Raw genomic sequence first — 122,231 nt, 5'->3', positions numbered from 1 at the left:
CCACCACCTGAAAGGCTGGAACCGCCTTTTCCCTCCCCAGCCTCACAGCGCCCAGGACAGGTACACGAGTATTACTGAGCTGAATGGGCCTCGCCGTCTCAGACCAGTCTCCGACAAGCTCTGCCATTCCCCTCCTGCCCTCTCTGGCCCATCCTCCTCCTCCACTTGGCTCCTCTCTCCCTCTGTGCTTTGCTCCTCCCTGCTCCTTTGTTCTCTTTCACAAGATCGGTAACTGAGGAAAGGTTCCTCCTCCCTGTCAGGCCCATTCATTCTCCTTCCGCCATGCAGCCTGGGTCTGCTCGGCTTATATCACTCCTCTCCCGTTCTCAACCTTCCCTTAGCTCCTCCCTCTTTCCCCAGAGCTGTGGCTGGGCTCTGACAGGTGCGTTTAAGCCCCAGCAGGCCCAGCAGCATCCGCATTCCCGTGGGCACACGTGCACACACACACATCCACGCCCTGATCCAGGCACACCCCAGTCCGTATGTGCATCCCCATTTCCCACACAGACCTCGCTGTACACACACCTGCCCCCACACAAACACACACACCCAGGGTCTTCCTGCCTTTCCACAAGAAACCACTTATCCTTTCCTGAGAAGGAGGAGAAGACCCCTTGGGCATGAACACACAAGTTCTTTGGAATAAGAAAGTCCAGTAAACCTCAGGGGGACAGGGTCCTCAGATGACAGCAGACTTGGAAGGGATTCAGCAGGAAGGTTCAGGTCCTCCACAACACATGTCCTTGAGGCTCATAGACCACTGTCCCTGCTCAACCCCTGGTCTGGGCCCTGTCTTATTCTCTTCCTCCAGGCCTGCAGGGGCCCTTCTGGCTCCTCCTGCCACTCCCTCCTCGCTCCCTGAGAGCCTTTCAACTTCCTCCACACTGAAGACATCACCTGGGGTGTCCTCCAGCTCTGGGCTTCAACCCCCACCCCTTCACTTTCCAACCTTACCAGTCCCCACACTCTCTTCCTGAGGCTAGATTTGCATCCCAGTCCAGCTCCTCATCCCCTGCTTCTTTCAGACACATCTGCCCCAAATGACTCCTGCTCCTTCTTCCCTGCCCCTGCCTACCCTGACACTCCCTTCCATTCACAGGCTCCCCTTGTACAGAGAACCTTCCTGAATCTATGACCATAGAAGACAGTCTCCTGCCTGGGATATTAGGGACAGGCCCTACCTCTAACATAGAGTCATGGATTAGCACAGTTTGTGGATTTCCGAGCCCATCCAATGCAACCTTTATATTTTTACAGATGAGAGAACTGAGGTTCAGAGAGGAGAAAAGCCATCAGCAGCACACAGCTCACCCACCTGAATGTAAATGGCAAGCACTCGCTGCTCACTCAGTGCTCCTATCCTGCTATGCAGATGCCTGCATGGACACAAGTTCCATTGCCTGAACTGGTGGTGTTGATGGTGCGGTAAAGAGGTTGGGGGTGATGAAATCTGGGGAATAATTCTGAAAGAGACAGACAACTTCCACCTTCTTTCTGAGACTTGTGAATGAAACTTATAGTTGAGAAGATGGTCAAGTGGCTGATTTAGTCAGCCCTCACTGGGAGAAGATAATCCCAAGAGATGCCAGCCTGGCAGTCTCTGGATTTCAATCTCTCTTTGTTTACTCTCTCTCTTTCTCTCTGTCCTAGAAGACTTTTGGCTTCAGGAAGGAAACACTTCAGGTGAATGAGGAGGAAATGCTCATTCTTGGAATCCATCCCTTTTTCTTTTTTAATATTTTGGTTTTTTATTTGGCTGCATGGGGTCTTTGTTGGGTCGCTCCGGATCTTTGCCCTGGCATTCGGAATCTTTAGTCGCAGGGCACAAATTTAGTTGCACCACGTGGGATCTAGTTCTCTGACCAGGGATTGAACCTGGGACTCCTGCATTGGGAGCCCCAGTCTAAGCCACCGGAACACCAGGGAAGTTCTTTGGGATCAATCTTGATTTTTCACCCCCTGGAAATGATAGGCAGGGTACTGAGGGTGTCTTCCTGTGGGCATAGGGACAGAGATTAGAATTGGCTAAGAAACTGATAAGGAATATGCCAAAGGGGAAAAGCGAGGCAGAGGTGGCCGAGACCAGGAAAGGAGTGAGCCAGATTTCCCTGCGAGGCTGAATTCCACGCGGGGAGAGATGACTGTTGTAATCATCCCTGTATCCCTCCTACCCCTCTCGTCTCCGGTTACATGCACAAAGAAGAGAGTGATAGGGAGGAATCAAGGGAGAGGGAAGGAAACACCAAGTGAGGCTCAAAGAATATGAAGCCGAAAGACGGAGGGAAATGGGAGAAACAAAGGAAACCGCTTAAGAAGCAAAAAAAAAAAAAAAAAGCAGCAGAAAGAAGGGTAGAGAAAACGAGTTGGCTTCCTCCGCGCTGGCTTCGGGCTCCGAGTGGCCGCTGGGGGGCGCCCTGCGCTCCGCGCTCTCCCTCCCGGCTCCCCGCCCTCCCCGACTCCCTGCTCCCGCCTCGCGCCTCGGCCCCGCCGCACTCCAGCAGAAGCCATTACAGAGAACAAACTACCTTCTTGTCTCCGAGATGGGTCCCCGGGGCGGAAGGCAAATTGCCTGCCTCGTGCATAATAAACCAGGCGTGGAGAGGCGCACGGAGGAGGCCCCGGCTGCGGCGGGCAGAGGCAGCCCCGCGGTGCCCACCGGGTCCGCAGCGCCGCCCGCCCCACCGCTCCCGGAGCCGAGAGTCCCCATCCCGGAGTGCGTGGCTGCACCTGGTGCCCGAGAGGTCAAGGGGGATAGGTCTGGGAGAATCTCCAAACTCTAAACACCGGTTTGCACCCGTATGTCCATCTGCATCCAGTCCACAGACAAGTTTTTGACTGTTAGCTGATCCCAGGAAAACGACACCAAGAGCTTCTTTGCCGGGTCACTTGATTCTGCCTGGAATGCCTTTCTGCTTTTGAAAAAGCAGGCTTTCTCATCCTTCCAGTCCCTGTCAGAGGGCAGCAGTTCTCACTCTGAACCCCCAACAGTTACAAGCAATGGCTTTCTTCCTTCTTTCTGCTAAGGTGGCACTGTGTTCAGATTCCTGGTATCTAGCAGTTACATCACATTATATTTACGTGCAAACAGGTCTCTGCTATTTGACTGCACATTTCTGAAGGGCAGAAAGCTTTATTTACTTATCTGTATACCCCAGAGACTTAGCACTGAGGCAACGAATCAAACAATGAATGAGTGTGAAAAATGAAACTAGAGATCCAAATCGATTCATCACAGGGCCTTTTCCGCCACCTACTATTGGCTTCCTGCGATTCCTCTTCTGCCTTGAGATTCTATATAGGGCAGAGGAACTATACATAGATGTTACATATTGGGTGAAACTGAAACAGGAGGGAAGAGGGCAGGGCACAATCTTTGGGAGAATGACATAGCCCCAGAACATGACAAAAACTGGTTGGAACCAACTAGGTCCAAGATGGTAGAAGATTTGACTTCCAGTGGAACTTGAGCCTCATTACATGCTCATTGTAATACATTAGCATGCTATGTGATACACCCACCAGCATCAGGACAGTTACCAGGAGGACCATCAAAGATCAAAACACGAGCAGTGACCCAATTCCTGGAAATCTCTGCCCCTTCCTTGAATTAGTTGGAACAATCCTCTCACCTAATATTAGCCTATGAAATTATGTGCGTGCTTAGTCGTTACAGTCATGTCAGACTCTTTGCAACCCTATGGACTGTAGCCCACCAGGCTCTTGGTCCATAAGAATATTGGAGTGAGGTGCCATGCCCTCCTCCAGGGGATCTTTCCAACACAGGGATCGAACCTGTAGCTCTTATGTCTCCTGCATTAGCAGGCAGGTTCTTTACCACTAGTGCCACCTGGGAAGCCCAGACTATGAAATTACCCAGCCCATAAAAACTAACCACCCCATATTTGGGGGCCTGTCACCATATGAAATGACGCACACTCCATCTATGGAATGTTCCTCTCTCTAAACAGATTGACTTCTTACCTATCACTTGTCTTTCACTGAATTCTTTCTGGGATGAGACATCAAGAACCTGAGTTTCAATAGGTCCTGAGATGAGGTGTGTGATCTCAGTTAAAAGACTGTGGATTCAAGTCCTAGTCTGAGTTACATGATTTCAAAACCTCCTCAGGGGAGATTAGGCATCCTCACAAACTGTGTAGGATGAAGACATTGAGTGAGGAAAGGGGTCCATATGGAGCCTAGTCCTTGCCTGCAAGGAGCTCCCAGTCTCATGCGGAAGCCACTCAAATAAACAGCCGAGTGCATAGAAAGAAAAAAGCAGGGGAGCCAGAGCTTTTCCTGAGATAGGCCAACAATCACAAACCTGTCTGTGACTCTGGGTCCAGAGATGAGGACACAGGAAAAGAGCACCCATGAGGAACCTATATCAAGACAGTGCAGGAGGTGAGAAAATCTTGAGGCAGGAGGCAAAGCCCAGGGCTTAGCTTAGGAAAGGTGAAGGGGGATGAACAAAAGAGTTCTCTCTTTCTTTCAAGGAGAGAACCCATTCGAAGGAGGCAGGAAATGGCATGGCCCACGTGATGGAGGACTGTAAGTAGTCTCACAAGTGTTCTCCTAAAACCCTAGAAACGGACTGAACCAGACATGAGGCTCAGCAGAGGGGGCCAGCTCATGGAGCTGACTTGTTAATGGGCTTAATTTTGTTCTGACCTTGACAGGGAGCCATGCATGGGATGATTTCAGGGGCAAGAGTATCACATAAGATTTACATTTTAGATGATTGTTTAGCAACCAAGTCAAATATGGATTAGATGGAATCAGGCTGGAGACAGATCAGATAGAAATCTCCCGTATTAATACAGACAAGTGAAGAAAGCCTGAACCAAGGCAGGTATAATGGGAATGGGGAGCAAGACTCAGCGCCAGCGAGAAAGCAGGATCTGCAGGTCTTGGTGACTGATTTGATATGAAGCAGAAGGAAGGGGGAAAAGACAAGCTTGCTTCCCAAGGTTTTAGATTAAGTAAGTGGATAAAAGGTAACTTTATCCAAGGAAGAAAAGGTGGATTTGTAGGTAAAGCATGTTGTGTTTGAGGTTCTGGGAAAGTATTTTTAAAATGTAGGGCCTGCAACTCTGAAGGAAGCTATGCTGGAGATAAAAACTTGAGAGTTATCAGTGTAACTCTAGTGACTTAAAGACAAAAGAATAGATGAGATTAACTTTAAAAGCCAGAGTAGAGGGAGAAGAGGGTCCAAGACAATACACTGGATACTACCTGCATTTAAGGGACAGATAGAGGAAGAGCCTACTTCTGCTGAGAAGGAGTAGTCAGGTGTAGGAGAATTTGAGGTGACACTGCAAAGCAAAAGGGAGAGTTTTAGGCACGGTCGTTAGTAGGCAGGTCAAGGAGGTACTGGGAAAAGCTTTAAAAGGGACAAAAAAAGATGGATGGATGTCCTGCCTACCTTCCCCATCACGAGCATCTCTGTTCTTCACTGTCTATTTGCTGTTTTATACCCTCTAAGTTGTGGGAAACTAATAAAGCAAATGATTCTTGTCCATCAAAATGCAAACAAGCTGTGTATGGTAGAGTGCAATTGATAGTGCCTTGTGGACAAAAATTCATTTCAGAAGTCCTGGTTGACCTAACTAAGTGTGATATTTTGAATTTTCCTTTGAACCAGTTAAAACATCTATCTCTCATTAATGATTAAATACGGTTTTTGACACATTTATTTTATATTTCTATGAAAATCATGATGAATTTTTGTTTTAAAAAAATGATTCTAGTGGGATTTCCCTGGTAGTCCAGTAGTTAAGGATCCACCTTGCTATGCAGGAGTGGATTCAGCCCCTGGTTGAGGAACTGAGATCCCACATGCCTTGAAGCAACTGAATCCAAGTGCTGCGACCACTGAGTCTGTAAGCCACAACTGGAGAGTGGCATGAAAAATCCCACAGGACACACGGAAGAGCTCAGGTGCTGCAACTAGGATGCAAGGCAGCCACATTGAAGAAAATGATCCTGGGGACCGCCCTGATGGTCCCATTGCTAAGACGCTCATTCTCAATGCAATGGGCTGGGGTTTGATCCCTGGTCAGGGAACTAGAAGCAATGGCACCCCAGTCCAGTACTCTTGCCTGGAAAATCCAATGGACCGAGGAGCCTGGTAGGCTGCAGTCCATGGGGTCATGAAGAGTCGGACACGACTGAGCGACTTCACTTTCACTTTTCACTTTCATGCATTGGAGAAGTAAATGGCAACCCACTCCAGTGTTCTTGCCCGGAGAATCCCAGGGACAGGGGAGCCTGTTGGGCTGCCGTCTATGGGGTTGCACAGAGCCGGGCACAACTGAAGCGACTTAGCAGCAGCAGCAGCTGCAGGGAACTAGATCCCAAATGCTGCAAATAAGACCCAGGGCTGCCAAATAAATAAAACTTTTAAAGTGATACTCTAACAGAAGAAAATAACTGAAAAGTGACCATTGGATCTGATGACTAGAGCAAGATCCATTTGGAAGGTTTGGCAGGATCAGAAGATAGACTGCAGTGTGTTCCAAGGGTGAAGTGATAAAAGAGGGAAAGTACAGGCCTTGGATTTCCAGAAAATTGGCTGGGACTGGAATGAGAGGGTTTGGCTATTAGCTGGAGGGCACCATATTATGGAAAGGAAGAAGTATTTTTTTTTCTTTTTTACAGCTGGCACCACAATTTTTTTTAAAGTGTCAATACTTTGGTAAGCTGTGCTGGGTATAATAACAATGACAGAGGCATAAATGGAGGGGGGTGTATTAGGGGGGTGCTTCGGGATGACAAGCAAGAATCACTTATGTGTCATAGGAGTGGAGGTCTTCCCGGAAGTGATAACTCCTGATTTTAGTCTTTAAATAGGAGTGAGTTGTCTTTTTGTTTTTTCTTTTTCTTTCCTGTTATGGAGGCCCAGGAGTCAAAGATGTTGCACTAAGTCCATGCCAAGTATGAAGGAAACAAGCTCTGGTGGGAAAGACTTAGGGTCAAAAACCTTCCATTCTTCCTCTTGCTACCGGTTTGCCATGAATATAACACAGAAGCCAGGTGTTCTGAATGGGAAACTGGTGAGGAGCGTTTGGAAACATACTGTCCTGAAAATCCAGCTTGCTCCATTGCCACCAGGTTGGTATCCCTAGAAATATCAGAATCATGGAACCCTAGTTGTTAGTGCTTAGGAGCAAACTCACAATTCAGTGGTCCAAATTCCCCCGGATTTTTGACAGATAAAAAGTGTGAAGATGTTTCTCTGTCCTCAAGGAGTTCATCATCATTGACAGATCCCAGTTCCCTGATTCAGAGCACAACCAGCCCACATGCTTGAACACAAATATTAGACTTTTTGTCCTTAACCTAACAGAATTCCCAAAGTATCTGCATATGCACTAAGGTTTTTCTACCTTCATGGAATTTTCTTTTTCTCTCTCTCTCTCTTTTTTTTTTTGGCCACATGACTTGTGGGATTTTAGTTTCCTGACCAGGGATTGATCCCTGGGCCCTTGTCAGTGACAGTGAAGAGTCCTAACCACTGGACCACCAGGGAATTCTCCTCCTCCCCATGGAGTTTCTAATCCAAGACAAACCTCTGCCCAGCACTGGGGGAGGGGGGGGGCTATGCCCTCCCATAAGAAAGGGACAATTCTTGGGACTTCCCTGGTGGTCCAGTGGCCAAGTCTCTGCAGTCCCAATGCAGGGAGCACAGGTTTTCTCCCTGATCGGGGAATGATACCCCACACATTGCAACTAGGAGTTCAGTTGCTTCAACTAAAAATTCAGCAGGCAACAGTGAAGATCAAAGATCCCTCATGCTGCAGCTAAGACCTGGTACAGCCAAATAAATAAGTATTTTTTTTAAAGAGAAAGAAAGGGGAGGTTTTGAACAACGAGGTCTGTCTCTCTTTTCCTACCCTAGAGAGGGGTTGCCCTTTTAAAGGATGATCTGGCATTCCAGCTTCATTCTGTGACACGTGGTGAGACCAAAGGAACACGCATCCCCCCAAAAAAATATTGCTTTAATAAGTGAAGAGATTGTTAATAGCCCTTTAGGTTATTAGAAGGAGAGAGCTGGAGGCCTGGGGGCTCTGAGACTGGAAGTTTCTTGGGTTTATTTGCTGAGCTTTTCTGAGCTGGCCCCATGGGACCTGGGATGGAGAATGGGGAATTCCCTTTAAGGCTTGGCTTCCAAGGCCCCTTCTTCTGAACGTTGCATGTAATCAAATTTATGAAAGTGCTTGGCACATTTACTTAATAAATGTTAGCTTCTTCCCTATCCTGGTGGCTGAGACAATGAAGAATCTGCCTGCAATGCAGGAGACCAGGGTTCCATCCCTCGGTCAGGAAGATCCCTTGGAGAAAGGAATGACTACCTACTCCAGTATTCTTGCCTGGAGAAAGCCATGGAATCCCTGGTAAGCTACAGTCCATGGGGTCACAAAAAGTCATCCACGATTGAGCAACTAACACACTTTCCCTATGCTAAGCGTACCCCTGGTAGTTTCTGGTACCCGAGAAGTACACCAGCATACTTCAGGTAGTTTCACTGAAGAAGGGGATCCAGGGATCAAGAGAGCAAGGCCGGTGGAACTAGAGTGGTAAGCGACTAATTGAGGATTGAGGTTGGTAGGAGCCAGGTAAGGTAGGGCCTGTTGGAAATGAGAGTGGATTCTATTCTAAGTGGAATAAGAAGCCACAAGGCCCAGAGCAAAGCAGTGAAGTAATGTGATTTACATTTTAAAATGATTACTTGGGTTGCATAATTTTAGTTAAAGTCTAATTTTTCAGTATTGATGGTGAAACTAAGAAGAGATTCTTTTTCTCCCCAAGTAGGGTAACGATGGCTTCCCTGGTAGTAAAGAGGAAGAGGAGACCTGGGTTTGATCCCTGGGTTGGGAAGATATCCTAGAGAAGGAAATGGCAACCCACTTCGGTATTCTTCCCTGGGAAATCCCATGGACAGAGGAGACTGGCAGGCTACACTCCATGGGGTTGTAAAGAGTAGGACATGACTGAACACACATGCATTCACTCAGGGTAACCATCCCCCAGGGAATCACTATCGATGCCCTGCTGTGGAGAACAGAATCTAGGGACACCAAGAATGAAAACGGAGAAAACATTTAGGCACTGCAGGGGTCTGGGCAGTGCTGAAGGACCAAATAGGGGATAGCAGTGAAGGCCAGGCCTCATGGTGGGTTTGGGGAAACATGCTCATTTAATATCCCATTGTGCTAGCTCTTCCCTCAGCTGATGACATAGGATCATTATTCCCATTTTATGGATAAGAAAACTGAGACTCAGAAAGCTTCCATAACTAGACTTGAATCAATATCTCCTGATTCTCAAACTGAACACAGAAAGGAAGGGGACAGGGCACAACCTTTAAAAAAAAAAAATGACATAGACCAAGGACATGACATAAACTGATTAGAACCAGCTAGGTCTAAGATGGCAGATGAGTCAATTTCCACTGGACCTTAAGCCTCAGTGCATACTCATTTTAACACATCAGCAAGCTGACGCATTGCAGGTGCCAGGACAGTTCCAAGACTGACCATAAAGGTCAAAAAGTGGGTGGTGGCCCAGTTCCTGGAAATCCCCACCCCTTCCCCCAAATAGGTAGAGCACTCCTCCCACTCATTAGCCTATGAAATTACCCATCCCTATAAAAACACAGCCCCATGCCCTGGCGCTGCTCTCACCTTCTGGTCTGGCCCATACTCTGTCTGTGGAGTGTTTCTAAACAAACCCACTTCTTACCTATCACTTTGCCTCTGAATTCTTTCTGTAAGAAGACATCAAGAATCTGTGCTTCATTAATTCCTGAGACCAGGTGTGTGATCTCAGTTAAGAGGCCATGGATTCGAGTCCCAATCTGAGTTGCATGGTTTCGAAACCAGACAGCTAACAGATCTTAAATCCTAGAAGCCAAGTCTGAAACACTGTGATGCTAGCCATTAAAAAATTCCAAGTAGGCCATTCCAAGAATGTGGCCATTCCACACAGAGCATTCCAAGTCTTGGGGGACCTTGAAGAATCTAGGTTGAGTTGCCAGACCTGGGAACCTCTCTTATTCCCTCTTCTAGGGATTATTGTCTGAGAATTTGGACACTGCAGATGGAGGGGGTAGTACTCAGGGTCACTGGAAGGTTAAGGGGCCTCCACTCTCTTTTGGGGAAGAGTCAGAAGATACTATCTGTACTTATTGACTGTAAGAAGGTGAAGGAACATAAAACCTTACTCGTTCGAGGTTGGGAATGGTCCTTCAGACTAGCGGGGTGATGTAGGTAAGGTTGTTTTCTAGCAGTTGTTCAAAACTCAGTCAAAAGGGCAAATGTGGAAGAGTCAGGAAACCATATCATAAGAGAAAATGAAGAATCAGAAAACTCGGAAAAGAGGTATCTCGGAAGATGCATGACATCTTGACAACTGCATTTCAATATCAAAAGAGTTGTTTGGGAAAAGGGGGTGGTGACTACAGACAGCAGTGCCCTGAAGGCAGAATTACCAGCATTGGGAGAAAACTGCAAGGAGGCAGATTCGTGCTCAGTGGAAGGAAGAAATGTCTTTTAATTAATCCTGCTGAAATAATAGAAAAACTTGCTTTCTTAAAAAAGTAGTAATAATAAATTAACAATACTGCATGAGGAGCCTGGCGGGCTACAGTTCATGGGGTTGAAAAGAGTTGGACATGGCTTAGCGACTAAACAGCAACAGCAATGCTTACATCTGTTAGGTTGAACCATATAAAATTGCTGATGTTCGACCATTTCTGATCTATGAAAACAGCAGTCATATATGGCTTGATTTACTTCATTTTCCCATCTCAGAATAATTTCCAAAGTCATTTCAATGGCCTACAAGTTCTCCTGGATCTGTTTGACTCCATCTTTCTCTCTAATAGGATCTCCTACCACCTCTCTCTACTCTCCCTGGACAGACTCCTTGCTGAGCCTTAAATCCTTTAAACTCATTTCTTGCCTCAGGATCTCCACAGCTGCTGTTCCCTCTGCCCGGAATATTCTTTTTCCAAGTTTACCTGTCCTCTTACAGAGGCTTTCTCTGACCACCATCACAGTCCATCCCTCATGATCCCCTGTACTCAGCTCTGTGTCTCTTCTGAGTACCTACCATTATCTGACACACACTTATTTGTTTATTGTCCCTCTCACATCATTATAACATAAGTGCACAAGAGCAGAGACTTTGCAATGTGCCGTCACCCCCAGGGTTTGAAATAATGCCAGACATATGGGGAATGTTCGATAAATATTTTTTGCATGAATGAAGGAATAATTTTTATCAGTGAGGAAACCGAGACCCAAAGAGGTCAAATGATTTTCCCAAAGGCATCGAGTTGGTGCCTGGAAAAGCTGGAGGGAAGCCCAAACATTCAGATTCCAAAGCCCAGCCAGACTCCATAAAAAAACCACCCTGTTTTCCAGTCCCCTGATGGCCTTGACGCAAAGCCTGCCTGTCTCTGAGGCAGAATAGCGGCTCCTCCTTTGGGTCTGTAGTTGGCTCCAGAGATGCCTTCAATTTTTGAGATTCTCTTCTCCACAGGTAAGCATCTATTTTTGTGAGGGCTCTGAGAAGAGCAAGGTTTTGGTCACCCCTCAGGCTACAATATCACTGAGCAGCCTGACTAGGAGGATTGACATAAGACTGTTTGCAAAGAAGTCCCAACCTGTGTCTCTCCTGGGGAGATGGAACATTTATCTGAGCCTCAAAATATGAAATATTCCCCAGTTTGCAAATGAATGCAGGATGTGTTTGCATAGCGACCACCAAGAGAGCGGTATTATGTGGAGGGGAACAAAAAGACAAAGCTCTTGGTTCAGTTCTGGGAGCTGATGGCTCTGCTCTCCCCAGGAGGTCGCCTCTGTGTAGTTAATTACAATGAGTAAAGGAAACGGGAAAGTGAGTGCTGTGAAGTGGTCTCTCTCCTCCCCCAGGTTTCTGCTTTGCAGAGTGGGCCTTTTGGTTTTAGAACCTTGGTGACCATAAGGACGGGCTCTGTCATCCCAGCTGGATGGGCACATTCTATCAATACCAGGTCACTGTTAGAGCTGCCAGTACCTTGTGTGCAAGGGTAGGGGTGGGGGTACGGCTGTAGGAGCAAGGTGTGTGGCATGCATGCTGCAGAGAGTGGCGATGGATTGATGTGGGATGCTAGAGTGTTAATAGACCCAAGTAATCAACTCACATTTGAATAGCTTTCATCTATTTACGAAGGGTTTTTGTGTACCTCATCTTATTGAGTGTTCACAACATTTTACAGATAAAGAAAAGGCAGCTCAGAAAGATGTGCTGACCTGCCCTGAATCAGAGTTCCAGGAGACACTGCTGGGATGTTAACCTAAATCTTCTCATCCCAGAGGCCATGGTCTTTTCATAACCCCTCGGCAATTGCTGACATCTTTTGTGATGTCTCTAAGGAAAAGGGGCAGAGGGGAAAGGGGTATATGCTCCCTGCTCCCCTTCCTGCTCCCCTTTCCCCAGGCTACTACAAGCTAACATTTACTGAATACTCACTTGCTGGGAACTCTGCTAAGTACTTTACATGGGAAAAGGAACTACCAGTCCATTTCACAGGGAGAAAAGTGAGATGCAGACAGAAAGTAACTTACTGTAGGGGAGCAGAATTTGCCGCCCTAAAATGTTTTTGGCATATTGTTTTAAGCTGGGTATTTTCTGTGAAACAGTAGACTTGGGAAGGGCTCTAAAGGAAGTAGGAATTGCCCTATTGTAAGAAACAGTCCATGGGGCCGCAAAGAGTCAGACATGATTGGGCAATTGAGCAACAATAAGAAGCACTTACACCTTTAAGGGAAATCTCCTCTTGTCAGAGTCTCCCTCCCCGGACTGGGAAGAGTAGCATGACCAAATCTCTAGAGTTCTTACCAAGGAAGAAAACAAAAACTTAGACCTGTATCATAATCACCCTTGTTTGCTGGGTGACTAACTTCCCATAACTTACTCTCCCCACCCTCAAACTCCTCTTTTGTCTTTAGCTGAGGATGGTATTTAAGGAGAGGTCTTTGGTCAAGTAAGCTACTCAGTTTTCCTGGATCTTTACTCTGTATACAAGCTACTAATTTCTGGGCGATTTGCTCCTGTTAATCTGCCTCATGTCAATTTAATTCTTAAACAAGTCAGAAGAACCTAGAAGGGTAGAAGAAAACTTCTTCATCCCCAACATTATCCAAGATGAAGCAGGAGCAAACAATGAAGCTGTGTATCAATCAGGATAGTGCACAACAGTGTCGCAGTAACAAACAGCTCCAAAACATCAGTATCTTAACAAAACAAAGATTCACTTCTGCCTCAAACTGCATGTTCATCGTGGGTTGGCAAAAGGGTTCTGCTTCACGTTACCACTCAGGGACCCAGGCCGAGAGGGACTTCCGCTGAAGTTATACCATCTGGAATAAATGAGCTCCCGTTGCTATGGCAGGCAAAGGAAGAGCTGGAGGGTCTCACTAGCAATTAAATGCTTTGGTCTGGAAGTGACATGTCACTTCTGTTTACAGAACACTGGCCAAAACTAGTCAGGCTGGCCTTGCCCAATAGCCAGGGGACTCAAACAGAGAACTCAATGTTAGTGAGTACTGGTAATGTCTGTCAGCCTGGCAGACTGACTTGAGAGCCCATGCTTTAATCACCAGGCTATTCCACTTCACCAAGGATGGACTCCTCCAGGGTAAATCTCCTTTATGCATTATATCGGTGTGCTTGGTTCCCTTCTGTCCATCTCTGTATTCCTTTAGCACATATTGAGCGACTGTATGCCAGGGACTCTGTTGGCTGATAAGCGTACTAAACAAACAAGCAAAAAGATATAGGGTCCCTGCCTTCAAATGCCCTTACTTTAAGAGGAAAATACTGATGTGTTATACACAAAATCCTGTGATCAAAGCAATCAGTCACAAATGAGATCAGAAGACTTCCCAGGAGGGAGAGAAGGTGAGTACATGATATATCAGGCAGGGCTTCCTGGGAGAGATGGCCTTTGAGCTGGGCCATAAATATAGGTAAAATTTTGCAATAAGAAAGTCAAAGGACATGGGCATTCCAGGCAAAAAAGGAGCCTGGACAAAAGCATAGAGGTGGCCAAGTGCAGGGGTTACTCCAAACAAGGAATGATTCCGTTAGACTGTGTTGAAATGTTGGATGAGTGGGAGGGAGGGCTGAGTGATCTAAGGTGATCTTGGAGGACTTTGAAGTTCACACTTTCGGTGTGAAAGTACAGACAGGAGCAGGTTTGTACCAAGGGCAAGAGCTCCTGCTGTGAGGCAGGAGACCTCTCAAGGAGAGAGTAGCTTGTTAAACTCTGCAGACAGTGGTGGTAAAGGGGCTATTGGCATCATTACTACTTGCCCTCAGGCTGGGAGTGACTTGAAGAAGGGCCTGGGCCCCTGCACAGGAGTAAGTCTAATATAGGAGACCAGCTCCTGTGGCCTAGATGTGAATGGATTCCCCATAAAACTCTGTCCCCCTGCCAAGCTTATGATTAATCTCACCAGCTAAAACCCTATTCCATTTCTTGTCCCACCCACCCCTGTTCCCTTAAGGATTGAGGAATGTCAAAGAAAAGAGGACTTGAAACTGAAGAGGACCCTGCAGAACCCACCTAGGGACCTGTGTCCCCAATTTCTTATTTGTCCTAGGCCTTCTCTGGGTTCCGAAGGGCAGACTCCAGCAGCTACTAATGAGGGAAGTGAGGGGATGTACACACACAGGGAAAGCAGTCAAGAAACAATAGTTCAGTGATGAAAGAGCCCTAGCTCCTCTTGGGACATAGCTAATAATCGGACACACTTCTTTGAGTCGTTCTGTGGGAACTAAGACTCCCACCCAGGTGGAGGATGATGACTGCATGCTGACTGCAACTCCGCAGACCCCAGAGAGGTTGGAACCAGAAGGCTGATGGTTACAATTCCTGAAACAACACTCTGTCATCTACCACCAACCAAAAAGGCCATGCCCCCTTCCACCCTCATTCCCCCCAAATCTCACACCTCAGCCGGCTAGTAAGATGAGCCTGAGACAAACCTAAGTCTCCAAATCTTCTTGGTTGGTGTCTTCGCTCTCTGCTCCAGACTCTGGTGTTGTAGTTTGGACCCAGGGCATACGACCTTTGGTGTGACAAGCAGCGTGTGGCGCCCTGTACAGCTCACAGACTTGTCCCCATGTCCCTGCTGACCCTGGGGTTGGGCTCTGGGGATGCAGAGACAAATAAAGTGCATCCCAAGCACACACACAGCACAGGAGATACCCTGCCTAACACTACTTGGCCTAACAGAGTGCACTTGGGCCTCCATGATTGCATAAACTTGCTTCTTTTTTTTTCAACTCTCTTCTGTTTACTTCTGGATCTCAACTATCATGCCATATTTTACCTGTGCCAGTTCAACTTACCTGGCTGTAGACTCGATATTCACACTGCATGGGCCTCTCATCCTCATCCAGGCGTTCATCACTGAACGCCCCGTGGACTACCTACAGGCTCATGGTCCAGGACACACTTAGACTGCAGTCCCCACCGCACCCTGCCCCTCCCTCTGCAGTAGCTCTTGGTCATGCTCTACAGTCTTCTTGGAAATAGGCTGCATTCTCTCTCAAGTATTTTGTTCAGCTCCCACGTCCCTATCTGTCTATGACTGTGTCTTGTGTCCCTTGTGTACAAATAGGCAGCTGTGTACCATCTTTAGTTTGCCAGACTCTTAACCAGATGAGGGAAACGTGTATGTGTTAGCTGCTCAGTCATGTCCGACTCTTTGCGACCCTATAGACTGCAACCCACCAGACTCCTCTGTTCATGGGATTCTCTAGGCAAGAAGATTGGAGTGGGTTGCCATGCCTTCCTCCAGGGGATCTTCCCAACCCAGGGATTGAACCCAGGTCTCCCGCATTGCAGGCAGAGTCTCTACCGTCTGAGCCACCAGGGAAGCCTGGATGAAGGAAATAAACCCTTGTATTTCTTTTGTGATTTATAGTTTTCAAAAACATTATCTGAAAGCAGTTTCTTTTTTTTGTTTGTTTTCTTTTTTTCCAGTTATCCTCTAACACTGCTGTGAAAAGAGCAAAGTAAAATCTCTGCAAATTCTACTAACCTTGAGGAATACAGAATTTCTCAGCAGGATGGCCTGTGTGTGTGTACTGCTGCACCATCTGCTTTTCCATTCTGTCTCACTTCAAGTTCAAAGGGCTGGTGACCCGGCAATTTTGAATTTTTACCCAAACCACTGCATTTTAAAATAAATCAGTCCTGTTCACCTTCACACTCCCAAATCCTTTGGGATTTGGATCCCAGATTCAGTCTCCCCTTCCTATCCCCATAATCAAATTTGGCACTGAACATTTGGATGCTGTGTTCCAAAAGCAGGGAGCCTCTGGCTGTTTATCCCTGAACTGCCATAATTGGCCTCAGGCTTCTGCGACACTCACAAACTGGTGAATAAAACGTGTTTGCCCCACGGCCTGGAGGTGACACAAATAGATAGTCTCTGCCATCTCAATCCAAAAATCAATCTCCTCCTCCAATTCAGATCATTTCACCCCAAATCAGCCAAGCTTTTAAGTAACTAGAGCTGCTTGTGCATTAAACACCACAAAACATGGTACTTTTTAAAACATTTATATTTATATATATAAAAAAATTAAATATATATAATATATAGTGTGTTTGAGACTAAAAATATAGTACATAATATTTAAAAAAAAGGAAAATGAAAAAAGGCAGAATAGGAAAAGGTGTGAGGGACACACAGATACACATTGCTAAAAATCTACGATGGTCTGTCCTAACAAAAATAATATTTTTTTCCTCTTAATTATCATCATGGATCCATTCATTATCGGGGCTTGGGTGGAGAAAATTTAACTGGAGCCAGAAATGGAGGTTGTAATCCCAAGAAGAGTGGGGTTAGAAAATGTGACCACAGGGAGCCCTGGACCTCATTCTGGTGTGACTGGAGGCAGCCAAATCTCCTGGGTCACTATTGCTAGCAAGGTTGTGTCAGAGTTTGATTGTATTGGCAACTTGGCTGCTCTCTCCCCAGAGTCAGGGGTACTCTCAGGAGACAGCATCTAAAAATCTCCAGATGAGAAGCGAAGAACCCATTTACCCACCAACACTTGCAAAGGCCAGTGGTTGGGGACAGCAAAAAGCCAGGATTAGGGGACAGGAGATTGGTAGGAATGAGTGACAGACAGCTCTATGCAAACGGAATTATTATCATTACTGTTATTATTTTTAAGGGCAAGCTTGTACCAGAATCGCCCAGTATGGCCTGTGACTTGCGCAGCAATTATTCCTCCAGGGACAGGGCCTGGAGCTCCCTCACAGTGATGCAAGAAAATGTGATCCTCCCCCCAACCCCATCTCCCAAATTCTGAAACATCCTGAGCCACTCATCTTTCCATCCTCTCCAGAAGCCCAGAGGTGGAGTGTCAGGTCCCAGCTGATAAGTGAGGCCAATGCCTTTCAGAAAGAAGCTGGCCTCCAGGGAAGGAGCGGCAGTGGTAAGGGGAAGGCCAGGAGAAGGGGATGGGATATTTAAATGCTAATTTTATAGCCTCTTCACAAAAATAAATGCCTTTCCAATTATATCCCTTGGTCTGTGCACTTCAGTATTCGGTTATCACCTCCTTACTGGTCCCACCAAGGTCAGAAGCTTCACTAATGCCTTTCAAGTGATTCCCCACCATGCAGATGGGCCTGGAGAGGCACAGAGTGGGTGACCTGGTTCATGGCACACAGCACTAAACTGGCAGAGAAGCCAGGGTTTCTGAGGCCTGGGTGCTTTGCATACAGCAGTGGGGACAGAATCACCCTCTCAGCAAAGAGTGAGGAGGTGGTGTCACTGAGCCAGTTCAGCACAGCTGGGGTAGGTCTCGGCTTTAACATGCCTTTCTCCGAACCCGAGTGGCCCGTGTACAATGGCAGTGCAAGTGAGCCAAATACACAGAGATGCCATCTGACTCCATCTGAGAAAGCCCAGGACGTGTGGCTCCTGACAGCCAGCCACCCATCTAATGAGAGAGTACCAGGGCAAAAGAGACTCCAGGGCAGTGTGCTCCATCTTGTCAAGCACAAAAGGCTGCCCTCAAAATTACCAGAAAAGCAGTACCTGGACAAGGATGGAGCACAGTGCTTGGAGACGTGAAGGGTTGGAATGAGATCAAACTAACCTCTCTCATCCCAAGCAGGTATCTGTGAGAGCATAGCGCTGCTTTCCTTTCTGACTTATGTTGGACTTTGCTGAATGCAAATATTGTGGCTAGACTTTGGTGGGGGATCCTGATTTAAGATGCAAGCTGGACCTTCCACAAGGAGACTGTGGGTCATCCAGAATCACAAGAACCTCTTCAAGATGCAGAAATGAAGTCAGTAACTGCTGGACTCCCTCCTCACTACCACCTGCCCTTCTGAACTGCTCCAGAACAGACAGGTCAGCTGTTCTCACACCTTGCCCTCTAGCTCAAGATGCCTTAGCCTGAAGGCTTCCCCTTGCTCAGTGAGACCAGCTTTCTGGGTCATGGGAGTGCTCCAGAGGACTCAGGCAGAGTGTGGCTGCTTCCATTTCTCCCCACAGAGGTTACCTAAAACCTGGGGGCACAGTGAAGAAAACTCATCATGCCCTGCCTTGGCCAGAGACACCTTTGCAAACCCGTCAGGCTTCTGAGTGGGGAACAGCACAATGTCCAAAGGATAATCCCACATCAATTTCACTGAGGTTTAGGATATTCTTTTTGCTGCTGTTTGAGATCAAGGGGTTTTTAGTGGAAACTCATTCACAACACTTCTGACAAGAGGATGACGTCCACAGTGAAAGCTTCTTTCAAGAGAAGAACCTTATCCACCTGTTGCTACCAAATCCTTGCCAGGAATGGCAGGCCCTTCCACCTCACCAGATGAAAATATGCAGGAGTCTGAGGTTTGTACAATTCTCCCTTCTCAAAGACTAGAAAATAGTGGGCAACGAACCTAGGGGTTAGGCCAAGGTCACTCAGTAAATGGCAGCTTCAGAACTGGGTCCCATGTCTCCGGATGCATTGCTCTTCCAACCAACACTAGAATGTCGAAGGCAGTCAGGATCACCAAAGTGACCAACCACATCAAGGGCCGAGGCACCATGCTGGAGGATTCTAGCCTTAGGTAAAAACTGCCCAAGCTCAAGGGCATCTGCCACGCCCCAGAAAGGCAATTCCATTGGCTTAACAGGTCGGTACCCACTCAGATTCTGATCAGCCCAGAGTAAAAACTGCACAGGGTAGAGACAGTCTTGAATGCTGACATCTCCCTGTGCCTTGCACGGTGCTCACTTGATACCCAGGTAATGCGTTAAGGAACAGAGAACAGGGAAATAACTCTATCTGGCTTCCGAAACCCATGGTCCCTGCAGTGTCAGCTGAGTTACCGGTGACCTCAGGGCCTCCTCTTCTCCACCAACAGAATGGACCCAGTACTAAAACCAAAAAGGAGGAAACAAGAGAATGCGGCCAAACTCCAAACAAAAGTCATTTGGAACGTTCCTGTTTAAAAAGCCACCATCTTTAGATTTTAACTGTTTAGATTACCCCATGGCTTCTGTGAAAATCATCAAAATATGCCTGAATTTGCACAGGAACCCGCATCCTTCTTAGACCATATCACCAAACTCACAGAAAAGGACTGCGCAGGAAGGAGTCAGCTTCCAGGGGTAAGGACGGAATAACGCTGTGAACCTATATGAAGCCTCTGAAAGGGCCGGACCATGGGACTTGCCGGTGCTGAAGTGGAAGAGGATGCAGACGCAGCCTGAGAGGCCAGAACTGGAGCTACAGGGTATGCGCTGTCCTTACTGCCAGGGGATGGCGAGGAATGTCACCCCACAGAGCCATCTGCAAAGGTGGCGACGGCCCGTGGCTGATGAGCATGTAACTCATTAAAGCAAACATGACTAATGAATGGCGACCACGAGAAAGGGCAAAACGCATTCTGGGAACCGCAACAGAGGACCCCCCTGTCAGGGCTGAGCTAATGGAAGAGCAGGCCAGGCTTCTTGGGAAGGGGAGGCTGGGGCAGAGGGGTGAGTTCTCTTTGCAGTGCCCGCTCTCTTTGGTCAGGAGGCGGTGGCTGAGAATGTGGAATGCGTATCTGGGCGTGCGTGCAGCTGTGTGTATGGAGATGAGGGTGGGCATGGGAGGCAGGCCTCACGGGCCGCGGCTGCCTGCAGTGCCTTTCCGCGTGACCTTACCGGGTCAGCCCTTTCTCTTACTAGGTCCCCTCGCCCGTCTGTCCCCTAAACTCTGCAACACTTGGCAGTGAGTTTGCGCTGACTGTGCCGGATCCCTGTGCAGCCACCCACACAGGGCCGGTCAACCAAAGCCGGACACTCAAGGCACTGAAAGTGGAAGAAAGAATCTGATTGGTCCAGGGAAAAAATAAAAAACGATACGTAACAAACGAAAACCCGTCTAAAGAGAACATCTCCCAAGATGTCCCCCAGAAGGTGGCCTCTCTAACCAGCTGGTCAGCTCTGGGGTAGGACAGCAGAGCCTGACAGCCGGCCCCCTTCCGGTCCTATAGAGCCCATCGGGTGACAGGTCTCACCACCTGAATGTTTAAAAATGGATTCAAAGTGCTTCGAGTTTGAAAGAGTAATGGAAGGTACTGGAAATCTGATAGAGAACAGGTTCCCCCTTTCCTTTCCACTGGGACTTGTATTTGGGTGGGGAGCGCACTACAGCTTCTCTTTTTTTTCCCCAAGCGAGGTTTTGTTTTGTTTTTTTTTTAATTATGTTTTGTTGTCTTTGAAAAATAACCTATAGCACCCCCACTTTCACCACCACTCCCCAGCCCGACTCATTCGAGCCAGGAGGTGGGGCCTGCTGGGGAGGAGAGGGGGCTTGGACGGGCTCCCTCTAGCGTGGGTTCTGGAAATTGCTATGTAGCACGCTGCTGTCTTGCTGGTGACTCGGGACGTGGTTCCTGACCTTTCCTTCTCCATCACTACCCCCTGACCTATCCGGCTGGCCCAGCACAGAGGACGAGGAGGAAAGGGCAGCGCTAGGGGAGATACCTGGATCCCTCTGCAGGCAGAGAGACAGGGGTCCACAGTGGGCAGCCACGATGACTTGGCATTTTAATCCCAGCTGATCTGAACTTGGTGCCAGGGCTAAAAAAACAAATTCAAGGTCCCTTCTGCAGTCCCGAGGAGGGAGAGACACACCCAAGGTACGACGCGGACAACAGATGGGACGGGCCAGGCAATCTATCTGTACCAGAGCCACCCACTCCGTGTCCCCTGGGCCAAAGCTTGCTCCTCCCTGTCCGCTCACGTGAGACCAGAGGGGCGGCATAGAAAGGGAATGCTAAAAAGTGGCCCCTCTGCTCTCCGCAACCTTCACTTTCCCAGTCCCCAGACTAGGGCCAGGCAAGAGTGCAGGTCAGAAGAGACACATCCTCCCGAAGAAGAGGGAAGGGCAGGCCCAGAGGCTGGGGCATGCGCAGAGCACCATCCTCGGGACGGGGTGTTTCCGGGAGACCTGCTCCCTGCCTGCCGTGGTGGGAGGAGGAAGGCCGGTCCGGGACGGGAGCGACAACGGGCAATGTCCCTGAATATCAGGGAACAGCTGTGAGAGCCTTCTCCTCTGCCCCGCAGAGATGCCCCGGCCAGGCGCCGGCGCTACACATGCGTCTGCATGCGCTGCTGGAATCTCTGGCCGTAGTCCGAGTGCTGGGAGGTGTAGGAGAATCGCGTGGCGGTGGCGTACTTGCCAATGGGGTCGTATGCCTCGTACGGGGTCCGCTCCAGGCCGGACGGTGGGGCCTGGGGGTAGCCCAGTCGGTAGGTGGGGTACCCTGCTGCCCCGGGGAAGGGATGGGAATTGAACTTCTCATAGTTCTCGTAGGACAGCTGGCTGGCAGTGTCGTTGCCAGCGGGGGCAGCAGGGCCAGGGGGCGCGGGCTCGGGGCCGAAGTCGGGGGCCGGGGCCCGGCTGTAGGTGTTGAGCTGGGCGTAGCCACTGGAGTGGGAGAGGCGGGAGGAGGGGCGGCCGTCGAAGCGGGCAGGGCCGGGGGCACGGTAGTCAGCATAGAGCACTGCCCTGGAAGACGGGCGGTCTTCGTGGGCGCGCACGTTGTAGTAGCCATTGGTGGGGTCCTGGGTGGCAATGAGAAGAGGATGAGAAGGTGGGCCCCTCTTGGGGAGGGGTGCAGGGTCTCCTCGAGGCCCTCTGGGCTTCCTCTGGCTCTGCCCGGGTTCTCAGCCAATAACTCTTCATCTCCTCTGTTCCCTCAGTAATCTCCTGACCCTTCCTCCACACACCTGGCCTCACCTCCACTCTGCCCACCCCTGGGGCCCGCGATCCGTGTCCCGCGCCCCTCCAGGGGACCCTTGAGTGCTGGCCCTTCCCCAATCCGCACCTTCATCTCATACTCCTCCCGGGTGTCGATGGTGTCACAGCGCAGATCCTGCTTTAGGTCCACGTCATCCTTGAAGGACTGCAGAGGAGCAGAAGCTGGGCATCAGGAGATGGACGCCTGCTCTCGCCCGCCTTGCCCACCCCATCCCCACACCCAGAGGCCGCCTGTTAAGAGGAAGGGTCTGGGTCAGGGGCAGACTTGAACCCTGCGTCCTCTCCCCGAAGAGACTCTGGAGTGTAGTGGGAAGAGGCCAGAGATATGGGTTCTAGCACCAATTCTGTGATAATGCGCAGTGCTTGTGTATTTCCCTGCCCCTCTCTGGGGCTGTTCATCTGAGCACTGAGGCAGTTGGGCCAGAGAACTTCCAGTTAGGTAAAAACACTCTTGACACACTGTTGCGGGGAAAGTGGGGTGAAGGAAGCCTATGTAGGTCCCACCTGCCTGTCCCCTGCTGGAAGAAAATTAGCCTGGGGAGCGTGTGCATGTTTATGTGTCTGTATGTATGAGGGTGAGTGTGCAGGGGAGGGGACGGGACCAAAGGAGGTCAACTGAGGGAGCAGAGAGTGGCAGTTTCAGTGACCTGGGGTGGGACTGGCCCCAAGCGTGTGAAGAAGAGGGTAGGCCAGGGAGGAGCGGACACTCACCGAGTAGATGGCCTTCATGACACGGGTCGCCGTGGAGACGCTGGCAGTATCGTCCTCCCGGTCAGAATGCATCGTGAGTGGCTCCCGGTTCACGGTCTCCACTTTGATGTCCAGCTTCCTCAGGGTCACATCTTTGCGACCTGGGGACAAGGGTCGCAGCCTGGACCTACCTGGCCTGGAGAGCGCAGCTACCAATCCCTCCTAGCCCCTCCCAAGCCCTGCCTGTCAGAGACCCTCAGGAGGGCTGTGGCCGCAGCAGGGCCCATACTCACTGCCTTTGCGGCGCCGGTAGAGGAAGAACACCAAGGCGATGAAGAAGAAGATGAGCAGGATGCCTGCACCAATGGTGGCCCCGGCGATGATGCCCACAGGTAACACCTCTTCAGATGTGGGAAGGAAGGGAGGCGGGTGAGGATGAGGTCACATGGGGAATCTGAGCTCAGTGATGGCTGAAGCTCATAACAGCCGAGCTCCAGGCACCCTGGACTTTGCACAAGGTTATGTGTTTCAGCTGAGCTCAGTTAAAGTTAAGGTGGGATTTGAGAGGAAGTCTGCATTGTGTTTGGATTTAGACCTTCACTTCAACTTCATCCGAGTTGGGATCGACTTGACCCTGGCCCTGGTGGTCTGTCTGTCCCTCCCTTGCAGCCCACCTGCCTGGGAGACTTGTCTTTCCTTCCTGGGCTGGGGTCTTGTCTGAGGTTGGCTGTCCCCAGACTTTCCCATTGGCAGCTGGTTTCCACCTATTTCACTGCCTTCCTCATCCACACCATTGTGACTGCTCCATCTGCACCTATCCTCCCAGGGCTCAGGCAGTTCTGGTTGGAGCCCCCTGCTCCTTGGAGATGAGAAGGACCCAGGAATCCTGCCCCCAGTTTTCTCTCCCTTCCTGTGTCCTGGATGGATCAGCTCCATGCAGGGCTCTTCCCTTTCAGAAGTGCTTCCTGCAGAGTCCTCCTCACTCGCCTACTCTCTTCTTTCTCACCAACTCCTTGCTCTTACTGGTGCCCTTAGCGAAGACAGACCTCCCCCCCCCGCCACTCCGGTTATTTCTCCCCATGTTCCACATCAAATAGCCAGTTCTTACTAAAAAAAAAACTCGTTTCCTCATCAGAGTTGGGAGCTTCCAAGAAACTCAAAAGCATTATGACTCTCTTATCAGGCTAGAAATGCCTTAAGGGAGAGAATATGTGTCTCCTATCAGAGTAAGGATTTATAAAAAGGTGCGTGTGTGTGCACTCAGTCATGTCCAACTCTGTGCAACCCCATGGGCTGTAGCCCACCAGGTTCTTCTGTCCATGGAATTTTCCAGGCAAGAACACTGGAGTGGGTTGCCATTTCCTTCTCCAGGGGATCTGCCCAACACAAGGATCAAACCTGTGTCTCTTGCATTGGCCGGCAGATTTTTTACCACCAGCGCCTCCCGGGAAGAGGTGGGGGAACCAAAGCTTCCTATTCTATGCCAGGTACTCCACGAATACCCTCTGATTTAATCCTCATACCAACCTAGTGAAGTATGGAGTGGTACTGCCTTTACAGATCATTCCATTTTTCTGCATCTGAAGTCATTTCCTGCCACTCTTTAGGTCATCCACTAAACTGAAAGTTCCCGGATGGCAAGGACTGTGTCATTTACATCTGTCCCTGTGGCTCCTAGTGCGGGGCCTGGCACATAGCAGATGCTCAGTGAATGTTTAAAAAAGTGAGTGGGTTTCCCAGCTGATCACCAAGACCAGGCTGTGGTGGGCAGGCCCAGGAGAGAGCAGTGTCTCTGAGCCATGTCCCTGGAGAGAAGAGGGAGCGGAGTCCCCCGGCTCCCCCGTGCCCTGGCGACACAGCCGGTGCCGCGGTTACCTCGCTCTTCCAGCTGGATGATGGCCGTGCCTGGGCCGAAGCTGTTCCAGGCGGTGCAGTTGTAGTGGGTCTGGAAGTCGGCCTCCATGACGTTGTTGATGGTGAGCGTGGACAGGACCCCACTGCCCGAGTTGGTCCTCTCCACCGTGTAGCGTTCCAGGGTCCCCACCTCCAGGAAGTTCTCCTTCCATGCCCAGGCCTGTGGTGGGGAGGGCAGGATGGGATGAGGAAGAGGCGGGTGGTGGAAACACCTGACCCGCCACAAGGCATGCTCATAGCCTCGCCCCGTGTGCCCTTCAACCCAGACCCACACTCACCCTACAACAAGCCCAAGCCACGCCTGCTGCCTCCAACCCTGGCATCAAATCTCCCGTCTAGGAGGAGCAGCGGCTCCCAAACGTGCTCGAGACACATGCTGTGACCATTCAGATAAGTGCAGGGACACTCTTTAACATGAGGATTCCTAGGGCTTAGCTACTAAATATGACTCTCGAGGGCACAGGCCCAGGAATCTCTATTTGGTGGTGCTGGTTGTTGAGGCAAGGGAGAGCAATTTGATTCGGGAAGCCAGCAGACCTGGAAGATGGTAGACCAGTGTCTCAAAGACACATCATTCCCAGGTTAGAATTGAGACTTCCCTTATTGGGAATCTCTATTTTCGTAACAACCCCAGCTGACCCAATGAACCAACATGTGGGAACAAGTCCTGGAGGGAGAGCTAAGAAGACTGGGCTCTTGGCCTGATCCTCCCTTTGAGCCCTGGGCGGCCGCCCCCTCCCATCTCTGGGCCTCAGTTTCCTCACCTATAAAAGGAGAGGACCAGCCTAGATAGAGTAGAGAGTGCTCCAGCTTCCCTCCAGCTCTGACAGTCTGAGACTCTTAACTAAACATAACTTCGGCCTTGCCTTTAACCAGCCCACAGCCAGCCCCGCGTGAAGCCACCCACCGGCTCTGGAGACCCAGCCACAGACCCTTATAAATGAGTGGGAACTGATATCAGGAGGGGTCTCTCCCGGGCTCCTCCGTCCCCCGTCCCCCAGGCTGGGGCATGCCCCCGCCACTGTGTCCCCTCCCTCAGAGTGGAGCCCGAGGGAGACGGAGCCGCCGAGAACTGGCTCTTTTCCAGGGATCAGTCCTCCTAGCTCTGAAAGCAAGGCCCCCCGGGAGCCGAGCCGCCCGCTGCCCAGGCGGCCGTGGTAATGAAGTGTCCCTGGGCAGCCCTGGAGTTAGCCAAATGGTCATTAAATGTGATGAGGGGTTTGACGGTTAATGGTCACGGAAGGAATTAATGACTCGTGGTGTGGGGGAGAGGGAGGGGGTGGAGAGCAGCCGGCCGGGTGCTGGTAGGAGGAGGAAGGCAGGAGAAAGGGAGTGGGCAGCTGGGTGGGATGGAACTGATGGGGCAGGGCTGGGGCAGAGGGCAGGGGAGGGGGCAAGGAAGAGATGGGGAGGCTGAGGAAGGAGGAGATGAGGGAGAGGAGAGAACAGGAGTGAAAGCCCAGGGGAACGAGCAGCGCATCCAAGGAGACCTCACCAGGCCTTTCACACCTGTTGTGAAAGGCAACAGCAACCCTGTGCAGTAGGGATCACTGCCCCCATTTTACGGATGAGGAAACTGAGGTTCCAAAGACCAAATAACTGGCTCAGGGTCACACAACAAGGAAGAGAGGAGGTGGCATGTGAGCACGGAGGGACAGAGTCAGAGGATGAGAAACACAGGGCATAGGAAGGGCCTGGGGAAAGCAGGAGGAGGTTCAGGCGAGTAGGGAAATAAGTGGCTGGCCCGAGGCCTGGCCCACTCACAATGCGGTCTGGGGGTGGCGTACTCCCGATGAAACACTCCACCTTGCCGCCGTCGCCCCTGACGGCGTACTGCACGGCCTCGCTGGAGATGATGGGGGGCCCTGCAAGCAAGAGGACAGGGTCAGGACCAGCTGCAACCTCCAGCAGCCCACCCCCAGGCCCCCCCCCCCCACCGCCTTCCTCAGGCCCCTCACCATTCACGTAAAGCGGCACCTCCCTCTCGGCCACTCCGATCCGAGGCACGATGGCCCGGCAGGTGTAGGTGCCGGCATCGGCCTGGGTCACCGACTTCAGCAGCAGCTGGTTGCTGTTACTTAGGACCTGGGCAGAGAGAGCAGCCTCGGGTGGGGAGCCAGGAGGCCTGGGCCCCTAGATCCGTGTGGGCCCCCACATTGGAGGCATTGGAAAGAGAGCAGGAAGGGCCACAAATGAATTCCCAGAAGGGAAGCAGAATCCCAAGTCTATCTGGTCCATCCCCTGACTCTAAACAGGTTAGCATTTAGACACAGCATCTCTGTAAGAGTGGGCAGACCTGGGTTGAGGTGCATGAGGGCAGGTGAAGCTGCTGTGATTTTTAAAAGAAGACGCAGCCACTGCTGGTGGCCTCTCCTAGTGCTTCTCTTGCCAAATGAGGGAGTTTTGCTCTAAAATCCCTCCTTCTGCAACTTTGGTCCAAACTGTCCCGTGGAGGTCTCTGCTGCTGCTAAGTCACTTCAGTCATGTCCGACTCTGTGCGACCACATAAACGGCAGCCCACCAGGCTCCCCCGTCCCTGGGATTCTCCAGGGAAGAACACTGGAGTGGGTTGCCATTTCCTTCTCCAATGTATGAAAGTGAAAAGTGAAAATGAAGTCGCTCAGTCGTGTCCGACCCTCAGCAACCCCATGGACTGCAGCCTACCAGGCTCCTCCGTCCATGGGATTTTCCAGGCAGAGTACTGGAGTGGGGTGCCGGTGCCTTCTCCGACAGGTCTCTGCGGAGCTGAAGAATTCAGCCTTCTCTCCTCTAGTGCATCACCCCGGCCACTCCACCCTCCTGTGCAGCATTCACTGAGCAGGTCTCTTGCCACAGCAGCGGCTCCACTCTGGCCCCCTTTCCCCTCCCACCCACAGGTCACTGTCCTCTCACTGCCACTGAAGCAGCCAGCTGTCTGCCAAGGAGGGGTGGAGTTGACTGCAAGCACCGTCCTTCTCTTCCAAGTCCAGAGAACTGGGAAATACCCTAGGTTCAACTTGAAAAAGAATGCTGTGCCCGCTGCGGCCCTCTCTTCCCAGCCTGTGGCCAGGTTCCTACCGCCCAGTGTTCGGGAGAGGCGGAGAGCTTCTTACCATGTTTGAGTCCTTTTTGGTCCAGGTGAGGGTGAGGGGGGGATTCCCAACCCAGACACAGGTGAGGGTCACATCAGAGCCAATGTCTGTGGTCGTGGGTTTAGGGTCAACTACAATCCGAGGGGCAACTGAGGTAGAAAGGGACAAACAGATCATCAGGGTCCTGATCTCATCGCGGCGGGGTGCGGGCAATTCCAGTCCTCCTCCTGCATTGTCTCCGCAGCCCCACGGAGCCTCCCCCCCCAACTCCAGACCCTTTAAAGCCCCTGCCCCTGCGGCCACTCACAGTGGACGTTGACCAGAGTGCTGACGTTTGTGCTCCCCACTTTGTTGTAAACCTCACAAGACACCGGCTCCGTGAAGAAGGAGTAATCGACATTGGTTTCATAGCGACTCTCGTGGGCGTCTTCAATCAGGAAGCCCCCCTTGGCCCACCTGGAGGAGGCAGCACAGAGCAGGGTCGGGCCTCGGAGCCCTCCCCCCCGCATCCCGCGGCCTCTCCTCCCCAGCCGCCCTGCTCCAGGGCCTCCCAGGACCCCTCCCCAGGGTGCGCCCGCCCCCGCCGCTCCCCTCCCACCTGTAGCCCAGGATCTCCGGGTTGGCCGTGGCCTGACAGGTAAAGACGACGCGCTCGCCCTCCTGCACCGTCTGGGGCTCAATAGACAGGGTCACTGTAGGAGGGTCTGCAAAGCAGAGGACAGCAGGTCAGGGTCTTTACTGTCCCTCAAATTTCGTTTTCTCTCTCTAGCACAAACACTGAGACCTCACCCGTGTGGTGATCTGGGAATTTGAGTTTGCAGTGTACCAGCTCCAGTAAATAAGCTTTCCTCACCTTTGGAGCCTCTAGGGGCCGGCCAGGGTGAGGACCAAGGATACCAAAGGGACGTTAGTCAGGCGGTGTAGTGACCAACTGTGACCACTAGGCGTCAGTGTGGGCTCGCTAGGCTCACCAGCCAGGATGGGGGTGGGGCGTCTCTCCAGTTGCTGCCCACACGTCCACCCTTCCCTGGGCAGTGGGAATTTATTGAGCACTTACCCAGTAGCATACTCCATGTGAGATGCTCTAACACTATATCTCACTTAATGCTCACAACCCTGAGAAGCAGATACAGGTCATCACAATCCCTTATCTGAAACCCCTGGAATTAGATGTGTTTCAGAATTTGGAATTTTTCAAATGTTAGGCTATGGTGACCACAGAGCATTTACTGTGTTAAGACCCCCAGCAGAATCTGGGCAACATCCCATAGAAACACGCATTAATATATCTGCAGTGAAACGTATGGCTATTCCAGTTGAGTTATTAAATGAAAGGCTTCCGTTCAGGTTTTGCCACCCAATCACTTTTGGTTTGGAATTTCCGATAAGGAGCTCTGTAGGCCTGCATTTTATTTTCTGCACATATTCAGAATTAGAAACTACGACTCAGAGAGATTACGTCATTGCCCAAAGTCACACGGTTTAAACCCGGGAACTGCCTGGCTCACAGCTGATGCCCCTTGTGCCAGCTCTCAAAGCCTACGGTTCAAAGCAGGGGCTCGAAGAGGACAAAGAAACGGAGCATCTGTCCCGGGGCCCCGGGGATTCCGCTGCTCTGCCCGAGGGGTGCCGCCCCCAGGGTGCACGCTGCCCCGCCCCGCCTCCGCGGGACCCAGCTCACGGTGCACGTCGAGCTCAATGGACGTCTCCCTGCCACTCGGGATGGCCTCGTTCACGCTGCGGCACGTGAAGACACGCCCAATGTCCAGGTCTGTAGGGTTGATGAGCAGCTGGCTAATGGTGGTCTCCCTCTTCCCATCCTTCAGCAGTTCCTGGGGTGGGAGGATGAGGTGGGGAATAAGGGTGGGAGACACGGTCAAGCTAAAAGCCGCTTCCTCTGCCCTTGGGGTGACCCACACAGAGCTAGGTTTGCTGGAGGGGCATTTAACCTGACGCTCTGCCCTTCCCCCAGCCCCTACCTCCTCCCCAGGTTTCAGTTCAGTTCAGTCGCTCAGTCGTGTCCGACTCTCCGCGACCCCATGAATCACAGCACGCCAGGCCTCCCTGTCCATCACCAACTCCCGGAGTTCACTCAAACTCATGTCCATAGAGTCGGTGATGCCATCCTGCCATCTCATTCTCGGTCGTCCCCTTCTCCTCCCAGGTTTAGGGTTTTTTTTAAACTAATAGACTTTATTTTTTAAGAGAAGTTTTAATTTTACAGAAAAATTGAATAGAAAATGCAGCGCTCCCATATATCCTCCTCCCCACCTCCAGTGTCCTCCATTATTAACGTGATGCACCTGTGTGATACGTGTTACGTCTGACACACGATACGAGCGATGAACCAACACTGATGCCCTCTCACTAGCCGAGGCCATAGTTCACATTAGAGTTCACTCTGTGTGTGGTACAGTTTTCGCCATCGTTTTAAGTCTTGTTCCTGGAATTCCCTGAGTCCAACCCACGTCCGTCCTTTTCTGGAAAGTCTTCCTTTGCTAATCCCAGCGCTCAGGACTCTCTCCGAGACCGAACGTGTGGCCCTCACAGGCAGTCTGTCCTCCACGCCGCTCAGGTCACAGCCTCTTAGGCGCCGTGCATGTGCACGCGTCTCTCCTGCTAGACCATGAACTCCTGAGGGCAGGGAAGGGACTCACAGGCTCAAAGTCTCACAGTGGCTCCATGACACCCAACCTGAGGTCCCCAGACGTGATCATAGGACCGTTGGGCTGTTTTCCAAGGCTGTTTGCACACTGCCTCGGGGAAACCACAATATCAGGCAAAGTGGGGGCCCACAGTTTGACAGCAGTACAAGCATCTTACTAGGCCTGAAGCGGTACTGGATCAGTGCTAGTCCAGTGCAGTAACACTGGCTTCCTCCTGCTGCTTCAAAGCTCCATCGTCTTCAATGAATAGAAAAAAAACGAAGGGGCAGTAGATGACAAATGGCCATTGACCAATCGGCTTGTTTGGTTGCCCAAGTATTTCAAAACATGTAACCACAGAGGGGAAGAGTGACAGGGTTCTTGGTGGTGAGACAGTTAAGCGCCACCGAAGCCAAACTGCCTGTCAAATGGTGACATGAAGGCCAGAGAGACGTGAACTGTCCGAGGTGACAGACTATCAGGGCGGAGCAAACCCAGGCGCTCCCTGGGGCCATACTCCAGAGCACACAGGTGGAAGCTCTCTCCCCTCAATGAGAATTGTCTCCTGCAGCATCCAGCAAAGGGCTGGGTACACCCGTGCCTGTCCACAGCTGGCAAGAGGAGCTCCACGTAGGAGATCTGGATTCTAACTCCAGCTCCACCGTCAACTTTGCCACGTGATCCTGGGCAAGTCATTTGACGTCCTTCTCGGCAATAGGTTACTTATCTATAAAATGTCCACACAATCGCTGCTTCCCCAAGCTCTTAGCTGTGCCGACTGGGAACATGCACCAACTAGAGACTGGGGGAAGAAAGTTGGGAGGCTTGGTAGCAAGAGACTACATTCTGATCCGGGTTTAAACCCCAACTCTGCTGCATATCAGCTGTGTGTGACCCTGGGCAAGTCACTCAACCTCTCTAAACATCAGTTCACTCTTTTTGAGTTGGAAGTAACAGCTAATTTATCAAACTCCTGTGAGGATTAAGAGAGACTGTCCATAAACCTGAGCATGCATAGTCCCTGCTACACTATAGGTGCTTAATTAATGTAGCTATTCTCATTATTATTCTTAGTCTCTGCTAACTACTGAATGGTCCTGAGAATTCTCTTCTCTGGACCTCAGTTTGCCCAGCTATTTAATGAGAGTATTGGACCACATGACTTCTAAGGCCCCTTTCCACATCTGTGTCCCCCCTAGTCTGTGGTCAGATTCATGTGGGAAAGGAAAGGTGACCTAGAGGGCGGCCTTCGAGGAGCTGGGGGAGCAGGCAGGGTCTCACCGTGCTGGCTACAGCACCCTCCTGCTGTGTCCCGTCCCGGAACCAGATGATGGTGGCGGCAGGCTTGGCGTTGAAGGCGCGGCATGTGAGGTTGTGGGGGGTGCCTGCCTGCAGCAGGATCACAGGACCGCCATCAATCCTGGTGTCCTCTGGGGGGACTGTGGGGAAGAGCAGAGCAGAGTCAGTCCAGGATCTGGCCAACAGTGCCCTGATGACTGAAAGCCCTGCCCCTGGAGGCATCTCTCCTACCGCACGTCCACCCCTTGGTGGGGCAGTGCCATCCTTACCCCCTAACTTACGATCACTGAATCTGCTGCTCTTGTGGTCTGAGGGGCCTGGCACAGAGGGGTGGCTACCTCCAACATAGCTTCTTACATCCATTCCCTCCTGTCTGCTCCTCCACCCTGGAGCAGCTGGATGAGTGGGTCTATCACAGCAACCTCCCAAATGGACTCCCTGCCTCCAGCCCCTGCTGGCCTCAACCCATCCATCATGGCTAGCAGGTTATTTTCTCTACAGATCAGCCAAGTCTGTACCACTTCCCTGTTCAACAACCTTCCATGTCTTCCAGCTGCCACGGGCATGAGTTGCAAGCCTCTCAACCTGCGACCAACGTTCCCCAGGTCAAGTCCTGCACCTCCCCATCTCCTCGTTTCTGCTCCGTTCCCTCACAGCTTCTCTTGAACTGCTGTCCATCCTGTTCACATCCCAGCACAGGGCCTTCCACGCCACATCCCCCTCAACCACTGCCTCTGTGCCTCCCAGCCAGTCCCTCAAAGCTCCGAGCACCGTCTATCAATAGCTTGTCTTTGGGTTACTTATGAGGGTTATCCATGTCCCCTCCCCAACAAAACCATTATCCCTGGAAAAGCAGAAACTCCATCACATTAATATTTATATAGTCTTTGGTGCCTAGAACATGACCAGAGCACGCTCTGGCTAAATACTTAAGGAATCGAATCAGTCAGATGTCTGAAACATTAATAGGAAATAGGTCCCTGTCCTATACCCACAGGCTTCGAAACACTCAGGTGAACCAGACTGCAAGTTCCCTGGGAGCAGGGGCTGCTTCTTTTTTCTCTTAAAGTCCTAAGATCTAGTGCAAAGGCTAGTTGATAACGCATCCTTGGGGCTATTAGCGGAATAAGTGGTTGATGGGATAAAGACGGAAGGGTTTTGATTATAATTTTGATATTTGGTCTACCTCGTGTTCATCAGCCAGCAATGTGCAAGGGTTTTGTTTGCTTTTTTTCTGGGAAGACCAGAGAAATGCAGAAGGAGCTTTCCAAGGGAGCCCTTGAAAGGAGACCCTGGGACACCCACAAAGCCAGTCGTGGGCAGGGCTATCCTGGAGTTTATGAGATGACGGTCCCCATTTTTGGGGTTTCCGGGGAGAGGAACCTCTTGCAGCCCATCCCAGCACTTTGCTCAACTGGTGCAGGCAGAGTATGAGGGTGGGGCCAGCCCAGGATCTAGAAGCAGGCTGCCCTGGTTTCTAGTCCTGGCGCCTTTATTCATCTGTCAAGCGACCTCGCGTGAGGCTGCCAGGTCAGTTTCTTCCACAGGGACATACGATGCCCACTCCCAGGGTCCTCATGTGGCTGGATGAGGGCGGCAGAGGGGCCGCCACGTGTGACATGCACAGTGTGTTCACGTTAGTGCTTGGACAAGAGCCCGCAGCGCCTCCAGCTCCCGGCAGCCAGTGATCTGCGTGCTGCGTTCCGGGCTCTTCCTCTTTGCTCACTAATATGGTTCCAACAGCAGAGGGATGCGGGTTGGCAAACGGGGTGGGAAGGAGAGAAAGGCAGAGAGAAATGGAGCTGTCACTCAGGCTCTCGTGGTCTGTGTGGGGCCCCTCCGGGGTCACAAGGCGCTATCGTACTCCAAGAGGACAGTCCTAGTTGGGCAGAGGAGGGGAAAGCTTCTTCTCCCAGCAGCTTTCCCTTCTCTTGTAACACTGGTCCTCACCCTTTATTAAGGGAAAGACCGCCCACCCGCCACCTTTGTCACTAGCCCACCTTAGTACCTGGGGAGAAGAAACTACGGCTGTTGAGGTGTCTATAAGCTTAGTTAGACGGCACGTGTCCAGGTGGTTCTTTTTTTTTTTAATTTGGTTGTTGTTTTTCAGTCTCTATGTCATGTCTGCCTCTCTGCGATCCCATGGACTGCAGCACACCAGGCTCCGCTGTCCTTCACTACCTCCCGGAGTGTGCTCCGATTCATGTCCATTGACTTGGTGATGCCATTCAGCTGTCTGGTCCTCTGCCACCCCTTACTCCTTTTGCCTTCAGCCTTTTCCAGTGAGTCAGGTCTTAGTTGTGGCATGCAGGATCTAGTTCCCTGAGCAGGGATAGGACTCAGGCCCCCTGCATTGGGAGTTTGGGGTCTTAACCACTGAACCACCAGGGAAGTCCCCATGAGTGTGTTTATGAGCACATTTTTAGGATTTGAAACTTAAATTTGTATATTAATATTTCCGTGTCTGAGGCCTCACTTTCCTTGTTTGTAAAACTTCAAAAAGCACATTGCCATCTGTTCCCCAGAGTTCCTATTGGGAGAATGAAAGGAGATCAAGGGTGTGAAACCGACTATAAACTGTAACATGATCCCCACCACTCAGTGACCGCTCACCAGGTGTCAGCTCAAGCACCTCGTGCATAGGATTTCATTTCATCCTCACCACAGAGTATATAGCATTAATCCTTTCATGGTAAACACCACTGGCTGCCCCCCACCCCCCGTTTACAGACAAGGTGCTGAGGTTCAGACAGGTCAGGCCAGTGTGCTCAGAGGCAGGAGTCTGAGCTCAGCGGCAGGGCTGGGATGAGGACGAGGCCTGCAGACCCAGAGCCGTGCTCATCGCCACTGCACTCGAGGTTATTGCTGTGAGTAACGAGGGAGCCGTGGGTCTGTAGATCTGTTACGTCTGTGTCTGTCTGCGAGGGAGTGGGAGGCAGCTGCTCAGAGTTCTGCAAGGCCATTCTGTGGCCTGCGCTGGTCTGGGGTGGGGGGTAGACCACCGAGGGGTATAGCTGCAGGAGAGCGGAGGTGACGAGCTGGCCATGGGCAGGAAGGCTGATTCCACACACTGAACACTGCACACTCTCCACTCGATCCTGCCCAGTCTCTGAGCCCCGAATGAACAAAAGCTGTGTTCAGGCAGGTGAGCAGAGCAGGGTGCACACACTGCCCTGCCTTCTCACTGCCTCCACGTGGCTGCAGGAGGCAGGCGGTGTGAGAGTTCCAGAGACACGATGAGGGGGCAGAGTGAGGGGAAAGGAGTAGACGGATTCATCCTCCATCTCTTTTACTGTCGGGGCCTCCTCCTACTCCCTTCAACCACCGGAAACACCCAGATAGGCTATAGAGATCCACATCCTCAACACCCTCCAGATAAGCGAGCCAGCTCCCTGCCCTTGTAGACCTCCCTCATTGACTTGAAAGCTTTTTAAACAAGATACTTCTCCACCAAGGGTTCCCATTGATATTCTCCTCTGCCAGGAAGCGTTCCTTGATTGAGCCAAGTTGCAGGCTGTCCTTACTAAGTTCCTGTTATATCTAGGGTCTTGGCTGGCCTTTACCCATCTTTCTCTATTTCTCCCTCTCTATGCTGGAACAGGATGGGGAAGGAACAGTTTCAGGACCCCCTCATTCAAATGGTAGTCTCCAGTCTGGAAGTAGCACCTTCCAGGACTTACGCCGAGGCAGTTAGGGAGGACAAAAGAAGAGATAAGGTCTCCTAAGTATCTCATGTTCCATATCTCTTGGAATGCCTGGTCCAGCATGGGGGCTCACACCCTCTCCAGTGAGGAGGGGAAGTTGACGTCTTAGCACTCCACGCCTACCCCTGGCGGTCAGCTAACTCCTGCTCCCCAACCTCCATCCTGCTCGATGCTAAATCTCCACACGTGTCTTCACCAGAGAGGAACAGTGAGTCATCTACCAGCCTGGAGTCCTAGTCCTTCAGGGCCTTTCCATCCAGAGAAACAGACTGCCGGGTCCCTCTGGTGCTCACTTATTCTGACACCTCACATCTGCCCAGACCTTCACAGTTTACAACTCCCCACTCAGGGAGCAGCAAAGCAGCAGTTGCTAAGACAAGGCCGGCAGCATTATGCCATGTTACTGATGAGAAAACAGATGACCAGAGGTCATGACCTTTTTAGGGTCACGGTGCCAAAATGGCCCGGGTCTCCTGACTCCCAGCAGGCCTCTTCCCCGCCGCTCGGATGACTTGTCACGTCCTCGCCCTTCTCCCCCAGGTGAGAATCTTCCTTGTGTCCAGACTCACTTAGCTCAGCTCCCCGTTCCTTCCTCCCATCCCTCCTGGGGGGATCCCCCACTTCAACGATTTCGGGGTTGGGGAGAGAAAAAGAGAGGGAGCAGGACAGATCAGATGGGACGGCAAAGAGAAAGGGATGGGGCAGATGACAAAAGGGAAGGAAGAGGGTGACAGGCAGAAGGAGCCAAGCCGGAGGCAAGTGGAGCAGAGGCAGAGGCCCAGGCAGCACCGGAGCTCGGAGCTCGGAGCTTGAGGGAGACAAAAGATGGATGGAGCTGGAGGTGCCGCCGGGGGTGGGGGGGTGAGGGCGGCTCAGAGCTGGCTCAGAGCTGGCCTCATTCCGGTGCTGGGGCCTGCCTGCCCTGCCTGCGTGCAGGAGAGGATCCCCTCATTATGCAAATGGCCCCGGGTGTTACCGTGGAGGGACATCTGCTCTATGCCCTGTGGGCGGCAGCCAGCACGGCTTCTTCAGAGACAAGCCCTCCTCCTGTGGCTCCTGCAGACTCAGCCAGGACCCCTGCCCCACCCCCTCCCTGTTTCTCAGCCCTCAAGGCCCCATCCTTCCAGTTCTGCTCCCCTGTTCCCTGAGGAGGCCTGGAGGTGAAGTGGAGAAGGTGGGGTGCGTGCTGAGGGCGGGAACAGAGGCCGAGAAGGGAAGAGGGGCTGAGTGAGTGGAGGGAAAGGAGCGAAGGGAGCAGTTTCTGGGGCAGCTGCGAGGGAGAGGAAGGGAGACGCTTCCAACAAGCCCATCTGCCAGGAGAGGCCTGGTTTCCATTGCCCCGCCATGCCCCCACTCTGGCAGGGGCAGTTTATGTCCTGAAGGCGGAGCCTAGTCCCCACGAGGCCTGGGCACAGGCGGGGGCAGAGAGGATGCCAGAGCTCACACAGCCCACGTGTTCAGAATGGGTGCCCACGTGCCCATTTTTTTCTCTTCTATCTGAACTTGGCTTTGGAAGGAGTTTAAAGGACTGGGGGAGGGAAAGCAAGGGAGATAGTCGGGACAGTGCATGAGGCCAGGATCAGACACAGAGAAGCTGGAAGATGCAAGAGGACGTTGGGGAAGCGGGGGACAGCCCAGACACCAAGAGAAAGAGACAGGAGGAGGTGGCGGGTGGTAAGGGTCGGGGGGTGCATGCGGGACGTTGGGGTTATTACTGAGCACGGTGAGTTTCGCTCGCCGGGAGCGCAGGGCGGCCTCCGTGGCCTGGCACTCGTACGAGGCATCGTCGGAGAGCTCAGCGTCTGTGATCTCCAAGTTGTACTGCCCGGCCTCCGCAGAGCCCACGACGCGGTACCGTGGCCAGGCTGCAGGGAGAGAAAGGGCCAGCCCAGGTGAGCCCAGCCCCAGCCGGGGGCCCGCCTGGACCGCCCTGCCCCCTAGGGTGCATCCTCTCCCCACATCAGGGCCCCGGGGTCCCACTGGGAGCCAGCACCCCTCCCTCCACCCTCTCCTGGGACCCAGCGGCCCCTCGCTGGGGATGAGGCCCCCGTGCAGACACTGCGATGCCACAGCCTCCTCCGCTGAGGCGGGGAGCCACAAAGCAGGACGAGATGGGGGAGAGCAGAAGCGGGAGCTGAGCGGGAGCAGATGAAATCTCAGAAGCTGTTTGCAGACAAATGTCTCTCATAATAATAGGAAAGAAAAGGCAAAAAAAAAAAAAAAGGCAGACAGCGGGGAGAAAAGGAGAGGAAGAAGGGAGGGTGTGTGGGCGCTAGGAAATATAGGCCATTACAGCTCAGACATGAGCTCACTGGGGCCAGAGGGAAGCCCAAGGCGGGCGAAGGTCTCACCCTCTCTCATCAAGGGAGGGATGTGAGAAGCAGGGTCCTGCCCCAAGGAGCCCCTCACCTGCAGGAGCCTCGCCCGGCTGTGGCAGGCGCACCTCTGTGCTTCTCCAATCCAGCCTTCTCCTCCCTCCTGCCTCCAGGCGCTGGCCCACCCGCCCACCCCTCACATTCCGTCTGCCCACCCCTCACATTCCGTCCGCTCTCTCTCGTGTGGTCCCTACCCTCAGCTCCCTCCCACTGCCTCCCTCTGTTCAGAGGCTCTTGATTCTATCGATCTCTCTTTCTCCCAGTTTCTTTCTCTTCCCATCATCAATAGATCCGCCAGCCCCTCTCCTTCCTACATAGAGACTGCTCCATACAGAGAAATTTCTCCTACCTGCTCTAATGCACAGAACCTGCAGCAAATAGCCTCAAGCCCTGGATAACAATAATAATAAAAATACACAGTCCCTCCCATGCTTTTACCATTACATTGCTTGACAGCGAGCAGTGTGTTTTCACGTATTCTCTCATTTGGTTCAAAACTCACACTTTTATAAAGCTGGCAGACCTGCAGCTACTATGCCTGTTTTACACAGTGGTAAACTCAGGCCCAGAGAGGTGAGGTGGCTTTCCTGAGGTCACCTGGCTGGAAGGCAGCAGAGGCGGGTTCTGACTCTCCGTCCACTCTGCTAGGCGGCCTTTCCAGAAGTATCTTTACTTGCTTTGGAATAAAGGAGGGTTCCCCCTGTCCTCACCTTGGCACATTATGTTTGTATCCAAAGTGACTCCATGCTGCTAAGTCACTTCAGTCGTGTCCGACTCTGTGCGACCCCAGAGACGGCAGACCACCAGGCTCCCCTGTCCCTGGGATTCTCCAGGCAAGAACACTGGAGTGGGTTGCCATTTCCTTCTCCAATGTGTGAAAGTGAAACGTGAAAGTGAAGTCGCTCAGTCGTGTCCGACCCTTAGCGACCCCACGGACTGCAGCCTACCAGGCTCCTCCATCCATGGGATTTTCTAGGCAATAGTACTAGAGTGGCTTGCCATGAAGTGGCTCCATAGTGCTTGTTAAATGAATAAATAAGTGCTTAGGCTGAAATTAAAATGAATTTGTGGCCACAGAACAGACACTGCCTGGGCAGGGGGCAAGAGAGAGGCTGGAGCAAAGCCAAGCTGGCAGGAAACACTTGCAGGACCTAGAAGCTGCTATGTCCTTGCTCGGCTCTTGTAAGGGGCTCTGGAGCCTCTCAGCCCCTCCTGCTCGGCCTGGCTGCCTGCGGCTCCTCTCGTGGTGTCTGTCTGTCTAAAGCTGCCCTATGTAAAGGTCTCTTGGTTTCCCTCGATTCCTTGGGCTTCCCATTGGCCCTTTGTGAGCCAGTCTGCAACCCAGGAAGGAAAGGCAGAGCTGTGGAGTTTGGACAGCAGCAGAGAGAGAGCTCGGGACAGGCAGAGAGACAGACTGACACATAAGTGGGAAAGGGGAGGCTAGAGCCCAGAGAAGGAACGTGGTGGGGAACGAAAGGATGTTGAGTCCAGTGCTCTTTGTTGGTGGGGGGAGGGAGGCCCAGATGGAACAGTCTGGGTGCTGGGCTGGCCGCGCGGGCCCTCACCTTTGAGGCCCTGGCCCATGCCCAGTGCCAGCCCATCCTTGGTCCACTGCACGATCCCCGAGTAGTTGAGCAGCACGCAGGGGAGCACGGCCCGCTGTCCGGCCACCACGGTCTGGTCGGCTGGCTCCTGGCTGAAGCGGGTCTGGGTCCCTGTCAAAGCCAAAGTTGGCACAGGGTCAGGAGATGAGTGAGGAGAGGGCTGCAGCAAGAGGCCGTGCCTCCCAAGCTTCCGCTCCCACCCCGCGGTGGCCCGAGAGAGAGCCGCAGGCCAGGAAGGTGGACCCTCTGGTCCCCATCCCACGTCAGCCCCGAACCCTTCCCTCCAAGAAGCCATGTGCTTGCCCTTGATTCTTCCTTCCCTCCGTGGCCCATGGGACTGGGTTTCAGAAGCTCAGCAAGCATAGAAAGTGGTGCAGTGTTATGTAAAGGCCTCAGAGACCAGGCTAGTCCAAGCCTCTCCTGTTCAGACTCGGACACTGAGGAGAGAGGAGAGTCCCTTTCCCAAGGGCACCCAGCGAGTTAAGGACAGAGCAGGACGCAAACCTGAGCCTAAGCACTTCAGGTCCTGGGCCCCTCTTCAACCACCTCGACCAGGGCTCCCCCGTCCCCACACCCACGTCACTGGGTGACGAATCCAGAACACATGCTGCCGCTGATGCCACAGTTGCCCGCAATCCCTGAGAGGTGAATATCCTACCATATCCCCGCTTGGACCTGTCTACATGAGCCAATGTGAGGTGACACAAGTGGGCAACTGCGCCAGGTGCCATTCCCCCTTGGACGCTGCCAGCGAGTACATGACGGCATGTTCTGCGGGACAGTCACGTCCACCTGTATGCGTGTAAGTAAGCTTCCTGGGTGGCTGGTGGCGGATCCCAAACAAAGTAGCTCTGAACCCACTTCCCCTGTGCTCACCCCATCGCCCCCGAGCTCTGCAGGCAAGCGTGCACACACACGATGGACACTACAGCACACGCCCAGCCTCCCGCCCCGTGGGAGCTGACAGGGCCACGTGAGTTTGTTCCACTCTCCCTCTGGCTGCCGGAGCTACACATGGCTGCCCGGCTGGCAGCTCGGCCGGGAGCATTTGATTAGAGAACTGCAGAGTAATTGCCTTTAATTGCGGAGCCTAAATGGAGCAGGGAATTGGATTTCGGGTTTCTTCTCCCCCCTGCCCCCCGCACTGCTCCCACCCACCCACTCCAGCCACCGCTGGTCGGCCTGGTGGTGGGTAGTCCTGGGCACTGCACTGTGACTGTCAACTTCCCGCGCTGGGCCCCAGGAGATGGAAGGGCTGCGGGACAGCACAGGGAGAGGTCTGGGGCTTCCCACGCATGTCCCCAATCTGTCACACTCGGTAACCCAAATCAGTTTTCCCCCAGAACTCTGGGGACTCCTCCCCCTTCTTTCCCTCCCCAGCTTCCAAGTCTTTTAGAGACCACAATCCCCAGATCCAACTCTTTCCTAACCCAGCTTTCCAAAATCTCTCTGATCCTCCATCACTCCTATGAGTAAGCAAAAGAATGGTCCCCCGCCCATTCCAAGACCTCCCTCTTATTCACCAGGAACAGGACTCTCATCTTCTCATCCCTCCCTTCTTCTTTTTCCTCCTCCAGCTCCATTTCTCAGCTTTCCAAAACTGCCTCACCTTCCTGCTTCTTCCAGGAAGACCTCCTAGATTGATCTTTTAGTTCCCTGGGCAAACACAGCTTGTCCCACCTTTCAGCCCTGCTGTCACAGCTCTATCCATGGAATTTCCTCTCCCAAGCTCTCAGAGCCTACGTCCATGCTTTTGTTTGGAGGCAGAGGGCAGCTGTGGGTGGCAGTCTTTGCCCTACCTGTCTTTGCCCACACTTCCATTAGAATGGGAACCTCTCCGCAAGGCCAAGGCCCAGGCTGTCTCTTCTCTCTGAATCTCCCGGGACATGTGACATCCACACTGGTTGTTGCCTCTCAAGGAGACCAAGTGAGAAAGGGGCAGAGCTAGAAGTGGACTGATGGCCAGCATCTGATTTATGACGACCAGGCAGCCTCTCTTGGTTAAGTGTGCAAATCCAGTGTTTTGGGTCTGCAGGGTGTCAGTAAGTTAGAAACAGCAGCTCCCCAACTCTCCTGATCTGACATCCCATCTGTGTCTTCTAAGGGGAAAGGAAAAGGCTCACCCATATTTCCTGGGATTAGGGTGGCAGGTGCTGAGATCCTGGGGGAGAGGTGGGTCAGGTGAGCAGCCGGTATTATTAATTCCGGCATTGCCCTCATTATTATTCAAATTTATTCATATCATTGCGCATTTCTCTAGTGCAGCTACAGGCTGCAAATTCTCCACACTCGTGTTTCTCCTTCCCACGGCCCCTGAAGCCCAAGTCAAGGGCTCGTGAGTAGAGTGGCCTGTGCACCCTGGCTCAGAGATGGAATTTATATTCACAGCTTTGCTGCATGGGGCCTGGACACCCTGGTCTCCTGTTGAAGTCTCCTGAGGACAGTGAGAAGCTGGTTCCTTGTCCACTGGTAGGTCAAGGAGGCAGCAGGATGGAGGCGGGAGGCCCTGGGAGTGCGAGTCAGAGATGGGTGGGCGTCTCGCCAGAGGGAGTGATGTGACCTTGGCCTTGTCACTGCCCCTTCCCGGCCTCCTCCACGTGCTCACCTATACAGTGACAAGTCGGGCACAAGGACTGCAAAGTCCCTTTGAAGAGTAGAGGTTTAGGAAACACTTAGGTTTGCGTAGTGCGTCTGCCACACACTTCCTACCAGCGTGACTGTGGCCAAGTTATCCTGAGCCTCATTCTCTTTACTGGTAAACTGGGGGACGATGACACCTACCTCGGACTGCTGGAGAGTTAAATGGGAAGAGGTGGATGATTTGCCTGGTACATTCCCTGGCGTGTGCTCTCGGAATGGCAGCTATGAGCTTATTTATCCCGGGCAGTTAGACAATCAGAGGGACGGATGGAGACCTGAGCAGTGACATGACAAAGACGACATCTGTCATTCTGGGGTCTTTGAAATACAGTCCCCTCTTGGCGTAGGCTTGGTTGAAGCAATTTAGTCTGGAGACAGGGGGATGGAAGCAATGACTCCCAAGAGAGTCCAGAGAGGAGGAGAAACAAAGGGTCTCAGGAGTTTAACTCAATGGAGAGGTCCTGTGGATCCTGAGCCTGCAAAAGTGACAGGCGATGTTTGCTGACCCCCAAACAGCCTCTGCAGCCAAGACAGTATCTAAGCCACAGTCCAGATGCCCGTGGGTTGTCCCGACCTGGATCATGATTAGGAGAAAGCCCTAAGCCTGCTGCGCCACAGCCAAGGCCCACTCACTCTTCTTTGCACACCCCAGGCTTCTGTCCTTGTCTCCAGGTCCTTATACAGTCCTTTCCTGGGCAGAACACTGCTCCCTCTCCTTCCCTTGGAATTCGAATAATCACCTCCCCTGTGAAGTCCTCCCTGCTTGCCCGAATGGCCTCAGAGTCCTCTGTACCCACTTCCCACCTCTGCTAGTGGGTGAGTCCATGCTGCACTACCTACCCCTGCCCTGCCCAGGGAGAACTCCTTGCGTCTGGACTGTGTCACTCAGAGCATCCGCCCCATCACCCAGCACAGGGCCTGACTGACAGGCACACAAAGGTGTTGTGAGTAAGTCTGTTGATTGATGGAGTGAGAATGACCAAATGCCTGAATAAACAGTCCTGCCCATGCAACCCCATCAGGGAAGGAGGCAGATACCCCGTTCTCCTGGTCAGGCTCAAGGACTGCAGCAAAAGCAGGCAGGGCAGGAGAGTGGGAGGGCAGGGCAGGGTTCTCCCTGCAGGCAGAGGAGTAAGAGTGCCGGGGGCAGGCCTGGGGGGCTCCCTGAAGCAGAGTAGGTGGAGCAGAGCTGGGACGGGGAGGGGAACAGAACTCTGGAAGGTTCTGGTGCAATGATGGGGGTTAGTGAAGAGGGGATATGGGGACTGCTGAGAAAAAAAGCCTAGAAAGTGGGCAGAGAGATACAGGCTTCAGACAGGCACAGTAGGAAGGGCAGAGGTCGCTTTACAACCGAAAAGGAGGTACTGGGTATATGTCAAGAAGGCACCAAGAACAGGTACCAGCGGCCTCACAAGCATACACACATATCAGAGAACACACACCTGCCTCGGAAGTCCTGGTGGCCTGGGTCTTCCACCGGCTGTGACATGTGACACAGAACGGAGTCTGCACTGGCAGTGGGAGTGGGCGTGGGGGGTGAAATGCCGGCCCCACCCCCACATCTACAGGCTACTTCCAGGAGATATTAGAAACGCAGGGGAATGGTTTGACCTGGGATGGGGGGCCAGGTGGGAGGGGAATCAAGGAGGGCCTGAACACAAACAGAACGCTGACAACAGACCAGCCTCGAAAGCAAAAGCAGTGCCGTCGAATAAGCCGCCTCTCCTGCCTGGAAGCTCCAGTCTGGGGCAAGTGCAAAGCCCCACGTGTGTGTCTAAGTGAATTCCCTTCTGCTTTCAGCCTACTGTTTCCCTGTCTTCAGACACTGGCAGATGTTGGTGAGCTCTCAAGCAGCCATCGTGAAGGCAGGCAGAGAAGTGTGCTGCACACGGGTGCACGGGAGCTCACACACTCAGACCAACAGGGAGCCTGGCAGGGGCGCGGCTGGGAAGCAGAGACAAAGAGTGACCCCCACCCGGCAGAGGGAGAGGGAAAGGAGAATGGAGGAGAAGCAGGAAGGGAAGAGGAAGAGGAGATCTCGGTTGGAAAGAGCCCAGGAAACAAGAAGACGCGGGCCCAGGGCAGAGACACAGAGAGACAAGCACCAGCAAAGATCTAGTGACACAAAGACCCAGGGAGCCACAGAAACCCAGGCCAAGGCAGGAGAGCAGGCAGGCTGAGGGTGGCGGGCAGATGGGGACGCAGAGAAAAACAAGGACAGCAGGGCAGGGAGGCGATGGTGAGTGTGGTCACGGGGGGGCCAGGGCCTCATCTCCAGGCGGGTTCTAAAAGACATGTTGCCGGGAGGCTGGCATCTCAGACTCCAGGTGCCCCCTCCCCAGTATTGTCACTAGGACAGCAGATTCCAAGGAGGCTCAGGCAGGGATTGCAGGCAGGTGAAGAGCTGATCAGTGTGGGGAGGCCAAGGGGAGCACAGAGGGACCTTGGGGAGAAATGAGAAGAGCAAGACAGGGGTGCCGCAGGGCAGAGGCCTCTGGGCTCCTCCCTGGTCCCCCCAGCCCTCTTCCTTCTGAGTTAACCCTGGGCCTCACCACCCTTCCCCAGAGCCCAGAGCACCTCTGGCCTTCATCTTGGGGTGGTTCCTCCCCTATTCTTCCTCCCCATTGTTTGAGCTCCTCGTTTTAGCACTTATCACAGCCTGCTTTGGATTAAAAGTTACTCATGTTTGTGCGTTTCTGCCTCTCCCTCTCTCCTGGGAGCCCCCGGAGAACAGAGATGCTTCAATTTTCCCTTCTTGTGCCTTCAGACCTAGCAACGTTCCTTAGTAATGCTAACTCCCAGTTAGGAGATGCTGACTATGTACTGGGAGCCACTGCACACGCCTCAGAGACACTGCTCCCGGCATTGTAATCCAGGACACAGTGGTGGTTACGGTCTCCATGTCACAGTAAAGGGAAAGAAGGAAGCGGCAGAGACGGACTTTTAGGCAGTATACTCCCTGGGGCTTCCCTGGTGGCTCAGATGGTAAAGAATCTGCCTGCAGTGCGCAGACCCTGGTTCAATCCTAGGGTCAGGAAGACCCCCTGGAGAAGAGAATGGCAACCTACTCCAGTACTCTTGCCTGGAGAATTCCATGGACAGAGGAGTCTGGTGGGCTGCAGTCCCTGGGATTGCAAACCGTTGGACAAGACTGAATGACTAACACACACACGCCCTGCTCTTGGTGCCACGCTGTGCCGTAAGATTATCCAAGAAGCACTTCCTGAATGTATGGGACTCGTGCCACCCCCGCGCCCACCCACCACAACCACCCCAGAGAAATTCTGGTGCCCCCGACCCCTGCACTCATGTCCTATTCTGATCTCCACTCTACACTCAGACCTGCATCTTAACTGTGTTTACCTCCCGGAAGGCAACCCCCCCTCCTCAGATCTGGGCTGTACTCTGTAACCACTCAGGCTTTGCCCCACGTGCTGCCACCATCCATCAGAGCAGGCTTGGTGTAAGTGTTCCTACATGAACAGAGAGTGGGTCCAAAGCCAGCATCTGGAGGTTTCAGTCGATCACAAAACGCCATCCGTTAAGCCACCGACACCCCGCAGTAGGAGCCGTAGGGCTCATACAGCCCCTGCTTATGACGTGCCAGGCACTGTACCAGGCACCACACTGAGACTAGTTTACTCAATGCACACGACAACTCGATATGGTAGGTGCCGTTATTAGCCCTAACAAGGGCGCAAGGTTCAGAGAGATGAGCAACTTCCTTCCAGGCACACAGCTGCTGAGTCTGGGCCAGTAAGCACAGTGAGGGGCCGGGCAGCCGGCTCCCCTGGGACGCCGTCTCTCCAGCCTGGTCTCTCACCATCTTGGGCCTCTCAGCTCAGACCCTGGCCACTGTGCAGACTGGGGCCTCTCCACCTCCCCTTGGCAGGGCCCCCTCTCTAGGACACCCTCTGCTGGCTCTCAGCACCACGCCCCCTCTCCTTCCCAACCCTGAGCGTCCTGGGGTGACACTGCTGCCCAGCCCAGCTGGCTCTCCACCTCCCTCTCCCTCCGCACAGCACAGAAGAGGCCACCTGTCCCTACCTCTGTGTGTGAACACATTTGCTCCCACTGGGTGTGTTCCTGGGACTGGGGACCAGGCTTCCACAAAGGCCTGGTGAAGACAGTGAGATGCCATCCCTTAAAAAAAAATTTTTTTTTGGCCACCCCATGTGGCATGTGAGATCTCGGTTGCCTGACCAAGGCTCTAACTGTGTGCCCCCTGCCTTGGGAGCGAGGAGTCTGAATCACTGGAGCATCCCATTGGAAAAAAAAAATCATTTGTCTGCGCTGGGTCTTAGTTGCGGCATGTGAGATCTAGTTCCCTGACCAGGGACCGAGCCCAGGCCCCCTGCACTGGGAGCTCGGAGTCTTAGCCACTGGATCACCAGGGAAGTCCCTGAATCCCATTTTTGACTGAAAACTAGGCAATGACCTCTACATCTACCATAGAGAGGCTGGAAATGCTGACAGATTCTCAGACACAGTTGTGTACTTCTTGTGCACGCATGTACATACAAGTACATATGTTCACTGGTGCCCCCCCACACACACACAAACACACACACACCCTCTTGCACCTCTGCATTCAAGTGGACTGCATGGGCGCCTTTCTGCACCCGTGTCTTGGCACATGGACCTTGGTGGTCATGTTCCCGGAGCCTTGCCTGCCAGGCCAGCTGGGAACCAGAGGAGTAGGGCCAAGCACAGGAGCCGCCAAGGAAGCTGGGCTGCAGGAGATGGGGGTGGCGGAGGCCAAGCCCTGTCTCCCCGGATTTATCAAACAAGCAGTAATGAACCCCCTGGGCCGGAGCAGTCCCCATGCTCACCACTCCAGATCGCTGCTGGTTCAAAGGGAAGCCTTTGATTCGCACCGACAGCTTTCAGATGGAACTAAATCTCTCCACACTCCACTCTTCCTCCTGCCACCCTCCCTCCCTCCCTCTCTGCCCTCACAGCTTTGCTCTCGCACCCTCCCTCAGGCTCTCACCCCTCCCCAGCCACCCCCTCTCCCGCTCTATGAAAAATACAACAGCCAGAGAGGGCCCCTCCCCTTGGTTGGATTCTCTCATGGAGAAAAGAGGATTGCCAATTCTCTGGGCTAGGCCAGCAAAAGGGAGAGGAGAGAAGAAAGAGAGATTTGCACTTTTGATAGAGGAGAGAAGGCAGCGGGGAGAAGGGAGGAAAGGGGGGTTGCAGAGAGAGAAAATGCAAGCAAGAGCAAGCGCTGGCGGGGCAAAGACATGGAGCACAGGAGAAAAGACAGAGATCCTGGCTGCCCCACAGCGGAGCCACAGAGGCAGAGACAGAAGCAGATCCAGGACCCTTGGAACAGAAGCTGCCAGGAGGGAAGTACCTCGCCATCTAGCTGACTGGCATGAGGGGTGTGGGTCTGAAGACTCTGCTTTATACAGGGCCCAGCCTAGAATCCAAGTGTCCAAATGTGATGTGACCCAGTGACTGTAAACCCCTTCTTGAACAAGTCAGGGGTCAGGGGTCAGAAAGCTGCACTGACTTGCTTCCAGCAGGTAATCTCGGGCTTGGCTGTGAGCAGAGGTCTGGTGATGCTGACATCAGATGGATGCCCCATGACAAGTTACCAAGCATTCAAAGACTATTAAGCCCCGACCCTGCTGCCCACCAGCATTTACCATACCAAAGTACTGTGCCTGCACTTCACAATTTGAACTGAAAAAGACCCAGTGGGCAGCACGGGCCTGAGGAACAGATGCCTCGACTCCAACTTCACCCTCTTCCCATGTTTGGTCCTTTCTCATCCCACAAGGTCAAAGCCAGAGGCAGAAGAACCAGTTTCTCTTCCCTCCCTTCCATCAGCTTGGCCAAGCCACCCTGAAGTCTGTCTCCAAGGCTGGGGCTTGATAGGGACAGCTGAAGGGGAATCTTTCCAGGGACCAGATAGGCTTTTACAAGTGGCCACAATCTGGCCTGGTTTCCTTGCATTAAACAGACCAGAGAAACTGGCCGCAGGGCTGGTATTCATGGTGACAGGACACAGGAGTTTATTGGTCTGGCCAGCGTGTTAGTCCCAGCAAGAGGCAAGAACAGAACCTTGAAAGAGGCCAGGGGAACTGGCCCAGCACTGCCTGCCAGGAGGGTTGGAGTACAATGGGCCAGAAGTCAGGAGGCAGGGGCTTCCCAGTCTTGACCCCACCCCACCCAGCAGCACGACTTTGCGGGGTGGGGAGGAGGGGTCACTTCACTTCTCTGGGTCTCAGCTCTTTGTAACGGGAAACAGGTAAAGTTCTAGGCTCTGAAGGACCTCTCTGGCTCTGAGGTTCTAAGATTCTACTGCATCCCCTGCTCTTCTGGGGCCTCAGGTGGACCTTGCTGACATTTCTAAGGACTCAACCCAGTGCTCCAGACTGTGAGAGAGCTGGCACACCTGGGGCCATCCTGGCCTTTCCTTCCAGCAGGCGTGTGGAAAGAAGGCTGCAAGTTTTTGACATTAAGACAGTAGCTGAGAAAGGTCAGTCTTTGTTTTCCCTGTAAGGAGCTCCCCATCAAGAGTTCCCTTCCAGGAGGTTCATGGTGGGAAAAAAAAAAGAGAGGATAAGAGGGCAGGCAGTCCTGGGTCTCCAAAGTGACCTGCCAGCCCAGACCCACTCACAAGAATGTCGAGCTCCTGAACTGAAAGACGGGCAGGTGCGGCTGGGAACACTCCCCCCACCCTGCTGCATTTGGCCGTCCAGCCCCCTCTGCCCTGCCAGCCTGAGGCACCTGGGCCAGACCTGATCTGACAACTTTATGCAAATGCGCCCTGGCAGGGGACCCTGAGAATGTTCTATGGGAAGGACAACAGCGTTGCAAGCCCAAGTGGGGTTGGCTGGAGCAGGTATGACAGGCGGGAGGAGCAAGTGGGGAGGGTGGCAGGGGTGGTGGATGGTCTGCTGAGAAGCTGAATTTCAATCCGTCTTCAGTGGGCGAGGGAAGGGCAGTGCAGGAGAGAGGAGGCAGGTGGCCGGCAAGAGAGAAGACGGAGAGTAAGCAGAAAGACAGCAAAAGGCAGGGAGAGAGGGGGAAGGAGAAGGGGACAGTCACAAAGTCAGAGAAGGGACGGAGGACAGGACAAAGAGACCAAACACAGAAAGAGAACGTCAGTTTAGAAAGAGGATCTGAAGGCTGGCACTGGAAAGGGCCTTAGTCACCAGCTCAGAACCTTTATTGTGAAGAAGCTTGGGCTCGGTAAAAGGAGAAAGGTATTTGGGGGAAGCATGCCCCCCAAACTTCTGGTGGCAGCCTCCAAGTTACAGAGGGCTCCTCTCCCCAGGGTCAGGGTGCAGCCCCAAACCTCCTCACCCTGCGATGGTGATGGGGGCAAGATGCGGGGTGGTCAGCAATCTTTACCTGGGCACCCTGCCTTCCCTAAAAGAAGTTGGGGAAGCAGCAAGGGAGAAACCGGAGAAGCTGGGAAGACGTCATTTGTAAGTGGGGAGTGAGAGTCAGGAAAGGTGTAACTGACCATCTGGGAGAGGAACGGGGATGGAGATAGGAAATCGGAGCAGGGGCGGGGGCAGCAGAGGCCCCGGGGGCTGTGCAGGCAGATGGGCGGGGAGATCTGGGGCGGATTACCACCCTTGGGCCTCATCGGAAGGTCTTGAGCATTTAGGTCAAAGTAAAGGAGTGAAATCCTTGAGAAATGGAAGGGATTTTGGAAAGGATTAGCCAAGTGGGGAGGAGGAGAGGATGAGGTGCCTGGATCTGAGGTAATTCCCGAGGCAGCCCATGGACGGCCCTGGTGTCTACCCACAAACGGAAGGGGGCCCAAGTCACTGCTCCCCCTCACCCCCCTCCCATAGGAGCCCCCAGGGGGCTAGTGCATCCTCGCCCTGGGCAGCAGTGTGCCCAGGAGGGAAGCCAGTGTGTCACCTGTCAGACACCTACCAACCCCGGGGAAACAGGCAGTCCATCCTGGGGTCTGACCCCATTCCCTCCTCCCACTGTGAACCGCTGCCCTCTGGCTCCCCCTCAGGCAGGGAGGCACAGGGGCCCCTACAATCTCCGCTCTGAAAGCTCCCTCAGCTTGCTTTAACATTCTTAGTTACCGTGTTATGAAAATGGCTTCAGAATACAATCTGAGAGTAGCGAGAATTGTACCCCTGAGGCCCCCGGGCAGGCTTGAAGCCCAGGAAGAAATGCAGGCTGGTCCCCAGACCGTCTCCATAGAAGTCTCCCGGCACTTTTAGGAACAGTCGCCAGAATGAAAGTGAAAGTGTTAGTCATTCAGTCGTGTCCGACTTTGCGGCCCGCATGGATTGTGACCACCATGGACTGTGGCGTGCCAGGTTCCTCTGTCCATCGGACTCTCCAAACAAGAATACTAGAATGCCGTTCTTTAGGGGATCTTCCTGACCCAGGGATCAAACCCAGGTCTCCTGCATCGCAGGGAGATTCTTTACCGTCTGAGCCAACAAGTTGCCAGAATAAACAGCCTTAAATCTGAGAAATCCAGAAACGTGAGGGCTGGGGCAGCACAAAGGAGGGCATTCTCCTCTTTAATCAGGAGCCAGAAGGAAATATGGGTCTTCTGAGTCCCAGTTCGATCCCTGGGTTGGGAAGATCTCCTGGAGAAGGGATAGGCTACCCACTCCAGTATTCATGGGCTTCCCTAGTGGCTCAGATGGTAAAGAATCTGCCTGCAATGCGGGAGACCTGGGTTCGATCCCTGGGTAGGGAAGATCCCCTGGAGGAGGGCATGGCAACCCTCTCCAGTATTCCTGCCTGGAGAATGCCTATGGACAGACAAGCTACAGGGGGTTGCTCTGTTGGACATGACTGGTGACTAAGCACAGCACAGAGACCTTACAGGAGGTCCTACGGACATGTCTCCACTGCTGTTTAACGAGCTTTGTTACATTTTTGCATCAACTCATACTCCACCTACCTCAAAATTAAAGAATAAAAAGAAAGAGAAATAGTAGCAGGTCAGATCCAGGTGTTAGACCTTAATTGCCTCCCAGAGTCAGGAACCCTTCAGCACAGGGACTCTGCAGATTCTCCAGCACTTCCAGATGGACTACCTGACTCTCAGAGCCAGGTGAGCAACGAACCTGGGAAGGCATGGGGCTCTGAGGAGTGGCCTTGACCTTGGCTCCGCCTGCGCACTAGTGCCTCTGAGAAAGGCTGCCTTGGCAGACATGCGTCACACCCATAACGAAGGCGCATCCCCAGGCTCCATCACTGAGCCTTCCTTACAAACCCCTAGAATGGACATTAATGACTGTGGCGCCCAGGGGAGCAGATTTTTTTTATTCACATAAGAACTTTCTAGTAGCACTTGGCAGTGAGCTCCTTGTCACTAGAAGTATTCAAGATAAGGGTGGATGACTACAGACAGCAGTGCTCCAGAGGGCTCTGGATAATATTTAAGATCCCTTTCAATTCTGGTTCTTCATGATTCTGTTCACACACCTCATATCCTACTTTGGACACACACCTATCAAATAATCAATTTGTAACAGTTCAATCAAGGTGGACTGAAATGGTTTGCAGAACTGAACTTTAAAAGAAGGAATTCTGAACAGAGCCATCTGAGGCGGGGTGGGGTGGTGGCGGGAAGAGTTCAAGAAAAGCATCTAGGCTGGCAGTCAAGGATTAAGTAAGACTTTGGTCCCGTGGCAATTAACCATAAAACTTCAATGTTTCATGTAGTTTGAGACCTGCGGTTTATTCTGTAACTAACTATATTGTATTTTATTCTCGCTCCTTTTTCACATGAAGAGATTGCAAACTCCTTGAGGTGACAGATATGATGTTAGTTGTGTTTGTCCCAGAATGTGCTTTGCACACAATAGGTGCTCCATAAATGTTTATCATATGATTATCTGAATTAATGGATAAAGCACCTGCACCCAGAGGATGTCAGCTCAATTTGACATTCATTCATTCCTGTAACAAGCATTTTAGGAGCGTCTACTACCAACCAGGCACTGCCCTGGGCCCTGAGATGCAAAGTGAACAAGACAGACCTGTTCCTGCCCCCACCTAGCTTCTACTCGAATATCCGGGCAAGATGGCATGATGAGGGTCCCGATGGAGTGATGTCAAGGAAAGAGCATTACACCAATGAATGTTTCCCACGTCTGACTTCCACCCCGGTCTGCCCTTGGGCTGAGACCCCTGTCTTGTTACCCCGTGTTTCTTCTCAGTCCTTTCCACATCGTTCTGGCCAAACACTGTAGACCTCGCTTGGCACACGGTAGGTATCCAGTAAACTCATTTACTGATGAGAACTGCTTTGAGTCTTGAGCACAAGATGGATTTCAACAGCCAGAGTGCTGGGGGAAGGGCATTCCAGACAAAAGGAACAGCATGAGCCAAGTCATGGAGACTTAAAAGACCAGCAAGCAGTTGGAAGTGGCGGGAATTTGAGCAGATAAAGAAATCAGAACCAAGGTCATATCTCTTTAAAAATTAAACAGTTTCTCCTTCTGGGCATTCCTGCCTCTACCCTCCAGAAGCTTCTAGGCCGTTGAGAAAGACTGAGGGCATGACATAGAAAGAGGTCCAGATTCAGGAAGACAGAAGTAGAAGTTGGGGCTGATCCAGGCTGCACAGACTCACCCTGTGTCCACCTGGTAAGATTTGGGGATGGGGTTAGAAGGGTCCAAAGGACCAAGGTGGCTGTTTGAAGGTGGATGGAGTGTGTGAGACCGCGCTTGGTGTGTCCTTGTTTGCATCCATGTGTCCAGTGAGCTTGTGTGTGTTAGTGAACATCTACATACAAGTGTTGGTACGCAGCCACCCAAATGGAGAATGGGGCACTTTCTGCCTATAACTGGGACATTCGGGGCTTTTCCAATTAATCTCCATTAAAAAGATTTCCCGCAAAGGCACTTCTCGAGGCCCCAAGTTGGGGTCATCTGGATCAATCCTGCATAAAGTAAAAGCAGCTCCGACCAGCAGCTCAATCGATCCATCTAACTTGGTTCATTCTACACGTGCAAGGGGCACGGAATGTTAATTTGCTGCGGGGAGCTGAGGGAGCCCAGCAGTGGAGGCTCTGTAATTAACAGCTGGAGGAGCAGGGTCTCAATATGGTGGTATTCAATTGCAGCAGCCGGCATAGGGGAGGGAGCACCCACAGGTAGGTCTTCAGTGTTGATGAGCACTGGTCTCTCTGTCTGTTCCTGATCTTTCTTGTTCTGCCTGACTCAATTTGCCTGCCAAATGAAACACAAATGCCCCAAGAACAGAGAAACCCAGGAAAACCAAATCATTCATCTAACTACTGTTGCAAGTTTACAGAATATTGATGGTAAGACCTGGTGCTGGGGACCAGCTGGGAGTCCAAGGCAAGAGTCCATGGAGAGATCTTCTCTTCTAGGCCATGAACACTGGTGACTGTTCCCCAAAGCATGTGAAAGCCAAAGCAGCTCTTTGGTCTTATTTCCATGAGGGAGGCAGGAATTCAGCAGAAAGGGGACAGCACCCTGCATCCTCAGCCACCCCAACATCTCCTAGCAGGCCTACACCTGCTCCCAGTCAGAGTCTGCTACAAATCTTTCAAATTCCTATTCTCCAGGCAGTCTTCCCAGAGGGTTATGAAGAAAGTATTGCTTTTCCTCTCTCATCCCTTCCAAACCAGCCCCTCTGGCCTGTGCCTTCATCAGCTTCTCCCACATGCTCATGCCCTTTTCAGCTTTTCTGCCACAAAATTTCTCCAAGAATTTCACTGACCCGGAGACACCCAACCCTGCTCACTTGTCTCTCTGTGCTGTGTTCTGTGTCAGCCTCAGGACAGCCCAGATGCCAGAGGAGAAGCCAGGAACATGCATAGACATCCATTCAGGTACAGGAGAGACCCTGGAGAAATCAGCCTGCCCCTCCCTTCACGCTTTCTCTCTGCATCTCTGATTCTTTCCTTCCCTTTTTGATCTCCCTGTGTTGCCCCCCAGAGAAATGGAGAGTTGGAAGTGGGGGAGTCCTCTCCTTCCTCCACCTCTGTTGTCCCCGGTCTCTGCAATAACCTAATGATTTCTCATTTAGCTGCCAAGCCCTCGATGGGGAGAGGCGCCCTTTGATTGCTTGTGACACCAATCTCACAACAAATTTAGCACCTCGTTTCCTGGACGAGCCAATATTCCTCCTCGATTATCTCCCTGTGAGGGGGGACAGGGTGCCGTGCATTCCAACGAGTGGCTTATGCCTTGCCCCGGTATCAGAGTCAATCAAGCTCACAGCTCTGGGAAGGAAGGATGGAAGGGTGGGGTGGGAGAAGGTTCTCATGGGAGCACAGGAGAGCTCCAAGAACAAGAAAAAGACAAGGAGGATGATGGGGAATAGATAAAAGCCTCTGGAAACCTGGCTCTCAGCAGCTTATATGCAGCTTCTCTGAGGTGGGGATGGGAGTGGTGTGACCTTGACTCAGATAATTCTGGAACTTCCTTCCTAAGCCACGCCTGAGACCCTGGCATTTCATCCAGCCACCCCCTAGATCTTAGTGTGGGGCTAACAGAGGGAGGAAAAGGATGCCCTGGAGTCACCCTATTTCACCTTGGAATGAAACAAGGGAGGAAGGGTAACTTCTGGACCCCAGGCCCCCCACTCCAGCATTCCTCAGCCCCTTGCATCCCATGGAAATAACTTTCCTGAACAAAATCACTTGCTCCCAGCTGATGAGGGGAGATGAAAAGAAATTTCTCCAGCCCAAGAGGCAGTGAGTTGGAGGGATGCGGTGGGAGATTCTCTGAAAGTAACCTACGGAGAAGGAAGGGCAGGCTGAAATCAGAGCTGCAGGGGACTTCTGACAGGACCCTAGAAAATGGATCAAAAGAGAAGCGGGGAGGGAAGTTGTGAGGAAATATTGCTTCAGGGTAAGAGGGGAAACGAGGGGAGGCCAGAGGACCAGGAGAACCCCACTGGAGACAGAGGGTCCCAAACGTGCGCCCACAGAAGTGAGAGAGCCTGAGCTAGGTGGCAGTGTGCAGGGGAAAGGAGGTGGGTGGGCGCGTATGGCGGGGAGATGGAGAAGGAGGGGCAAAGGACGGAGATGCCCAGGGCATGAGCAGCGCGGGGACAGGAGTATCAGGCCACTGCCCCCAGGAAGGCAGGATGCAGGACACCTGCCAGGAGAGGCGGAGGGAGGTGCAGAAGAGGAAGGAGGAAGGGGCTGATCGCCAGGAGGGGGAGCAGATGGTTGCTGTCATTAAACGGATTCCAGTAAGTCCAGGATGCCTTAGACAGCAGAGACAGGCTCGGGTAAGCAGTGGGAGGGGGGAATCAAGGAGCAGAGTCTTGGAGGACGCCCCACACCGACCTGTACAATTACACATCAACCCTCCTGATTCCTCCTTCCACACTAACCTCAAGCAGGAACCCCTAACCCAGCTTCAACCCAAACATCCATACCAATCTGAACCTATCCTAACAATCATTCTAACCCCAAATCTGAACTAGAACGTGAGCATTTAGAAGACCTCAGGGTCTGGTTAGCAGGAGTGATCAATAGATGTTTATTGAATATAGGAACACAGAAACCAAATCTTAACCCCCACCCTTAACAGTCACCCCTGCTTCAAGCCTGACCCCTCCTGCCTACCCCAACGCCCTGCTGTGCACTGGTCAACTCTAGGCCCCAGCCCTCACTCTCTTCCTACCACAGTCCTAAAGGCCACATTCTTAACTACGGTTTCACTTCATTAACTATAATCTGCTTTCTTTTTTTTCTCCCTCCACACCTCTGGGTAGGTGGTTCAAATTCATCTGGGCAATCAAGAGTAGAGACAAATAGAAGACAACAACTCCACCTGGAGGCCAAAACAAGGTGGGAAGGTAGCGCTGAAGACGCAGGCTAATCGTGGATATTTTCTTCTCTGCCCGGAACTTTCTGCCCAGGGTCCTAGAAAGCGGGATGGAACACAACCATGAGGTTCAGGGCAAAGGAGCCTAATGCTTGAGACCCCAGGAAGAGTGAGTCAGAGCTGAAGAGGCAGCGTGAGCAGAGAGAAATATGACAGAATAAGTGAATGGGCTCCAGGTCAGGAAGCAGAAACCCGACATCTATCTCCTGCTCACAGCTCCAACCCTGGGGTCACTTGCCAGGACACAGGGAACAGGAAGACTTCATAAGGTGTCCCTGAAGCCCCGCAGCAGGGAAGGTGCTGGGAGGGTACCAGGATGCTCCAGAGACTTTGCCTATTGGCCCCCTGACTCTGGAACAAGGAACAGCTCCCTCTGGGCTATCCTTCCTCCAAGGAGCAAGGCTTTCTCCATCTCTCAGGACCCGTCGTCACAGTGCCTGGGAGAGGAGCTGAGTACTCCGTTCTGTTCTTGCTGCAGCCAAATCTATTGGGATGTATGACGGATGAGCTGGGTTTGGACCCCCAGCTCAGCGAGTGGGATGATGGAGTTAGCCTGTCACTCTCCCAGGGGATGAAGCGTCAGTCCCTGATGTCGTCTGGGACGTGCACACCTCTGAGAGGTCTTCCTAACCAAGATTCCTGGGAGATCCGTCTCCAACCACTTCTTGACAGAAAGACCTCTGAGCACTGAAACTCCTGCACCAGCTCCCTGGGCTCTGCCGAAAGCCAGGTCTGGAACCCCGGTACGAGAATCCCCGGCCCTGGGTGAGACTCAGTGCCTCCGGCCAGCTGCCGCCTCTGTAGGGGGCACTTTGAGGGAGGGAGTGGGAAAGCCTGGCTCTGCTCAGCTGGGGCCTCCAGGCATTTCTCAGTGACAGCCATGGGCCTTGGAAGCCTGGGGCAGGGCAGGCAGGGAGGAGGGAGAGCAATGGTACAGAATAATAATGAAGGATTTTTAATAACTCGTCAGCTATGGTGTCAGCTCAACAGCAGCGGCAGCACAACCCGTTGGGAAAACTTTGTGAGGAATTGTCTTCCTGGGAAGTGAGAGGAGTCGCAAGGGCTGAGGGCGAGGAGAAGCATTCTCCTCATCCCCGGCCACACAGAGCTTTGAGTTAGCATCCAGCCAATGGTGCAGGGTGAAGTGCAAACAGAGTCACAGAGCCCCAGGCCTGGCCCTCTGGGAGCTTCCACTCCGGGCCAGACCCATGGGTCACAGCCAGGGCTGAGGACAGCAGCGGTCTGTAAAGTCACTGCAGAGCACAGGCAAGCCCCTTCCAGGAAAACACAGCCCTCAGCTTAATTTCTGAAGTCAAACAGCTAGAAGGCAATTACACACTTATCAAAGGGCTCCTTCTCTTTACCTAATAATTCACTAAGGAATTGTTTGAAGTAGGAGTGTCCTCAAAGACACTGTTAAGAGAAAGCCCTGGTGACCATCCTCCCCTCATTTTTCAGATGAGGACACAGGTCCAAAGAGGCTGCAAAGACAGCTGGTGGCTGGGCAGGACTCCCTGAAATGAGAGATCCAGGTCTCAAAAAAGTAAATATGATTTTATAAAAATAGAATCTCCGTATATTTTTCCAGGGCCAACTGCGACAGAGAGGGCAGTACCCTGGGACTCCAGTGTGTCAAGGGCAGCTACCTTTTAGGTGGGAGCCACAGGGGAACTTGGGGTAACCCATCATAACAATTATATGCCTTCTCTTTTCCTCGGATCATTCTAGGAAGGCTTCCTGGAAGCAGTGGCTATGGATGTGGGCTGGGAAATGGAGAGATTTCTCAAGCCCTTGCAGTGATAGGGACAAAAGGGTTTAGTGACATAGATAGAGGGGAATATTCGAGGTCTATGAAATACCCTGGAAAGGAATGAAAAGATGAGCGTATTTAGACACATGTGAAAGGCACAGGGGCTGACGTGCGAGAGCTCAGAACGGTTCCAGTCCTTAGGAGGTCAAGGACCCTAAAAGTTTATTGGCTCTGAGCAGACCACCAAAGCCAAGGCAGGGTTTCCCCTCCAAGTCCATAGTGGTGAGCTAGCTGGGCTCCTCTGGAAGCTGGAAGCAGTCTGCAGAGAGCACCCCACACTTCCCTCAACCCTAAAATCCAGAGAAGGGTGGGTGGGTGTCAAACCCTCAGTTGCCTTCACTTGAGGCCACAGTGCTGGGGGTGGGGGACTCATACCTCTATCCCATCCAACCCAAGAGCCCTGGGGACTGTAACATCTCTTCATCCCCAGACCGGGCACACAACAGTCATTTAACCAGGGTTTGATGAAAGAAGAGCTGGGGGCTTTTGATGAGATGATAAAAAAAGGTCTGGAAGCAGGGGGTGGAGTGTGGCAAGGGGAGGGCACCTCCACACCCTTGAAGAAGGCCAAGACTCTTTTAGAAAGAAAAACTAAGGCACCCAAGGAGTACACATGTGCTCCAGATGAGAGGTCCTGAAATGAAAGCCGGCAGCCAGCCCCACAGCCCCAAGCCCAGGCTGCCAGCCCCCCTGCCCAGCCAGCCGTTCTGCAAGATGTAAAGTGCTATCTAAACGTGATGCATTATTAACACTTTAGAAATCATATTTCACAGTCGCCTGGCTGAAGCTGGGAAATGAATTCTTCCTCCTGCTCTCCGGCAGGGGAATGATCGTTGGAGCCAAATGTGACAGCAGTGACATGTGACTAGGGGCCAAGAGAGGGCAGTGGGGGGTCGAGGCCATGGGTGCCCATGCCCGGCAGGTCCTGGGGGCTCTTCTTCCACCTGGAGCCTCAAATCACTCTACTCCTGCCCAGGCAAGGCAATCAAGCTGACCCCTCCCTCTCCCACTCGATCAACCTTTCAGATCAACCACTCTGCCAGGAGTCCCTGGCAGAAGGCAGAGCCTGTGACCCAGCCCCTCACCCCAGGACATGCTGAGCACCTCCTCAGGTGCAGGAGGAGTTACAGAGGGTGGAGGATGCTCCAGTCCGATGGATGAGGCAAGTACTCAGCATGGACACACAGGGGCAGATCTAGAAGGACAACGGGCCCTAAGTCACCACTGCAGGGGCTTCATGGAACAAGAGGGCTCAGGGCAGGTGGGGGAAGGAGTGCGATGAGGAGTTTGGGATGAGGGTCCTGGGTGGGGTGAGAGGCCTCCAGGCAGTCCCGGAGGTGAAAAAGAGAGCCGTGATGACAAACAGGGAGGTGTTTCGCCCAGTTGGGCTGGAAGGAAAGGAGTGGGCAGGATGGGGGGTGGGAGGAGTGTGTCCTAGGCAGAAGGGAGGAAGCAGGCAGTGAGCTGCATCCTGTCCTTATTGGAGAATCATGGGCCATGAAATGGGGAGGGAGGAGGGGGATGAGGGGAATCCTGCCTGCAAAGACCAGCACCTCCTCATCGGTAAGAAAACAGAGGACCTCCCAAAGTGAGTGTGGGAGGGGAGAAGATGTCAAAGTGCCTGCCGTTCCCCCATCCCAGGACCCACCCTGGTCTTCCACGAGGGTGCTGGGCTCCTGCCCGTGTGTTCCATTCACCATGCACGCAGCTTGTCATTAGGCACGGGGAGCAGACAAACCGATTTTCAATTAAAACCTTATCTACGGGGTGCAAAGATATAATGGCGGGTGGGTTTGATTCTTTTCTAAGGCAGCCTTCAATATTTGCAGTGCCTGGAAGGGGACGAAGGGAGGGTGCCCAGGCAGCCCTGGCGACATATAAATTCTGCTCATAATTACATGACTTTCAACACCATGAGATGCCAATAAAGTATTTGCAAGGCACACAAATTAATGGCGTGTTGGCATTCCCCAGACGGTGCTTGGACGGCCAGGGCACTGGGACGGGCTGCCGCTCCTGCCTAGGAGGTTGGAGGAGCTGAGGTTGCTGACACAGACCCCCTCCTCGGTCCTTCGTCAAAGCTGCCCACTCTTCAGGTCCCCCAGACTGGCCAGTTTCTCTCTCTTGGAACCCCTGCAGCTCTGTTAGGGCTGCAAACGTAAAGAATTTAAGTTGTTTCTTCCAGAAGGAAGTGGACAAGAGCCTGAGGGGGTAAGGCGAGAGGAGCTGCAGCGCTGTGAACGGCTGCTGGGGATGACAGCAAATGTCAGCTTCTCACAGTTCAGGAACGTTCCCTTGCCTCCCTGAGTGTGGTCCGTTCCTCAGCTCCCTGCTTCTTCAGGTGGGCCAGCAATAGACTACCAGCCCCTTCCTGCTCTCTCCTTCTCATTCATCAGAGGGAAAGGCAGATGGCACGGTGGCAAGTCCTTGGGGCTTTGGTTGCACTGAGTGCCAGCTCAGAGCCATTGTTTCATCATGGTCAAACAGGGACAGTGGATGGGCCAGGAAAGGGGGCAGCAGGAAGCTCCCCCTGTGTACCCGCCTCTCTTGCTCCCCACCTCCACCCACAGTTTAGGCAGTAAACTTGTCAGCACGAGGAACTTCATCTTCCCCATCTCTCTCTCTCTCTCGTATCAATATTCCCTGGCACAGCCTGCTCTGCAGGAGTGGAAATTCAATAAAATAAATATTTATTGAATTGAACAGAATGGAGGAAGACAGATGACGAGGAACTCTCACAGCAGTTTGGTGGGAGCAGGTTTTAGTAGAGGCAGTAGCAAAAAGCGCCATCAGCTGGAAATCAGAAGACCTGGCTTGAACTACAACTCTGCCGTTTACAACCAGGGAGATGGTGGTGGAGCCAGCACTCCTGTCCAGGCCCCCGAATCCTCATCTACAAAGAGCAGGAGTTGGACAGAAGATCCGTAAGAAGACTTCCAACCCCTGAGATGGTAGGAGGATGAGGAGTGGGCTCGAGAACAACTGCAAGAAAATGTCATGAGGAGTTGCTGGCATGGGCCTGGGTTGGCCATTGGCGCACTGCTTAGCACTCAGCATACTGTTTGGAATAAGCAGAAATTAAATAATAGCGATAATGATGCTTCCATAGGCATCCATGGCCAACTTGTTGGTAAGAAATCCTGTTGAAAACTTCTGTGGAATAATTTCTGTCAAGTTGAAGCTGTCTGCCCCTGGTTTCACCCTCACTCACCCTCAGCCCCAACCCACTCCCAACACTTTGACAGTCCATGGGGTCACAGAGTTGGACATGACTGGATGAGGAGGGGTGGAGGTTGGTGATCAGGAATACTATCAGAGGTGATATCACTTGGACTAAGATTTGAAAAACGGTAGGTGTTTACAAGCAGATCCAGAAGATCTGCTGGAGAAGGGATAGGCTACCCACTCCAGTATTCATGGCTTCCCTGGTGGCTCAGCTGGTAAAGAATCCACCTGCAGTGTGGGAGACCTGGGTTCGATCCCTGGGTTGGGAAGATCCCCTGGAGAAGGGAAAGGCTACTCACTCTAGTATTCCGGGCCTGGAGAATTCCACAAAGAGTCAGAAACAACTGAGCAACTTTCACTTAAAAGTAGATAAGCAGGGCACCAGGGTGGGGGTGGAGGACTTCCTCCAGGCAGCATGTAAAAGTGAGCAAGGGCTCAGAGGCACGGCTGTGGGTGGACTCTGATCTCTGCAAGTGGTCCTTTGTTTCCTTTTGACCACACTGCGTGACTGAGGGATCTTAGTTCCCTGACCAGGGATCGAACCCATGCCCCCTGCAGTGGAAACATGGAGTCTTAACCACTGGACCACCAGGGAGTTCCCTTGGCAAGCGGTTCTGATGAGGGAGGGAGGCAGAGAGAAAGAGAAATGGGGCAAGGGAGGCAGGCTGGGGCCAGATCATAAGGAGATTTACCTGCGGGACCAAGGCTTTGGATTTTAACACAGTGGTTGAGAGGAGTAAATGAAGAATTAGATAAAATACTCCGCCAGTCATAGGGGAGGGTGGCACAGCAGGGAGCTGCGGCACTGCTCCTGGAGGGAAATTATAAGGATGTCAAACCAAGACAGCGGATAAAGAGAAACGGAATAGATTTGAAATACATTTGAAATACATGGAACACATGAAGGAGGTAGCATCAACAGGGCTTAGTGGTTGGGAGAATGTGGTAACTAAGGAAGGGGAAGGGAAACCGTGTTCAGCTGGTGAAGCCAGTTTTGGGAATCCTGGCAGAGGTGGTGGTGGCGGGGATGGCCTGGCAGCCCTCCAAGGTCACTCTAAGGAGAATGAACCTGACCCTGTTGGTCATGGGGAGCCACTGAAGGGTGGATTTTAGGGAAATGACTCTTGCATCCCCTCCAGGGGAAGAGGAAGCAAGAGAGGAGGAGGAGTTAGGAGAAGGGAGGGAGAAGAGAGCCGGCCCCCACTCGGTATGTCCTCCAGAGAGGAGATGAGCAGAAGTGTAGTGACAGTCACCCTAGTTGTTGGCCTCAGTGTGGCCATGATTTGTTCATTGGTAGTGTCAACAGTTGTGAGGATTATATGAGGTAGGCGTGCATGCTCAGTCGCTCCAGTCAATTCTGACTCTTTATGACCCTTTGGGCTATAGCCCCCCAAGCTTTTCTGTCCTTGGGATTCTCTAGGCAAGAATACTGGAGTGGGTTGCCATGCCCTCCTCCAGGGGACCTTCCTGACCCAGGGATCAAACCTGCGTCTTCTGCACCACAGGCAGATTTTTTACTGCTGATCCACCGGGGAAGCCCCTGCATAAAGTATACACACAGTAAATACTTTAACATATTAGTCACTGTTATCATTTCGTTAACATCAACTCTGTCATCCATGGATATTTGTTGAGTGGCCATGAACTAATAATGGTAGAAGCTCATCACCTGTGATTGCAGAAGACCGGAGCTGAAAAGAGGAGCTGAGAGTCAGGTTCTCACGTCTCCGCTGGCTGCAGGAACGGCCGCGGGAAGGGGAGAAAACAGAATAAGCAGAGGCACGAGGTGGAAGGACCGAGAAGGCACTTAGTGTGTGAGCGAACTTCACAGCTGCCGTGGGCTGCCCACGCGCTCCTTGCTCTCCACTCGCCAGGGCCTGCCATCATCAGAATAGATGAGGACACTCTTTAGCCAACACTGAAGGCTGAGAGGAGGGAGCCTTTGTTCCGAGCGACAGTGAGAAGATGTTCATTCTCCCCAACAAGGTTTGTGCTGAAACAGGAGAAACGGAGGGCAGACATGAAGAAGGACTTCTCGCTCTTGAATTTTCAAGAAGCAAGAAAAGGCAAGATTTTGGAAAAGTGTAGACAGTGAGCCCAGGGAAGAATCAAATGGGCAGCAGTTATCTGACTGCATTCTTCAGAATCACAGAATTTTAGAGCTGGAAAAAACCCATATGAGCTGATCTAATCCAATCCTCTTATTTCACAGATGAAGAACCTAAGACCCGAAGAGGTGAAGTGAATCCTCCAAAGTCAACAGCAAAGCCAGGACATAAACTCTGGTCTCTCTAGACTCCTAATCAGGTGCCATCTCCACCTCGCCCCTCCCCAGTTCCCTGTCACCATAAAGATTCCGTGAGCACTGAACACTCTGTACTGCAGTGCTGAGTGGCCTCTCAAGATTAAGTGATTCCTAGATTTCATAAGCAATATGCTCCTGTATTTCTGTGGGCCTCCAAGTCCTCTATCTGACATTCCTGACCTCTGGCAGAAGCCTGGGATGGAGGGAGCTGGGTCTGCCCCTCTGTTCTCACCAGGAGGCTGCCAGTGCCTTGGAGGGCAGTGCTACTGCCTGAGGTGCAGAAACACATCAGCGGTGCAGAAGTCCTTAAAACTCAGGAATCACTGGTCGCATGTTCTAGAAAGGCTCTCCAGCCATTCACACACACAGACAATCCCCCCACCCAATATCCACCTCCAGACACTAATTTGTGGCTTTAAACCTGAAAAACCGCCAAGCCCTTGGTCTTCATCCAGGGATTTCTAGGAATTATTCACCAGCGCTTGAGACCGGTTCAGTCCACATAAGCCGTGGACTCCGACCCTGGGTCACAAGCGAGCAGTGACTGCTGTGATCTCGGCATCATCAACCTCATTTCCTTAGGCCTTCTGCTCACCGACCCTGCAATTTCCCCATCCTCATCTAAACCAGGCACTCATCTCAGGCATTTTCTTCTCTCTTAGCTCATAACAGGTACCGTGAACACTCCTCCGGCATAGGTTTCAATCCTATCCTTCCCTCTACATGCCGACTCCCTTGGTTGAATCTTTGTCTTTGCTCCCCAGGACTATTGCAATAACCTCCCAATTGGCTCCTCTGCTTCCAGCTTGCTCCCCTTAAATCTGTTCTCCACACAGTTGCTAGAATGATCCTTCCAGAAGACAAATGTGGTAACACCACCCTGTGTAAAACCCTTTAGTGACTCCCCAGCGACTTCAGATGAAGTTCAAATTAGGTTAGGTCCTGCCTGACCCAGCTGCTATTTACTTTAGCCTCATCTTCTGCTCTCTCCAATGCCCACTTTACTTTCTAAAAACCTCAGACGCCAGAGGTTTCTGCACACTGAGCTGCCTCCCACTCCAGCCCTCCACCTTTGCACACTCCCCTCCCCTACCACTTGCCTCACTCTTCGGCAACCTTCACGAGGCAGTTCAGGCTTCATGCCCCCAGGAACTTACCCTGACTCCTCAGCCTGGGCCTAGACCCCACCCCGAGCTCCCATATTGCTTGTGCCCCATATGATTCCATGAAGCACTGACCTATAAGCTCCCTGAGGATACTATATTTTTATTTATTTTAATGAACTTTTATTCTTCAGTTATTAGGTATACTGTTTTATAATTGTCAGTTTCTTTGGGGTGGTTGATGCTATCTTTCAGATCTTCTCTGCTCTATTTATTTACTTTATTTTTGACTGCACTGAGTCTTCGTTGCTGCGTGTGGGCTTTTTTCTAGTTGCGGAGAGTGGGGGCTACTCTCTAATTGTGGTGCATGGGCTTCTCATTGGGATGGCTTCTCTTGTTGTGGAGCAGAGCCCTAGAGCCTGTGGGCTTGCTCTGCAGCATGTGGGATCTTCCCGGACCAGGGATCGAACCCATATCCCCTGCATCGGCAGGCGGATTCTTAACCACTGGACCACCAGGGAAGTCCAAGGATGCTGTGTTTTTAGTTCATCCTTAATATGATCATGGAAGTCTGGCTCTTAGATGCTCAACTAACAGCTATTGAATTCAAAAGGCAAGTTTCTCCTCCCTTTCCACTTCCCACACCAACTTGTCCTACAAATATTTTATTCCTTCTTCCCCATCCCTTGCTAATCCAAGTGTTTCTTCCTCTCAAATGCAACCCAAAGGTCCCCTCCTCCAGGAAGCCTTTCTGGAGCAGTCCCACCTGACTGCTTCTCTTGGTGTCTCGGAGCTCAGCTTGGGCCACATTCTTTAGCATCTTTCCTTTACATTCTAATTCTCCCTTAAAAGTAAGCTCTACTCCTTCCAAACTGGACTGCTTGGTCTTTCTCACAGTTTAACACTTTACGCGCTCTTGGCCAACATCATACTATTTCTTGCCCCTGCAACTCCCCTCCAGCTGAGGGTGGCAAGGACATCGAGCCCTGCCTGTGGCAGCACCCAGCCACAAATTTCCTACAAGAGGTACTTGGCTGCAGTTGTCAAGGGCCTGTGTTGAACTGCCAACTTGTACGGCTTATGTTATTTTTGTATGTGCACAAAGGTATGTGTTCCCTTTTCCTTCGGAGGCGTTTTGCTTCACCTCCCTGTGTCCCAATTTGGACAGCATCTCTGAGATCCTCCCCACTTTGATGTTCTGTGGTGCTGGAGCTGTGAGTTCACTGAGGGCAGGAACTAGATCTATTTCTTCCCCCGTAGCTTCAGCACCACGAAGGCTCAAAAAAGTCCTGCTGAATGAAAGCGTCCTTGAGTCTTTGTTTCTCTCCTTTTTCCTGTTAAGGGAGGCAGTAGGGCACGTCTGCTCAGTGTGTTGACTCAGTAACGGACTCTGCCGCTCAGCCTGGGGCAGCGGGCTTGCCTTCGCTGTGCCTCAGTTTCCCCACTTGTAAAACGGAGACAGTATTTCCTCATAGGTAGTGAGCCCGAGGTAAGTTGCTGCTATCCTCATCACCATCATCACTGTTATCCTTGCCCTATCCTTCTTCCTTCCATCCTAACAGTTTTTGGATATCTCACCCTCTTTAATTGTTTGGATGCTATTGTTACTCTGGTTCATTTGCTAAGTCGCGTGTCCAGCTCTTTGTGACCCCATGGACTGCAGCACAACAGTCCCTCACTATCTCCTGGAATTTGCCCCAGTTCAAGTCCCTTGAGTTGGATGCTATAGGTCTCATCAACACTAGAGGAACCCAAGTTCCTGCTGATCCAGGAAGTCAAAAGAATCTTGCTTTAAGCCAAACTCTTGAGTTCCAGAGATCTCCTGGAAGTAAGAGAATGATGATGCAAGAACAAGAAAAGGGGAAGGGTCAGGGCCAGAGGGGAGCAGCAGGAGAGAAAGTCTGGGGCAGAGGACAGGAAACTGGCGTAACCAGAGCAGATTATTTTTTGTGGGAAGCAGACTGCAAAAAGCTCCAAGAAATCATGGGAGGGGGCACGGGTTACGAGACATTTCACGAGAGACCCAAACTCTGGCCTCAAAGTCCTTCTCTGCGTGGGTCAGAGCAGGTTATAATCAGCATGGCTGAGCCTCTGGTAGCCCCGGGAAGGGTGTGTGCATTGGACTGGGGACTTGTGAACTTGCTTCTGGCCCCAACTCCATCCTTAGAATAATTATGCAACCTGAGGCAAGGCTCCCATCTCTGAGCCTCAGTTAGCCTGACGATAAGACAGGGATAACAGAACGATGTTGGCAGAGCTGTTTTGAGGATTAAATGTGCTCTGTAAATGATAAAGCACCACCCACCTATCAGCCATCATTTTTATTAAGGCTGTATCTACATGGCCTAGTCATCCAGAAAATGTACCTGATAACTGAGGCTCAAGTACCTTTTTAAGCCTCATTTATTTAAGCCAAATAGGTTCTCAGTTATCAGGAGACAGAAGATCCTCGGCGAACATTTATGACTCCCCTGCCCAGCCTGACCTTTCACTGAACCCCATTCCCTACCCCGGACCCCTCCCCAGTCAGATACAGGGGCCCTTGCCAGCACTTTCCACACCTATTATTACAACTGTCAGCCTGTGCTGTTCTCATCTGCTGGCCAAAGGAGCTGAGTCTTCCTCATATCCTCCCTGGTGCCTGCGCCAGTGCCCGTCACAAAGCAGGCATTCAACACTGATTTTCTTTCTTCAGATTTTTTAATGTTTAAAATTTTTATTGGAGTATAGTTGCTTTACAATGCTGCAAAGTAAAATGTTTACTTTGCTGTTTCAGCTATACCTATATCAGATATACGTATATCCTCTCTTTTTTGAATTTCCTTCCCTTATAGGCTCAACATTGATTTCTTGAATGAGTAAATAAACGGGGACACAGAATTCTTGCTGAGGCTATGCTACAATCCTCTTTGCAGCTTCTAACCCTCAGCTCTTCTCTCTGGAGTCACATAAAATGAATCTAATTCTCTTCCATATGACAGTCCTTTAAGCACGTGAAGAATTATGACATGCCCCCAGAGTCTCCTCTTCTCATGACCAAACATCCCCAGTTTCTTAAACTGCTATTTCCTCTCCACGGGCATCCGCATACAAATGGGCTACGTTTTCTCCCCTTTTAAAACTCTTTGGATCCCACACCCAGCTCCCTTTTTCTGCTCTCCTTTAGAGTACCTGTAATGCACACTTCTCCCACTCTGTCACGAACGCACACCAGAACTTATCTGGTCAAGGTCACCAGCAACCTCCAAGTTGCTACATCCAACATTTATCTTCCCCTTAGCCCTTATCTTGCTTGACAGATCAGCAGCAATTGTTACAGTTAGCAATCCCTCCCTTGGCTTGCAGGACCCCACACTCTCCTGGTTCCCTTCCTGTTCCCCGGCCCCATCCATAGCCTCCTTGGCTAGTAACTCCTCATCTTTCACTGGGAGTCACCAAAGGTCCCACGGGCCTGTCCTTGGCTGTCTTCTCGCTCTATTCACCCCCCTCAGTGAATTCATCCAGTTATATAATTTAAAATACCATCTCTACACTGGTATTGTAGCAGTTCTGCCCAGCTCTGATCTCTCCTTCACACTCCAACCACACCTGTCAAATCTGCTTATTTAACATCTCCAACTGGATGTGTAATAGGCATCTCAGACTTAACCTGTCCAAGACTGAGCTCCTGATCTTCCACTCCCAAACCCGATCCTCTCAGTAAATGACAACTTCATTCCTCTGGGTTCTCAAGACAAACTTCAGAGTCACCCTGCACTCTGCTCTTTTTCTCTCCCCCTGCACCCAATCCAGCCGTGAATCCTGCTAATTCCAGAGAAGGACCACTCCACGAGGCCTCCATTGGTACCACTGTTGCCCAAGCCATCCTCTTGTGTCTGGATTACTGCAATAGCCTCTGAAGGGTCTCCTGCCTCCACCCTTTCCTCACATGCTGCTGCTGCTGCTGCTAAGTCGCTTCAGTCGTGTTCGACTCTGTGCGGCCCCATAGACGGCAGCCCACCAGGCTCCTCTGTCCCTGGGATTCTCCAGGCAAGAACACTGGAGTGGGTTACCATTTCCTTCTCCGATGCATGAAAGTGAAAAGTGAAAGTGAAGTTGCTCAGTTGTGTCCGACTCTTAGTGATCCCATGGACCGCAGCCCACCAGGCTCCTCCTCCCGTGGGATTTTCCAGGCAAGAGGACTGGAGTGGGGTGCCATTGCCTTCTCCCTTTCCTCACATCGTTTACTCTTAACATAGCAGCCACAGTGACCCTGCTGAAACAGAAATTATATCATGTCACTTCAGCCCAAAACCTGCCACTGACTTTCCATCTTATTCAAAGTAAAAACCCAAGTCCGTGGGATTCCCTCAAGGTTCCTGTCCTGTAATAATCTGTCTGGTCTTTGTCTTGGGTTCCTGGGACAGGGATTCTAAATTCTTGGGATTTCCCCAAATGATAGAAGAATCTTTGTTATTCAAAGTGGGCATTTGGACCCTACCTGGTTTTATGCTGATGAAGTGACTGATTCTGGATGGGGCTGGTCTTGCAGGAAAGACCAAAACTATGTGGGGCTTTGGGCCACGGATATCAGCCAGACCTGACCTGCTCACCTCCAAGGAGAGGGTGAGGCTGGAGGCTAGAGCAATAGTAAAAAAAAAACAACAACAACAACAACAATTGGGCACTGAGGAGCTTCCTGGTTGGGGAACACCTTGGCGGGAGGGTGTCCTATCCTCTGCCAGGAGGGTGATGGCCTCAGTCCACAGGTGGGAGACGCAGGTCTGCACCTGGGACCCTCTCAGGCCTTGCCCGTGTGTCTCTTCATTTCGTTGGCCCTGATTTGTATCCGTTAAAAATGAAACTGGGGACTTCCCTGGTGGTCCAGCAGTTAAGACTCCACGCTTCCACTGCAGGGGGTGCAGCTTTGATCCCTTGTCTGGGGAAACTAAGAGCCTACCTGCCAGGGCCAATAAATAAATAAAACCCCAAACTCTAAGTATGAATTCTGTGAGCTCTGTCAAACTATTGAAACTGAAGGACCTGTGGGAACCCCTGCATTTGTAGCCAGTTGGTAAAAAGTATGGGCGTTCCATCACTTCTTTTACATCTTTCTCAATTATCACCTTCTGAGTAAGTTCTTCCCTTAAAATTCTACTTAAAATTGTACCACTACCCCCAGCACATTCTGGATTCCCTTTCTCTTGCTTTATTATCCCCATAGCACATGTCAATATCTAACTTACAATGTATTTTACGCACTAACTTATTTATTGTCTGTCTTCCTGCATGAACCTGATAAAGGCCATGAGGGCAGGAATTCTTCCCTCTGCTTTATTCACTGCTGTATCTTCACCCTTTAGAAAAAGTGCTTGGTACTTTAAAAATACTGAATGGATAAATGAATCTTCACCACTGTCCCTTAGGGAAGCCCAGTATGTCCACTTCCCACTAAGTGGGTGTCCAGAAAGGATGGAAGCTCTTCTGGCATGGACCTCCCAGTGTATGCAGATGACTGACCCCTGCTCCACGGAAGATGTGACATTAAGCCCTGAAGCAGTAGGCTGGGGTATTACCTCCCTGCCTTTCAAGGCAGGCAGAAGTGGGTTTACCTCCTGTTCTGCCACTTTTTTTATACCTGCCTTTTACATCATGCTTCCTATATGTGGCACTTATCAGGCCTTGCAGACTTTGCTTATTTCCAAAAAGGCAGGGTCCATGGCCACTTTGCTCATCAAACTGGCACCCAGTTCACATCTGCTAAATGAATGAATGAATATTCAAGACATCGAGTTTGTCGTTTTGTGTGGACTGTCTCACTGAATCCTCAACAGCTGCTATTATGAAACATATTATTAACCCCATTTTACAGACAGAAATGTGGAATCTAAGAGAAATTACGTAACTTGTCTAATTCCTAACTTGTTTAGGAATTTGCAGTGCCAGAATGGAAAAATAAAATTAAACACTGGCTCTTTTTGGCATCAAAGAGCAAGGAGCCCAACCTCAGCACTATCCTGCCTCAATGGTAGTATAACTGTACACAAGTGAAGCCACCCCTCTGAGTCTCAGTGTCTTTCATCTGCAAAATACGACTGCAAAGATTAGAGGAACTGAAAGAACGTGAAGTGCTTAGCCATGCACCTGTGTGTAGGTAGCTGCTGGTAACAACCCTGACTACACCGTGACGCGAAGCTGCCTTAGCCCTTCTGTCACCCACACCTTGGCTCTCCATTCACCCTAAGCCAGGTAGTCATGGACACCTTCCCTTACCTGGGAGGGAGTGCAAGGAGTCCTCCCAGGAAGCCATGGGCTGCCAGAAGCCCCAGCCCCCTAGGCGCCCCCAGAGCTGGTACTGGCAGAGGGATGGGGGAGTGCAGGGGAAGATGCCTCCCCTCCATACTGTGGCTCCCAGCCCCAGCTCCTCAGTGCTCTCCAGAAGGCACATTTTCTGCTCTGTTTCCTCCTCTCCCCCCTCCCTAAGCAGGGACCCAGGAAAGCAGAAGCCTCCTCCACAGCTTTGGGAACAGCACAGCCATGGGGTATCCAGGCCTGGGGAAGAGCATGAGGAGAAGTGGCAGTGGGTGGAGAGAGGAGGCGTTTATTTGGGGAGCCCCGTCTGACTTCCCAAAGCCGCCCCTCGGGCTCCCCTGAACTATCAGTGTTCCCAGATCCCAGACAGAGAGGCCTTTATGCCCTGAAAGGGAGCAGCCAGGCAGAAAGACAAAGGCCATATCTGATCCCGGCTGGGGTGGAGGCCACAGGTTGGGGGAAGGGAGGCATGCAGAAGGGGCCAAGCAAAGGGTGGAGGTAAACAGGAGCAAGGAGGGGGCACACGTGGCCTGGAGACTGTACTCCTCTTCCTCCCGCTATGAGAGGGTAGATGAGATGCCAGTCGGTTACCAGGATAACTTGCAATTGTGTCCCCAGGTTTATTTTATTTATTTATTTAGAAATCTTTTTGGAGTATAGTAGGTATAATTGATTTACAATGTTGTCAGTTTCAGGTGTACAGCAAAATGAGTCAGTTACACATATATCTGCTCTTTTTTAAGATTCTTTTCTCATATAGTCCATTGCAGAGTACTGAGTAGATTTCCCTGTGCTATTCAATAGGTCCTTATTAGTTATCAGCTTTATATAGTGGGTCTATGTCAATCCCAATCTCCCAATTTACCCCTCCCTACTCACAATTTCTATTTTTTTCCGTTCACACACACACACACACACTTGTCCCCTTGGGGAAGGGCCACACCATCGCACATCTGCTCGCAGCCCTGGGCCTGCCTCTGCTCTCTGCTTTCTGAAGAGCTTTCTGCCTCTTCTTGGTCCTCACCCCATGCCTCCCTGCTGGCGGCCAGAGCTCTGGGAGTGCTGGGTTGTACAGCAAATTCTCTGAGCTTCTGTGAAGGCCCCTGAACTTTGTTCTCACTTCCTTTCCCCGAAAAAAGCTCTTAAACTGACCGACTGCCTAACCATCCCATCTCCAGCTCTCCAAACCCATTCCCTCCAACCATCCATTCAGCCTGCTGCCCACAAGGATGATGGCTAAAATCCTAACACCAGCCTAGGGCTTCATAATGGACAAAAAGCAGAGTAAGAGGGTGACTTGTTCACTCTCCTGCATGTGTTAGGTAGTCTGGTTCTTCTGGGAGAGGATTACCATGAGGAATCTGAAGAGGAAGGAGACGGAGGCAGAGAGAAATGAGCACCCATTCCCCGGGGTTAGGTTCCAAGACAAAGAGAAGACATGCGTCAGCCCTCACACTGCAGTTCCTGCCCAGGGTGAGTTTTCTCTAGTCACTCCCACCAGGGCTCTACCACCATTCCCGCCCCTTAGATTGGAGCCTCAGTACCTTCCTGAGGGACTGTTCCCTACAGAGGCTGGGTTCCTCCCTCTCCCTCAATCCTTACCTCAATTTGATTGTCAATTCCAACTCCAGAATATTGCTTTGGAGGGAAATGTCTCCTTTCCTGAGTTGTTCCTCCCTTGGCTCTAACTCATATTCTCTCTCTCGTGGACAAGTTCAATACCAGGACCACCTGGCATAGTTGTCTGTGTACATGATACCCCTGGGCGCTGTGCCATGTAAGCACATGCGTGCGGGTGAATGAGGGGCCTTGTCCTCAGCCTTTATGATTAGCTGCCCTCCTTCAGGCCTCCACAGGACCAGTGCTGCTCCCAGAAAAACCCTCCCCACAACTCAGTGTGTTACCCGTCTACTTGTCACCTTCAGGATCTTTGTATCCCAGTGCTCATAGAGTGCCTGGCACATAATAGCTGCTCAGTAAATGTCAGTTAAATGACTATTAATATCTTCTCTCCCAGGCCCACACCCACCCCACTTCCATACTGTCCCCTAAAGGTATTACCCTAGACACGAAATCGATTCATACCACTTATTGCTTAAATACCTCCATCATGTCCCTGCTCTTTGCAATATAATTCGAATTCTTTTGCTGGACACCCGGGCCATCCAAAACCAGATCCCTGTTCTCCTCTCCATCTTATCTCTGCCATGATCCCACAGCACACTCTGGCCCTCCTTCTTTGAAGAGGCCAGGCGTTTATTTGTTTTTTGGGCAGGGGGAGAGGGGGAAATGACACACAGCTTGTGGGATCTCAGTTCTCAGACCAGGGCCTGAACGTGGGCCCTTGGCAATAAAAGCACAGAATCCTAACCACAGGATGGCCAGGGAATTCCCCAGGCCTTTTCCTTACTAGGGTCAAGTTAAGGAAATGGCAGTTCCCATTTCTGGAATGTTCTTCCCCTTCATCTCCACCTGGGCAACTGCTATGTGTGCTATAAGATCAAGCTCAATAACCACCTCCTCTGTGAAGCTCTCCTAACTTCCCAGGCAAAGTGAGACACTCTTTCTATATTCTCCCCAGACATGGAAAAAAGGGATCCATAATTACTGGGTTCTGACTGCATATTTGTTTGTTTGTTGTTTAGTCACTCAGCCATGCCCAACTCTTTTGCTACCCCATGGACTGTAGTCCACCAGGCTCCTCCGTCCATGGGATTCTCCAGGCAGGAATACTGGAGTGGGTTGCGCTTCCATTCTCTAGGAGATCTTCCCTTCCTTCTCCAGAAGATCGATCCCATGCCTCCTGCATTGGCAGGCAGATTCTTTATCCACCTTAATTCTCCCTCACAACAATCTTAGAAAGGAGACATTACCACTTCACTGAACATGGGCTCAAGAAGGTCACAAAACCAGTAAAAGTTGGAGCCAAGATCTGAGTCCCAGCCTCTGGTCTTCTCCATCTCACCACCTCTTACTTCTACTGTGGGGGTCTCCGTCCTATGCTTTACAGCATACACTGTCTACAATTCTGTTTCTCCCTTTAGACATACAGTTAGAGGCTGGGTCTTATATTTACATTCACTCTCTGCAAGCCCAGGAGTGGTTTCCTAGAAGATCTTCATTAATATGGCTAACTGAAGAAGTACATAAGTGAATGAATGCCTGAGGATTACCTCACTCCCCCAGGCAGAAGCAGCAATGGAGGAACTGTCCAGGGTAAAAGAAACACAAGGGACACCCAGTCTCATGCTCTGAGCAGGAGAACCCCTTGTGCACACCTGCCTCCTCTCTTCGGAGTTCTGCTCTATGAGCAAGTCATCAGCTCTCAAGGAGATGGCATGGTTGCCAAAAAACAAAGCGCCAAACACATCAAAACAAACCAAAAAACATAACAACAACACCCAGAGGTGACAAGCACGGCTCCCTATGAAGGATAAAGACAGACACATCCACGGCCTTCTGGGACCTGCCTCTGAGACCCACACACCAACACAGGTAGCAACGTCTAGGCCATTTGGAAAGGAGGCCTAGAAATAGAAAATCAATACATAGTCAGACTGTATTTACATCACTGGCCCGTTAGGGGACGTGAAGGAGTGGGGAGGCAGGGGAACAGGGCGCTCAGGCACAAGCGCAAAGACAGCGGGTTCAGGAACAATCAGAGTGGTCGGAGGAAAAACAGCTTGATGACTTGGTGTGGGTATGGGATGGAAGGCTGTAGGCATATGGCGACGTGAGTGCACACTCGTCCCACCCTCACCACCCCCGCCTGGCTGGCTCCCGCAGCCCGCTCAGCACTGGCTGCTCTCCTGTCCTCCAGCCCGTGTCTCGGGCCAATGCCACTAATTGTTTTCTCCACTGGCCAACTGATGGGAATGAGAGGCCATAAAGGAAGCAAACAGCACATGCCGTGCGTCCAGCAATTTTACTGCTGGCAGTTTGATGCAGGAAAAATAAAACAGGGACAGAGCTGCAGGGTCAGGGAAGGGAAGTCTATTTTCAGGTGATTTTCCCTTGTCATGTAGAGCAGTCAGGGCTCCTCTTTGTGGGCAAATCTGCTGCAGGCAAGGCACAGGCATTGTCCCCGTAGTCCAAACATTTATGATGCAAGACAGGGCAGACTGGGCCTGGAGAGAGGTGGTGACAGCATGGCAGAGTCTCAGTGTTGGAAGGGACAGTGAAGGTTGTTCTGCCCACCCGTTTCGCAATCAGAAGTTCCCAGTCTGCTGTGCCCAGCATGTGGTCAGCCTGGCTTATCCTGAACCCTCCTGGGCTGTGGGGCTCTCTGCCTCCTGAAGCAGCCCTTTTTTTGTTTGCTGGACAGCTCTGGTCATAAACTTTTTTTAAAAAACGGTCTATGAAGCTCTTTCTAACTGTGGTGCTGGAGAAGACTCTTGAGAGTTCTTTGGACAGCAAGATCAAGCCAGTCAATCCTAAAGGAAGCCAACCCTGAAAGTTCATTGGAAGGACTGATGCTGAAGCTCCAACACTTTGGCCACCTGATGCAAAGAGCTGACTCATTGGAAAAGACCCTGATGCTGGGAAAGACTGAGGGCAGGAGGAGAAGGGGATGACAGAAGACAAGATGGCTGGATGGCATCACTGACTCAATGGACATGAGTTTGAGCAAACTTTGGGAGACAGTGAAATGAAGCCTGGCTGCAGTTTACGGGGTCGCAGAGTCAGACATGACATAGCGACTGAACAACATGAAGCTCTTCGTCTCTGTAATGTCCACTTCCATGAATCCCGGCTCAGCCCCCTGAAGCCAGACAGTGTTTACTGAGAATCTACTACATCCCACTACTCTAGACTGTGAAGTTAAAGCAATGAAGGAAGCAAAGTCCCTTAGAGTATTTAAATCGAGTGGGCCAGTTAACTGTTTGCTCCACATGACACAGGATTTTTCCCTTCTCCTCAGACCCCATGGAACCCTATTTGTGTTCCATTTTCAGCTTGTGAGTTCTCTAAGAGTTAGAAGCAGTTTCTCCTGGGAATTCCTTGGAAGTCTGGCAGTTAGGACTCCATGCTTCCACCAAAGGGCATGCGGTTCAATCCCTGGTCAGGGAACTAAGATCCTACAAGTCACTTACAGCCAAAAAGAAAAGAGAGAACAGTTTCTCCTATTACAGAACAAGAAGCACTCCTTGAATGAGGGATGTCAGAAAAGGACTGGAAGATGTCAACCTTTTTGTGTCACCCTATTAATTTTCTTCATCATGATGTTTATTATTAGTTGATATGTTCTTGTTAATTTACTTACTGGACTCACTCTCACAGCCATGAATCAGCTCATTCCAGACACACCAGGGCAGAGCCTCACTCACCTCATCACTGCTGATCACCAAGGCCCAGAACAGCGCCAGGCACGCAGCAGAGACTCATGCCCAGACCTCTACCCACTCAGACAGCATCACCTTCCTGAGGAAGAAACAGCGGCCTCCCACACAGCCAGCCAGGCGGAGGGGATGCCAGCCCCAGGAGAGCCTCCCAGGAAGGTCTGCAGCCACAGAGTCAGCCCCCAATTCAAGCAGAGCTGCCAGCGGCTGGCTTGCTGGTCTGACCTGGTGTCTAGCTGACACAGAGCTTGGGATGATTTCCTGGAGAGGAAATGGGAGTGAGTCACAGGGGACCAATCAGTCAGGCACCCCCAGGCTCAGCCCTGCATCCTGCAGGCAGGAATCTGCTCTGGGCCTCAAGGATAGAGGTGGGGAGAAGAGGAGCTAGGCCCTTGCTCTGGAGACCATGTTTCTAGGACACAGGACAACAAGCCAACAGCCAGCTGGGAACCCAGAGTTCCCAGGTCCAGCCTGCAAAAGCACATGAGTCCTGGGCACCTAGTCAGAGAGCCCTTCCTGGAGGAGGAGTACTGCAAACAAGGTTTGGAAGGAGCAAAGGGGCTTGACAGCTAACAATTTAAACTAATGTCCATTTTAACACTGATGTATGCTGGGCACTCTGCTAACCACTTTACAGACACCGATTCATTTAATGCTCTCACCACCCTGAGAAGAAGATATGATTAACTCCTTTCACAAGTGGAGAAACAGAGCTTAGAGAGATGAAGTATCTTGGCTAAGGGCCAACCAGAATTTGAACCCAGGTGTCAGGGACTTCAAATGTGAATTCATTGCTGCTTGTCATCAGAAGACACCATGTCACCAGAAGGCCCCATGTCATTAGCCGGCTTCACGGCCCCAGTGGGTCTCTTATGCTTCAGTGGCCCCGTGGCATCTTTTGGGACTTTTCTATCACAGGCAAGCCAACTCTCAAGGGCAGAACTGAGACTGTACCTCCCCAGGACCCATTAATGTCCAGTGCTCACAGAGGTCCCCTGCAGACCTGCCAAGGTTCCTCAGACACAGGACAGATCAAAGCCACACCATCTAGCCTGGGGGCCTTCACCACCCTCACCCCCGGCATCCTTGTGCTTGTTTGACTGCCTTCTTGGGTCTGCTCTTTCAGTCTTTCTCATCTAGTCAGCCTGCTCTCCACCTCAAACTGCCTTCTCTCCTCCCCTTCCAGCCTCAGACCAGGGCACATGAAGACCATCAGGAGTTCTCGGCATCATGGGACAAAGCCCTCACTGGACCTGGAGGACATCAGCCCTCGCAGGCCGACCAAGGCTGCGCCTGGCCCCGCGAGCTCCCCTCCTTCCACAGCTGCACTTCCTGCGGGAGACCTTACCGTTTCTCTCCATGCACCTTCTTCCTCTCTTTCTTGAAAGTCTCCATGCTCTCTGCCCCCGTTATCGGCTGAATTGCATCCCCCAAATTTCCCCACCTGATGGGAAGAGCTGACTCACTGGAAAAGACCCTGATGCTGGAAAAGACTGAGGGCAAGAGGAGAAGAAGGCGATGGTTGGATAGCACCACTGACTCAATGGACAAGAGTTTGAACAAACCCTGGCAGATGGTGAAGGTCAGGGAAGCCTGGTGCGCTGCAGTCCATGGGGTCGCAGTCAGACACGACTGAGGGACTGAACAACAAAAGTTCCTGCTGAAGCCCTAATAGGACCTCAGAATGTGACTGCTGTTGAAGATGGGGCCTTTAAAAGGGAAATGAAGTTAAAATGAGATCATGAGGGTGGGCTTTAATCCAATCTGACTGGTGTCCCCATGAGAAGAGGGGATTGGGATATGCAAAAGCTATGCCAGGGATGTGCCCACAGAGAAGGCCCATGTGAGGACATAGCAAGGGGCAGCCTTCTGAAAGCCAGGCAGAGAAACCCACCCTGCGGGCACCTTGACCTTGGACTCCCAGCCTCCACGACTGTGAGAATATGAATTCCTTTTGTTAAAGCCACCTAGTCTGAGGTCTTTCGTTACGGCATCTCCAGCACACTATTATACCCCTTCACCATCTGTAAGTATGGGTTACCCAACAGATGACCTTGTTACCTAAGCATGAAGCATGCTTCATCGTGCCCAGGTCTGCAAGGGAACTGTGCATTTTTTCATCCTAACGCGGCTCCCTAAACCACCTAAACTATCTGCCGCTGCCCCTCAACACCTCCAGCTGATATGTACACTCAGCACCGCAAGTTCAACGCTGCATGCCTCTCAATGAGTCGAACCAGAAAATAAACCTGGACAATGACTCATAAGTGAATGAGCACAGATTTGACATCCCGCAGTCCAATCCTGTGCTCCAGGGGGAGCCCTCTGCATTCCAGTCTGTTATCGGTGCCCCTTGTTTTGCAGGGTCAAGGCCCAAGATTTCTTCTCTATCAAAAAAAAAAAAAACAAACTTGGAATCTGAAAAAGAATATATAAATATATCTGAATTACTTTGATACAAACCTGAAGCTAACACACTATAAATCACCTATACGTCAATAAAAACAAACAAACCACAACATTTTTGGATTATCCCAGTATCCCTTGGTTATACTTGGTTATACAGAGAAGGGGCTTCCCTGTTGGCTCAGGAGGTAAAGAATCCGCCTGAAATGCAGGAGACCTGGGTTTGATCCCTGGGTCAGAAAGATCGATTTGAAAAGGGGAATGCCTACCCACTCCAGTATTCTTGGCCATTCCACGGACAGAGGAGCCTGGAGGGTTACTGTCCATGGGGTTGCAAAGAGTCAGACATGACTGAGCCACTAACACTTTCAGGGAAGTCTCTCCCGACACCTTGGGTCTCTGAAATTTTTGTGCAGGCTGGCAGTGTGTGTGTATGTGTGTGTTTGTGCATGTGTATGCTCTGTCAAAGCATAAACCTATCCCTGGAAACCAGATCTCCTTGGTGGTTTGTGGTTCTGTAGGGCTCTGTAGATTTCTGGTAGTAAAATGTCTTTTTGAGGGCTAGAAGTGTGTTCTTACCAAATTATTAGCACTATTGCTTCAGGATACAGATTGTGGCTAAAGCATCCAAACACGCCATTCCAGCTATCAGCCAGTCTCCATCTAGCAGGGACAGGACCTTTCTCCTTCATCAGAGAAGCCCTGAGAGAGGATGGACCGGTTCAAAAGAACTAGGAACCCTGGGCTCAAACAGGTCTTGGATTGAATTCCAGCTCTACTCTCACCTAATTGGGCCTTACCACCTCACCCAGAAAATAAAGTTACTTATCAGGGTCCCAAGATAATTAAATGAAATGGGTAAGCAAAATATTTAGCAGATTGTCTAGTGCAGAGTAGGTACTCATTATGCATTAATTCTCTTTTCCTGATTTCCCTCCTTCCTCTGTATCTAGCCACCTGGTGTGAAGGTCAGGGTCTCTTGGTCTCCCTCCTGATATCCTTGGCCCTCCACTGATGGATGAGGGATGTCACAGATGGAGGCAAGCCCTCTGCAGTCCTTGCTGTCAGTATGTGTGCATGCAGTCACACAAGGGGACATCAGCCACACAGACCTCCCTTCTCGGTGACACACACTGCCTGGGGCCCCTGTCCCAAGGGGGCTGTTCTAAACAGATTTCCTTCCATAAGAAAAAAGAAACTGACGGATGGTAAGTAATTGATCCCTTACAAGAGGTAGGGAGGGCGCCAGAATAGCTACCTAGCCGGGAGGCAGGGGCGATGGCTCCTACCAGTTCCTGCTACAGTTGGTAGATTCTAAGAGGTGATACATAAAGGAATAGAAGCAAAGGATGCAAGAAAAACAACACAAAGGCAAAATTAAATACAATTAAATATTGAACATACACAGTTCAATAGAAATGTTCGCTAGGTAGAAAACACAGAATCTAATCTTGACTTTCCCTAATATGCCTCAATTTCTTCAATGAAAAACTATACTGGTTTATATCTAGTAGCATGAGAGACAAATGGGTGATCTGCAGTAATAACTAAGCAGCCCCGCATTATCTAAAACATGTCTATTCTTTAACTACCCAACTTGTGGATGATCCATAAAGGCCTCTGGTCTCTCGACCCCTATGGACTAGATAAGGGACAACAGGACTAACAAAGTTACCAAGAAACAAAAATCCCTTCCATTTGATGAACAGCTTTATAATTCATAAATCATTTTCTTTTTACTTTTGAATCACAAAACTCAGCCCTGGGAAGCTGATGCTCAAGGAGGTGATGCCCCGAGGTCTTACAGCTAGTAAGAGGAGACTATGAATTTGAACCCACATATCCTGGCTCCCAAGACATGCACTGATAACACTTACATGCTCACGCACCTGTGTACCACAAAGGAAAGTATCCAGGTTAACTAGATAACAGAGATCTGACAACAACTCTTCTATTTTAGGTATTGCTCAGGATCCTATTAGAGCTTGGGGGTTCATGGACATGAAGAATGCTGACCACTTGGCTATGAAATAGAATGGAAATTGGGAGAGGAAAAATCTATGGGAATCTGAGGCTCCAAGAAGCAGAGAAGAGAAGGATGAGGAAAAACTTCATATTCTGTCCCTGAAGCATCAGCTCCACAGTCCTAGTGACCATTTTTCAAGGGCCAAACAAGAGAAAATGGATTCTTTCTGCAACAGCAGGCTTTGAGACAACGATCAAATAACTTGCTGATTGGGGTGGTGGTAGAGATCAGCAATAAAGTGAGCTGCAAAGCAAGGAAGAGAAGGTACGGTGGAATAATGAGACCAAAAAGCTCACTGTCTGGCCTGGAACCAGGAGGTGGTGTGAGAGAAGGCAGGTGACCACTCAGAGACAGCCATGATGCTTCCTGTAAAGGGGAGTTATAGGAACAGGGATGGGGTACTCCAAAAAGGGAGCAGAGACCCTGTCCCCCTCCTATTCCTGGCTGGGATGATTTGTACAGAGATCGTGGACAAACAGTGAAAGGGTGCTTGGCTGGGGCTGGGTGCCCCTTGCACTTGGTAGAGCAGATGGATCTGGAGTTAAAGAAAGGGATATCCAGGGACTTCCCTGGTGGACCAATGGCTAAGACTGTGCTCCCAATGCAGGGGGCCTTGGGTTCGACCTCTGGTCAGGGAACTAGATCTCATGTGCCACAATTAAGAATTCGCATGCTGAACTTCCCTGGTGGCTCAGACGGTAAAGAATCTGCCTGCAATTCAGGAAACCTGGGTTCATTCCCTGGATCAGAAAGATCCCCTGAGAAGGGACTGGCAACCCACTCCAGTATTCTTGCCTGGGGAATCCCATGGACAGAGAAGCCTGGTGGGCTATAGTCCATGAGGTTGCAAAGAGTCGGACGGGACTGAGCAACTATCACTCACTTTCTTACTTTATGCTGCAACTACAGATCCCACACTGATACCCAGAGGAGCCAAATAAATAAATAAATACGGGGAGGGGGGAGAGAAAGGGACAGCCAGAGTTCATCTCTCCTCAGACATTACGGGAAGGCTCTGAATGGACTTCCTTTTCCACACGCCACCCTTTGCATCCCATTCCTAAGGAAAGCAATTTGAAAACTCTGTCTTCAGTACCCTTCTGACTCCTACTGATCCCAGAGATAATGGGTGGGGTCCTAATTCCCTAACAGTTCATCACACCAAATCCAACTTCATACACTCATTCAAGTACCTACTATTCATCAGGCACTGGGGTGCTAGGGGAAAGTTCTAGAGGGCCCTCAGAGGGCCTCCACTACACAACCAGCCCCCTGGCTACACCAACCTCATCTCCCTGTTCCTGGTCCCCACTTCCTGCGTCAGCCACACAGACACAGCCTCCACCCCATCCTCTCCAGGCCTGTGTAAGGGGTTTTCTTCCCATGGCGAAGAAAACCTGCCCCCTCCCCTGACTTCTGCTTCCTACTCTAGTTCCCCAGCTGCCATTACAAGCCAAGTATTTAATACTTACTTTTACCCTGTCTTGTTCTCATTTTCAGGCTTCTCTAATCTTTCCTCCAACCAAACAGTGTTAAGTTATTAAGTCATACTCGACTGTTTGTGACCCCGTGGACTGCAGCTCGCCAGGCTCCTCTGTCCATGGAATTCTCCAGGCAAGAATACTGGAGTGGGTTGCCATTCCCTTTTCCAAGGGATCTTCCCAACCCAGGTATCGAACCCGGGTCTCCCGCATTGTACGCAGAAGCTTTACCATCTGAGATACCAGGGAGGCCCAATCAAATGGGAGCCCTCAAAATGGGACTCTCCCTCTGGTTCTTTTCTCTCTGCCCACAGGGAGTGACCAGTAACCAGGAATTCACTGTGAGGCTACAAAATGCTTCCAGGTGCTGAGTCTTTTAGACTCAACAGACTATCTATTGAGTACCTACTGCATACCCATGGGACTCAAATATTCTGTACGGCTCTAAAAGATTTATCAACTAATCCACATTGAAACATGATGAGTGACAGAAAGGATTAGAATTGGGGTCAGGTAGAGTCTGTTCTCATCCCCACCCTGGCGCCAAGCCTAAAGACTAGGCTACCTGGGAAGTACCACAGTCCACTGGGCAGTCCAGGGCTGTGTGTGTGCGTATGCACATGGAGTGGAGGAGAAAGAAAGGAATAAAGAGGAAGGAATATGAAGGCGAAGGAAGCAGGAGGAAAGGTATCTGCTGTCAAAGGCGTGGCGCCAAAAGCAAAGGGAACCTTCCTACATATTATTTGATATTACGGGAGACATCCTACTGTTTGTTTCCCATTACTGCCTTAAATTTCCTTCACATTCAGGAGACCTGAAGCACAGAACTGGCTTGTTGATTGGTTTGAGTTTAATTCATTTGTGCAATATCCCTGTTCAGAATGATATCTAATTAACACTTTTGTTGGGGGGAATAAAACCTCCCATAATCATTAATGAACAGGGGAGGGGAGGGGAAGCTTTCCCAGGCAGCAGCCTTGTGTCTACCAGGCTATCTGAGGCTCCATCTTACAGATGTCTTAACTGAGACGTGTCTTAATAGTGGGATTATCACTCATTCTGGACCGGGACAAGCAGATGGAGCTGAAATTTGATGATGGGATGCTCAGAGCTACACGAGTCAGCACTCACACCTAGCTGTGAGGACCTCGATTCCGAGCGCCAACTCCAGAGAGGGCAGCATAGCTGGCCAGCCACTACCAGGCAGAACGGGCACTTTCCAAGTCAGTGGGTGAAGTCCCAAGTACGACTCTACTTTCTGGTTGCGGCAGTTCCTCCAGGCTTTGCGAGGACAAATAATACTTCGATTTCTGTATAATCTCACAGTGTGCAAAATGACTTTGTAAGTGTTAGCAGCCAACTCACAGGGAGCAGAGAACACCAACCTCATTTAATAGCTGAGGTGAAGCTCAGAGAAATTAACAGACTTGTCTAAGGTCACTAAGGCATACACGGCCAGGAGTTGAACCCAGATCTTCTAACTCCAGAACCCTGGGCTTCGTGGGGAGCAGTCTCTGTTTGCAGGTTATTGGGCATGTGCCATTGCTCTCCAGAGAAGTCCCATGAAGCTAACATCTTGTTGAGGATATAAGGAAGGCATTATGGGGAGGGCTTCTACAGAAATCACAAAAAATTATATGGGAGAATCTGAATGGCATTGCGGGGGAGGTCAACAACTTTCATAAGATTCTTGAAAAAGTCTCTGACCCAAAATCACAAGATTCAGCACCTTGCGGGGGCATTTCCGACCAAGCCTTCTGGTGTGACATACAGAGAGCAACGAGCTGGGTTATCAACAGGAGGACCTGGGTTTTAATTCCACCATTTTCAAGCTGTTTAACCTCTCCGGGCTTCCATTTCCATTCCTAAAAAACAGGGATAAAAAACCCTGTCCTGCCAACTGTACAGAAATTTTGAAGATCAAACTACACAAGGAAAAGGGTGGCTAGAAGGCAGCAATGGGAAAGAGATTTTCAGTTACCCTTTTCACATTAAAAAATGTTGTGCCATGTGCATTATCTGCTAAACACATATTAAAAAATTCAACAAATACGTTTGGCCTTCAGGCTTTATACACACAATGTCATTTATTTCTCTCCACAGCCCTGCAAGGCAGAGATAATTTTCCCAATTGCACACGAGGCAACTGAGGCTCAGCCAGCTCAGATAAATGGCCCAGTGTCATGCATGTGACTCAACATTAGCAGGTCTAGGATTAAAATCCATATCTTTCTGATTTCAGTTTCCCTCCCTCCCTCCCCCCTCTCTCTGTTCCCTACATTACAGGTGCTCACTCCATCCCATAAAAGTGCCCGTGTTAAGAGATAAACTTGATGTATATTGAAGGAGAGTAAATTTTACTATGTTGCTACAGGAGGGCTAAAAGTTTCCCCATCATTATCTAAATATAGGACTCCCATAACTACTTGCCTTACAACCAACCCAAATTGTGCACTGGCAGCCTGAAGAATTATACATGTGCAGACACACAGACACACACACACAAGAGGAGAGAGAATTAGGATGGGATTGAAAGGGCACTCCCATGGTCTGGCACTGTGGAGTACTGCCCAGGCAGCACGGCAAGCGTTGTTCCTCCTGTCCCACCCCTGAAACGTACTCACCCTTGCCTCGCACAGTCTTTAAATACTTTGCTGCCGATTCATGTTAGGTTATTGTTTTCGTTCAGCTGCCTACATGCCCTGTACAGGCTTATCCATGTCAGTGCCTTGGCTTAGACTACAGGCCCCAGAGGGCAGGGGCTGGGCCACACAGATCCCTCTGTACTGCATCCACTCCGAGCCAGACACAATTATATGCTTAATAAAGGTTTGAGCAGATGACCACAGAGATAAAGGTCATTTATTCTAACTTAAAGAAAAATGGAGCTTCCAGGTAGGGTAATTTTTACGAGACGGTGCTGTGCGGGGGAACACACCCGAGTTCCTGGAGAAAGAGCACCGTCTGCATCCTGGCTCCAGAGAAGGTAAATCTCCTCTCTTGGTAACAGTTTGTCCTCCTATAAAACAGAGATGAAACCTACTTCATGGGTCAGCAATGAGAACTGAAAGAAGAGTTTGGGAAACACGAAACTGAAAAGTGTTATCTATCTGCTACTTAGGAAGAAACAGAGAAAAATTCATGAAAAAAACGTCATCTGAGCTGACCCTGGGGTTTCTCAGGGGAAAAGGCCTCCCGTGCTTTCCACCCCCCAGCGATGGAATCCTTCTTGTTCGCTGGCTTCCCTGTGCTGGCTGAAGGCATGGCACATCACTGGCAAATGGAAAACCCCCAGAGATCTTTGCGATAGCCAGTTGCTACAATGATAAGCTGGACTTTTATCCACCTTTGCAACAGCTAAAACAAATAGCCCAAATTAACCCTCAATTCATTTAAGCTGCACTGGGCTACAGTCCATGGGGTTGCAAAAGCTGGACATGACTTAGAGACTAAACCACCAACAACAACCCATTTCCATTCGTTCTGGATGGGACATATATACACGCAGTTAACTACACATTCCCCGGTGTTAGGGAGTGATTGTTCAAGCAATAGACCAACTAGTGGACCTCCGTGGTGGTCCAGTGGTTGGGAACCCACCTTGCAATGCAGGGAGTGCTGGTTCAATCCCTGGTTGGGGAACTAAGATCCCACATGCCTCAGAGTAACTGAGCCCGTGCACCCCAACCAGACAATCTGTTCACCACATGAAAGGTCTCACATGATGCAATGAAGATCTGACACAGCCAAATAAATGAATAAATAAATGCAAAAAAAATAAACCAACTAGTACAGATGACCATGCAGGACACTCTGAGGGGCCCAGGCGGGAGAGACTCTGATCAGCAGACAAATCAAGTCACAGCTCTTCCTGGAGTGCTGTGGCTAGTTTTGCAGAAGGTGAAGGTCAAGGGGAGGCAGTAGAGTGAGAGAGGGCATTCCAAGTAGTGACGACAGTGGCTTGTTCCAAGCCTGGAGGCGAGAGTGAGCTGGCCTTCTGTTACAGACTTGGCAATAGTTGGGGGTGGGGTCGTGTAGGGGAATAGGAAGAAATTGAATTAGTAAAACCGGTAAGGGGGTGGAGGGAGAAGGCAGGCATATTGGTCCTCTTTGAAGTGGTCTCTGGATTATCATTCCTTCCCTGAGGGGCACCCTTGCCCTGCCCCTACGACTGAACTGCTATTAATTGTCTTCGATGGTCAAGCTTTCCCAGAGCACCCTAAAATGCAGTCAGTTGTCCTTGCTGGGTTTCCTGGCTCTGCTGCTCACAGGGCAATACAGCATCTACTGCCTTGCTCCAACAGGACACAAAGGTGTCAGGACCTAGTGCGTGCTAGATGCTTCCAGTTGACGCACTCCTCCCCGCACTCCTGCACTCAGTTCATTGTCTCCCTCTCAGAGAAAGGCCTCAGAGCAGGGCAGGCAGTTGGCAGCAGGATCTCCAGGCCAGATGGACTGCAATCACAGCTACTCTGTTATGTCTCAGCTGTGAGACTTTGGACAAGTCACTTAACTTCTCTGTGCCTCAGATTCCTCTTCAGTCCAATGGGGATGACAAAATACCTGGACAACCGAAGATCATTAATGCATAAATGTACTAATGTTGCTCAGAAAGGTACCTGGCACATGGTTCATGCACAAGGGAATGGATGCTCGGAAATTTGCTCAAGACCTTAAAAGCTGCACAGCTGGAATTCCATAGAGTGCTTCACTCCCTTGGATTTCCCGAAGTATACTGTCCCCATCTCTCCCTGGTTTAGGTTACAAACCATTCATGGGACATTGGTAGGCTCCCATTTCCCCTCATCCTCCACGGCACCTAGAGGGTGTATGATACATGAGTGCATGTAAGTGAGTCCAGGTGTTAGTATATGAAACTTGGCTCCTCTGATACCCAGCAGAACAGGAGTAGGGGGTACACTGGAGCAGCCTGAGGCTAGAGTTTCACCTGCCTCTGATTCACTTCAGTGCCTTTGAGATTTGAGGCAGAGCATCAGTACCAGGCACTGATCCTGGGCAGGGAAAATATCCCATGCTGGGGAGAAGAAACCCCTGCCGGCAGTTCCTTCCTCCCCACTTCTCAAGAGGCCTTTGGCTTTCTTAGCACATCCCCAAGAGGACAGCAGTCCACAAGGCCAGTTGAGATAGGTGTGCCTCCTCCTCCCACACCACCGGGTCTGGCAGTGTGCCCACCCACCACCAGTCCGGGGGAGGCCTGATTAATCCGGGGCAGGGGCACCAGCTGCCGTCCTGCCCCTGACCCCAGCCTGGCCGTCTCCCACCCTTCACTCCACCGGCCATTCAGCTGGGTGAGGGCACTTCTTGAGCCCTCCTGACCTCCTCCTCTCTGGGAGGATGGAGGCATAATTAGTGCACTTCTCCTGGGGAGTGGGAGAGGCAGAGTGGCTCATTAAAGCAGACAGGCGTGCCTCTTGTGCGACTCCCTCCCTGCGGCCCCCTCACCCCTCTGGCCTCCCCTCCGCATTAACCTGTTGGCTCCTCCTTCTCTTCTGTGCCACTCTTGGCTGTACCTCTCCCTCCTCATCTCACTGTTTCTCCCCTTCTTTCTTTGGCTATTTTGCCCCCTGACCTTTCCTTCCTCCCATCCCCCAAGACCATCTTCTCTTGATTCTGGCCTCCCAGCTTCTGGTCTCAGCCGATTTCTCTGGGCCACCTGCCCTCCCTGCAACATGCTCAGCCTCAGAATCCTTCTATCCTTGCCTCTCTTGTTCTTTTGGGCTTCCCTGGTGGCTCAGCTGGTAAAGAATTCTCCGCAATGAGGGAGACCTGGGTTTGATCCCTGGGTTGGGAAGATCCCTTCGAGGAGGGCATAGCAACCCACTCCAGTATTCTGGCCTGGAGAATCCCATGGCCTGTATAGTCCATGGGGTCACAAGGAGTTGGACACAACTGACCGACTTTAACTTCACTTCACTTGTTCTTTTGCTCCATTTCTTTCTTCTGCTTTCTTTGTTTTCTTTTCTTTATTTATCTGGCTGCATCGGGTCTTAGCTGGGGTACTCGGAATCTTTGATCTTCATTGCAGCATGTGGGATCTAGTTCCCCGACCAGGGACCAAACCTGGGCCCCGTGCTTTGGGAGTGCAGAGTCCTAGCCACTGACCCACAAGGAGTCCGTGTTTTCCTTATTTTCTCACTCACCTTTCTTGGTCCACGTCTCCTGTTCCTCCTGCCCCTTTTCTCACTGGGTTCCCTCCGCTCCCCATTCTCCCCCCCTCCCACTTACTGCATCCGAAAGGTGCGTTCTGAGGACTTGGATTCCGTTCCGTCCTTTTTCTGGTGCAGAGGAGGGAATGGGGGGATTCTTGGGGGAGGACGCTCATGACCTGTCCCATCCTAAGTGCTCTTTTCCATTCACAATCCACCAGTTAGTTCCCGACATGAAACACAGCAACAGGGAAGAGCTTGTGGAGTCAGGACCGAGAAGAAACTCCACGGTGTCTTTTCCACCCAGAGGAGGCAGATACAAAGGGGCTTTCTGGAGGAGCTGCCATGGCCGCCTTGGTGACAGGCTATCGGCCAGCCACACCTGGGCTGCCCACAGCTGCTGGGAGGACCACTTTTTTTGGTCTTGTTTCCTCAGCTGAGGGCAAGCCATTCCAACCTTTGAGGAATCACTGTCGTAGTTTTTGCCACACCGCCCTCTCTCCTAAAAATACAGCTGGTGGTGAGCTGCCTTTATTCTGGGGTCAGGGCGGACCCTGCAGAGCCTTGGAGGGGATACTTGCTTAAGGAAAACATCCGGATTTCGTCTGCTAGGTCTGTTTCAAGTTACTCTCTACAAACCCTTAGGATCTTAAGCACTGGGTCCAAAAGCCTTTCCACACTCATCCTCCAGATCTGCCAGCTCCCTTGCTACTTATTCACAGTATCTTTTCAAAACGCATTGTCTCAGGACTTCCCTGATGGCCCAGTGGCTAAGATTCTGCACTCCCAATGCAGGAGGCCCAGGTTCAATCCCTGGCTAGGAAACTAGATCCCACATGCCTCAACTGAAGATTTTGCATGCCACAACTAAGTCTCTTGTGTAGCCAAATATATAAATATTTTAAAAAGATATATATTAAAAAAAAAATCCGTTGTCTCCATTCTCTCCCTCCCTCCACCCCTTCCCACCTGTTTTTTCCAGATGATACTACACAGCAGGGATACCTTTTCCAGAAGAGTAACTTAATATTCCTCCCCACCTCCCCCTTTTTCAAACAGAGAAGTTACACTTCTTCCAGGAAGTCTTCCTGGATTGACTCTTAAAGATGGAAGAGATCTAAGAAATTATTTAAATGCCCTTCAGTTCAGAATTGGTAAAGAACTCACCTGCCAATGCAGGAGTCAAGAGACATAGGTTTGATCCCTGGATTGGGAAGATCCCCTGGAGGAGGAAATGGCAACCCACCCCAGTATTCTTGCCTGGAGAACCCAATGGACAGAGGAGCCTGGCAGGCTACAGCCCATAGGGTCGAAAAGAATCTGATACGACTGAAGAGACTTAATACACACACACAATTTAGAATTAGGACACAGTGCCAGAGCAATCAAATGATCTGCCTGGTGCATAATGTACGGCAATGCAAAGAGAAGACACCCACGTTTCCCAGCTCCTCCTCTTGTGCTCTGCCATTGTCCTGAAGCTGCTGTCTCCTCAGAGAAGGCAGGATGTCAGCCTGGTCTGCTGGTCGGGGATTTCCATGACCGTCCCTTGTTCTCTATCCCAAAATACCTTTCCCTGTAGTCAGTCTCTGCTTTGTCTGAGATATGTGTTGCTGGTCTTAAGTAAAAATTTGCTCAACTGTGTGCCTTGAAGGCAAGCAACCATACTGTATTTATCTCTGTTTCCTCAGCACCAAACAGTGCCTGGCACTCGATAATTGCTTGACGAGCTGAAACTAACTGAAATGAAAACATACCATTGACCCTCTGAAGCGGCGGAGCCCTCACCCTCAGTTAGATGATGGAGGTTTGTGTTGACAAAGATGATAAAGCGAAGCCACGTCCATCTGGGGTGAGCTCCCTCCTGTCACTCCCTATCACTCACAAAAGACAATGGGGATGTAAAACAATCACTTGGGGCACAACTTGCACCTTCTACTGTTTTCCGAGGCCAAAAGAGAAAGGCATGGACTTCCAGGCCAGGAACTTAGCACTTGCTTGGCCCACTTCATGGCTGCAGGCCAAACCTGTGGAGAGGAAATTGTGGGCGGCACACAGGGCTCCAAAAAAGAACTCCAGAAGACACCTGCGGACCCTAGCATCACCCAGGGCGGTCACTCCCGGCTCCTCCTGGACCAAGTCCTAGGTCTCTCCTCACTTGCGCCCACTCTGGGTTCACCTGGATTAGAGTCCACAGGGGGACGAAGCAGCCTGGAAACAGGGCCCGTGGCGCTTCAGCAGAAGGCTCGCAGGTGTTCTCACGTTCTTCAAAGGGATACAGATGTGGACAGGCAGGAGAGAAGCCCAGCAGAGCAGTACTTGCCTGAATACTTGGATCCCCTTCCTCCCTTCCGATCAAGTTATTGGGCAATCGGTGCTGGAAGCTGTGTGGGGAGTTTAAATCTCAGAGCCTGGGATTCTGGCATCTGGCAAAGCATCTGGGGCAAGTCCTGACTTTTGACTGTTGGAGACAGCCCATCGTTTGCAGAGCTCCTGGGGTGTGTTAAGGTCACATAGTCTAAATTCAGAGGAACTCCTCAGAAGCCATGTCAAAGTTATTAGGGAAACTGAGTTCAAGGAATTTGGGTGGTACTTAGCTGTCATAGAAAGAGCACTGGAATGGGAATCAGCATTCAAGATTTCCAGCCCTGGTTTCAGCAGAATCAGCTTTGTGGCACTGGACTAGTCCCACCCCTTATCTGATCTTCAGTATCCTCATTCATGGACTAGGCACCTCCAGAACTGACACGCCAGAACACAGGAGGTGTCCAGCACAAGCTAAATGACTGAACCGATATAATTCTAAGACTCCCTTCCTCCAGATACTTACAAAGTTTTCCACACTGCTGGCATCCCACTGATCTCATTTGGATGGCAATGGCCCCTTCAGCATCCTCCTGCTTCCGACTTTTCCCCACTTTCATTTGCCCAGAAATCTGACTGCAGCCTCTCAAACTTCATTATCTTGACCGACTTCTCAAGAACCCACAATAGCTGCCTATGAGAATCCAGGTGTACAAGGCTTTAATAGCTGCCCACCAAGCCCCACCCACAACGCACCCGCCACACACCTGGATTGGATTGCTTTCTCCCCTTGCAATCCATGTCATGTCTCTTCCTTCTGAGCCCTGCTCCAGACTTACCTTTTTAATGAAGGCTGGCCAAACGACACCATCTATAACCACACCCAGTATTATGTCTAGTCCCTTCAGTATTTAAGGGCTCTGCTGCTGCTGCTAAGTGACTTCAGTCATCTCCGACTCTGTGCGACCCCATAGACGGCAGCCCACCATGCTTCCCTGTCCCTGGGATCCTCCAGGCAAGAACACTGGAGTGGGTTGCTATTTCCTTCTCCAATGCATGAAAGTGAAAAGTGAAAGTGAAGTCGCTCAGTTGTGTCCGACTCTTCACGACCCCATGGACTGCAGCCTACCAGGCTCCTCCGTCCATGGGACTTTCCATGCAAGAGTACTGGAGTGGGGTGCCATTGCCTTCTCCCATTTAACGCCTCAGGTTACGTTATATTTATCTGTAGTTTCTTATATATATATATCCTGGTGAGTATAGGTATAATTTACCCCTGAAACCTGACAAATGAACAGAAAGGACTAAAGAAAACTCCCTTCATAAAGACCCCTCTCTCAGAGGGCCCTCTCAGTCTTCCCACAGGTAAGGGAAGAAAAGTTAAAAACATAATAACTTTATATATAGACACAAAAGCAACATCTAAAAAGAGCCTCTGCTTTCACCTAGCCCAACTTCCTCACGTTAGGGGAGACTGAGACCCAGAGAGGTTAAGCAACTTATTCAAAGCCACACAGCTCATTCAGTAATCAGGAAGGAGCAAGCCAATGCCTTGTGCACTGCAATCTTTCACCAGCTGACCGAAGTATCCAAGCCAAGGAGTCATTCTGACACCATGCAGCCAGCTGAACTGTTTGGTGGAAAATCCACATTCAAGGGCAGTGAAAAACCTGCCCTTGCTGCCCAGGAAAGAGATCTGATAACAAAAGGGGACATGAGGGTCTGAAGAAGAACCAGAAAGGTTCCCTATTTCTATCCCAAGAAAGAATGTAACAGCCCTAGAATGAAATCCAGGATACACTTGGGACTGAATTTCTGAGGTTTTGGTGGAGCTACTTCCTTGCTGCCAGCCTACTTTGGCCATTTTTAGGTTGCTGCTGCGGGCGAAAGCAGCCACACTAAGTGCCCTGGGCAGATCCCAGAACGCAGCCGCTGAGAAACAAGAGCAGAGGCCGAGGGCCACGCCCCCGCCTCCTCTACCCCAGGGAACCCCACTGCCCTCTGCTGGGGCCCCTCAACCAGTGCTGGCGTAAACATTCGCACCTCAGTTACTGGTACCACTGAGGAAGACTGGTGGTGTGGATAATGAAAAGTCATTTCTTTTTGGCTTCGGAAAGCATGATAATGAATTTTTAGTGGCACCTGATTATGTTCTACTGAAGATAATATTAAAAAAAGTGTTTGCATTCTCTGAGCACATATTAAGTGATAGGGAGGAACAGAAGTGGTTAGCTGGAAGAGGAACCAGATTTTGAATTAAAATTTCATTATGGGGACCTGCCAATGACCAGAATATTCATTCAACAGCTGTGTGTGTGTGTGGATTTGTGCAGGAGGCACTCTGTTTGGTGCTGGGGAGAAGAGGGAAATTACAAACAGGAACAAGACACACACTATCCTCCAATCTGGTGAGACAGGCAGAGGTAAACAACTCGCTACGATTGAGACAGAATATAACTGCCACATCAAGAAATTCAAGCAATTTGCTTTAGAAGCTCAAAGGAAAGAACAGAGTTTTGGAGGGAGCAGAGAAGACTACTTAAGAAAGAGGCACTAAAAGTGCATCTTGGAGGCAAATCCAGATTTCAGAGGGCATGGGATGGGAAGAGGGGCCACTGGTCTGAAAGAGCATGGAGGCTGAGAAGATGCACGAGCAGTACAGGGAACAGTGTGAGGAACAGCATCAGTGCTGTGGGAGGAGACCTGACTGATCTCCTCCTTTGAGCAAAACGAAATTCTGTAAACCCCCAAAGATCTCTTTCAATGTTCTCCCTGCTCCACCATCATTTATTTCAACAAGATAGTTCTTGCTCATGCCCTACTAAAGCAAGTTCCTTTCCACTAGTTACTGCTTAGAGCTTTAAAAAGAAAAAAAAAAAATCACCCTGGGAAAAATTCCTGTCCCAGTCCACAGCAATCTATTTTCAACCTCAGACTTGCTCAGTCCAGGTCTAGCTTCTCTGGGATTCCCAGACCTGGAACTTTCTTTACAGGAGACTGTTATGTTTGGGACCTCTCTCTTAGCCATCAGCCCCGCTAAACCCTTCTACTTTGCTGCTGCTTTAAAACTGGGGAGGAAAAAAGATGGAGAGGACGCCCTCTCTGCCTCTCTGCCTCTTTCCCTTGCTCTGCGGTTAGGCTCAGCAATGATCCTACAAGCCTGGAATTTGAGGAATTTCCTGCCCTGTGCTCCCTGGAAGAGCTGAGAGAGACCTAGCAATTAGGCCTGGAGTTTCCACTCCTGCCTTCCTCCACCCAGATGAAGTACCCTGAGTGAAGAGCTCGCTCTAAGGGGGCCACGTGGAGCTCAGTCTGGGACGTCTCCATACCACAGGAACGTCACCTCTAGAGAGTCACCCCCATCGCACCCGACTTCCTCAGTCTTTCCCAGTCACCTAAGGGTCCCTGCCAAATGCTCCACCTCCTTTCCTTTGCCCACCTTAAATTGTAGCCGTAATAACCACAGGACATATAGAGTTAATTCCCTGCTAAATCCATCCTGTTCTTCTGCAACTGTCCCAGGGTAACTCTGCTCCTTTTTTTTTTTTGCTTTCCCCCATCACAGGAGAGGAATTTGGAGCCACACTTTGCCTCAGCAATTTTTCCTTCCCCTTCCGATCTGCCCCTCCCTGTCCTCCTCTCCTCTTTTCCCCTTTGCCTGTATGTCATTATGTACTGGCTTATTTGATTTGTGCCCTTGTTCAGTGTCCTTTTATAGGCTGAAGGTCTTAGCTCTGCACCCAGGCAGCATGTCTGTCTCTGGAACTTTCAGAAGTCAAGGGTGGAGGCTCTGGGCCTCTACTTCTTTGTTCAAGTCAGAGACCTGGGAATGGGAATGGGGAAGATGGTCTCAAGTCATTTATGTAAACCTTATGTAACTTCTTTGCTGCAGCAGCCAGAACTGCTGAAGCAAATTTCTCTTCCTAATCATGTTTTGTTCAGGCTAATATTAAAATTGGTTCATATTCCCTTGTCACACATCAATCGATGGCTGGATACCAGGTGCTGGGGCAAAAGCAGCCTGGGATTTAAACACTGGCCACAAACAGTTCTCAAGCTGCCCCATCCACCAGCATCAGCATGGCCTCCTGGGAAGGAAGGCATTTATATGGGTTCCTGCCCTCTGTTTGCTCTTCTTTTTTGTCTAGGTGTCCAGCTTTGTGGTTTCTCCCTCATTCTAGTCTTCTCATTCTTGACACTCCTTCAGTAATGCCCAATGTCACCCTGCTTTCACTGTTTCTCAATTCAAAGGACATTTCTGAATCTTTAATGCCCGTAAGGCCTAGAGAAGCTCTGATCAGTTGGAACTTTGTTTCCCCACCTCCATCTCTCTCCATATAGCACACACCCTCTCAGGTTTCATTCCCAGGTGGGCAGCCGTCTCTCTCCATCCTAGTTCCAGGACAACCCCGCCATGTGGCCGCCCACCTGCCCACAGATCTCTCCTAGGGTTTCACAGTCCTCCCCAATGCCTATACCCTGCTTACTCTCTTCCTGCTCTTGCTCTCAGAAAGGATTAAGTCCAGGAACAGTAGTGCAGCCCTTTGGGGCCTGAGATTTCAAGGCCTGGATTTTCTTTCCACTCATCCCGACTCTGACTCTTGACAATTCTCAACCAGGTGATATTAAAACGGTAGTTTCCAGCTTTTCTTTCCTCCCCACCACCTCAATTCTTCTCGGCATATTCCAGTAGCCTCAGAAGGAGAAGACTCTCTGGTTAAAATGGAAATCAAAGCTATTCCAATACTTCAGTGGGAATGCTCACTATCTCCAGATTCCCTTCAACCCTCAAGATATTTGTCTTTTGAGGTTGAGAGTTGCTAGTTGCCAATTCCCTCCTCCTCCCTCTTCACATTCCCTTCAAACAAAGCTTTTCTGTCAGGTTTTTGACCCTGATGAAGATTTTTAACTGGAATCCTTTTTTTTTTTTTTTTTTGCTTTCCCCCCTTCCTCTCTAATTCTGAAGGATCTTTTGTCTTTTGAGCAAAAGAACTGAGAGACTGGGAGGGCTGCTGGGTTTTTTTTTTTTTTTCCCTCTTGTAAGTAATTGGGAAAGAGTTTTTTTTTAAAAAAAAAAAAGAAGAGAAGGTAGGGAAAAAAAACAATATAAAGCTATTTTCTTTCTTAAAATAATTATTTTAATAGAAACAAAACAGAAAGATCTTGAAAAGTGTGAAAAGAACTTTGAAGAGAAAAGGACCCTGGAACGGTAACAGAGAAAAGGAGGGAGGGCTGGAGAGAAAGATGAGAAAGAAGAGCTTAAAAGGGACTTAAGCCATGCACGCACAGAAGCAGGAAAGGAGGAATATGACGAGTGATTGGAGGTGCTCATTTCAGGACTGTGTACTCACTGGACAGTTTCTCCAATTCATAGGTGACAGAAAGAACCAGAAGTCCACCCTGAGGCCATAAAGAGAACCCTCCTCTCCTTGCATAACGCGTACTTAGCAGTGCCTAGAATCCCAGGGATGGGGAAGCCTGGTGGGCTTCCGTCTACCGGGTCGCCCAGAGTCGGACACAACTGAAGTGACTTAGCAGAAGCAGCAGCAGCATATAGTAAATGCTCAATAAAAGCAGGGCTGAACAAAGCAAGTTGGTTATGGGTGATTGTTTTTTGTTGCTTGCGTCTGTGCTTTCTTCTTCCGCCAAGACTCAATGAAAGGTTGACTGGGGAAAAAAAGGGCCCGCCTCACATGATAGAGATCAGGTTGCGCCAAGCTCATAAGCAGAGGTCACGTTTTGTCAGCCTCTCCCTATTTCACCCTACTATCCTCCCTGGGCTTAGTTCTCACCCTCTTCTGGCTGGGCGTCACGCATCCAAAGAAACGCTATCAGCTCTCCATTACTCTATATAGGCTTCTCACTCTGCTGATTATCCAGGGAAAAATCTTAATCCCAGGCAGGTTGATTCCTTTTGCCACCCAGAATGTCTCTGTCGTCAGTCTTGGTGTGAGCAGGGAATTAGAAACTCATTTAAATAGCCGTCCAAGTCAACTCTAATAAGCAAAGTAAATCTGATTATTATCATCATGAGCACCACCATGATGCATCCCAAAGTTAAAAAAATAAAGAAAGATTAACAAAAACCAGTGGCTGAGTGTTATCTCTGTCAAGGCTCTCCCTCTACTGGGTCAATTGGGAGTTAACTGTATTTACAGACGGACTTTAATCTGGGGGACTCAGCTCTCCACAGCCTCTGCTCCATCTTTGTAGCACCTCTAAAAGGAAGATTACAGACAACTTATATTATTTGTTACTTAAAATAGTAGCTGACATTTCAGTAGCTGCTAGCTTATTGTGTGCCAGGCGCTATGCTATATGTTTTATATATTTTAACTCATTTCATTTATTCATTACAAAAAAGACTTGAGGCAGCACTCACAGAGTCAATTATGTAAACAATAAATTGGGACATCCCTGGTGGTCCAGTGGCTAAGAGTCAGCATTCCCAATGCAGGGGACCCAGGTTTGATCCCTGGTCAGGAAACTAGATCCCACGTGCCGCAACTAAGAGTTCCCACACTGCAACTAAGATCCGGTGCAGCCAAATAATAAATAAATATTTTTTTAACAAACAGTAAATGAAGAGATGACATGAGACACTGTGCACGGACGGTGGTGCTCAGGCAAGCAGGGAAAGAGAGCAAGCACTGGAGAAATAAACTGAGGAAAAGGTAAAGTTATATACTAAATATCTGCCACAAGATCCTCAGTCCCTCATCAGAGATGAACTGCAAGATTAGCCTTGAGCTTCCAAGCAGCATGTGCAGAGGAAAAAATTCAAAATTCGTGATGCAATTTACGGTACCCATAAAATAAACACTAACCGGTACCTTAGGAAAAGTACCACTACAGAACTTTCTTCTGTGGGTCCTTACTCAAGGCTCACTGTGATGTGTAGAACCATGTCCTGGGTAGCGCCCCTACCGTAAATAAAATAAGGAATTGCACAGGGCTGCCCTTTAGAACATTCCTCAGTGCGGGCTGATGGCACAGTGCCAGAGGCTCAGCTCAGTAAAAGCAATTCTTCGAGGGGCCCAAACCGTTCAGTCTCGGTTTGCCACTCTGACGGGCTGGCTTAGTCTAAGGATAAAATTGAGAGTATCTGGAGGAATGGACTGGAGGTGGGTGATAAGAGTGGGTGGTGGGGGTGGGGGAAGGCTGCAGATATAAAACAGGACTCTCGCAACTTAGCTCTTTTGGCCTTCAGTTCAGAACTGCATCTCGAGATGAGAGGAAGGAGAGAACATCACAGCCTTCTCTGATATCCAGGATTTCTTGGGAGGCATCTGAAGGTAGGGGGAGGCAGAACTCAGAAGATTATTTCCCTGAGGAGATGGGGCAAGGGGCCAGTCAGTTGTTGTGATGTATAGGGTGGGAGTGAGGTGACTGAGTGAGACTCATTTAAAATACAAAAAAGTACTTTGGCATTTTATTTCTTTTTTATTTCTGCCGAGTATACCTAACCCTCAAAATATCAGCTTAGCTTTTGGCCATCTTGAAGCTTGGGGAGATTAAGCCTGCTGGGAAAAAAAATCCTAAGGAGCATTCAAAGAGGAATTAGAGGTAGAATTAAACACAGTTAAACAGCTCCAGCAAAGCTCCCAGACTCCCCCCTCTGAAGGAAGAGCCCAGGCACCCCCAGCATTTCAGAGGCCCAGAGGGTGAAGTCAGCACAGAGGTCAGCCTGCCTGTGACATCTGTATCCCTTAACCTCGAAGTCCTCCAAGGGAAGAAAGTCCGCAACTTAACTATCCATCTAGCAATTTAGCATCCACAAGTTCTTCTATCCAACCAAAGCCTGTTTTTGCTGTTTTCCCTACAAAGACTGTATTTTTCCTAACAGTGGAGGTCAGAAAGCTCATCCAGCCTTGGTCCGGGGAGCTGGCACTGGAGTGAGAGGGGCAGTCCCCAGTTGAGGGGAATAGGTTGGAAGGAGGGTTGGGGCTCCTGAGCTGCTGCTTGGAAATCCTCTTGGCGAGTGAGGACAAGAACGAAGGCGGGGGAGAAGGAGAGGCAGCACAAGCTGGCGTCTCAGGCCAAGTCCCCTGACAATGGGCAGGAGTCTGGAACCTGCGGCCTGTTACTTAATTATCTCTGAATGGTTTTTGTTCCTGGCTTTAAACATTTACCCCTATTGGGTTTTCATGGCTTCACAAGCTCTCTATCTCCTTTTCTTTGCCGTTGCCATGGCAACGACTCCAGGCGTACAACTGCTCTCTGATTTTAAATAAAAGTTGAGGTTTCTCTCTCTCTCTTCCCTCCCCGCCCCTCCCTCCTTTTCTCTCTTGGATGGATGCGGTTTCTCTCATCCCCTCCCTTCCTTTCACCTTCCTCTCTGCCCTGCTCTCCCCCCACCCGACTCGGTTTTCTTATCATCACCTCGTTCTCTCGTTTCCTCCTTCACCTGCCTCTCCCCTAAGCCCTCTCCCCTGTCACTGGGCTTCCTAGATGGCCCTAATCCCCTGGTTGCCATGACAGCAAGACAAGGCCCTTTAGGAGAGGTGGGGCAGAGGTCGAAGGATAAGGGCATGTTGGGGGTGGGGGTGATCTGTTGGCATTCCCCGGAGCAGTGGTACCCAAGATTCTCTGGGGACCACCACCTTCCTCTCTGGGCCTCAATTCTTCTAGCAATTAATGGTCAATAGATTCCTTATCTATTCCCCACTCCACCCTCAGGCACCAAGAAAAGACTTTTTGATCCGTGCAATTGGGAATGGTGGGGGAGGAGACAGGGAGGTCTGTGGAGATAAAGCAGTTTTCCAAACTGCTGGGTGGCGTGTGTGTGTGCGTGTGTGTGTGTGTGTGTGTGTGTGTGTGTGTGTGTTGGATGGGGGGCAGGGCAGGGTGAAGGTGGAACTTCTAGTATCTGCTCTGGGGCAGTGAGTCACTGATACTCCTGAGTCTTGGTTTTCATTGGCAACTTTCAAGGGCTGGATTAAATCTTTGATTTTTCTGTACTTTAAGGTGCCCGAGGACATCAGAGAAGTCTCAGCAGCTATAGCTGGTGGGTGCAGGGACCAGGGTGAGGTGGGGGATTTGAGGGAAGTGGGGGGTGAAACAGGTGCCTGAGACCCAAAAGAGCGGAGTCCTATTGTCTGGCACCACAGGGGTCTGCTTTTATATGCTCAAGGCTGAGGTGGGCTAGACCTCCCAGAAAGCCTCATCAATGTTTCTAAAGAAAGTCAGGGCCTCCACTCACTCCCCACCAATGGACTGTCCAAGTGGCTGTCTTTGCCAGCTACCCAGTCATTCCCTGGCCCCTCTGTTGGTTTAAGTGAAGACTTAATCATTCCTAAAATGGTCTAGAGACTGAATATTCTACTTACTCCTCAACAACATAAACCATTCTCTCTTAATTATACGATACGGGTCAAGGTTAAATACTTGGGTAAAGGGAGAGATAAACAACAATCTGGTATTTTAGAGAAAGCTATGGATTGGGGGTCAGAAGACTTGATTTCCAGGGCTTCCCTGGTAGCTCAACCGGCAAAGAATCTACCTGCAATGCAGGAGACCCCAGTTCAATTTCTGGGTTAGGAAGATCCCTTGGAGAAGAGATAGGCTACCCACTCCAGTATTCTTGGGCTTCCCCGGTGGCTGAGATGGTAAAGAATCTGCCTTCAATTAAGGAGACATGGGTTTGATCCCTGGGTTGGGAAGATCCCCTGGAGAAGGAAATTGCTACCCATTCCAGTATTCCGGCCTGGAAAATTTCATGGACAGAGGAGCCTGGCATGCTGCAGTCCATAGGGTCACAAACAGTCGGACATGACTGAGCAGCTTTCATTTTCACTTTTTCTCAGGGCGATTTAATCCCAGGGGGCACTTGGAAATGTCCAGAGACATCTTTTATTGTCACACCGGTGAATGGAGGGTATATTGCTACTGGCTCTGGTGAGTAGAAGCCAGGGATGCTGCTAGACATCCTGCAGTACACAACGGCACCCCCTCTCCCTGCATGGGCGCACACACAAACACATCCACACATGCAAACATGCAAACATGAGCTGTATCTATCTCAATCAATTCATTTTCCCATTCAGAGCCTCAATGTCCTCATTCATAGATTAGTACCTTATACTCAATTATTTAGGTCACACACATTTCCTGAGTGCCCATGTCAGGCATCTTTCTAGGCACAGAGGTTGTAGCAGGTGCAAGATCAAGAGAGAAGGTCCCCTTGTCCCCAAAGACTTTTCATTAACTTATATTCACAACTTGAAATGAAATTGCACAAGGTCACACAGAAAATTGGGAAGGAAGCTGGAATCTGAACCCAGGTCTTCAGACTACAAATCCAAGGGGCTCTTCTCATCCATACCACTCCACACCGTAAAATATTAGGATTCAATTCAACAATAAGAGCTATCACATACCACTTAAAGCATCTCAGATACCTCTTCCAAACATTCTACACAGATTATTTAATTCAATCTTTACACCACGCTACAAAGCAGATGCTGCTATTCTTCCATACCAAAGTGAAGGGACTTGCACAGGATCATGATGGCAGCAGGTTCCGGATCTGAACCCAAGCAGTCTGAACTCCAGATCCTGCCCTTTTGCTCAGAAGCTCAAGAGTATTTCCGGGGCCTCGTCTGCATCATCTGTGAGTGCCAAATCACTTCAGCCGCGTGCAACTCTTTGCAACGCTATGGGCTGTAGCCCGCCAGGCTCCTCTGTCCATGGGATTCTCCAGGCAAGAATACTGGAGTGGGTTGCCATGCCCTCCTCCAGGGGATCTTCCCGACCCAGGGATTGAACTTGTGTCTCTTATGTCTCCTGCATTGGCAGGAGGGTTCTTTACCACTAATACCACCTGGGAAACTAGTGACTCCTTGTTTTATAGTTGAATAAACCGAGGCTCCAAAATAGCATATCACTTGCCCAAGAAGAGTCAGGATGAAAATCCAGGTCACCCAATCTTAAGATCAGCTCAAATATACCCTCGAGCTCTCGATGTCTACAGTCCTGTTGGGGGAAGGCAGTGGGAGGTGCATTACAAGAAACAAAGTCAGAGATCCCAGTCTGAGGGAAAGAGGACGTGTAAAAGTGGGAGAAACACCTAGTGGTCAGGAGAAAGGAAAGAGCTGCCTCCAGATGGTGAAGGAGATAGTGGAGGAGAGGGCGGGCGCTCAGAAAGAAGCAAGATGCTGAGCACACAGGGAGGGGCCAGGCTAGGAAAGGAGGAGGCCCTGGGGGCTCAGATGGTGAAGAATCTGCCTGCAGTGCAGGAGACCTGGGTTCAATCCCTGGGTCAGGAAGATCCCCCGGAGAAGGGAATGGGTACCCACTCTGGTATTCTTGCTTGGAACATCCTATGGCCAGGGAAGCCTGGTGGGCTACGATCCATGAGGTCGCAAAGAGTCAAACGTGACTGAGCGACTAACACTTTTCTGAAACCTCGGGTGGCTTCTCTTCATGCCTCGCCACCTACCAGCTGGCTAGGCTGTCAAGATATCCAGATCCTTAAAACAATCCTGTCCCTCTGGCTGGGGAACGAGAAGAACTTAGAATCTGTGACCCGCCACCCAAATCCCCAACCCCAGTGTCAAGGGGCTTCACTTGCTGCTTTTCCTAACAACCAGCCCCAGCCCTGAGGGAGGGGGCAAGAAGAAAGGACAGGCCTTGAGACCGAAGCACCCAACACAGCACACAGCACACAGGAGGCACCGGGACCTGCCAGGCTCCCTCCCAGCTTCCCAGTTCCTCCTGGAGATTCTTCCAGGCTCAGCTCCTCTCTTCAAATCCATTCTACAAATGAGGAAAACAGGCCCAGAAGCTTCTCTGGGGGCCCTGACCCTCACTGAGAAGGCCCAGGCATGACTTATGAAAGAGGCTGGGGTTTGTTGTTTGTTATTTTTGTTTTGTTTTGAACAAAACAGAATCCAGGGCCTTGGGGAACTTGCAATCTGGTAGAAAACTGAAAGGTCAGTGCTTTAAAACTGAGTATAAACTGAGCCTGTGAAATGAGATAAAGGGAGGGTTAGTCAGAAAAGGCCCTTGGAGGAGGTAACTCTTTTGAGAATCAGATGCGGGAGGTGGAGGGTGAGGATGGAGCTTACATAGCACAGGCTTTAGGTCTTTACAGACTGAAATTCCTGGGCTCTGGCTCCTAGGAGAGGGCCCTGGTTTTCATTTTTTCCCTTCCCCCCACAGCTCAGCTCTGGTCGGCCTCTGAGATGATTAAAACCAAAAGAATTTTAAATGCCTGGAATTCACTTTTCACCACTGATGCCATTTGCTTATTTTTTCTCTCTCCCCTCCCTTCTTATAATTTCTCCTCTTGGGAGAGCTATCTGTTTGCCTCACTCTTTTCTTCTGGCTGAATTTGCTCCACGATGATCCCCAGTACCGACCAGTTGACTTTGTTTTCATTGTGGGGAGGAGGAGAGAGGGGGTAGGGTGTCTCAGGCAGAGGGGAGGGAAGGGGGGAGGGTGGAGGGGCCTTGATCTTGCTGGCGAAAGTTCCCAGAAAAAGAAAGAAGAAATAGCTTTCAGAGAAAGAAATCCGCCAAATGTTTATGTTCCCACAAGACTCTGCGAAACCTTTTCATAGACCAAAGCTAAAGTTGAGGGTGAGATCAGAGTTCCTTGTTTCTTAAGGAACAAACTGTTATCAACAGGCACACAGGCACCCACATCCGTGATCCAGGGTCCCCAACCTTCCCAGAGCAGGCTGGATCATCTCCATTCCCAGGACAGCAGATTCCATGTGTGTGTGTGTGTGTGTGCATGCACGCGCGTGTGTATGTGTGTGTTTGCAGGGAGAAGGGTACTTCTGCTGTCCTTACCCAGAGTCCAGACCAGATCTGAAAAATGTATAAAAAGTTTGCACCCACCCTGGTTCCTAAACAAACAATGCTTCTCCGAGGGGCACCCCAACTCTGGCTCTCTGAAATCAATACTTCTGGTTTTGGCTCAAAAACCAAATCAGAGAGATCCAGGGCCTCATTCAGGAAGAACCAGTCCTTTATGTGAACTCCCCCCGGATGGCAAAGAGTCAGAAAACGGTACAGCCAGAATCTTGGAGATTACTACCCTTCTCATTTTATGATAAGAAAACAGGCTCACGTCACTGCATAAGGCACACTTCCCAACAAGCACTCGCAATTCTGCGCCCCTTCCATACTGCCTCCTGAATGTAGACTTTCCTGCCATAGTGCCTGGGAAACCAGGAGCCGAGACAGAAGCTACAAACCACCTGAGTGAGACTGGACACATTGAACCCTCTGGCACGGGGGCTCTGCTGCAGGTGCAGTGGGCCGTCTGAGGCGTGGAGGTCAGCAAAGGGAGAATGTCAACCCTGCCTGGAGCTGGATGCCAATAAGCTCTGAGCTGGAAGCAGCCCTTGCCGAAACAGACAACTTATTTGTGAAAAGAAAAATTGCACCCGGACAGAGTGACCTGGGCTGTCAAGGCGCAACAGCACATCCCAGAAGAGGCACAGTGTACAAACTTTGTTCCCTCCCTTACTGAGAGAGGTGAACAAAAGCACTCTCCCTCCCTCATCAGCTTTTTTAAAAATTAACTTGTTTGATGTGGTTTCTAGGGTCATGGGCTAGGTGCTTCCATGTGCAGTGGTAATAACAATAGGAATAGGAATAGCGATCACAGCTCCCATTTTTTAAGCACCTGTCATAAGCCAGGAACTCTGTTTACATACACCATCTGCAGTCTTTCCAAGATTCCCGTTGACCAACAAAGAAACTGAGACTCAGACTTTATGACAATTCCAAGGTCCCATGGCTCGTTAATGGCAAAAAGGTCGATAGGGTCCAGTTCTTTTCTTTCTCAAGACCAAGCACTGTGCTAGGGTGAAGAAAGAAAATTCAATACGGAGAGCGAAAGAGTGGACGTCCCCCACTGTCCACCTCAGAGCAGCAGCCCCGCCCTCAGAGACGAGAAGAACAGCAGTGGGAACAGTGGTGAGCTGCCAGACTGCGCCCAACCCTCTGAGTAAACGCCACTGTCTCTCGGTCTTCTCACATGCATCTCTGGACACCCTCCTCTCTGTTTATCTTCAGGCTGGAAGCCCAAGGAAAGCCCCCGGGTTTGTGGTTGTGCCGGGGCTGTGGGCCCAGCAGGAACAGTGCTCTCTCACTCCCTTACCTCTGCTTCCTGGGCCACAGCTTTCCTCATCTCCGAAATGGAGCATATTGTCAGCTCCTGGCACAGCACCTGCAAGTGTAAGTCTAAGTGCTAGGCCTTCCCCCTCTGCATCCAGTCGCCATCAGGGAGTGGTTATTCCCTGAGTGGGCTTCCCAGGTGGCGCTATTGGTAAAGAACCAATGCCAGCCCGGGAGACTCAAGGGAGGCAGGTTCGATCCCTGGGTCGGGAAGATCCCCTGGAGGAGGGCATAGCAACCCACTCCAGTACTCTCACCTGGAGAATCCCACGGACAGAGGAGCCTCACGGGCTACGGTCCATAGGGTTGCAGAGTTGGACACAACTGAAGCGACTCAGCACACACGGCCATGGGATTCAGCTCCAGAGTGTGTGTCCTGCTCTCCTCAGAAAATGTTCCCAGGCCAACTCCTGGGTCCTAAATGGGTGGTGGCCCTGCCCTTTCTTTCCCTGTCATCCTTTCTCACCCCTGCAGACTTCATTTCCCAGCATAGGGTCGATGAACTTCACTGGGACCATCTCTTGCTCCTCATCAAGTGTTCTGGTCACCAGCCTACACACACCTCCTGCTGTATCCCACCCTACCTCATCCCCCCCACAACCAGGGAGGCCAAGGGAGCCAGCGATGTGCAGCTCTGGCCGCACCAGCTCTGATGGACCCGGTAGAGCCTCCCCCGGGGAGCATGACCATCCTCCCTGACCACCACCAGCAGAGCCTCCACCAGCCTACTGGGGTGACCAGGGGTTCTGGGCCCGTGCTCCGCACAGCACTCCACGCACCCCCTCAGTGCTGCTGCCTGACGTCCCTCTCTGCCCCTCCCTTGGTCTCGGCACCGCCGCCAGCTGCCCCCACCTCCCTCCAGCATCTCTCTTCCCACTCTCCCCTCTCTCCCGCTTCCTCCCCTCCCCCCTCTGCTGCGGGCTTGGAGCAGGAGGTTATGAAAATGAGCTGCGTGCCCAGGAGACTGTAATTATCTGCTAAGTGTGAAAGCCAGAGTGATTAATTAAGAGATAATAAAAAGAAAAGGAGGGCGAGAGGGGGGCCTCACGGCTTTGCTTTGATGATAGAACCTGAGGTGAGCCAAGCAATTAGGGGAATCTTTATCGAGAGTTAGCTATAATCCACAAATTATCAAGCACCAAATGCTCCAGGAGCAGGACACATTTCACTCCTGCCGAGTGACAGACCAACAGACAGGGAAGGACAGCGGGAGGAAGGGGCCCGGGGAGCATCCAGCTGGGGGCAGGGAGAGGCCCGGCGCAGTGGAGCGCGCGTCTGTGCTGGTGGACAGATTGTCCCGTGCCAGGCCACCGGGCAGCACTTCCAGGCCCTCGGGCCATGGCTACCCTTGAAACAGGGTAGCAGCTCCTGACAAAGACAGGCTGCCCCCGAGGCAGGCTCCACAGCAGAGCCAACTCAGAACACCCCCACTGGCTCCTCCAGAAGGACCAGAGGGTCAGGCGCCTGTCTCCCCCCAGACATGTCAGCTCCTCCTCTTGGAGGACTCACATTCTCCCCTGTCCTCAAGGGACCAGGAGCTGCTGTAACACCATTCCTCTCCCCGCCTTGGCATGTGGGAGTATGTCACGCGGCCGGTGCGAATGCTGCAGGGGCCACAACTTGACAAGGCGACACCACAGCTCACAGCTCCCGGAGCCAGCAGCCCACAGGGCCCTAGCTGGACAGCCCTCTCCCACCCGGCTCCCGCTCTTCTCCCACCCCACCCTCCTATAAGAACAGTCTCTTCTTTCCCACTGGGTCCTGTCCTACCAGTCCTTCCCACTGGGGTCTATTTTTCTTTCTTACCAGTCCTTCCCACTGGGGTCTATTTTTCTTTCTTGTCCCCTCCTGGAAACCTTCCCTAACTGATGCCACAGCTCCAGTATCTCTTTCCATCTTCTCCTGTGCAAATGTGCAACAGGGTTCAAAATGCCCCCCTTATTTAGATGATCTTCATGTGTGTTTAGACCCTGAGGAAGATGGCAACCTGTCTCCTCTATTACAACTAGCTAACTGACAGCAGAAACCAAGCCTCCGCCCTCAAGTTCAAGCTTAGGGCTAAGAGTTTGCACTGATCTAATACAGTCTGGTATCCTAGTCCATACTCCATCAGATTAGTAGATCTCCAAAGGCAGACACCCTATCCCTTTCTTTCTCCGCCAACACTGATGTCACTTGGGATCCACCCTGTCCACCCAGGCATGGATGGCTCAGTTGAGGACATCCCTGTGTGGCTTTCCTGGTAGCTCAGTGGTAAAGAACCCGCCTGCAATGCAGGAGACACAGGTTCCATCCCTGAGTTGGGAAGATGCCCTGGAGGAGGGCATGGCAACCCATTCCAGTATTCTTGCCTGGAGAATCCCATGGACAGGGGAGCCTCATGGTTACAGTCCATAGAGTCGCAAAGAGTCAGACACGACTGAAGCAACCTAGCACGCACACACACCCACAATATGTGATTCCCAAAAGGAAGATATTCCTGCTCTGAAGCTAGATCAGGTCCTGACTGTGGCCTAGGCTCACCTCTGCCATCTCCCCTGCAGGACCCACTCTCCTCCAGGTACCCGGTGCGACCCCAGATGCCAGAGCTTCTCTCAGCCTGGCCCCCGAGAGGGGAGGAGGAGGGTCCCTCAAGCCATCCACCAGAGACAATGGCCTGGTGAAGGACACCAGAGTCCAACAGCCTCCAGCTGCTCTGAGCCACTGAGAAGGGGAAACTGGACAAAGAAGGGCATGGTGACTCTGCCGGGTTCCTGGGAACACTACTGTTCTGGCCCTGACTGGGGACACTGGGAAGATAGTCTTGGCGGATTGCTGGAAAGTAGACCTGCTCTCTAAAGAGACAACCTGCTCGACCTCAACTGAGGCCTCAAAGACAGTGTCACCTCTGACCTCTCTAGGCCTGCTTCTCTATCACAGGAAACTCTGCCTTGCACTGAGAGAAAAATGACCCTTTTAGGGGAAATGTTATTTTTCCAGACATAAAGAATACTGGACTCTTACGCAGTTATAGTCTCAAATAAGACAGTTTTTTTCTTTTTTTTCCATGGAAGAGCAGGAAGGATTGGGGTTAGACACAAAGAAGAACTTTCTGCTTGCCAGGGATTAATTGACATGAAGGTGAGCAGGCAAAGAGAGCAAATGAAATTCCCTTCTCTTCAGAAAAAGGACAAACACGGATGCATCCAGGTTGATTCAAGTTAGTCCTGCCTAAAGAGAGAGATCTTGAGAGTCCAAAGGTGTTCAGATTCTTCCAGAATCATCTCTCCACCTTCATTCCTGACCCTAGGATCTATGTTCTAGGAAGCCCATTCTGACCGACCCTACCTCCTTCTTTGTTTACTCTGAAACTCCTCCGGATGGATGTGTGTAGTTTGCACTTGGAGATGGCTGAAAGTGTAGTCAGCTTTCTGGGGGTTCTTCCTTCCCGTAGTGGACAAGATTCCCTAGGTATACGGAACAAACTTTTCCCATTTTATCAGAAAACTCTGAGGGCAAAGGCGCTCTTCTCTGGCCTGTGGACGTTCCTTGACAACCTGAGGCTCTGCACCCAGATCACGAAGGGAGGGAGAGATTGAGTTAGCTCATGTTGCCTGAACAACCATTAGGCCTACCATGAGTGTGAGAAAATGACCTGCCGAGGGGTGGTCCTCCATTCCTCCCTGAAAACCATGACCCCAAGTAGGTCTACGATCCACCTTCCTTCCCAGATCTCACCTTGCTCATGATCAAACTTTCAAGCCAAAGCCAACAAGGCCTAGGACCTGGCTAGCAGCTCAGTCAAAATGTTTTTCCCCCAAAAACCCCACCAAATGAGAGCTGGGTTATGAGGAGTCATTCTTCTCATTTAAAAAAAGAAGGGAGAAGGCTGGCTGAGGACTGACTGGCTCAGGCATGGAGGCATGTCTCCACCAACATACTGGCTGGTTGCTTTTCAACTCTGCAGCCGGCAGCTGTTGGCATGAGCGTACACTTGGTGGGGTGGCATAGAGGTGGCTGGGGGGCGTGGGAGGTGGTGGGAATAAGGCTGGGCAGGTCAGGCCTGGGGCCGAAGATGGGCAGGCCGGCACCCACTGCCCCTTCTCCTCTCGCACAGCCTGCTTCTCTAAAACAAACATATCGACGGTCCTGAATCAATGACCCATCCAGGTTCTGTTACACAACCAAGCCGGCTGAAAAGTGAATGCAGGTAAATGAATTCTATTTTTTCTTGCTTCCCATTAGAACGTCGAAGCTGTATTTCCCTAGACAAAACACATCCTCTAACACTTCAGAGTGTGATCCAAGGGCCAGCAGCATTGGCATCACCTGGGAGCCTGATGCCAACACAGAAATCCTGCCTGACCCCAGATCTTCTGAATCAGAATCTGCACTTTTTAACCAGATTCCCTAGGTGCTTCACAAGCATGTTCAAGTTTGAGAATCACTGTTCTAACATACTGAGTTGAAACCTTGTGGAGAGATAGGGATTTAAACCTAAACTGTCTGGTCCTGCCTACTGTGCATTGCCCAAGGAGTGCTTCCCTAGGGCTTCAAGTAAAGGTAAATGGTTGCTATCACTCCATTTAACAGATGAGGAAACTAAAGCTCACACAGATGAAGAGCCCACTGAATCTTCAGAGCCAGGATCAGACCTAATTCTAAAGCCGGGTGCTTTCTCTTTGCTGCCATCTCAAAGCTCCCGCCGCATGGCACTCCAGAGACCATAAATTCAGGATTACCAACATCACTGGCATGGTTCACATAGACTTATCTGTATTTGCACCATTATTTGTCCTTCATTCATCCTACTGATCTGCCTTGGACTATGAGCTGTAAATAAGCAGGCACTGTGCAATATGATTTACTGAAAACCGACCGTGTTCCAAATACTGTTCCTTGACATAGATGCCTTCATTCAATCCTCACAGCAACCTTCTAAGGTAGGTCTTATTGTCTCCATTTTATAGATGAGAAAACTGAGGCTCCAGTGAAATGACCTGGTCCTGCTCACACAGGTGGCAGCCTCTCTGGCTTTCCCATAGGCCCTCTGGTCAGGAGGTCCCAGGGCACTTGGGGGGGTTATCCAATTCCAAGGGTGTGCTGAAAGAGACCAGTCTTAGGACACGACCCTGGTATGAAAGCAAAGGCAACATGCACAAACCAAATCCCTTAGATATGGGCTTTACGGGCTCCTCTCTCAATTTTCTGCACAAATGGAGAGCAGCAGCAGTGCAGATAATCCAGAAGTCATTTCAACTTGCTTTGCAGTGCATTAAGATTCTTTTTCTTTTTTTTTGCCAAGTCAGATTTTCCCTTCTAATTATATTTGGCTCAAACTGACATTAAAATGAATTTGTATTCTCACTTCACTGACGGCCTGGTGAGGGAAGAAGTCCCAGATGTGTGCAGGGTGATAGGCACATCAGTGTGGAATCAAACATCATCCAGGCAGTAGCCGACTGGGGACGGAGGCTGGAGAGCTGTCAGCGCTGGCAGCAGGATTATGTGCATGGAGAGGTGGTGGGCAAAGATGGAGCGGGTTTCAGGGGCTTCTGGGAGTCCCCGCAAACCATCCCCACAGTGCGGTCAAGCTGATAGGTTTCCAAGGAGGTAGGGGCTGAGGCACAGAGCAGCACACAGGGTTTGAGGTCAATTGCTCAGGGGCTGGGATGAAAACCCAGGAGTCCACTGGATGACGAGGGAATCACAATGAAGAAAACCCCAACTTCTCTCTGGGACGTCACCTGACCAGTCTGCCTGCTCCCTTGTCTCTCTCTCTCTGCCCCCATCTGCCCATCTCAGCTTCTTTCCTTTTAATAACCTCCCAGTTAAGTGAATCGAATGGGAAGAAGCAGTTAAAAGCACCTCATGGCTTGACAATGCTGGGTAATGGAGCGAGCAGGGCCCCAGGCTGTTCCTGGGAGAATTCAGGAAGGGGGGGGGGAAACTCAACCAAGGACAAAGTTAATTTAGAAATCAGCTCAGTAGGGTGGGAGTAGGGATAGGGAAGAGGGAACTGGACACAAGAGGTTGGGAGATCTGGGGAAAGCACGCTTTATATAAACTGCCTTTGTTCCTGGAAATCATAATCCTTGGGAGGGACCTCGCTCACTCCTTCGGATTCCTCAGCTCCTTCCATCCGGAGCAGGGGGCACAATCAGGGATTGTCCGGAGCCGGGATATCTTGAGCAGCGCTGCATTCCAGAGGCTCCAGCCGCAGCCCCGGCCTCACATCTGTGGCTGTGCCCTCCCCCTGCCAGGCGGCCTCTTCCACTCCCCCTCTCCGATAGCCAGACTTCAGCATTTTTCACATACCTCTCTTCTAGCGTTTATCTTATAGTATTGTCAATATGTGTTTATACTCCCATCTCACACCAGCCCCAGAGTGGCTCAAGGACAAGGACCAAATCACACTTACCTTTGGCTCTCTGGTGCCTACATGCATGCCCAGCCCAGCTCAGCTATTAAAAACACACCAGCTTAGTGGGACACTGGCACTCACCCCTATGGCTCACTCCCATGGTGGGAATCTTCTTCAAAGGTTTTCATTTGAAAAGCCAGAGCCAGCTTCCTTGAAGAGGTTTGAAGAATCTCCTAGGCTCAGCCCCCAAATGCACACACATCTCTGGCCACTGACCAGAGGAAATGACCCAGGATTGACCCTGCAGGGACTAAATAAATCCAGATTGGCCGTCTGATGAAACCAGGTGGTTCCCCTAGAGTCTGGACAGTGCAGACCCGGCCCAGGCTCCCAGAGAACCTAGGTATCCACCAAGCTGCTCTGCCTCCAGGCATCTTTATCTTATTAGACCTGAGGATTTGAAGAGAAAAAACATCTCATCATTTCAAGCCTCCCCAATTCTGGTCACAGACCTGAGACTTCCCAAGGCGAACTGATTTTCTCCCAAGTTTTTCTGCTCACTTCTACCCAGTCAAACCCCATCTGCCCATTTCATTAATGGCAAGCCACTCCAGTACTCTTGCCTAGAAAATCCCATGGATGGAGGAGCCTGGTAGGCTGCAGTCCGTGGGGTCGCTAAAGGTCGGACACGACTGAGCGACTTCACTTTCACACGTTGGAGAAGGAAATGGCAACCCACTCCAGTGTTCTTGCCTGGAGAATCCCAGGGACGGGGGAGCCTGGTGGGCTTCCGTCTATGGGGTCACACAGAGTCGGACACGACTGAAGTGACTTAGCAGCAGCAGCAGCAGCAGTGCCATCTTAAGGGGCTGTAAACCTCAACAGTGAGCTTCCCAGGTGGCACTAGTGGTAAAGAATCCTCCTGCCCATGCAGGAGACGCAAGAGATGGGTGTTTGAGCCCTGGCTCGGGAAGAACCCCTGAAGGAGGGCATGGCAACTCACTCCAGTATTCTTGCCTGGAGAATCCCGCAGACAGAGGAGCCTGGCGGGCTACAGTCCACGGACAAAGAGTCGGACATGGCTGAGGGACTGAGCACACACACACACAAACCTCTATGGTGGCTCCAGCAGATGAGGAGTTTAAGAGGACGGGAGGGTTTGGTGAAGAATGAAGTAGGGATCACAAAGCTTTTAACACTTCCTTCGCTTTAAAAACAGAAATGTCCGTCTCTTCCTTCTTACAGGAGGGTCTCAGGCCTGGCATTTCCAGGCCTTTTTGGGTCAGGCCCCAGACTACTGTTCTGGATCACCTCCATTATTTCTCCCTAACCCAAATCCTCAGCTGCCACCAGCCTCAACGGACCCTGCACATTCTGCAGCCACACCTTGACTCGGGAAGTTCAGTGGCCTGGTAATGCTCTCCCTCTTCCTGCCCCATCCACATCCTGTCCATCCTTAGACCCGCTTCCTTCGTGGAGCCTTTCCTGGCCTCTTCAGCCCACAGCAAGCTCCCCAGCTCTGACTGCGCACACTGCTCTCCTGGCGCCAAGTACACCCAGTCTAGCATTACTGGAATCCTTTCATATATATGCACATCTTAGCTTCTTAAAGGGAAAGGATCATATGATATTGTGGGGTTTTTTTTATTCCCCATAATGCCTACATAATGTATGTTTCATATATAGTAATATACATTTGCTGACTTGGAAAGAAACGAATTCTCCCCATTTTATGCAAGAGTAAACTGACACGACAGAAGCTAAGTAATTTGCATCTAAATCACAAAGGGATACGCTTAAAGGCAAAGGTAGTATTTTATTCTTTTGGCAACACTGGTGCCTGGAACACAGTGTAAGCACGCAACACATTTCTGGGGGATAAAGGAAGCAAGTCCGGACTTTCTTCCCGCACAGTGTGGATGGACTCCTCCAACTGCTTCAGAAGGAAAGAAGAGGCAGAGAAGAAAAGCATCACACGGCCAGTTGGGAAGAGGGATGTATGACCCCTAATCTGGCCTGGAGTGGGACAGGCTACAGGGACAGCCCTGCCAGCACAGAGCACGCAGATACCTGCTGTCCCTTGCTGCCTCAAACCCAGTCCCCATGGCCTTCTGGGAGATTCTTCCATCACCTTCCCAGAGTCAGGCCCCTGGAGGAATGAAGCAGCAGCAGCATCTTCTGGGAAACTAATGGAATTTGCTAGGGAGTACTACAGAGTTCCACCCTGGATTTAAGACCCTGAATCCTGAGGAAGCTGGCTGGCTACAAGGCCCATTTATTTCAATATGATCCCAATTTTGTTAAATGGACTCAAGGAGGGCACAGAGGAATGAGGCTTCAGCTCCCTGAGACTACAGAGGTTAATAAAAGTTGCTGGAGAAATTAAATGTGGAGGGGGAGAAACTGGGAGCTTGGAGGGAGTTGATGCAGGGTGGGGGAGAGCAGGATGGAAAAAGAAAAATGCGATCTTCAGCAAAAAAGAAAGTCAGCTTTCATCCCGGGAGCTCAAAGAACTCGGTCAGGTTGCACTGTCTGTGAGTCAGTGGGTGGGAAGGTGTAAGAGCTGGGGCTGCAGGCTGGAGAGAGACCAGAATCACACAGTGGGGAACCTGAGGGTTCTAACTTTCTTAACCTTGTAGTGTGTGCATCTTCAGAGCAAGACAAGACAACAACTGGTGCCTTCAAAGACTCTTCAAAGGATGGCTGCCATAGCTGGCAGGGAATGGTACAAGGAAACATGGCAGTGTTCCCCAGCAAATGGATGGACCGAGAGACACAGGCTCACAGGTGTATGGGGGTGAGCAGCGGCTGTGTGTGCAAGCGCACAGGCGCCACGAGGAAGTCTACACGCGTGCCTGCACACACATACTGCAAGGTGAGACCTGCACGCGGCAGCGATGTGGAATGGGTGGGTGTGCCCATCCATCTCCAGGGGCTTCCCTCTGGAATCATTCCTGCCTCCCACTCCAACTTCCCTGCTTGGGATCAGGTCCCGGCTCTCTTAAATATATCATGTTGGCCAATCTGCTTAACGTCTTTCTTTGTTTTTCTCTGTCCACTCACAAAATGGGGATAACTCCTAACAGATTATTGTTGGTACTTAAAAGAAAATTTTTTAAATTTATTTTTATTTTTGGCTGCACCGGGAGGCATGTGGGATCCCAGTTCCCCGATCAGGGATTGAACTAATGCCCCCTGTATTGGGAGCACAGGGTCTTAACCACTAGACCGCCTGGCAAGTCCTTACTGATGGTATTAAACGAGTTACTAATGCATGCAAAACACAAAGTAGGCTCTCCACAAAAGAGAACCAGCTTCTTTCTCACTTAGAATGGACTCATTTTCTTTCCTGACTCCTGAGACAGCCTCTCTTTGACATAACATTTCAGAATTGAGGGCATGGCAGCCTCTTTTTTCTTTCCTGCTGACCACTGCCTGCCGTTCCCCCACCCCCAATCCCAGCCCTTTTCAGGTCAAAGTATCTTCCAGGACAGGGCCAAGTAAAGTGACCTGGAGGCCTTGAGAAGAAACCAGGCAGGAGCTGGTAGGTGGGGAAGGGACACAGCCTTCCCAGCTCTGGACGCATGGACAGGAATGTCCCTATCCTTGGTTGGAAACCATCCCCAAAATTGGGATGATGGAGGCATTTGCCCCTTTCCCGTCCCTCCAGCCCAACTTCCCCTTAGCAAGTCATTTCAACTCTCTAAGACTGTTTTATTCTGTATTAAGTGGGGGAAATAATAACTACACTGCCTGTATCATAGGACAGTTGTAATAAATCTACCAAGTGAGATTGCACATGTGAAAAAGTTGCTAAAATTGGAACACACTATAAATACAGGACTTCCCTGGTGGCTCAGTGGTTAAAAAAAAAAAAAATCCACCTGCCAATGTAGTAGATGCGGCTTTGAACCCTGGGTGGGGAAGATCCCCTGGAGAAGGAAATGGCTACCCACTCCAGTATTCTTGCTTGGGACATCCCGTGGACAGAGGAGCCTGGAAGCTTACAGTCCATGGAGTCACAAAAGTATCCAATGCAACTTAGTGATTAAACAATACAAAGTTAAAAAGGTTCTACAGGTGGGAAGAAGAGATCTGCGGCATTACAAACCTCCTGCTCCTGACAGACAAGCAGTTCCCATGCCCACTAAATAAAACAGACGGTCATCCAAGCAAGACAGCAAGATGCAGGTGGGCTAGGTGTCTCGGCTGAGCCCAGGGGGAGCAGGCTGAGCCAGGTACCAGGAGGAGCCTGTCTGTCACCGTAGGGAACAAGAGCAGGAAGACGCCCTCTTTTCCCCTCCATAGCCACCTCAACCGAAGGGAGGCCACTGCACAGGTGCCTCTGCCCTGGAGGGTGCCCAGGGGACCATGGGCTTTGTAGTAAAACAAAGAGTTTGAATCTGGGATCTAATACTCCAGGGATGGCCTTGAGCAAGTTAATTAAAATTGGCTTTGGTCTCCTCATCCTTAAGATGGGGGTAACATTTCCTTCACAAGGGTGTTGGCACACAGTAGGGATTTGACAAGAAGTCATTTTGATGCTTTGGTTGGGAGACCAACTCTCCTACAGTCACTTTTCCCTACCCTAGGGCGGGCAGAGCCTCCCAAAGCAGATGAGACCACCAGACCCCAGCCTCTGTGTCTGCCAGGAACTGGGCTGAGTTGGAAGCTGACTGTCTTGGTTTTCTCCCTAGGACCCTGCTCAGCACCCCACCCCTCGCATGACTCTCCTCAAGTCAGTCCTGCATGCTGCAGGGGCAGGTTCCATGTCTGCAGCTCACGGACCTGTAAAGGCTGTGTGTAATTTTAGAAATAAACACAAAGTGGCAAACCTTTTCCATTTGCCAAGTAAAGCGCTTTTTACAGGACTTCCCCGGCGGTCCAGGGACTAAGACTTTGTGCTCCCAATGAAAGGGACCTGAGTTCAATCCCAGATCAGGAAACTAGACCCTATTTGTTGCAACTAAGACCCTGCAGCAGTCAAACAAATAAAAAATATAAACAAACAAAAAATTAAAAGTCATTTATGGGCACTGTTATATTACCAAAGGAAAACCCGTTCAACACCCAAAAATGTAGGGCAGAATCTCAGAATAAAATTAGGAATTTGAATGAATTTCCATTTATGAGCACTCTCTCCTTTTTCCTCTGAGTGCTCCTTCAGCTCTGGATCAGGAAGGACCCTATCCTGGCTCAGCATCTGTCCCTGCTGGCATGTGGGATCCCAGTCAAAGGAAGGTGGGGGCAGTATTTGAAGGGAGCTGGTTCCCCAACCATTAATACCATCAAGATACCCAACCTGTCTAAACCTCGATTTCTCAGCCATGAAATGGGGATAATTACAGAGCCAATCTCAGGGGGCTGTTGTACAGATTAAATTAGATAATGCAAATAAAGTAGTTAGCACAAGAGCTTCATAAATGACCTGGATGACTTCCAGACTCTGAAATGCTGCCACCTCAGGGCTAGTGTTCTCATTTCTCATAAGAGATTTGGCTCCTTCTCACTAGAATGCCAACCTCTTCCACTTGGTCCTCTTCTTCCCCAGACCCTTCCTGAGGTCTCCAACCAAGGCTGGTTAGCTTCCCGCTCTGGGTCCTCCACAACCCAGTTCTCTCCACGAGATACAAAGCAGAGGTGCTGGAGCCCAGGACCAAGAAGCTGGGCAGCTGGAGCGAGAAAAGAAGAAGAGAAGGAGGAGCTGGAAAGGAAGCAAACAAGGATGTGGGCCATCCATGTCCAGCCACAAAGTCCTAACAGAAGCACTTCCAGGGCGTGTCTTTCCAGACACTGTTCCATGCACCTTATTTGGATTAACATGTCATTGCCACTCTATGAAATGTTATTTCTATCCTGACCATACAGACGAGCAAACTGAGTCACAGAGAAAGCACACAGCTTGTTCAAGCTGACACAACTATCCAGGGGCCTGGGGGGAAGGGGTTTAGCCAGGGAGCTGGACAACAGGCTGTGATTTAAGCACCATTTAATACCGCCTCCTTCCAACATCTAGCACTCTCATCGAGTCAATCAATTGATCAGATATTTAAGGGCACTTATCGCAAGCTTAGCACCTTGTCAGAAAGTGAAAGGATAAAAGAGAAATGAAGACTTAGTCCCTGAGGATATAAAGCTCTACAGGAGCTCCCATCAGAGCATTTGGTTCTCAGGTCAAGATGGGGCGAGAGCCAGGGACAAGGCTGGCTGCTTCACCCCTACCCCACCAGAGAACCAAGGGCAGAGGAGACAACCAACCATGCAACGTAGGGGCCGGCAGAAGGTGGAAGGCCTAGATACCTTCTCCTCCTCTTCCTGATCCAGTATCTTCTGGGGTCCAGAGCGATAGCTGGAGGTAATGCTAAGCCCTGAAAACTGGGCTTGCACCCTTCTCTTGGGGTCTGAGCAGAAGTCCAATCAAGGTCAAGGAGAGGGACCAGGTATCCTGATTTCTTCCATGTCTTCCCCTGCTCTTTCCCAATCTCAAGATCCTGCTTTGGGTTAGAAATGTGGGCCATGTGAAGTGTGTGTGTTGCGGGGGGTGGGGGGGGGCACAGTGAGAAGGGGGTCCATTCCCAGCTACTCTTCTTTCCAGACTCTTGTTCCCTGTCAGGATGCAGCTATACTCAGGCAGTTGAATACTGGGAATTTAGGAGGCCCTGGGGCCTCTTCCCTTTACTCCTTGCCACCCTGCCAAGTAGTGGCAGGGATGCCCAGGGGACATCTAGGGGCTGCAGGGACACATTTTCCCCCTACCCCCACCTCCACCCTCCCCGGGAGGCAGCTCCCACCCCGAGCCGGCCTGTCATCCCACATTGCTCTGATTAGCTATAATCTTTCTTTTTCAATTTCTCCTCCCCGAGACTGGGGAGCGAGAAAATCTCCCAGAAAATGAATAAATATTTCAATTTTCGGCGCAATCAGTCTGAGGAGCCAGCGCATGATGGAAACGGGGGGAAGGATAATGGTTTTCATTTAGATAAGATACAGAAAATTATTTAGTGAAAAATGAAGATTGATGAAGCCCATTGAAATTCTTTAAAACGCGATTTTTATTTCTCTGCCTAGGCTGAACATTCCCTTCCTCTCTCCTCTCCGCTCCCCTCAATTCAACTGCCTTCTCCTCCCACCTTCTCCGCACTTGCCACCACCCTCCCTCAAGTGCCTGGCGACCCCCCTCAGTCTCTCCTCTCACTGCCCCAGTCCCTGCCTACGACTTCTCTCTAAGGGTGGAGGCTGAGGAGAGAGGTCCTGCCACCGCCACCGTCCCCTTCCTCTCCCGCCCTGTCCCGTGAGCATCCCCGTCTCCCAGGTCCCTACTCCTTCCAACCTTGCCTCCTCCCCAGTCCCTGCTCAGCCTCCCAGGAACACTCAGGAGTGACTTCCTCTCCCCTCTGCTCTATCCTCTCCCTTTTTCTCCCCTTGGTATCCCCCCTCCCACTCCCAAATACTTCTGTACACTTTGATCAGGTCTTGCTTTCACCCCTGCAGGATGGGCGATGGAAGCTCAGCTCACCCCGACTCCTCCCCCGCCAAGACAGAAAGGCACACATCACTCTTCTCTCTGACCATTCTGTCCTGCTTCAGTCCACATGCCTCTCCTGTTTGCGAACTGCTGCTTTTGTTCCTTGAAGCTTGTTCGTATCCACGTTGCTGACACATTAAGGCTGCAGGAAAGGGGCAGACAGATGCTTGCCCCCAACACATACCAGTACTGACCCAGCTGACCCCTCCCTCACCACTGTGGGCCCTCCTCCTCTCCACCCCCCCAGCAGCCTGGCTGAACAAAGTCAGAACTTAAGTCATCTTCCCAACTTTCTGCCAAGTGGCTGGCTTGGCCTGCCAACCCCAGGACCAGGCCTCCTTTCCCCCAGCACCACTTCCACCCCACTCACAGTATGAACGCGGGCCCTACCCAAATGCTAAGTATGCATGTGTGTGAGGGAGGGAGGTGGGAGTCTTAGGGGACATTATTGGAGACCCGCCCCCACCAACTCAGCCAGGCTTTGCCTTCAGAGCCAGGGAGGACCCGGCCAGGAGGAGAGGGGAGGGGTCCAATACAACATCCCACCCCTAAACGCACACCCACCAGGCCAGGAAGGGAAGGGAGAACAGGGCCGTGCCTGAGGGTGCTCTGTGCAGGGTAACTTTCCTCTTCCTAGATCCACCCTCCCAACACCACCCAAGAGGAGACCACCTCCTCCATTTTGTTGCCTGTACATCTCCATAGGTATCTGCCTATAGGAATGTCTGTTCAAGTTTCTTTGTTTGCTGGAGGGTTGGGATTCTCAGAAGGGTTTCTGTGTGCGGGTATGTGTTGTGTCCTTGTAAATGCCCGACTGCATCCATACATGTACTGTGTCTGTGAGTTGTGGTGTGTTTGGGGGCACGATGCCCGCGTGTACCGATACGGGGGAGGAATCTGTCTTCCGCGGATGCGTCAGCGTCTTTGTGTATATGTGTCTGTCTCCGTGCGGGGAATGCTCGCGGGGATGTCTGTCTCAGTAGGTGAATAGTCTGTCTCAGTGTCTAGGACTGGTTTTTGGTGCTTGTATGTCTATTTCTGTGTGTCAGCTCCATCTTGGTGGTGGGGGTGGAGTTGGGGGGGGGGGGCTAGCTCAGCAGGGTTAAGTCTTCCTTAGAGTCAGATCCAAGAGACAAGAATCCACTCAAACAGAGCCCAGTAGGGGCTGAAGTCTGGGCCCTCGGTTTCTTCCGTTCCCCTGCCGCCCCCCAGCCCAGCCTTAGGGTACACTACCATCCTCATCTCTTTCAACCTCTCCCGCATCTCTCAACCTCTCCTCCATCTCCCAGGCTCTTCCCAGCCGGTCCCAAATAGAGCCCCGACATCGGTACTTTTCTGACCCAAGAGGGTGTTAGCCGTCCCCCACTCCCGCCGCCCGCGCAAATGGCCACTTGCATACCCAGCGGGCCCGAAGCTTTGGAACTCCACTGCCGACAGGGAGCCTGGGCGGGCACGGGTTCAAGTCCCCACCAGAGGCCCCAAGGCACCCGTCCCCTCCTCTGGAGGGCAGCCCCAGGCAGTCTGGAGCTGCGGCTCGGACTCAGCCCCGCGAGGGGCTGGGCTGAAGGAGGGCCGGGATTCCCTCAGCTACACCTCCGCGAGCCTGGGTCCCCGCTCTCCGCGCACCTCCGCCCCCCGAATCTGAGCTCCCGCCCTCCTCCCAGCCTTCCCCCCGGCGTCCTGACCCCGGGTCTCGGAGGGTGGAGGCGAGTAGAGCCGCCAGAGGCTCCGGGAGAGACTTTGAGCGGTCGGCTCCCTTTTCCACTCAGGCCCCCGGCCCTCGCGGCGCCGATTCTCGGTTCTCCCGCGCAGCCAGGGGAAGCAACTTGGACAAATCAGCGGAAAACTCCTCCCGGCCAGCCCCCGTTACTCCGCGCGGGGACCCGGCCCCCCTGGCGGCGCCGCGGCCCCCGGGTCCCGGAGCCCCTCGGCGCCGCCCGGGTGGGGCGCACGCCCGGCCCCGGGCAGGGTGGGGGGCGGCGCGGGCGGGGCGGGGTGGGGGCGCCTACCTTGGGAGAAAGTGTCGGAGAGAGTGAGGATCCAGACGAGGAGGCTCAGCATGCTGTCCTTCGCCGCGCGCCCGCCCGCGGCTGGGGCCCGGACTCGGCGAGGGCGCGAGAGGAGCGGGCTGGGAGGAGGGGAGCCGGGAGCCCGCCCCCGCCGCCCGCGCCCGCCCCTGCACACTCGCACGCACACTCACTCGCGCGCACAAACTCACTTCCCTTCCCTGCGCGCCTCTTTCATCTCTCCTTCCTCGCGGTCCCGTCTCTCTCCCCCTCCCTCTCCCTCGCCCCCCTCTCCTTCCCCCTCGCCCTTTTCTGATTTCTCAAGCTTTCTCTCCGCGGGGTCTTTCGCTTGCTGCTCTCCCCTTCTCCGCCTCGTCTTCCTCCCCTCTCTGCCTCGGCCCTCCTCCTGACGTCTGCTCTCCCTCCGACGGCGCCTCCCTCCAGCCCTCCCCCTGCCCCCCAGCGCGCGCGCACGCACACTCACACCCCTCGCTGCTGCTGAGACGGACCGAGCGCCGGGAGAGCGAGCGGCGGAGGGCAGAGCGGGTGCCACGCGAGCGTCGCAGGCGCCCGGGCAGAGCCGGCGGGACCCCTGCCCACCCGCACCTCCCTCCCGTCTGTAGACACAGCCCCGGTCCCGGGCTCCCGAACGAGGCAGTGGATTGGGGAGGCGGGGCATGGGCTGAGGACCAGCTTTTAGCCCAGGGGATGACTGTGGTGGGGAAGGGTGTGTGAGTGTTTGTGTGTGTTTGGGTGTGTGTGAGCGTGTTTGGGAGAGGAGGCGGTGGTTCATGGAATCAAAAAGCTTAAAATCCTTTTTTTTTTCTTCTCCCTTGTTAATTCCACACCCAGAATCTAACCTCTGGATTCTCAAATTGGGAATTCTCAATTGACTAATGAATGCTGGCGGTGGGGAAGGAATCACTCCTCTTCCCACCTACTAAAGGGAAAGCCGGAGAATTCCAGCTGCTTCCTGGATTGGCCTGAGGCCCGCGCCAGGGGGCCTCACCCAGCACACAGTGGGGCCAGGCTGTGTTGGAGTCCTCAGCTGGTGGAGGCCAGGCGTAAATGACTCCTTCCTTTGTTCATCTTATCTTCCCATCCGGAAAGAGAAGTACTCAACTGGAGGGCTTCAAATAGCCAAGAGGACGGCAGCCACAGAAGGATCACCAAGCACCGAGTTTGAGATCCTTTGGGGTTGAGAGTTCTGGGTGCTGGGGAGAAGGAATTCCTGGTGAGATTGATGAAGGCTTTCAGTCGGGGTCTCCTCTTTCTTAAAAAGACCAACTTAACAACCAGCCTCTCTCCCAACCCCTAACTAGATGCTTCTGCTCACAGGACCGGGGGTGCCTGAACCTCTGGGTCCTAGGCAATGAGTTGAGGATACATAACAGAAATCGCACAGGAATTGCACAACTTTCCAAAAATGGTCTAGAGAGGTCTCCACTTCTTTCCTCCCAGATCTTAAGTCTCCTGGGTCCCTCATTACCCGCCAAGATTCTGGATTTCAGCCCCTGGAGCCAAGGTTCATAGCTCTTTGGTGCCCTCTGCTGGTTTACGGCAGTTATGATGCCTCTTTCTTCCACAGATAACTGACACTAGGCTGAATGGTCAGACACATGCACATAGGAGGACACAGAAACACAAACTCACATTCAGAAGCATACTATG

At 51.2% G+C, this 122,231-nt stretch overlaps 1 protein-coding gene across 2 annotated transcripts; it reads right to left on the bottom strand.

Moving 5' to 3' along the window:
* Nucleotides 1–16,297: 16,297 nt before the first annotated feature.
* Nucleotides 16,298–120,851, bottom strand: KIRREL1 (kirre like nephrin family adhesion molecule 1). Of its 2 annotated transcripts, none has more exons than XM_055401732.2 (15): nucleotides 120,564–120,851; nucleotides 39,596–39,745; nucleotides 37,371–37,520; nucleotides 31,934–32,091; nucleotides 29,689–29,839; nucleotides 28,606–28,711; nucleotides 28,315–28,463; nucleotides 28,029–28,156; nucleotides 26,895–27,069; nucleotides 26,701–26,801; nucleotides 24,898–25,096; nucleotides 23,316–23,423; nucleotides 23,044–23,183; nucleotides 22,400–22,477; nucleotides 16,298–22,136 (listed from the first exon to the last, which is right to left on the bottom strand). In XM_055401732.2, exons 1-15 carry the CDS (start codon nucleotides 120,613–120,615, stop codon nucleotides 21,660–21,662), a joined length of 2,322 nt encoding a protein of 773 aa, XP_055257707.2. In that variant the 5' UTR covers nucleotides 120,616–120,851; the 3' UTR covers nucleotides 16,298–21,659. The 2 variants fall into 2 exon arrangements, with proteins under 2 accessions (XP_055257707.2, XP_055257708.2); XM_055401733.2 differs by having other exon boundaries at nucleotides 26,895–27,021; nucleotides 120,564–120,850.
* Between the last annotated feature and the right edge of the window lie 1,380 nt (nucleotides 120,852–122,231).

The sequence above is a fragment of the Moschus berezovskii genome, chromosome 4 (assembly GCF_049115385.1).
Source record: "Moschus berezovskii isolate FMDL1 chromosome 4, NW_MosBer_1.0, whole genome shotgun sequence".
Lineage (NCBI taxonomy): Eukaryota > Metazoa > Chordata > Mammalia > Artiodactyla > Moschidae > Moschus > Moschus berezovskii.
This window is presented reverse-complemented; position numbering and strand designations above follow the sequence as displayed.

What these genes read in the sequence shown, in the direction of transcription:
- KIRREL1 (XM_055401732.2), bottom strand. Translation starts at nt 120,615, where the DNA reads ATGCTGAGCCTCCTCGTCTGGATCCTCACTCTCTCCGACACTTTCTCC. An exon ending in CTCCGACACTTTCTCCCAAG is followed by an intron (nt 39,746 to 120,563) that starts GTAGGCGCCCCC and finishes TGGCTTTGACAG; the next exon opens with GGACCCAGACCCGCTTCAGC. An exon ending in TCATGAAGGCCATCTACTCG is followed by an intron (nt 22,478 to 23,043) that starts GTGAGTGTCCGC and finishes GCTCCTCTGCAG; the next exon opens with TCCTTCAAGGATGACGTGGA.